This window comes from Apteryx mantelli, chromosome 2 (genome assembly GCF_036417845.1).
Source record: "Apteryx mantelli isolate bAptMan1 chromosome 2, bAptMan1.hap1, whole genome shotgun sequence".
Lineage (NCBI taxonomy): Eukaryota > Metazoa > Chordata > Aves > Apterygiformes > Apterygidae > Apteryx > Apteryx mantelli.
The window spans coordinates 68,529,884-68,674,062 of record NC_089979.1 but is presented as its reverse complement, the minus strand read 5'-3'; the positions used below and the strand labels follow the sequence as shown (position 1 = coordinate 68,674,062).

At 43.5% G+C, this 144,179-nt stretch overlaps 2 protein-coding genes and 1 long non-coding RNA gene across 3 annotated transcripts; 2 read left to right on the top strand and 1 right to left on the bottom strand.

Moving 5' to 3' along the window:
- Positions 1-24,857: 24,857 nt before the first annotated feature.
- F13A1 (coagulation factor XIII A chain) lies at positions 24,858-85,949 on the top strand. The gene is made up of 15 exons (XM_067290828.1): positions 24,858-24,925; positions 26,094-26,242; positions 32,515-32,703; positions 43,285-43,536; positions 50,483-50,601; positions 56,263-56,370; positions 59,087-59,261; positions 62,918-63,056; positions 69,047-69,150; positions 69,980-70,068; positions 71,031-71,184; positions 71,758-72,045; positions 76,533-76,693; positions 79,679-79,815; positions 83,877-85,949. Exons 2-15 carry the CDS (start codon positions 26,095-26,097, stop codon positions 84,019-84,021), a joined length of 2,208 nt encoding a protein of 735 aa, XP_067146929.1. The 5' UTR covers positions 24,858-24,925; position 26,094; the 3' UTR covers positions 84,022-85,949.
- Positions 85,950-86,316: 367 nt separating this feature from the next.
- On the bottom strand, positions 86,317-105,814 carry LOC106482583 (uncharacterized). The gene is made up of 3 exons (XR_001292188.1): positions 105,702-105,814; positions 103,896-103,987; positions 86,317-86,568 (listed from the first exon to the last, which is right to left on the bottom strand). It is a non-coding gene; the product is annotated as an uncharacterized lncRNA (long non-coding RNA).
- A 19,364-nt stretch (positions 105,815-125,178) lies between these two features.
- NRN1 (neuritin 1) lies at positions 125,179-133,655 on the top strand. Its single transcript, XM_067292371.1, has 3 exons — positions 125,179-125,233; positions 129,307-129,451; positions 132,460-133,655. Exons 1-3 carry the CDS (start codon positions 125,179-125,181, stop codon positions 132,689-132,691), a joined length of 432 nt encoding a protein of 143 aa, XP_067148472.1. The 3' UTR covers positions 132,692-133,655.
- The last annotated feature ends 10,524 nt before the right edge of the window (positions 133,656-144,179 follow it).

Here is a 144,179-nt window from a genome sequence, read left to right as displayed (position 1 = left end):
CATAGTGAAGAACAGCTTTGCATCTTTTAGAGGATGACCAGCATGTAAACAAATGTCACAAACTGGCAAGTGTTTGCCTGTGACCTTCCTAGCTAAATCCCAGACTGGGTTTCAGTGCTTCTGAAATGGACTCTGCTGGAAGATGAACGAAAGGACTTTGCTTCACTTCCTGATTTTTATCTCCCTTGACTGCTTTTGTTGTTGCAATGGTCTTTTGTGCAGATTACACTGCCTGGTTGCACCATGGTTTAGCAGGAAGATAGGGATAGGCTCTGAGACATAGACTGCTGCTTGCCTTGTGCCTTGCTCTCCTCAGACCTCTGAGGTGCAGCCCAAGAGTGCCCAAGGGGCGTCTATGGTTTTATCCATGTGGGAGGCTGTGTTGTGTAGACAAGCTGATGAGACTTTAAAGAACTGGAGTGAATAAAAATCATGATTGCTACACTTCAGCTTAGGAAGGTGCAAGAATGAACACTTTTTAAACTTTTATACTCTAAAAGAACACAGAAGCTGATGTCCTGAAAGCAGCCAGAAATCTGTATTTAAGCTGATATTCTCAATATCTCATGTAAGGATATAAAATACTTACTGGAATAGATGCTGAGCCCTAGGCTGTCACTGACTTCCCTGGAAGCAGGTTTGAGTTTGTGATCTGGAACAATGTGCAAGATGGCTTTTTAAGCCGGGGATAAACTCCTAGCTTATCAATTTCTTAGTTTCTCTTCCTTTTTTTCCCCTCTTGACAGGCTCATCAAGGATAGGCTGTCTCTCTCACCTCTTGCAATACTTCATCAGTAGCCCACTGAAGGCTGGTCCCTTTCCAAGTCTTCTGATAAGCATGGTGGCCACTCATAGAAATCCCCAGGAGGGCAATGACTTGGGATGCTCACTGGCATCATGAAGTGAGCACTCATGACTGAATGCCAGCATCAGGAACACCTTTTCTCCTCTCTCTTTTCCTCCCAGCAAAGGTCACTATCATGGGTAAGAAGCAAATTGTACGCTGAGACCTCTAAAGACCACATGGTCAATTCCTTCTTGAAATGAGACAGAGACATTTAAGCTGTTAGATGCTCAAGAGTCTTTTTTGTTTCTCTTTGAGCTGTTTCAAGATACCACATTCACTTCTGCAGAAGAAAGAAGTGTCTATGTCCTTTGTTCCCTTCCACAGCAGTGCAGTGAAGGGCATGATGGTGGCCTTTCTTTTCCTCGCTTCATGAATGAAAGCATGATTTTCTTAGCAACCAGGTCTGGTAACTCAGCCTGGCATTTTTTCATTATTTCAGTACTTACTTTCTTCCCACTAGTATGGATTGTCTGACAACATATTTTGGTGGTCTGTCATACTGATTCTTTTTCATGTTGCTCAGTTGGCTAGGAATTTATTGATTTGTTTGGGTTTTGTCACAACGACAGGGCAGAAAAATATTTTGAACAGTATTTTCGACAATTTCTGTCTGAAAAGCTGCACAATCTGGCAAGAGGAATTAAAAGACCTGAAATGACTTTTAATTTTATTATCAGGTTATATCCCAAACTGAAGGAATATCCCTTTCTTTAGATTTGTGAAATCATGAGAGGAACAGGAATTCTTTGGTGTTTGTAAGTAACACCCATTATCAATGAAGTTGTGCAGTCTCTGACTTTACTCTGAGTTGCTTAGCCTGGACTTGGAAGGAAGGGCATAAAGGAAAAATGAGACTGTAGATGTGGGCATCAGTAAAGTCTTTAGGAGTGCCATTTATATGCCTATAAGAATAGGATTCCTAGTGATGATGAGTGGAGAGAGAAGAAGCAAGGAGAGGAAGAAAGTATATATGAGAGAACTATTAAGATAACTGGGCTTGAGAAAAATTGAATTTGTTGGCTTATGAAGGAAACAGTCTTTTCATTGAATGAAAATAATATTTTTTGGTTTTGAAGATTGGGGTCGTGAAATTGAGGATCAGTCAAGATTTATCTCTTTTTATTAATGTTATATTTTTGTAAGCATACATAGAGATTTCTTTCTTATAGTAGGCATGCAGTATTACTAGGAAAATGATCAAGAAAGGATTCCCTGTATACAGAAAACACTTACTTTCCAAACTCAAGGTTCCCTTGGCAAGGCAAAAGAGTCAACAGGTGCTGTATGACTTCCTGATTCTGAAAAATTTGGAAGGGCATGGTGAACAGAGGAAGAAACATTCATAAATCCAAGGTGTCCTTGAGGAAAACAAGGCTTCTAAGGCTTAAAAGATAAAGCAGCAAGCTCTGAGACTCATGGGAGCAGAAATAATGGCAAACAGGAAAAGAATTAAAGGCTTCAATAGTTAGTAGTTTCAAAGGAACTGTTTCCTTTGTTTTTCTTGACTTAAATGGAGGCTGATGTGGATACTGGAGAACTAAGCTTAACCTTGAAGCAGAGTCTGAAAATAAGTTTGAAAGATATATGTGGGGCTGCTGACACAATGGATTACCTAACACTGAGCATGACACTGCACAGAGCTAATGTCAGCCCTGCAGACCAGTGTAGAAAATGCCTTCACAGTCCTCACAACCTTCTGGTGACACCAAAATAACTGCCCCCACCCTTCAACTTTGGAGTGATAATGGAAAGGAGAGGACATCGAAGCTTCCAGAGGAGTAAAATTCTTTATCACTCAATCAGTCTTTCAGATCTTCGTTGTTCATGCTGTAAGGGTGGTAACATTTAGCTCTAACAATGTGAACATTAGGCTTTTCACCTTAGTTTGCTGTCTAGTCTCATGCTCTCCAAAAGGTGATGCATTTCCCCTCTGAAATACCTGAATATAGTAGGATGAATGGCCCTCTGGAGCTGCCTCTCTCTCTCCATTTACCTCAGGCAAAGCACAGACAACCAGCTTAGGCTATGCCAAACTCCTAGGTGATTGCGGTGAGATGAGAAGTATCCAACCCTCACTTTCTGGGGCTAGATCTGAGTATGACAAAGAGAAAAAGGAATGACGGCTACAGTGAAGGCGGATGAGAGGAAGTTAAGTGGAAACAAATATGCCTGAGCTTATGACCTGTGTGCTGAACAAAGACTGCAGGTCCTTACTGCAGGATCCGTAAGGCAAAATGTGATGTGGTTCACGATGCTAGCTGTGATACCATTTCCTACCTTCTCCATGCTTCTGCTGAAACCTGGCTATAGCAGGGGTAGGGATACAGCTGGTACATGAGTTAGTCAACGGGACAGCAGAGGATGATTTGAATGAGTACCACATCTCATTCACTGGTGCTACTGGGCTGTGGTAGACCTGGGTCTCTAACAGAGGGAAGGGTGGATAGGATGAGAGAGAGCAGGGTGAGGAGGTGTCCAGAGAAGTCAGAGAAGGAAAAAGGGTTCAGGCTTTCTGAAGAAGCCTTCCTCCAGCAGGAACGTGAGGCATATTCAGCTGAGGGAAACCATGTTCATGTCTTGTATCAGGCCCCCAAAGCGACTTCATGAAGGAGAGGGAGACTATTAAAGGTGTGCTCCGAATGACTGGTACTGGGATCTGGCTCCTTGGACTGAGGTCCAAAGAGCTGAGTACTCCCAGGAGAAACCAGGAGGTCTGTGGCTGTAAGTTCCTGCTCTCTGCACAGGGGTTGGAACGCAGAGGAAGGAAAATACTTCCCCCTGGGAGAAGTAAAATTTGGCTGACCAAGTACCTTGATGCCCTGTTAGTGAAACCTCTTCAGGCAATTATCACCTGGATAGTGTAGTATTGTCATTTCATTCACTTTTTTTCTTGGTAGTGGAAGATATACAAAGCCCATTGAAGAAAACTTTTGCAGCCATTCTACAAAATAAGAGAAGTGCCTATAGTTCTCAACCAGGAAGATGGGATAGCCTCAAGAGTTCACATCAGATTGAAATAGACTAGTGGAACATGAGCAAATATTTGAGGTGGGAGTGTATGCTGTGCACTTCTAGCAGTTTCCATACGATTTTGTTAGGGACCTCCCTGTATATCTGATTGCTCAGCTATTACGCTGGACTAGAATTGAGATGATCCAACATCTGTTGCATCTGGGTGGAAAAAGTAGATGAAGGTGGTTTGGGCATAGTGATCCCTGAATGCTAATGAAAAAAGAAACATATTTGGCACTATTAAAAGTTAGGCACTCAGGATTTCAAAACTGTGTCCTGTTTTATAACAATAATAAAGTTGTCAGTTACGTGGGGAAGCATTGTGAAAAATGAATGTCTTTTACTGCGTTCAGAGCAGTTGCTCCAAATCCAGTGAGATAATGGCCCATAAAACTTTGAGCTGGGAGGCTGAGTTGTGCATTGCTAAAGCCTTCATTATGTGTGGTTTCAGAAAATGTACGCATGTGCCTGAGTATCTCATGTTTGTTCTTTTGCTGTTTTATTATTTTGTCAGTATGAAGTGGCTCTGATTCCAGCTATGAAATGCAAGTTTAGCTTAAATTGAGCCTGCTGTCCATGTAAAGATCCTTAGCAGCATTGCAAGATGCTGTTAAGAACAGTTAGGTTTTATTTGCTGCCAAACCATACCATAGCTGGTTCCCTATTGAAACATATTGCATCTCAGTCCAAATGTGTTTGCTTTATTCTTTTTTTTCTTGTAGACGGTTGTAACCAAGACCCCCCAATTTTTTCAAATGCGTAGATGTATTCAAGATCCAACCAGCCTTGAGCATCCCAAGGAGAATGTGACATTGTAGTTCCCAGAATAGCACTGCTAAATAGCAATCTGTGTTATGGGCCCATAGCACAGCATCCCTAGTCTGACCAGACTGATCTCTTGTTTTTACAATATAGGTCAGATTCTTCACAGATGTTAGGCTGAAACTCACCATTAAGTTATCTGCTCTGGCTGCCTGGATAACACAGGTTTCCTTTATATCTTTGATAAACCCGGTAACTTTTTGTTTGGCTAAAGTATATTCCGTTATTTGATTAGTCCTGAATAAAATTAAGAGATATTCTATAACCAGGTTCAGTTTTCAGTACTCAGCAAAAGTATTCCATCTCATGTGAAACCACCATCTGAATCTGTAGATACATCACAACACTAGTTCACTTGTTGTTTTTTTAAATGTTATAAAAGAAATTCACGGGAACAGTGACACTGCCTATGTAGTGGGACTTTTTTTTTTTAAGTTGGCGTACAGTTATGTAGCACGTTTGATAAGATCCCCTGAGGGAAGGGGTTACAGATACAACAGCATTGAAATAATGCAGCCTTTAGTGTGGGATATATGGGGTTCTGTTGCTGTGCAGCCACTGCTATGCTAGGAAAAACATAACTCTTCAGACTGGAACAAAGGCAAGAGATGAGGATAAACACTTGCATAAAAACCCAACCCAAACAAACCACAGCATATTTTAAAATAGAAGAATGACGTGGTACCTAAGAAATAAATGAAGAGATAGTTGGTTGCCTTGTTCTGGCAACACTGAGGATTTCATGAGAGACTATGAACTGCGTATTAATGCAGCACCATTGGTGTGACTATGAACTGTGTGTTAATGCAACACCACTGGTGTATCTCATCATGTCCAAACAAAGCTCCTAGACAGACTGTGCCATGTGTGTCCTCAGCATAGACGGAAAAACACTTGATGAAATGATGCTTGTGGGTAGCATCGAGCCCTGCCAGGCAAGACTGGGCAGAGAGCACATTAAGAATAAGACCTTACTATTTAAGATAATATGTTGTCAGACAGGGGATTTGGGTGGCAGGTGAGCTGGGGATGGGCTGCCATGCTCTGCTCCAAAGCACACCTTTTGGGAGGGCAGCTGTGTACCAGTCGTTGGTCCTCTCTGTGTGTAAGTGGCTCTGTCAGAGAATCAGAAAATGAAAATTGTTATTCTCTGCTACCTCTTTCCTGTCTCCGTCACCTTGTCTGTAATAGATCATCTTAGCACAGCATTATCATCTGCATCTGTTTAGGGCAGTGCAGTGGGTGTGCAGTGCTGAGAGGAAGTAGATTTGCTACTTTCTGTAGCAGGATACAGCACAAACTTACCACTGCGAAAACTCTTCCTGAAATCAGCTGGCCAGATTTTGCTGCTGGTCTGGCCAAAAATGGAGAGAAATGTCGCAGACTTCAGTAGTGTCCCTTGTATGTATACAGGCAATAGTGGGAGGGTTGGACCCTTCTTTTCATCTGAGGCAAATGCAGCTGAAGGGTTGTAAAGGAGAGAACTGAAATCAGATTAAAAGGATTGTTTGGGGGGTTGTTTTGTTTTGTCTTGTTTTGTTTTTTAGTGCTAGGCATTAGTGTTTTGAAAACAATGATAGAGTGGAGGAATTTATTATATCTGGCCATCAGATGCAGTGAAGTTTGCCATGGTTAATTTTAGAGAATTAAAACATATGATAAAATCACTTAAAAACAGAATCAACTTTCATCCTTTCCCAGCCAGTGTGTTCGTAAACAATACAATATTAGAAAACATGCTTCTAATTTTGTGTTACTGTTTCCACTGTAAGCTTGAGCAGAGATTTATGCCCATGGGGAGCAACGTTCCACTAAATGTTTGGAGATCAGCTGCAAACAGTAGAAAGAGATCCAGATGGCTCCCTTGTGTCCACACTCTTTTGATAACCCAGCACTCTTTTTCTCCTCCCAGGCCAGGTAACTCCTTCCTTTATCTTCTCTCCCAGTGCTGGCTGACAAACTACAAACTGCCCTTTCCAAGTGTCCCTTCCAACTCACTTTGTGATTGCCAAAACTCTGGTATTTCCACTCAGATTAGGTGTTTGCAAACCTCATCATTCCCCATCCCTTAGCCCCACCATACTACTTTCTAGTGACAAACATGGGAGCTTAAAGGATTTAAATTACCTGCTACTGTAGCTTCCACGTTGTACAGCCCCACTCAAAAAACAACATCTGTAGAAGAGTGCCACTGAAATCCTTTTGAAAGTTTTTGGCAAAGTAGTAACAGGGAAGGTTGGCTTTAAGCATGGGAGGTTTTAAAGCTTCTGTGCTGGTCTCCAAAGTAGTGAACATTTCTCATGTCCTTAGGCCAGACCACTCCAACAGGAGCACTGTGCGTGATGGGTAGACTTGGGTCTTCATCAAGACACAGGAGTGAGTGGGAAGATAGAGAGGGCCTCAGCTGACGGCATATAGCCTATTTAGCTTACTTTTGGTTGATTCTTTTCTGACCTGGGGTGATATTTTCAGCCTCTCTTTTCTTTTCAGAATTGCTTTGCCCAATGCTAATTTACTTTTCAGGCATAGAAGAAATCTTTGTGTTGAAATAAAAGACGTAAAGCCAAACTCTAGAGGCAATTAAAAATGAACAGACAAAATATGATAATATACTAAACAATATTCTAATGTTTTTTGACTTTTTCCAGAAAAATATGTCCACACCATTTCGGAGATTAGTCTAGAGGGATTTGATCTGTCAAATTGAACAGTATAATGACTTCTGTTTTTTACTAATGTAGTAAGAGAATGGAAATAAGAAAAAAAAAGAAAAAAGCAGCAGAAGAGGTAAGAAATTACAGAGAATATATCAGGAATTTTCTGTAATGTTTTATTCTTCAAAAATATGAGCTGGTGACTTTTAAACTGCTTCATAAAGGTTAGAGGACCAGCCTCAAAAAGTCTCATTCACCTCAAGAAACATCAGGGTCCAAAGCACTCGCTTCTTTTTAGGCCACAGTCTGATTATACAACAAACCCATCAGAAAGGCCCCTGTGAGTGTTTCAAAGACATAGCGGCCACATGATGCAAAACACGGGTGCCACAGATATAATTTGGATGTGTCCAAATATTATTCAAATGTTCAAATAACATCAGGGGATAAAAACTGTGCTGACAATTTTTGTGCCAGAGCAGGTGTTGTCTGTATCTCAGGTACTTTGAATAATTTGATAGAAATGCAGTCTTCTGCCCATATCCAGTCCAGATCAAGCTTATACTACTGGGCACTCTGGTGGTGGACAGACTGAGTAGCAGTGGCTATGAAGCCATCTATTTTATCCCCCTCTTCCCAGTTTTGAATATCCAAGTTTTATATCATGTACAACAGATGGTAGAATAGAAAGATATAGCAGAAGGTTCCCTATCTGCCACCTGAATGTTATTTATCTAGCCTAGGGAGAGTTTCTCAGAGATCTGCTTTGTGCTTTTCTTATGGCCAAACCACGCTACAGAAAAAGGATTTATTAAAGCACAGAGAGAAGATAAGCAGGGGTGGGGAAGATATTGTAATGGGTAAAGTTCTCTTGAATTAGTGCAATTAGGTTGCATTATGATAGAATTATGTCACAGAAAGTTAGGCTTGAAAAGGACCTTGAGAGGCCACTAAGCCATCTCTCCTTCTGAAGGCAAGTGCAACTATCTCAACATCATCTCTGACAGATGTGTGTATAACCCCCTTTTAAAGGTATCCAGAAATGGAGAGTCTAAGTTGTTGCCTTGAAGATTAAATAAGCATTAACAAGCTATAGCAAAGAGCAGCTGCAATCACTAGAATTAAGCTTGGATTCTAAGGAGCTGGAAAAATTAGTCATCATTTAAAAATATCGGTTTGTAAGTTAATTAGCCAAGTCACAAAGCTAATTCAAAACTAAGCTCTGGAGAAAGGTGAGATGATAAATATCCTGGTCGTGCTTTATTTAGCAAAATTGAGCTCTCTCTCTGTCTTTTATGATACTGATTTGAATAAGGATGCATAAACATCTTAGTACCTTTCAGTACTGGGGAAGGAGGGGGAAATGCAGTCAGAATGGAAGGTATTCAGTGGAGCTTTAACAGTGAGTTGCCTTCTGCTTTCCTTTCACATGGGGTGGAGTTGATCAGGTGGTGTGTGGTAAGGCAGTTACTAGTTACAGTTCTCCAACTTCTTCTCTGCCTTGACTTAGGATCCACTAAGTTTTTTTCTATAGATTTGCAAACATTGCTGTTGAAAATCTATGATTTATTACTAACTTGATTTTATCTGGTTTTAATATCCAGCTAACTGTTTTTATTTCTTTTCTGCTTGCTATGGCCTTCTTTTGATAATCTTTCTCTCCAAAATTGCTGAGGAGTGTAAGTGGAAAATTATCCATGAACTGTAGTCTTGACTTCAGAGTTGAGTCATGAGTTAGGGTCTGAGAATTTTGTCCTCAAAAAACAAACAGTGTGCAGAAATCATTGAAATTACTAGAAAATACCCTGTTACAAGAAATCAGTCTGTTTTTTCCCAGACAACTTATTAAGCTCTGTGGGGATTTGATTCCAAGTCCAGTACAGCCAATGGAGACCACTCTTTTTAGTTTAACAAGGCTGGGATTTGGACATAAGTTAGGCTTCTGTGTAGTACAGAGTTAATTCTGCCACATACTTTCATCTCTCTCAGATATTTTGCTCCAGAGCCACTGTAGTTCAAGCTACAGGGTTTTTAGCTGAGTGCATCCTTTACTGTTATAAATCCCTTTTCTAAAACAGGAAAAAGAGAAGTATATTGTGACTGACAGCTCAATCTAAGCTTTGCATCTAAGCAGAATTCCAGTCCACGTGCGAGGGAGGAAGTGAATTGCAGAGCTTCAGAAATAGAACAGAAACCTACATTCTGCTTGCAAATGCACAGTTCATAGCTCCCACAGGAACTGTAGCTCAGCCCCCTGGAACAAAGGCAGCAATTTGGATGTGGAATAACATGTTAAAGTTATGTTATAATATATACTCACAATAGGGCTGCCTTACAGCAGGTCGGAAAACTTCTGATTGCTTGGCATCTTTTTGTTGGAAGGTTGCCTGAATGCAGGCTGTTTGCATGGAAATGGAGCTGAACATGGCAGAGCAGGAATTTGACAGTTTGGTGTGGTCTTGTGAAGCTGCTTTTAGGTCAGGTTTGGTGCATGCTAAGGGTGGTGGAGTCTCCTTCTCTGCAGATATTCAAAACGCGCCTGGATGCAATCCTGTGCAATGTGCTCTAGGTGACCCTGCTTGAGCAGGGGGGTTGGACTAGATGATCTCCAGAGGTCCCTTCCAACCTCAGCCATTCTGTGATTCTGTGATTCTGTGATTCAGATATGCCAAACACATTTGGTTGCAGAGATGGAAATTATAAACATTTAGGAATGTCACTTTTCATTTGCCTGAGTGCAGAATAAACAAGCCCCTTGTTCATTCCCATCTCAGAAAATATTAACCTGGAAATTGTTCTATGTGCTGGAAAACACCCGTAGGAGATACAAAATGGAGAAACAGAATTGTCAACTTTCCTGAATGATTAATCCTGGAATTTAAACTAGGCAAACAAAATTTTGTCTCAAATGTAATTATTTTCAGAAAATCATGACTAAATGAGAGGACAGCTTTCCATTGGCCCAGATTCATTTATTTTCATCTGTACTGCATGGTATCCTTTCCCCTAGGAGACCTCAGTGTGAAATAGGCTATGGGAAAGGAGTCTAATGAAAAGGAGTTTTGCAACTTGAAAAACACAGTCAGTACCAGGACTCTGTCATTTATTATTCAGAATGAAGAGAAGGAGGCAAGAGCAGGTTGCTAGAGGCTAGACCTCTACCCACCATCGGCACCTCCTTATGTGATATGCGCTACTTGCCATGCGATGGCAGAGCTATCATGGGGTGGGGGTGTTGTGGTACTGCCCTTAGAGTAGCCCCTGCAAGGTTGTGCCTACAGCTCAGGCTGAAAATAGGAACAACTTGCCCTAAGCCATTTCCATCTGTAGGAAAGGTTTTGTATTTCTTTTCTTACTGTGCATACATGTTTTCTGTGCCAACAGCTTCATTGATCAAGGTATAAATGAAAGTGGGAACTGACATTTGCTGTCCTCTCCTTAGAGAGAGGAATGCTGGCTCTGCGACCTCACAAATGAAAAAAAATGAAATCATGTTGCTCCCCTTCTGCAGAGCAGTCAGTAACCTCTCTAGGAGGGAAGGAGGCAGCTTTGTAAAAACATATTCCTGGGGAATTACACGTGCAACTACTATTAATGTTAGCCTTCATGGTTCTGAGTTAGTATGTACCATCCTGAAGACATAACCCCAATAAGCAGAGTTTCCAACTGTGCAGTTTTATTTCAAGGGAATAGAGGAAAACAGGGGGAGTTCTACTTGCGAAGGCCAAAACCACCCCTGTTTATGATAAAGGAATATCTACATGTTTCCAGCTGTAAATTTTCTTAGAATCAAATGCAACTTTTAATGGAGATATATATATATATATTATTCAGTGCAAAAATAAAAGGCTAGTCACCAATGTTTTAATTTTAAGCCTTAATAAAATGGCACTTTCCAGAGCCAGTCATGACTTTTAGCCAGCTCATGGCTAAAAATATTAAGGGAAGGATCACCACAGCAACAATCACATTGCTCCCCTTCTGCAGAGGAAGTGAAAAAACACTCTCAAACTTTGCCAACCTGAATAAATTACCCAGATTATCAAAACTGTAAGGAAAGCTGTATGCAGTCAGCTGTGTATCTGTGTGCGTGTATGTGTGTGCACATCTGTTAACTGGATTGCAACCTATTAAATAGGTAAGTCAAAGGGGAGAGCTCTGAAAATATGCTCAAGAGAAAAAAGTTACCTTGATCATATCTTGATTGGCCAGAAAGTGCGATGCACAGCATGGTCCTTACTGAAATGCTGTGGAACTCCAGTCCAACCACTGGGCCTGGCTGTCCTGTCTGTGTAGCCTGGAGATAGGATGGGGGACACTGGTGCTCTCTTGGTGTTGCTCCATTGTGAAGCTGGGACATGGATAGTTTGCTCACCCAGATTTGGGAGCGCAGGGGCACTCTCACTTCAGCCTAGCAGTTGTTTTTATGTGTTGAGCATGGTTGGCTTTGCTGAAGAAAATTGTCTTATTAGCCAGTGAAGGAAAAACAGGAGTGGAAGGACAGGAGGCAGGAGCAGTATTCTCAACACTTGACTTTAAGCACCAGGTATAGGAGTCTCAACTGGAAGCTTCATCTTACCTGGCTGCCAGTGTAGTCAATAGAGAGAGGATGGTTATTCCAGAGACAGTTCAGAGCAAGGCCCTGACTTAGGACAACAGTAGTGAGGTAATCATCTTTGGCAAATCCAAGATGCATCAAGGACTCCAAAATAGCTCTAGGGAAGCCCAAGACCATGTGGCTTTCAAGCAGAGATGGTACGTGAGCAGCAGGAGGAATATGTTCCATCATGGCTGCAGAGCCTCTCTGGCTTTCACTGCTGTTCCTTTCAACTGGTTGTGAAGAGCTGTTTATGATAAAGTTGGGTACTTTGCAATATTCTGTTTTACACTTTTTTTAAAAGCTTACGAATTCATTTGAAGAACTGTGTGGGCCCATCCACCCCTTGCCCTCTTTTCTGTCCTTTGGTATCTGTCACCTTCCTATGCCCATTGTGGCTCCAGTGCTGCCAATCTGCTAAACTGCAGAGCCTTGCCACTCAGAACATACTTTTGGGCATGATTTTGTGCTGGCTTGCAATGACACTGAACTCTCGTGCCATGGGGGAAAGCAAACAGTGGCAGCTGGAGTTAATTAAACCCACATCACCCTGGAACGGGGACAGGAACCCCAGAGCTCAGAGTGTTTTCACAGAGGCCTGGTACAGTCTCAATGTGTCAATGACTGGAGGAGATGAAAGCAAATCTGGATGGGCTGAGGAATACAGATGTGCTAGAACTTTTTTGCATTATATTCAACTCAGTGCTTCCACATTGTTTTTTTTTTCCCCCTCCATCTTTTTTTAAGATTCACTTGTTCTTCTGGGTAAGGAAAGATATGAGTAGTGCATATGGTTAGATGAATGCATACTATGATTCTGTTATTGTGTGCCGGACCTTTTAAAATAAAGTGTTCCCCAGGCTGTTGTCTGGGAGGGATTGCTATGCATCAGTTCAAGATGGCCCATACAGTGACTTGCATGCTAGCTTGTCTCTCGTGTGGTTGTTATTTCTCTCCTTGTTTGTTTGCTTTAATTTGAAACAAAAGACATTCTGGTTATGGGCGATTTTGGTTTAGGTGTTCAGGAAATGGAACACGATTAGATCTGTGACAAAGATCACTGAGGAAATCCTACAGGAATAGCACACTGCTTCATCCACCATCCCATCAAAGCCAGGTCTGGGCAGGACGTGTCCACTATACCATCTTGACTTACCTGTTAGGACATAGATTCTGAACTAGATAATAAGCCAGGGTGATTTTGTTTCCCCTTCAAACTCCTTCCCTCAAGTCCTCCCTGAAATACATATGTTATAGCCATCATCCTGGTCTAGAAAGCTGAACATATTCCCAGGTCCAAAACTTAAATCTGAGCTCCTGATAATGAGATAATACCTAAGAAGACACCAGTTTCTTTCATCCAATTCCACTGGATGAAATACTCAAATATTAGGGCTATATCTAGCCCAGCTGTGGATCACATGGTTTTGCTTCCACTGAATGTGTATTTTTGTCACAAAATCAGCTCACTTGTGGTATAGTTTGGGAACAAGAGATTCAGCAGCCTCTAAGCTGAACTCTGCCTCACAGAGTGCCTTCCTGGGAGGGTATTTTATTCTCTCTGTTGTATCTTTCTGTCAAATGTGATGGGAATTCAAACATGATTAGGAGGTCCCTAATCTCCATGGATACTTCTCCCTGCATGGTGTCAAAATCTTAGTTGGTTGTTTTTTTCTCATATTTTACATATGACTAATTTACTTAGGAAGGGGAGGGGAAAGGAGGCGGCTCTCTGGGGTTGAAATAGAAAGTGAGAGACAGGACAACTTGAGAATGTTTCTAAACTGAATTTGCCAGGAGCCCTCCGAAGCCTGTCCCATATCTACATCCCATGAGCCTGTCCTCAGCTCTCAGACACTTTGTTCTGTGCTCACTGCAGGGGTTTGGGGGAACACAGCTGTTGCAGCTGTTCGTAGACCAAACAATGACCTTTTGAGTAGTTGAGGAATGATGCATTATTTAGTGTGTTCCTGGCTAAAATGGAAATGAAATGATTTCGTGAGCAGAATGATTTGTTTGTCCTTTCACTTGGATGCATCCTCTTCAGTAACAATAGTGTGATGTACACATCACTCCTCATGGTTTCTTCTAGGTAATGCTTTTGATAGGACATGTATTGAGCATTAAAAAACATTAACTGTTAATTAAAAACACTGCATGCCAAATGTAATAAACTTTAGGTTAGAGATACTAAATTTGCAAAAATCAGCTTCTATTTAAATAATGTGTATGAGTGAAAGCTTCCCGGTGAAGTTTACGTCTCTAGACTGTCAGCTGATACTGATAAGTATCATAACCAGCTGTTATTTCAACATGAAGTATTTTATTTCTTTCAATTAATCAGGAGTCTCTTGGAAAATGCCATAGTAGGATATTCATTACAAAGATGTTTAATGCACAGAATATTTATCATTCACAGAAAAGGAGGCTTTCAGCAAATTTCTCCCAATGATCCATGATAGCCATGCACTTAGGCACTCTGCATATCTGTCAGGCAGGAGGGGAGAGAGGCAGATGGGAACAACTTTTCACAGCGTTAACTTTAAATTTTCTATGTAGTCTTCCAGACAGAGATTCAAAAAACGTGAGGCTGGAGCCTTCCTCTCCCACTGACTGTGAATGAAGACTATAGTATACTCCACTGCAAGTCCATCTGCTCTGAACTTTATAAATAGCTTTAAAAAGATCTATCCAGCACTGTTTCCAATGACATTTATGAAGGCTTGAATGCAGTTATTCATGTGCTACAGATAAAAAAGCTGAAACAACAAGGTAACAACTGATTTGAGAATGGCCATCTTTCTCCAAGTGACGAGCATGTGGAAGGAGCTGGGAGAAGATCCAGTGCTCATCAGTGACTTTGCTGAGCTCAACAAGCTCTGAAACATAGGATGGAGGAAAAATCTGTACAAATGAAGAGGTGCCCAGAGGTTGTTTTTATTAGGACAAGGTGGGATGGGATAAGGCAAGTAAATGGGATTCCTTAAATGACTACAAGAGTTTCAAGTGAATGCTCAGTTGCTTGTTTGTCATTGCCTTAAATGTTACAACAAACAGCACAAGATATAAGCATTACAGAAAATTACCTCCTTTCTGTTTAGGAGATAAGCTGCCTGTGAAAAGAAAGGAAGAAAACCCAGCACTCTAATATCTGGGATCCAAGTTAATTGAAATGAACATGACTGTAGAAGAATAAACACCTGATCACCTTTCAAGACAGTTTTCCAGCATGTTCTTACCGACTCTGAACCCTTACTTCCAAATGCAGTGCCCGCTCATCCTACTGCAGCACCCTTCAAACCAACCTTTTCTAAAGGCTCCAGCAGGCATAGTTTGGGAGAAGAGCTGAACACAAATTGCTAAGCATTCACTGTAGAGAGTTCGGAGTGTCGTGGGATTTAGTCAAACAGCAAAGTACAAGCTTATACTATGACTCATCTGGTGTAAAACTAATGCTAAGTATTGTATATAATTAAGACAACATTATTACTGTGAGATTGCACTTCTTTTTTTGGAATGGTTAAAGTCTTGAAAAGGTGTAATGTTTTCAGCTGTGAAGAAGTTGAAGATTTTTCATGGGAGTTCATTCTAAAAGATATCATGGCTACAGTGATTTAGACCATAATTTGCATTATTTCTGAAGTTCTCCATGTATATTTAAAGGCTTCATCATGAAAGGCTGTGTTTTCATGAGAATAAACACAAGCCTTAAAGTAGTAGTAATTAGATAAAACTTGCAACAATGACCTCTGGAGGCATTCCAAGGGTTTGTTATTTTTTCATGCCCACAAATCACATGTTTTATTTTGGGCCACATTTCTTAAAGAGTGCTATAAAACATTAGTACATAACAGACACAAAAAAATTATATTTACCATTGAATACAAAAGAAAATCCTGCCAACAGTGGTGGCAGACAGCTATAGTTTCAACATTTGAACACTGATTTTCAGCAGGTAGAGAATAGAAATATTAATCAGCCACTGGCCCTATCAGTGACAGAAGTTAAGCAAGCAGTTCCTAACAATTTGCCTACTTGCCCCAACTTTTTCCTTCAGAGGTGCACATATCAACTTTGCTTTTTATGAATGCATGTTCTTGATTAAAATTCATTGTGGACTGCTGTGAACAAATTCAGAGTATTGGTTGCTCAAAAGCCATTTGTTCAGGTTACTTGCTTCTCCTTATCCTTAATTAGTAACTGCTCGTTATGGTGTCATGATGTTATTTCTGTTCACTGATTAGCTGTCTGTCTTGCAAGCGAGAGGTGGGAAATCAGACTGCAAGATGGTGACATGGATGATTTTAGGATAGGACTTTGCAGGAACCCATTTCCATCTGTGTATTCTGGTGGACACCTCTCAAGCATGTTTGTGCATCTTACTTGAAATTACTTTGGATAATGCCTCAACTTAACGTTATCACCACTTTTCTCATCATTTCCTAACATGCTGTGTGTGCCCCATTTTCATGCACGTCTCCAAGAAACTATCCAAGTGAGTCACAAGGACTGCAGTGCTTCAGGAAGAATTCCCGGAAAAAAAGGCATGTGGGTCAAGACATCTGCGCCACACCCAGTAAGCTCCCTTTTTTTTAGTATGAGTTGAGCTATGTATAATTGTTCACAGGTCCAAAGATTAAGATTTCAAGGGCCCTATCTGAGAAAATGCTTGTTTAATTCAATTCCTATTTTGTTGGTAGTCTTGTTTTCTGGATGACTTTCCAATCTATTTGTAAAGTAATAAACACCCCCCCAGCAAACAACCATTGATGTTTTAAAAGGAAATCTAAAGCAATGTAAGGCTGTTGAAGAAAGTGGCTCAAAATGAAAACAGCAAAAGATTGTACCATTGCTATGGTAGCTGAGAAAGTTTGTGAAGACTACAGCTGGGAAAGAGATGTGCCGGAGGGAAATCTGTAGCCATGGAAAGAAAGTCAAGGAGAAGATGTGTGCAGGCAGAGGTGTGTCTGAACATGCTTACTTGCAGGCTCTCAGCCTAAAACTTTGAAGAGGTTAATCTGGCAGAGGCACACAGCCAGCAGTGGGACTGGAAACATGGGAGAGAAGGCAAGCTTCTAATGAAGGAACCCCTAAGGGGAGCTTCACGCTTCATGCAGACACCCACAGGAGAGTTTTGCCTGGTTTTAGAAGTGGCCATGTAGCAAACAAATGCGACTGTAGTGGAGCTAAGCTCCAGCTCGCAGACCCTGCCTATCAGCTGTGGTTATTATCTTGGACTTTGCACTGCTCTGACAGAATTTAAACAGCTTCTGAACAGGTGAGAGAAAATTTGTGTCATTAAAATACTGTGCGCAGCCACCCTTTATAACATAGGGTAGAATTAGCCAGGCTGCTTGGTAACTTGCTGTGGGTGCCCTCCTGATGTGGTGTCTCTCTGCCACTCTGAATTTTATGTTTACTTCAGTCATGAACCCACTAAGAGCACAAAATTTGTATTCCACTGTGCATGTTGACAGTAATTTTGTGGATGCAGCACAGCACTATAGAAAGAGACAGGTATGCGGAGAGTTTGGAAGGCATTAATTTCTTCTTACATTCTTTTACAAACCACACTGCAAAAGGTTACAGTGGGAATAGCAAAGGAAAGAACTTGCAGACTTCACAAAAATCAAAGCCTACAGCTTATGCTGAATGGGTATATTTGGCACACATCTGTGATTATGAAATGACTTTTAAATTGTTTTTGAAATTCATCTGGATAATGATTCATCCTTTCAATTTCCCTTCTCCCTCCAGAACATCCGCCATTAACAACCCAACCAGTTGTGATGTTTTACAATCCACATTTGAACTTACTTCTCAAAACATTGCACACTTCCTTAAATAAGCAATTACTCAGCTCATTTGCACAAAGATAAGGTCAGTCTTGGGACTGAAAGATGGATCAACAACCCACTTTGGCAACCATCTTCAAAAGAAGTCAAGAAGCAGTTGCATTAGAGACTTGTTAAAGTGGGTAGAAATGCAACAATAACAACAGGCAGCTTAAGAGTTTCTATACAAACAGATATTTTACAGCCTTGATTTGGTTGAGCTGAGCACATCACAGGATTTAAGCATATGCCTAAAGATGGGATTACTTACATGCTTGAAGTTAAGATGTGCTCAAGTGCTTTGTTGTGTATGGGTCTACACACTACATCCGTGTTTGTATTGATAGGAAAAGCTGTTCTACAAGACATTCAGACGTTTTAAAAAAAGTGTTTTTGTTCTGAACTGCAACAGGAAGTTTTACCCTGAAATGAGATTTAGAAAATCTTTAACTTTGGAAATCTTGTAATTGAATGTGCTTGAAACACTTTGTTTCAGTAATGTTGAAATGTTCTGTGATATTAAGATTGAAACATTGCATGTCCACATATGGTACTAAATTAATCAGAACCAACTGTCAATTAAGCATGCCTGGATTGTCTGAGTTGTGTATTATCCATCCCCTGGATGCAGGAAGATCTGTGTTCTGATACAGCTTGGTAGCTGAGGTGCAATGCTGCATGAACACTGTTCTTCAGCCTAGTGCTAAAACAAGGATATTCATCTGTGCATGATGTAGAGCTGGAACTACTAAGCCCTGCTGTACCCAGCTGGCTCCATGTAGGGACATCTCAAGTGTGTTTTGCCAGGTCTTGGGCTCAAGTGTATGAGGACACAGGGCACAGACACCTCTGTGCTTGTGCTGTAGATGGCTTGGGTCTTCCTTGGCTTATCAGTGTTGGCCTGGCTCTGTCCAAGATGATGCTACATTGATGAGGAGCCATGGTAGTTTGGGCACAGCACAAAGGCATGTGCCCCATGTGCGTCTGGAGCTGTATATGACAGGTGAACTCCTCTGGTGCTGAAAGCTATAGCTCTGCAGGAGTCAGTGTGGGTGCAGGACTGAGCTGGAGCTACTAAACTCAAGCTGGGTCTGTGCAGAAACTTTGACATTCCCTTCCCTGAGCTCCCCAAGCCTGTTCTGCCATACACATACTAGCATCAAGTATCTGGGGGATCACAGTCCAGCTGCAAACCTAAAACAACCAAATCAAAACTAAACATATTCTGGTAGTTTCCCACTAACTGTTTTGCCATAATCAATGGTCATTTTCTTGCAAAATGTTTCAGTCTTGTGGAATCAACATTCACTATAAGGAGACTAATGCACTGGAAAAAATTCAAGCAGCTCTATGAGTATATAGCAAGAAGGGTACACAAAGTCTTTCCAAACTGAATGTATTGTTTGCTCTCCATCTTTAGATATGATGGCTGTTTGGAGGAGAGTACGTATCTGTCAACAGTCTCTGAAATGGGATCACACAATTCAACTATTCTCCTGCTTTCCAAGTTACAGTTTCTCTTCTCAGTCTCATTGCCTAATGAACCCAGTAGGGTTGGTCTCTAAACCATGAGTTTCTCTTTGGGAATGTGGGAGTGATAAGTCTCTTTTTTGCCCCAAATGTACCACATGCATGGTGGAATTTATTCAGACAAACATTTTACCTAAAATGGCTTTCCCTGCTCAAGTCTCTGGGTAGACACCACATTGCTTTGATGTCTTGTCCTCTCTTTTGGGGTTGAAATTAAACTCCAAGGGCTGCAGCCTTTGTGTCTCTGTCAGCTTCTGCATCAGCTGGCTGCAGAAGAGAAATTCTCCACTCCCACCCATTAGAGCCTCAGCTTCAGCAAGACATAAACCAGTTAATTTAGCTGGAGCCTGGGAGTACCATCTCCTGTGAATGGCCTCTTTGTCCTAGCTCGGCTTCTCTCTTAGTCTTTGTTTCCCAGATTGGGCAACGCCCAGCACCAAACCAACTAAATACTTCGGATTCCGATGTCAGTATGAATAGGAGTGGGAACCTGGATTATATACTCATAACAGATAACACAAGTGTTTTCGTGTTTTGTTTCAGTTGCTACATATACAGTTATATTTCTGTCTGCAACAAAGAAATGCCTTCACAGACAAGTACAAAAAGATACATGTCTTTCCCCAACCCTGAACCTATGTGCTGGTATGTATTTTAGTGTAAACTGATGCTTACTGTAGGAAATATATTTTACATAATTGGCAGTGGCAACCACATATACTGAGAGAAAAAGTATATTTTACTGTGTACTGTGTATCACTGGTAATGATTTTGAGCAGTATCTCCCTTTAAAGAAAAGAAGAATTTACCACTTGAAAGCCAGGCCTCAAAAACAAAATAAAATCTTTTTCCACGTCTAGGATGGAATTCGTCTCACCTCACTGTAGACGCTGGCAGTGTAGACACATACAGCAGGACCTGCCACCCCAGGCTCCCTTTGCAGTCAATATAGGGAACAGGCACTTTTAGGCCATGATTCATCTGACCTGTTTACATGTCTACTGTAGGAGGAGATGAATCACTGCCTAGACTAGATCTCTGCGGAGGATACAGGGAGTCTAAGATGGCCAGCTCAGATATAGATGCTTACACAGTTCTAATGTTTGAATTTAGACTTGCAGTTTGGAATAACAATTTTTCAGAAAAGAGTTAAATTTTCTAAGCCACATTTTCTTAACAAAATATGTGTGTGTGTACATAAATATATATATATATATAAAAATATATATATGGGGGGTTTTTTGCCTGCAACAGAAACATTTGCAACAAAATCTTTTGAAAACTAGCCCTATATCCCCTCTCCAAATGTTCCACCATCTGAAGAGCTGCCATTTTATCTCTGTCTGCCTCTGCCCCTCTTTCACACATACAGACATTTGTACACATGCCATGTTTCAGAGGGAGGCCTTCTGAGTTTTCAGCATTAACACAAAGATATGCTTCTCTGTGTATGATAGCCAGAGCTGTTACACATGGACAGATACATTAGCTGCTCTTGGTTTTGGTTTTTAAAAAAATCCAAAGCAAAGTATGCAAACAAAAACACTAAATAAACATATCTGAAATTTGCTTGGTTAAAAAAAATATCATTTTTAGTCATATTTTCTACTGGAGTCTACTCTGCTCTCCCTGCAACCATGATGAGGCAGTGCATCATAGGAAGAGCAAAATGAGATTCTGGGAGACAAGTGGAGATGTGGAGGGAGGGGGCGGAGATACTAGACCATCTAAGAAAGGGTGCAAGTTCCTGAGAGAAGCTCTGAGAAGATAAGAAGGAGGTATAGGAATAGTATGTATAGAAGATCAGGGTTGAAAGAGGCTAGTTTACAGGGAATTAGGGATGATGTCTTTGCAGGTGCCCTTGTGCATATGCTATAATATAATGACCCAGTGAGTCTGAACACCTGTCTAGCCTGTAAATGGCATTAGGGTAAAATTTTTAAAAAGTAAAAAAAAAAAGTCACCCCATTGCACAGCATTACAATGTTCAAGTGCTGCTGAGTAGTGGTTGGTATAGCTAAAGAAATGGTAGGCAAAATATGTTTCCTATCCAGCTCTTGGCCCAGAGCAGAGCAACCCATTCATATGAGCACCTGGTTCATGACACTGATCAGTTTGCTTGTGACAGATCTTGGCGTGCCCTCTTCTCTGGCTATAAAGCTTTATTGACCCTTGTGGGTTTGGGATTCTTTTTTTCCCCAAAAACTCTTGTCTGGCAGGAGAGAAACTGGAACAAAGTGGCACTGGCTGCAAAGACAACAGGAAGCTAAATTGTGGATACCTCTTTACAGAACAAGTTTTCCAGATATTTTAGGGGCTTTTCTGTGGGGATTAAGAGAGAAGAGCTGTCCATCATCCAAAGTCTATCGGAGCCAGTGAAAAGAGCATCCATGATTGCAAAGGTCTTTAGCAAAGGCCAAGAACATTTGAAGGCTGCCTCTGAGAAATGGCCATGGACTCACAGTTCCCCACAGCATGCAGTGAAGTAGCAGCTTGACGAAGAAAGAGGACTCTTTCACCGGTCATTCCAGTGCATCATTAATTAAATATAAGGCATTACTGGAAAACCAGGGCTTCATGTTCTCCATGCCTCCTCCTGCATCAGCCCTGACGTCAATATTTTTGAACCATGGAAGTTAAATTAAGGCCAGTGCAGTCTAATAGGCAAGGGAGAGCAAATACTAAGAAGTCAAGGTAATGAGAAAATACCTGCCATCTGGAGCTGTCATAAGCATGAATTTACATCACTCCCCACAAAATAAATAAATTACAGTCTACGGAACGTTACTCTCCCTGGATGTAAAGCCCCACTGTTGTTGCCATTGCCAAAAACTGTGGTCTCCCTGCTTTCTGAGTCACCGTCAGCTTCTGCTGAAAGCTCTGGAGAGATCTGAATGGGCACAGAGAGACATCTGCAACTGCTGGCTATTAAGGCACAATGGCTGGAATGGGATTGCTTGGCTGCATCCTCTAGCTCTCTTTCTCTTTCTGACTGAAAGTTTTCCTCCCAGCTCTGACAGCAATGCTGCCACTTGGGGAAGCACATGACTTCCTCAGGAGACTGCATTTCTTATTTGTGTTGCAGGCCTCCAGCAGGCATGGCACTGAGGCAATATTTATATCGGTTTTTGTAATGTTGTCACAGCAGCTGCAATTTTGGGAACTGAAACGCTGGCTGGAAATGGGGAGAGAGGCACAAACAAATCACAGCACATAGAAATCAAAGAGTGAAAAAAAAATCAGCAACCAGCCTCCTCCCACAGAAAGCTCTTTGTGTTCCTAGGTGTCAGGAGTATCGCTTGCCCTCCAGATGGTTATCGCAAGGCCCATCTGTGTAAAACTGACTCAATGGAAATCACAATTCAGGATGAAATTCAGGATGAGCAGTAGGACCAGCTCTCTCCTTGAGGGGTGCCTGCACTCCTGGAGGAGCACTGCATTAGAAGTGGAGTATGCTGGCTAGATGGCTTTCTGTGCTATGTGCGTAATAACATGTTAGGGGAGACAGGAGAAAATTTGAGCCCTTTGGCTATGAGACAGTGCAGTGCTGTACTTGTGGAGATAGCTAGGCTGGCTCCAAAACCACTTCAGCCTAGTGCTATGTCTAGGTAATTACCCCTAGCAAGATAATTAGCCTGGCTACAATGCTGTGCTGATACTGCTTCCAAGACCCCAGCTAGCATCTCTGCCCTGTGCTGTGCTGTACAAGTTTACTGGCTTGTGTGGAGCTACCTTGCTGTGGTTGTGGTCTTTATTAGGAAAATTCCAGAGAGCTGAGATGGAAATTCCTTTTTTTTTTTTCCCCACATGATTTACCATTACAGGAATATGGCCAGATTCTCTCCTGTTCTGCCACGGCTTGATTTCAATGGTGTTAAGTCAGCAGAGGTTTGAGGCTTTGATGATGTTATTGGCCTGGAAGCTATAGCTGGCTGAAAGAGAGTGGAGTTCCACATTTTGTCTTCTCACTCCCTCGCCCACCGTGCAACTGAGCAGAATGAATGATCATGGATATTCCAGTATCTGTAAGAGGGGTTCCACTACCTGGTTTGTCTATGGAGTTATTTCTGATAGAGAAAGTGTCAATGAGCTTAATCCCCAGTTATGTTAAAACTTACTGGAATTGGACAAAGTTGGTGTGGCAGAGGAATGAGACATGACACTGTTTAAGACACTTTCTGCCATTATTTTGGAGGTGTGGGAGAGAAGGGAAGGTCCTCAGGTCTCCAGCACTATGTCAACACTACTCTTTTAGGTCCTTCCCACAGACTGCCCAGTGGGCCTCAAGTTGAGGGGCTGCATCTACACTGCCAGCCCTTAGGATGCCTCCGCCATGTCTCCTCAGAGCAGTGGATGGAGTGATCTCGGGTGTGCTACTTGTCCCAAGGCCACTTGTGGTATTGCAAAGAGGCCTGTGCAGAATTTGCCCCAAATCACTGGCACTGTGTGCAGTCTGTGCCCCCACCATGCAGCCTGGTATGGGGTCGAAAGGAGGAAGTAGGACCAGGGTCTGGACCTTTGCACACTACTTTCCAATGGCCTTTCAGAGTCTACATCTGCCTGAAAGACACAAGGCAGTAATGCCTGCCTATTTAGGGTAAGTCCCTTAAGACTCAACCTCTGTGATCCCTAAATAGGACAGGAAGACTTTTCCATGACTGAAGAATTCTGGATACAGTGGTGTAGCCCATCTCCTCCCCAGCGTTCGATCAAGGGCCTGGCTGCCCTTGGGCAGAGATCAGAAACACAGCCCAAAACTGCCAGAGAGTGCACCCAGAGAGGGGGCACAGGCTGCAGAGAAAGACAGGGACAGGCTGTGAAGAGATCCTTGTTGGTTTTGCAAGCCTAGAGGATGACTGGAAATTTGGGAGCTAGCACACCAGGTATTGAACTACTGCCCAAACACTGGTTGTTAGGTCATACACATTTTACCATGGGCAAGAGCTGAAAGTCATTTGCCCTGAACATAGTTGTTTAGGGCAAAACACTCTCTTGAACTGCACAGGGTCTAAGCAAGGAAAAGGCCCTCTCCGTTGGGCCACCAACGAGCTCTCCATGTCTGTGTGCCCCATAGTCCTCTGAAAGGACTGCCAAGAGGCACTGGACAGAGGAATAGCCATTGGGTCCACCTGGGAATACTCTGAAAACCAGCACTTAAAATTGCATTGCAGGGACCCTGAGATAAAGACACCATTAAAGACTGGCAACATGGTGAACTACTTCTTGGGTGGCAGCAGCCCTCAGAAAATCCCCTTCAGTCTCCTAGTTTATATGCCCTCATGCCATGAGCAGCACTACTCAGTCTCACTGAAAACTGAAACTTCTGTGCCCAAGCTGTCTCCTTAGACCAAGTGCTCTGAAATATTTCTGGTCAGTAGGATGGGGGTAAGACAGGCAGGGAGAGGGAAGGAGTAAATGGATGTCACACAAGACGTGCCAGCAGTGGTGACAGATCCTCTGAGGTGGTGTGGGAAGGGCTTGGCAACCCTTTCAGCACTTCCCTATTGCAACAGGAGGGAGGAGGATATACTGAGGTTACTTAAAAGCCCCCAACTTTTTCCAGCCTTGTATTGTACTTAAGAAAATCTGAGAGGGAGAAGGAAAAAAAAAAAGACTATCTGAAAAGAAGGTACCCTTGCTAACAGAAAACTTCCTTTAAGCGCTTACTACTATCAAATAATTGCTACTTTTTGTATTGCTGTTTTCAGGAGCTTTGGGAAGAAGCTGTGTTCTCAGGCATGAATATTTTCTTAGAAGGATGGCATGGCTCTTTCATTGCTACATGCTTACACTAAATAGATGTGAAACCAGTTTTTGACTACCTCAAAGAGAAGTCTCTGAGCAGCCTACATCTGAGATTTCCCTTAAGATTGTTAGCGAGAGAGAAATAAGTGGATAAGTGCTTTCCATTCTTCTTTTTCTTTCTTCCTTTCTTTTTTTTTCTTTCTTTCTTTCTTTTCTCTTTTCTTTCCTCCTTTCTTTCTTTCCTTCCTTCCTTCTTTCCTTTCTTCCTTCTTTCCTTCTTTCCTTCTTTTTCTCTTTCCTTCTTTCCTTCCTTCTTTCTTTTTTCTTTCTCTTTCTTTCTCTCTCTCTCTTTCTCTCTCTTTATTTCTTTCTCTCTCTCTCTCCTTCCCTCACTCTCTTCCTCTCTCTTTCTTTCTCGCTTTCTCTCCTGCTCTCCTTCTCACAAGCTGATTGTCTGGGTGTTGGGATAGCTCTTTAGGTATTGGGTGTATGTGTGTATAGACCCAAAAATATAATATTCCAGCAATCATCCACAAACTGTTGTAGGCTGTAGTATTTGGGATGATTGCAGTATAACATAGAATGTCATTTTTATTGGTGGAGATTGTGTGTGATGCACTTTCTGGGGATATAATTCACTATTTAAGAGACCATAATGCTGTTTTGAAGGGTGGGGGAGTGAATAAATTTCCACCTTTTATCCTGGCCTATAGAAACTCTCAAATGTTTTGAATGCCCTGCTTCTCCCAGACAAATACTTTTGTATGTTAGGCTTCCTTTTCCTTCTCCCACTCCCCCCCTCCCCTTCTTCTCTTATTCACGTGTTTTGACAAACACAAAATGCCTTCCAAGCCTTAGGGAGCTGTACTCCATCATTAGACTGATGTTTTCTGCCTCTCAGTTTTTATTTATGTGAGTCTGAAAATGTGTAGCTCACTGGCACCCCACACTGTTTTTGGTTTCTCTCGTCTTACATGTGCCATGCTGGCTCATGTTCTCTTTTTCCTTGCATTCTATCTTTCTTTCACGATATTACAACATTTTTAATACAGGATGTCTGAAACAACAAGCACCAAAAAAGAGGAGAAACTCCCTCTGAATTGGAGAAGAGCCCTTCCATCAAACAACTCCAATGCTGAAGAAAATTTGGTCCCTGAAAGGGAGGTTTTTGGACTGATACCTAGAGGATTTAATCCAGAAGGTACAGTGTACAATTAAGATATAAGTATATTTTTACATCTTCCATACTCACTTCTGTCTAGGTGTATGAGTTAAAACCAGAACACTTCTGGCTTAATTTTCTAATCTGTGTCCTACATGCTTCTAGAGTTTGTTACATGTGATGATGTCAAACGGCTTTTACTGCTACTCATAAAAAAAAAAAAAAAAACTATTAAAAACACCTGTGTGAGTGGAGATATGACCTCAGTTTATGAGTACGGAAAGTGATGGGTAGGGAAGTTGAGTGACCAGGCCTCAGCTTGAACTTTGAGAGTAGTTAAAATGTAAGAGCAGGTTTTCCCAATTTTTTTACAGTCACAGGATCACTTTAGGATGAATTCCTCAAGTGTTTTAAATTGAAGGTGAGTGTTTCAGAGCCAGGTTGGATGAAGGCTTCGCTTTGTACAGTTGGTAGTGTTGGTCACTGAACATCGGGGGTGAGAGAACATAGAAAGAGGGATATAGTTTCACAACCAGTCAAAGTTGTCATAACCTGTCACTGCCACCAGGAGAGGTGGTCCTGCCACTGGCCACTTTTTCCCAACTCTGTATTGGCCCCAGTACAGCTGCAAACATCCATGTAGTTGGTGGTTAAACAGGTCAGGACACTGACGTGGGTTAAAAACAGTCCAAGAAAAAAGTAGAATAAAAGACTGATTTTATTAGGGTCTGGTTCTAGGTCTGCCTGGTTCAGGAGTGCCTGTGACTGGGGTGAAGTGAAAAGGAGGAGCCTCTCCTTTAACGGTCCTTCTGGTGTGTGCAGCCTAAGCTCACTGCAAAGCTACTGCAGATGGTGACTGGCAGGGAAAACTGTTGCTAGATGATCAGCTCACTCTGAAAAATGACTGAGAAAATAAGATGAATCCCCATGTTTTTCATCATTCTTTTGTGAAAAGTGTTTCAATGATTTGGTTGGGGAGACAAAACAGTATCATGTAAGGGACAGGGCAAATCAGCCCACATTCTCAACATCATCTCTTTGGAGTGAACCTGAAAATAACAGATAAGAGTTGGATTAGAAAAAATTGGGATAAGCCCCTGAATGAGTCACCAACCAAATAATGTTAATTTTTTAACCTATTTGAAATTAATAGCAGAACTTGTTGAATGTGGCAACTCAGGACGGACAGACGTAATAGTACTTAGTGCTCATATGGGACTTTTCATCCCAGATTCAAAGAGTGCTTAATAAATGTGCACAAGCATGAATTACTGAGTTTTACACATTGGCAAATAGACAAAGAGAATTTAAGTGACAGGCTTAAAGTTTTATTGGGAACCATTATTTCTGTAATCCTAATCTGTAATCCTTAACCACATGCCATCCCATTTTAATGCACACTCTTCTCTTTAAAAAACATTTCTTTAAAAAATGTCTTAGCAAGCCAACCGGCATGTTAAGGCTGTAGAAACTTCACTTGTGCCTTTTCAAACAACTCTGTGGCTTTGGGGCAAGTATGTGTGTTTAAATTGTTGAATGTAATGTAGTACAGTTCCTGCCTAGATAGCATTTCAAACCCAGTGTGCTCAAAGAAGATGAAGATGGGTAAGGATGTGGGTTATCTGGAAGGAATGCAGTCTGTAGCTAAAGTCTGTCAGTACCAGGGGGAAAATTCCTATTGCTTTTTTAAAAAGTGCTTCATACCAGGCTCTGAATGAAGTATGATGCTGGTGGGCCGGAGTTTCATGCTTGTCGGAAATCCACTGGAAACTTAGGAATGTCAGGTCAAGTGAGTTAAGGCAGGAGCTTGACATGTGCTTAAGGTGATGCTGCTGGTGAGGAAAAACAGCCCTTGTCCAGTGCAAGAGTTTGTGTGGCCACAGGATAAACTTGGTAATGGGACTGATATGGCTGAAAAATAAATTTGCGCACAGCAGCAAGACCCTTATTATACAGCTGCATCAGCTCTGCTATCTAGTTCAGCTACACAGTACTTGTGGCAAAAGCATGCAAGGGGTGACATGGAGCAGGGAGAGAGCTGGGAAGTGAAGGAGCAGGGAAGGAAAGGAGCAGGGAAGGGAAGGGAAGGGAAGGGAAGGGACGGGACTACAGCAGCCTTCCCGTTTCAGCGCACATCAGCTGCAATCTAAGACTGTGACATCAGTTGACATTAAGTGTGGTCCCTGGACACACAGTTTTGGTTTAGGATTTTAAGCCATCTGCCAAAGCACATAAAGATTTCTAGCTTGATGCTTTCTACATGCAGCTTGGACTGGGACTTAATTTCAGGAGCTGAGCCTGCCTGTAACACATGCGGTGTTGTGCTTGTGAGACAAAGTGAGAGTCTGTGGGCAGAGCAGGAGCGGCAGGGAATGGCAGGGCTCTAGCACGGTGAGCGTGCTGTTGAAGAGGACTGCTTGTGCTGCTCTCCTTCCCCTTCTGCTGCACACCTCTACACTTCTCAGTCACCTAAGTCTTTTGCAATGGCTCCCAGATTTCATTTTCACAGCATCCTAAAAAAAAGCAGTCAAATGCTTTTAGGCCTACTTTTATGCTGAGGCGTTTCCTAACCTTTGGGATAGGAATCAGACACCTGCTATAAGCACCTAAGTGTAGGTGCCTGCACTTGTGTCAGATCATAGTCAACACAGACCCAGGCAGTCAGTGGAGGTGAGGGTATAGTTTGGCTGGGCAGTGGGTGTATCTTTCAGCGTGATCTGTATGCTTCTCTCAACTCCACTGACTGCATCAGCTAGATCTCACTGGCTATAATAAGAGGTTACATATCAGACTCACATCATTTAGATGCCTAAATTTAAAGGATTCAGTCTTGGGCTGAATCCTGCCCTTGATCTGTACAGTGTAGGTGTCTACAGCTGAGATACTCACCCTCATTTCCCTTGACAGCCAACAGAGAGAAACAGGCATTTTTAGGGTGTGATTCATTTGACCTATTTTAGCTACTACTCTAGGATGAGGTAAACTGTATGTTTGACTAGCTCTCTGCTGACACCCACTTCTCCTCAGTGACTTGCTGAGGGATGCCGGGGCCGTCTGCTTCCCAAGCCCCTGGTCGGTGGGCTGCTTGCCACTTCCCCTGCTTGCTGCGTGAGCTCTGCTTATTTGAAGGAGGAAGAGTTTAGTGAGGAGAACATGTAGCTGAGTGCTGCTTTAACAAGCCTGTGTCTGTGAATATGCCTGCTCTGTGTCCTCTGCCTGGCTTTTCCTAGCCAGAACATGTTATGAGTGGGCTTGACGCCTACTGCCACTCGGTGGGTGACTCTTAGCCTTGTGGCCACACAGCCCCACAAACTCCCCACTCACCCTCCTTTGCAAAGTTCTCGCCAGGAAATCATGCTTCTCCTACCAATAGAGTGATGAGCACCTCCTTTGGAAACTCCCACTATTTGGTTTGTAGTGCACAGCTCCTTCTCTCTGGTCCTCCAAGAAAGCCTAATGTTTGAAAGCTATCCTTTTTAATGACAAAACATCTCAAACTTGTGCTCATTTGTTTCCATGAAAGTTTAAAATTATAAAAGCTTTAAGAAAGCATCAGACTATTGCCTCTCATGCAGCAAATATGCTTGCACTAAATAGCAGACTAGACTCTGGGGTAAACCATCAGGTGGACCTGACTTCAAAGAAAGCCCTCAATGACTAGCTGTCCCTCATGGACACAGAGAGGCAGTGTCATGTGCAGTGCCCTGAGCCTTCCCTTTGATCACACCCTGGTGATGATGTTAGAGCATCCAGTTACCCTGCTCATGTTTTAGCCTCTGTAATTTCCATTACTGTAATTAGCACAGGCTCATTCACAGGTCGTCTTTGCCTGGTGACCTCTGAGTAGTTCATTTTAAAACTAATAGTGAAAGTGAGACTTTTTTTCTGCAGATGTGTATGGCTGTGTTTTGATGGGAGCTTTGTAAAATCCTGAGATAAAATGAAGCAAATGCAGAACTGACATACTGGGGTGGCTCAGCTTTGACCGTTTCTTGAAGGGGCTAACTTGGAAACAAAGGACTAGGTCACTATCTTCTGTTATTTCAGAACACGAGCTAAAAAGGCAACAAACCCTCAACTAAGTTTTTATGTCTCCTTGGAAGGAGGAAGAAGCTGTGCCTAACTTGCTGATAGTTTTCCCCCTCACAGAGCCCCAAGATATGCAGCTTTTACTTGGAGTGTTTTCAGCCTGGGAAGGGGCAGGGGAGACAACAGGAAAGGACCGCCCCCACACGCACGGTACACTTCTCCAGTAAACTCCTGCCTCACATAATTTATGAGCTTTGTCAGCATTATTGTGAGTAAGCAGTGGCAAGTTTTTGAGGGAAGGAGTTGAAGACATGCCCCACCTCATGCAGAGACAACAAGAACGTAATTACTGAGCAAAATTATATTTAATATTTCACACAAAAACCATTTCCCTAACTTCAGCCAGCACTAAAGCCAGTGGGGATCTACAGAAGTTACTCCAGAAGCCAAGAGAATTGAGCAGAGAATAACATTAACATTGCACTAGGACTTTAAGCCTGCTGTAGGATTGAACGGAGTATTCCAGCCTCTCTGTAGATTAGGTTTGTCAGGAAGCTGGTGGTTTTCTGTTCAGTTCTACAGGGTTTTTCCATGAAAGGATCCTCATCTTACCCTATCCGCAGGCAGTTTCTTTTACTTCTGTTTCCGGCAGGACGGTGATACACAGCAGATAGTGACAACGCACGAGAATCTCCTCCTGCTCCCTCTCCACTAGCTGTTGCCCAAGCCCAGGGCTGGTTACCTTGGCAGAGGCAGGAGAAGGGCCGTTTTGGTGCCCCGGTGGTTGCTGCCTGCACAACTCCACTGATGTCCTGCACACATCCCCACAGAAGGGCAGGGCTAGTCCGTACATTGCTGTAGCCTTGAGGTTTTCTGCCAGCTACGGAGTGGGTCTTCTACCAGTCCAGAGCCTGGCTATATTCAGTCTTCCTACCTTCACAGAAAAGCTGTGTGCGAAGCTGTTATACAAAGTTCTGTGAAATGGGTCGTGTTTAGCCCTCAGTGACCTGAATGTTCAACTGAGAACCACCATCACGAATACACAGAGCTCCACCAGCTGCTGTAAACATGTACCTCTTTTTTCCAGGCATGAGTTTGGCTTTGTAATCTTTGGTATAAAATACAGAAATTAGCTAGTTTTGTCAGCACCTGGAAATGCAAGCTGAGAGCTGCAAATCAGGCTTTACTCTTCTGTCTCTCTCCTCATGGTAAGCAGTAATGGCCCTACAGGCAGGGTTTTGATGATTATCTGCCTAAGCATGTATGAGAATGATGTCCAGTTTATTTTCATATGGTTGCTGTGTGTTAGCTTCACTCTGAAGCCAGTGGCTACTACTTAAATGTGCACAAGGAAGGAATATTTGTTTGAGAAGACTCCCATTGTGAAGATTCCTAGCACAGTATAGTCATTCAGCTAGTGGTGACTGCAGGTACCTTTTGTTTAACACGATGCCACCCCGCACTGGTCATTAGCAGCATGGACTAACATCTAGCAGTAGTGGACTATAACCCTTTATGTAGCCCACATTTGAAGGGTGTGAGACATGTACTTTGCCCATGCATGTTATAGATATTTCCTGCTGTCTGCGTGTAACTGTATTCTGTACTTACATACTGTAATGTTATATTTAGTGTTTATGAAAGATGCTAATAGCAGTGGAGGTGCACTGAGAAGTTCTGTATAGACACACACAATAGACCAAAGCCTTATTTAATACAAACAATCCAGCTCTCAGCTAAGCAAGATCGTTAACTGCCTCACAGGCTTTTCAGCATTTGGTAGTAGTTGTGCTTTAAAAAAGTTAATGTATTTAGCATCACAAAACCCCTGTGAATTTGCATTTTACAAATAGAGAGCTGCAGGAAGGGAGACGTGAAGCCGCAGCTGTCAAACATCCACCGATTTTATTGGCAAACTTGTGACAGCAAGGCCCAGACTTGTAGAAAGCTGATGCCAAAGGAAAGACGGAGCACAGCTCTCCTAGGGAATATTCGGCTTTTTACCTGTAGGTCCCTGTCCCTTTGGCAATTGCTTACGCCATTCACTACATGCCTTACAGCCTCTGAGACAATGGCAGGTGAACGGAGAAGTTAAAGTTCATAAATCCCTGCCCAGCCAGGAGGGTATAAGCCCCAACAGATCCAAAATGGTCCATTCAGTGGTGCTTTTCTTGATGAGACCGTGCTGGGGAAGGGGAGAAATGGGCCTCTAATGACTGTGATATCAATGCTGACATTCAAACATGTTAACTCTTTCCCTCTCTGTTTGTGTGCCTCTATAGATTACCTGCGTGTTGTGGATATCCATATGTTCAAAGAACCCCATGAGATTAACAAGCAACAGCACCACACTGACCAGTACTACAGCCCTAAGCTGATAGTACGTCGAGGACAGCTTTTCCAAATCCAGATTGATTTCAACCGACCCTACAAGCCAGGAACAGACAAATTCTGGCTGGAGTATTTGATAGGTAAGTGCCTGGCAAAGGCTCTGTCATATCAGCAAAGTAAATTTTAAGAGTCTCTCATAAACAGGAAAACATTAGTACTTAATGGCTGCATCTTTTCCTGTTATGATTGATAATCCATAAAAACATGCTTAAACATAGGCAAAGAAATACTTTTCTAAACACGATCTGAATCCTTATTCAAAAAAATCAACAGAATGACTCGTGAGAGATGAAGGAGCAGTATTGAGGCTTTCTATTTAGCAAGAAGCTGTACTTTGCTGGGCTGCCAAAGTTATCTCTTTTTAATGTTGAATGACAATGTGAAAGGTAGGTGGAATGGGAAACACCTAATCATTAGTGTTTAGGAGATGCAGGGAGGAGGAGTCTTGTTTGAGGCAGGAGAGATGACTATGTATGAACTGGGAGAACAAAACATTGTGTACGCTAGGGGAAAAAATCACACTGAGTGCAAGAATACAAGGCCTTGCAACTTTGCAGCCTGCATTTACAACCAACCTGGTGACAAGGAAGAAAATTCAGAGATAGTAGCTTTGGACTAGAAATGTACTCAGGGTGATATCAGAGGCTTTTCTGAATTACTGCAGAGAGAGCAAGAAAACATTTTCCATCTCACTAAGAGGTCTTCATCAGAGACCCACGTCCTAATGTACATGTTAGCTTATTGAAGGTATAGGACCAGAGAAGGGCATGACTTTGCTAGAGAAGGGGAAAAGCAAAAGGCAAAGTCTCCCATGAAAGAGTGTTGCTTCCTGTTGTGCTCCAACGGTATCTCCAGTGAACACTGCTCCATATATCACATTTCTGGGAAAGTCCTAGTTTTATCTGGAGTGATCTTAGAGTTTCTGTGTTAAGACATCAATGTTCCTGTTTTAAGCTCTTTAGAATAGGTCTGAATTGATGTTTTAATTTACTTTCCTGAGCGATGCAGTTCCAAAATTTGTAACATTGATTTTTTTCCACTGTTGAATTGTGATGATGTGGCCATTTATTAGATTTGTTGCCTTTTAAAGCTAGATGGGCGTTTATCTCTTAAACATATGTGCAGCGAAAAGGTTACTGTCTGCACATTTTTTTCATGGATCTCTTCTTTCTAATTTAAATTAAGGTTGGGAGGCATGTTATGACAGTCCAATGAATGACTGGCTGAACAGGCACAAGTGCCTTTAAAAATTTAATATGCATAGATATCATTAATTCTTTTGGGATTTAATTAAATTCAAGACTGTTCCCTTAATCTTGATATGTTTAAAACAAACAGCTGTAGCAAGAAATGGAAAATGGAACATTTGTTTTTTATTGCATTGTGTGATGTTTGCATTTGTTTTAATCAGATACTCTGTACCGGAAAAAGAAACTTAACACTTCTTTTGACATTGCACAGTCCACTTAGACAATCTATACACTTATTCTCTCATTGCTCTTTCCTAACACACCCCCAGCCAGAGTCTGCTCCTTGAATCCCTAAGAAGAGACAAAAATCCCTTCATACTCAGCCACAGTAGAAATGAGGTTAAACTCAGCCTGAGCCAGGGCAGGCTTTGCAACAAACTCATTTCTGAGTGATGATTTGTAGCCAGCCCTGAGACTATGGTAGACTTCTCTTCCCCTCCCTGTTCTTCACTGTTACTGCCCCTTCTGTGAAATGGGAACATTAATGCTGATGTCTTATGTGTGGTGCTTGGGAATCAACTGATGGAAAGTTTTACATATACAGGATATTATACAGCACTGTTGCTCTCTCTTGCTTTTTAAAGATCTGATTCTGTGAGCACCACTATCACCTTCCTGCAAGAAATTTAGCTTACAGAGGTTGAACTGGGAGCTGAGATGTTCAGGCTCCTCTTCTAGGACTTGCTTAATACTCAGTGCCGCACAAATGTTTCTCTTTAAGCACATGTGGCAAAAACACAGTACATCTGTTCTCAGAGGCTAGCAACAGAAAGCAAAACAAAAACAGTCCACAAAGGAGAAGGAAATCATTTAGGGAGCTGTGATCAAATCATTCAGAGATGATCTGCTTAACTCTTGCTACTTTTCTTTTCAGTGGGAAGTCCAATGTTTAATGCCCTGAAGGGGAGAAGGCGATTTTTCTGTCATACTTAGGAACAGGCTCTGAGTGCTGAAGGTTTCGGTGCTCTTAGACCTTTGTCACAGGGAAAGGTGGCCAAGTTATATCCAATATTTTCTGTGTTTATGCCTGAAGAGTGAGCATTCAGCTCCCATAATGCCAGTCGCCTAAAAATCAGAGTCCAGTGTAAAAGCTGTTGTCTAGGCTGCCTCTGTGAGCAGAGGAAGGGGGCAGGGAGCTCCGGAGGGCAGGTTAGTCTTGCTATCTTAAAATGGGATGATTTCTCTTCTGAAGGTGTTTGTCTTCCTCCACTGACTCTCTGCCACAGACCAGGCTCTGACTTTAAGATCACTAAAAACTGTGGAGATGAATCCTACTCTTTGGTATTGTCGCATAGATGCTATACTTAAAGGAATGGTTCAGACAACAGCAGTACAGCAGATGCAGCTTGTCTCACAGTATCAGAGAATACTTTTGCCCTGAAATAAAGGGTACCTCCTCAGAAAGTGCTGAACTGGAGAGTTTAAAGTGATGGGCATTGAGAAGTATTTGCAAGTGGTTGTAAAATGACCTTTCCAAGGAGGTCTCTGAGCACTAGAGCCGTGAATTTCAAACACTGTAGTAGAATCGTAGAATAATTTAGGTTGGAGAGATGTCCAGAGGAGTCTTGCCCAACCCCTTGCTCAAATCAGGTTCAATTAGCTCAGGTTGCTCAGGTCCTTGCCCTGGGTGCAAGTTTTGAATATCTCCAAAGGGTGCAGAGATTAGCCCAAATAAACTTGACCAGGCTGTACATGAGACGTAGAATCTTTTGGGGTGAAACTTCTGGGTGTTTCAAGGTGTTTTTCTCATAAGGTATGAAGAATCTTTTGGCAGGAACAGTTGGCCTTGTCTTCCAGGGAGTTCAGCTAAGCTAAGAAAACTCAACATCTTTTTTTGCAGGGTCGTGCCTATAGTGAAGGCTGTTCATACAGCAGCAGAATATGAAGCTATTCAGAAATGATTAGTTTCCAGCACTGGAAATTTCCCAGCATTGATGTTAATTCATCACAGACTTTTTATCCATTAAAGACTAATTCTACTTCTGAAAATGTGGCAATGGTAATGACTCAATCCTGTGTGTTCAGAGCTATTCTATTTCCTTTATTCCCTAAAATTTAGTTTTATTTCTTTTTTTTTGCTCCTATTTTTGCTTCTTTTGCATCATTAAAAAGATGATTAATGAAGCAAGTAGAGACTGCTTAATCCTTCTTACTGATAATGAATCAAGGTACCTAGGACAAATGCTTCTTGTGACCGACATGTCATGTGAAATTTGGTCTCATACACTCATGAAATATGTTTAGTTAACAATTGTTTTTTAAAAATCACAGTCCATTTAGATACCATTCACATGCAGAGCAGAATTCATGAAATAATTGTTTAATACAATTAATTCACCCCAATCTCTTGAAATTCACTTTTATGGACACTCTCCTGAGGAGGTGCCTTGTGAATAAAGTCCTTTTTGTTTTAACAGACTTTTCTGTGGATTAATTATCAACAAAACTGTCTGAAATGCTAAACAGGTAAATTATTATAATTAAGTTTTGCACATAATGTTTCATTAAATTAGGACTGTTCTTGTCTGCTGTGGTATGAAAACAATGAATGTATCAAAAATCCACATGGAAAAATCTCCAATCATAAGGAATAATGGGATATTATTCCAGTTCTTGTGCTAGACTGCAGCCCTGCCTCAGTACCTGTGCTTTGGGAGTTGTTCCATCACCACGTGTTTCCTTGGTCACAGCTCACTTCTTGGGTTTAATGAGAGGGATGGTGAATGTTATCCCTTGGGATATACTTATTCCTATTGGTCTGGGGATGAGATAATAGAGCCACAAGAGAAGTGTAGATGGTGTTCTTATATCCAGGTCCCCAGAAGGCTAGCCAGGAGTGGAACAACTGCAGTTTGTTTGGTGCTCCAGGGAGCCTGGATGAATCAGTGAATCCTTCAGCTGTCCTGATCTCTCATGACTACCGCAGGTCAATATGGGGCAAAATTTCCTTGGGTCTCTTGGTGAAGGGGATATTTTTGCTGCTCTTGGCTTTTTACAGCTTGGGGCTCTGTGATGAGCCTGTCATAGTGTGCTTCTTGCACCTGGCAGCCAGTTGGCATGAGTGCCACAAAGTTTCCCCAATCACTGCTCTACTAGCAGGGATTTCTCTAGAAAAGGGGTTGTACAATTAGTTGGGCTTATGTAGCCTTCCATCATGTTTTTAGCAGTAGTTTCCTGTACATGGCTGTAAATCCTAAAGCAATTGATGAGTTTATATGGTGCATCCTTACTCTAATGATACATTTTCACACACCTCACAAGCTGTTGTTTATTGGTACTTTCCTTAAATGGCCTCATAAATCCATATATATTGGTCTAGCTCTAAATATTATTATAAACCTTTTATTCATTGGCTTACTTCTGGAATGCTCATAAATCCCCATCCTTTAGGCTACTATCACCTTTCCACACGTGTGCATGCATACACACCCACATACACACCCATACATACTCCTCAGGGCTCTATAAATCATAGGCTTTTGGCCTGAGATGAGAGCAGAAACTTACTGCTCCTTTTTTACGGTCTTTCCAGGACTGGTCCAGAGGAATAGCTATGAAATTACACATATGTATACATATGAAAGCAGCTAAGAGTAGAAAGATGTTGGATCTGGTTCCATATGGCTTATTAAGAGGACACCAAATTCTCAGCTAAAGTCAGTGGGGCCATTTGAGTAAAACTAAAGAAACAGGGATCTGATTCAGGCCCCCCAGAATCAGTGGGACTCTTTATGCCATCCTGCAGTGCCCATGGCCTTTCCCTGTTTTAAAGGCAGTGTTGGAACTTTGAGTTATTCTGAGGGGTTTGGGCTGTTGCTCCTTTTGTGAGGGAGCAAATCTGCCTTTGTGGGAAGTATTGCTACCCCTGCTGTCACTCTTATTCCTCAGCAGCACTGGGATGGGGATAGGTGGCTAACTAATGGAGTGGCAGGGATGTGAGGTTTTCCCCCAGCACCCTAAATGGGATGTTGAGGCAAGTTCTGCACCTTGGAGAAAGTTGCTGATGGCATCTTGATTTCTTAAGAGCCTTCCTAGCATTATACAAGAGCAACTAAGTCTGCTGCAGGGGGCAAGGCCTGCTGGTGATCTATGTAACCTGAGAGTATATTAAATCAGTATTTCTCTGTTTAACAGTAAACTACAGAAATTGAACAAAGATACAGAAACATGTGATGGTCTGAACATGGAGGCCATGCTCAATTTCATAGTGTTTCCATTTTGTAAAGAAGATCCCATTTGGTGGAAGAAAGAATAATTTATTAGCAGCAGAACACATTTCCTAGAAGCTGATCACAGACAGAGAAAAGAGGTGTATGCCAACTGTTAGCAAAGAACAACAAAACTCTTCACGTTCTGAATGATGATGTTAGTGTATTTTTTCCACCCCTCTGGAATACCCAGCCAGGATCTAGAAAAGCTGAGAGAGGGAATGCTCTGAGATGTTCCATGAATTCAGCATTTTATGCAAAGGGATCTTTAGTTTGCTCTCCTTTTTCATTTCTGCAGCAGCATCAAGTGGCATTTAAAATCTAGTTGTATCTTTTAATGTTTTTAATAGACAAAATGTGTGATGCCAGTATGTATTTTACAATTGTAAAGTACTAGCAACATTCAGTCCTGGGACAGTGTGGTCAGATATTAAGGATTCCTAACTGGAGCCATGAGCAAAAATCATTTTGAAGATATTTGTGTTTCCTACACTTCCACATTTGTATGCAGCACTTCTGAAGGCAAAGAAATTTGAGGGTGGGAAGGAACCAGATATGAAATTAAAGCAGTGGCTTAAAGACACTATTATTTTTTACAAAAATTTTTCTCCCTTGTTTGCTTTGATTGTTTGGGATTTTATTACACTTCCCTTCCTTTCCCTTCCCTTCACTTCCCTTCCTTTCCCTTCCCTTCCAGATGTTTGCTGAAGTTATTCATAGTCATTAATAAGGCATAGTCCCAGTATACTAACACCCGTCCCCAGGCTGTTTGCTACAATAAGGCTTACCTCTGCTACACAGCTACTGTACCGTGGCCTCCACCTCCAACTTATTTATCAAGTTGTCAGAACTATTATATTTCTAGGACTGGCTTGGAAATGAATTCTTTACCCTGTGTGTGAAAGAGTCTATCTAGGTAAAAAAAATGAACCCAAAAGGAAAATTATTAACCTAACTGTATGTAATGCATGTCCCAAAGGGAGCCAGACTAGACTAGACTCCTTTAAAAAAACAGTCTTCTAATGAAGGTTCCTAAAGAGAGTATTGAGAAATAGCTTTGTTCATCTCCCTCTCTTCAGAAGTATCCTACTTCCATCAGGAAGGAAAAGTTCTCTGAAGTTAACTACATCTCTTATCTCTGTTCTAGCAAATTTCCCCTTTTTCCCTGCAAAAGGGAAAAGTAAAACAGCTACTGATTTATGTAGGACCTATCCCGAAACACTCATGGGTCCCTCTACTGCCTGTGGTAGTAGCACAGCAGCTAATTCAGCAATGGCTGAATAATATTTAATACACACACATACATACAGCAATGCATACATCCACTAGGGAACAAGGGAAAGACTAAACTAAATGGAGACATCAGCTTGAAGATGGCTGAGTAGGGGAAGAGGAAGAGTGTCATTTGGGTAAAGCCTGGTCTCCTATTAGTAACCTGGAAAGAGTAGCAGTAGCAGGTACTTGGCAGAGTTGGATAGGGACATCCCAACAGCGTGGTATCATGCAACAACTTTGTCTTTCACAGAAAAATTTCTTGTGAAATGTCCTCATGTATAATCTTGCCCAAGATGGAGGACCAAGACCTCCTACACCCCATTTGAGCTTCAAGAAGTGAGGCAACCACAAAGAACTGGCTGCAGAACATGGTTCAGGCTGCCAACTCCTGGAACAAATCAGACCAAGGATCCTGAGCCAGTTGATGATGCTGGCAGAAGAGCCCTCTTATCAGCCTAAAAAGAGTTCACCTTAACTACATGACTCCTGGTCTTCACATGCACCCCAAAACACCCTTCTGCCTCTCTCTGTAGGTTGGATTAGCACCAGAGAGCCTGCAGAGAGTGTTCTGCCAGACATTCACAGATTCTGATAATGAGTCTTCAGATAATATTGAATCTCCTTCCTTAGAGAATCTCACCCAGAGAATCAGTCAGCACTGCACATAATCCCTTCTGAGAAAGGGCTGACACTAGAGATCCCAACTATGAGCCAAAATTGGCCCTACTTTTCCACTGCAGCCAGAAACGTGTAAATGAAATTAATAAAGCAAATGGTCAAGCCATCTTGAAAGGACTATTCTACAATGTTAATAAACTTAGTATTGAACCTACATAAGGATTCTTTTGCCAGCAACCTTAGTATATAATGTCAGAGTTACTCAGCTTTATAGTGCTCTAGTATCAAGACAACAGATACGTGTATATGAGACTAGTGTGGCTGGTGCTGTCAGGTGTCTAGATGTGTGATTACAAATCAGCTCTACAAGCTTCTGTCAGAAGTAACTATTTCCTTGCTCTTTCATTTGTATTTCTGCTTTCATTTCAGAAGATTAGGAAACCTGTCCTCTCTTCAGATAAAATGTTGGAAATCTCTCCCTGTGCTCTTGAGGGCTCTGCCTGTTTTCCTGGCCTTCCCATTGGGTTCAGGATTTTGGGGACTGTTAGTGCGAGGCTGGCAGAGCAGACAGAACCCTCCTTGCCTGTTAGGAGCCAACAGCATTGACTTGTATTTACTGTTTATAGAGTCTGCAAATTATCCTGACTTCTAGGATATGCCTTCCCTGATATCCCTTCTGAGTCTGTAGTGAGGCAATATCCCAGAGTTACCCGTCTATTAAGCTTCCTTATTCAGAGCTGAGGAGTTACTCACCCCAGCACAGCTGAAATACTTTGGAAAATATCCCATCACCAAAGGCTGTCCTGTGGGCTACTGTCGTGCTCCATCAAGTTTGCAGACCTGTCAAGCCTCTTACTTTGGATACGAGATTCTTGCAGCATGCTTTGCGTCACACTGGAGCATCTCCACATCCTGGGTAGGCAGTGTGGTGCTGTGGCCTCTCTCTTTTTGCATGGGGGCAGCTGTGTGGGGCCTGCAAGGGCTCTGGGCCAAAAGAACCTTGCATACTCCTCAGTGAGAGCTACAGGTGCTCCCTTGTCATGTGACAGATAGATTAGGGTGTCCTGTAGCCTCGTATGTGAGAGGTACCTTCATTGTTTGGAAAGGCAAGTGAGGTTTTGCATGCTGGGGCCTCAGAAAGGCAAGAATACCACACGTGTGATTCTTTGCTGAGCCAGCTGTGAGGTGCAGGTGAGGGCATTTTAATAATGATGCCTTACAAAGACCCCATGGTCTCTTTGGGATTCTGTTTAGCTTCTACAAGCAGATTTACTGGGGAGTGATTCTGCAGCCTTTCTGTGATCAGTGCATGTGCTTCTGTTTGCAAGTTCTGTTTGCATGGCTTTGCATACTGGTGCAGAGTCCCCCTCCAGAGCACAGCTCCTGCCATCTCCAATGGACTTCTACACTAATGTGTAGTTTCCAGTGGTGATGATAAAGTCAGTTCATAACCATATTAAGATACTAATCTCTCCCACCCCTTTCTGAGAGAGCTAAGGAGGGTATTTTAAAAGGTAGCGCTTGTCAGTGGTTTTCAAGGGTGTTGGTTCAATTACTTGGTTAGTTCTACTGCTTTGTTTGTGTGGACTGCTTTTTTTTGAAGAAAAACAATGATTTCAAAAGTAGAAGCAAAATATCAACTGTAGAGGCAAGCTGGGTCATACCCAGTTCCGCTACAAAGCACAAGACTATGTTCAGTGCTCAGATCCCAATTGTTAGCAGACACAAGACTCTTGTCTCAGTTACCTCTATAGAGTCTTCTCTCTAGACTGTCTTTCCTTTGATGGCTTATTTTTGAAGTGTCCAGTGCTTTATCTTCTAGTGTTTTCTATTGATTTTGCTCTCTCATTCTAGTCCTTTTTTCTTCTGTAAGTCTCTTCCTGCTGTTGCATGCCTCACTAATCTGAATGGATTTCATGAGTTACAGCATCCCTGGCCTTCAGAGCAAAATGGACTATTTATGTGCACTGAATAATCTGTTGGATGAAGTGCAGTAGTCCCAGGTTTCATAGAAACACAGAGGTCATGGCAGCTTACAACCTTCAGATTCAAAACTGGAGTTGTCCTTTCCCAAAATGTAGCAATGCTCAAATCTGCGATTATCTCTGCATCAGCTGTATAAAAATAGGCAAGCAGGAAAATCAGTGACCTTGTACATTTAATTTTGAAGTTCTTAAATAGTAGAAATGAAAAATATAGAGGTCTGTCTCTCTGTCCGCCTCTATGTTTTTCATTTCCCTGTGTATGGATGAAAGAGTCTGACTTTCAGCCTAAAATATGAAATGAAGAATAGGTTTGAGAATGATGCAAGGAACTCAGCCTTTCACAAGTGTATATTTTGTCTACACTACTGCTTGGGTTCCAGATGGAATTTGGCTCTACCTCAGGCTGAAAGGGTGGAATAGTTCTCACTGAACTATAAATCCTGGCAGTGTACATGTTTACATGTAGCCTATCCATTTAGATGCTTTTTACAGTTGGCAGAGAAAAGTAAGCTTTTGTAGAGTGTGGCTTGTGTTACTGTAAGACAGAAGAACATCATGTGTGGTACTTTGTAGATGTGTCATACTTTATGATCCATTGCTTACAAAGAGTTTGGCTATCTAGCCCAGATGCACTCATTTGTACTCCAGGTGTCTAGAGTTGATTCCAACTCAGTCCGTGAGGTGCTTGGGAAGAACTAAACTTTGGATATCTGCTGGCAGACTGACTTGTATTTTCTCAGCCCCGTCTATGCAGACTAGTGTGAAGGAGAGCTTGGTCTCTGCTTGTCAACTCAAAAGCACAGTGAGAAGAGCATGGCTCTCCTCTACTAGAGCTCCAAAGCCCTCAGCCAGTGTCCATGCCCTAGTGGGTGCTTGCATATTAACAAAGAGGGTGGTTGATGAATCTGAACTTGGCAAGGGGCTCTTAGCTACACTGTTGATAAGTGTGACTATACACGAAGATAAGGAGCAAACTGGAGTGCAGCTTGATGGATGAACAGGTCTGAACCAAGGAAAGCCAGAGACAGCCCACACTCGCACTGCCATGGCTACACTCCTAGCAGTGCCTGAGCTTTAAAGCTTGCTGGAGCAAGGTGGGTGTGGGCTGTCTGCACAGGCTGCCCGCTAAGAGGTATTGTGCGCATTTGTGTGGCACTATTGCCAAATAAGCAGGCACTATGTGAAACTCTAAGGGAGCTGGTCTCTGCCACTAGAACTTGCTGCCTCAGTTGAAAACAGACAAAGGAACAGAGGGCTACCAGGAAATGAAGAGACAGTTAAAACAAGGTGAATCTACTCATGGAATTATCTCCTTCTCTTTCCAGGCCGCTATCCACAGCAAAACAAAGGCACTTACATCCCGGTCCTGGTAGGTGATGAGCTGAACCCTGGGGAGTGGGGAGCCAAGATTACCCACAAGGAGAACAACTCCATTCGCCTGTCCATCATGTCCTCTGCCTCCTGCATTGTTGGGAAGTTTCGCCTGTATGTTGCTGTCTGGACTCCCTTTGGCATCTTACGAACAGTTAGAAATTCAGAAACTGATACTTACATACTCTTCAATCCCTGGAGCCAGCGTAAGTAGCTTTTGAGAGTCAAAGGTTCACACTTTCTGCTGCCAGGCTCATTGGTTTTTGGGAGGCATGGGGTAGTCCAGGAAGAGGAGCTTGGTACTGAGGTGGTTGGAAGTGAGCCAGTTTATTTCTGGAAACGATATAGTTGTGTCTACCTAAATCTGACAGGAGACAAGTTTTATAGGCTTGGGAATAGCCCTGTGAGTGGGGCTCCATTCTGCAGACCTATGCCTCTGCTCTAGTTGCACTCTGTGGTTTTATAAGTCCAAGTTTGCATTTGCCATTTAGAGACTGTGGCGCTGCTCCATTTCTCACAGTAAACATACCCCAAAGCTTTGCTCTGACTTTAATAGGCATCAGTTTGAGCCTTCTGCCTGCCTGTGTGTGCCTTACTCAAACTGACAAATCATACAGGCATGCATTTATTTTCCAGGATTCAGTGTGGGGCAGTATGTGGCACTGTCCCATACTGACAGATTTTCTACTGAGTTACATCATTGATTGTCACACTTTAGGATCAAACAGCTGCAGCCTAAATGCCTGCAGGAACTCAATGGGAGCTGCTGCTCCTGCACAGGTTAGATACAGTCAATCTAGTGCAGCATGATTCATGGTGCCTTGCCTCTGTGTGAGACTTTCCCTTTAGGGCTGACTAATTACTAGTTATCCCATCTTCTGCAAGTAACAGAACATTTTGCAAATGTGCCTTTTTTTATAATCTATTGGGTTTAAAAAAAAAAGTTTTTAATCTCCCTGGATCTCAGGTAAAATCAGGCCTATGCTGACAGAAATGCATTCTACCCAATGAATTCAACATGTGACTTTAAGAGGACAAGGACAACTGGTGAGGTTCAGTTCACCAGCCTTCTGATGCAGGCTGCAGCACTATGTCTAAGTCTCTGATACTTGTAAGACTCCAAGTCTGGCATATACACTGCTATATATTTAGATCACCAACTAACTTTAATATCCTCCTGCCACCCTTCCTTCATGGGAGCTACAAGGTTTTTCCCAGAATATTTGTATAAAATAGTCCCATACCAAACAAGGGCCATCTTACCATGTGACCAGTAAGTTTAGCATTATTAATAGAGTCCATTATTCTACTATACTCCTGTCAGTACATAGAAAGATCTGTGCTGAGTTCATTACTTGCCCCTGGTCCAAGGGAATATAAACAATGATTAGCTTATGCATTATTTAGGAAGACATATGTTAATGCTGAGTAAAGCAGAGAGAGGAGGGAAAGGTAGGGTCCAGGGCTCTACAGCATTATGAGATACTTTGGAAAGCACCTTAGAAAAGTAAGCTAAGAGTTTGTTCTGGGAGAAGGGAATGGTGTGAAATAGGAAGAGAGGAGTCATGGCCACAGGAAAGTGAGTGTATGTGACCCACTGTTGAGCAGACAAAACTGCTCAAGGTTTGTAAAGGTATCAGCCTGTCACAGCTCCAGCTAGGTAGGTGCAATTCTCTACTTCATGTTATTGCATCCCTTGGTTTTAGTCCTGGATGTCTCAACAGCCAGTTTGTTAGCCAACATGGTGACTATGCAGAGGTATACTCTGAGGTAAGCCCCGGTGAAAGAGCTTCTTAAATTGACTCAAGTTGCCTCATAACTAGCACACAACAACCAGGGCTGCAGGCAGCCATAATCTGGAGTAAAGGTGTGGTGGTTGTAGGGGGGTTGACTGCTCCACCATGGTATGACTGGGACCGAAAAGGCTGATTCAAGGGACTAGCCAGAGGGTGGGAAGGGGAAAATCAGTCTCTTCTTCCCACCTCTTCCCCCACCAATACTGTTTGCTGACTGATATACAGCTACTCATGACACATGAGTGCCTTGCTCTCATATGCACTCGCTCCTTCATACCCGTGCTGAATATGGCCAAAAGCCAACAAAGTTAAAGTCACAGTCTGGGAGCAAAACAGTAGGGTACAAGGCATGCTGAAGTTGCCTTCAGCAGCAGCCATCAGCAAGGCTGTCAGAAAGGCTCTGCGACAAGAAAGCAAAAGAGGGTCTATGGGAAGCAAAGATCCACTGTGTGGCCCCAAGGCCTAGAGGAGGCCATTCTGGGTCACCCCCAGATGATCCTGGTTTTGTCTCCAGCTTATGTGTCCAGGTGTGTCTCAGTGATTTCCAATCCTGTGCTTTGCTGACTGCCACAAATTTTCATTTTCTGCACAACCCAGGACACAGTTTCATTTGGATTTACTTCTTTCCCCTACTTTTACTCCTAGGTAGTTTGGACTAATTATTTCCTATATCTGCCTTTCCCTTTTGTGTTACAAAATGAAGGGCAGCGTTTCTCCACACTTTATACTTTGGCTGGAAAAGGTTGTTCAGTGGAATGGCAAAAGAGTATAAAAATCAGGCAGTTAAAGTGCACAGAAAGCAATAGTTTGAAAATCTCCTGGACTTGTTTGCTGGGTTAATAGCTAAGCAAAAAGTCTGAGTGAAAAGCCTCATTAAAAGGAGAGAAGACTGATGCCAGGAATGAATGGGGATTGTTATAGCAGTGAGCAAAGTACTGGCTTTGTCAGTGTCTTCTGCAGCTTTTCGACTCATCATTTTAGAGAAACATCAATGTGTCTGTATGAGCTTTTCTTTAAGACATAGGCATTTGTGCCCTTTCTTATTACTCCTTTTCATACTGTAGTTCTGTTCTGACATATTTTCCCAGTCACATATGCATTTTTTTCTGCTGCTTCACAAAAGTCTGCATAATTTACCAGTCAGGCTAAACTGACTAGTTTCTGTAGCTTATTTCCAAAATCATTTGATTTTTTTTATATGATTTAACCCCCTGAGCTACATTTAAGGCTCATCACCAGGAAGACTTTGCAGATCCAGCTGCAGCACCTAATCCTGCAAAGAGATATGCATCTGCCCTTCCCATTTGGGTACAGCAGAATTCAGTATGCTATCGGATTGAGATTTCAGATACTCAGGTGAAATTTGCATTTGTTAATAGGCAAGATAAAGCCTGTAAGCATCCTTTCTTCAGCCACCTGATATAGTGGAGAAAAAGAGATGTGCTTTCAGGCATGCAGAGCCTTCTTCAGTTCTGAAAGAGAAGATACAAACTGCATGTGGTTGAGGATAAGTTCTTGAAATTTAATGGAACTTTTAGTGATGTTGGACTACAAGAAAGCAGAGGATGTCGTCTTTGCTCTGGATACTGTGAGCTTTTTCCAAAGAGGTGCTGTGCCCCAGTAGCTTTCTGCTTGGGAACGCACTGCACCTATCAGGAGAAGACCTTGTATTGCCTTTTGTGGCTTTCTCACAGGTGGCCATGCATGTTGTATCTGATAAGCTGCAGACTCCATGGGCTGAGAAGGCATGCATTTCATTCACCCAAACCTTCTGCGAAGTGCATTATATTTAAGCTATTAAATATATTGCTTTATAGACCCAGCTGCACAATTCTTTAGTTTATGTCCTTCCAATGTCCTAATATAGTTTGATGATTATTAGCATGGGGTTGAATTTGGCCTCCTCTTATGAGAGATCAGGAATCCAATTTTGGCCCGATAACATTTTCTGGCGTTCGTAGCAAAAGCTTAAATTTGATCTCTTATGTCATAGATTTCATGTGGGTGATATTCACACAGAGCTTCATACCCTTGCTACATTAATGCAGATAAGTGCTAAGAGCTGCAGAGAAGCATACTGAGCTTGATCCTGAGAGGAGTCAATTTTGTAGATATCTGAACTTAACTACTGCAGCTCCGCACTTGCCACAGTGTTGCACCCTCCCAGCAAGAGCGCTGGGAGCTCTCTTGCTCCAGTGAAGCCCAGGGATGCTGCTGAGACTCCTCAGCTCCCATGGGAGCACAGTCAAGGGAAGCTGGGTGCGCCGGATAAGCCTGCCGCCTCCACCTTCCCATCCACTGGTGATGCCAAGCTCAGTGCTCACTGTGTGCATGAGGAAACGTTTCCAGCTCTGGCTAGTGGCTGTGCTGGGGAAGGGGGTTCCCCCGTTCCCTCCGTATTGGGGAAGGACCCCTGTGCCCTTCCTGTCCCCTGCTCACTTCCCCAGAGAGAAGGGGTTTCTCTACACTTCCTACCTCTTTTATAAGGAGCCTGTGTGCAGTGGGTTTCCTTAGCTGCAGTACTGTCTTCTCATGAAATGTATTTTTACCTTACCCATCTTCAAACAGAGAAGCATAGAGGCTAATCTGCCTCTTTGTAGCATTGCTAGTGTCTTAGTAATCTCCCAGGATAAAACAAGTGAGTAAAAAACCTTAAACTGCTAGAGAAAAAGAACAAACAAACCCAGCACATTTCCACGGAATTCTGTTTGTCAAATGTGAGTCTCCACTTGCACAAAATAATTAGGAGTTGTACTACGTACAGCATGCTTAGCATCAAAGTAGTCATAAATGCCTTGTGTTTTCTTCTAAACAGTCTCAGGGGTAGTGAAAGCTGTCAAAAATCAAAGCAGCTGGCTTCTCTGTGAAACACAGAGGCCCTTTTTGCGTTATCAAAAAACACAAATATTTAAAAATAATTGACAGAGAACTTAATCAATTTTTATCTGATTTAGCAAAGGTCACATGGTCTTGAAATAATGTAAGCATCTCAATTGATATCAACCAGATCAATATTGATATTTTTAATCCCTGAAAGGGAACAACAGCTGTCAAGAAAGCATGTGCATGCACTCCACTGAATGCATAACTACACAGGAGATGTGAGCTCTCTTCCTTTGAATGTGTTCTCTGTACTTATTTGTACAGATGTGCTTTAATAAAATCCAAAACTCGGTGAGTAAATATTTATAATTGTTCAATCATCAGATTATGCACATCCCTCCTTATCAAACAGCCTACATGATTTGTAAAATCTGCAACTTTTTTGGCAGAATGTTATGCAGAATTTGTTCAGAGCTGGAACTTTAGACCTCAAAAAAGTCACTGTTACCTAAATATGAGATTATGCCCTGCTAGCATAAATCACTGCAGCTTTTTGATTCACTCTCAGGTTTTACTGTTCTCTCTCTGTCACCTGGTAGCCTCTGATAAACCCATTATCCTCCACTTTGGGGCTGGATGCAAGTCGACAAGGTCATAGGTAGTAATAGGTTTATAAACTTCTTTATGACTCAGCTGTTAGAAGCGGAGTGAATACCACCACTCTGTAGAATGCAAGAGCGGGTCTCAAACCTGCATGCCTTAGCAAAAAAAAAAGTAAAACCTGCTGCTTCTCCGTTTGCTCTGATGCTGATGTAGTCTTGTGCCCCTACCTAAGCACTTTCCTGGTAGTTGGAGCTATACAAAACTTTCTAAAGATGAAAACAAACAAACAAAAAACTTTTCAAAAATGTCAGGAAAACAGAACTGACAGTTGTTTTTCCCTGCCTGCCTTATTCCATCTCCTTGCGGGAACCAGGCTCTGCCGTGGTACCTGCCTGGCTGTTGGCCTATAGGGAAGGGAGAGAGAGAGAACCAGAAAGCACTGAAATAGAAGCACATTCACAGCTGGATTAAATAAAGTTGAATGTGGCTGTCCCAGGAGCACTGGGAGAAAAAAGGAGGAGAGGAGAAAAACTGGGGTGTCCGAGTCAGCAAAATCAGTCACACTGAGGGGAAAAGAACTATTTTGGCCACACAGCAACACTGACGAAAGTACAAGGGAAAGTCCTGATCTTAAATGCGATGAAGGCCTCTCACTTCCTCTGTATCATCTCCTTGCACTCCAGTGTAAAGGTTGTATGTTATATATTGATGCATAATCCCTACTGTATGTATAGATATATTGATATTAATAGATCTTCAGAGAAAATAGAACTTCTGGCTCAGTCAGGTGTATAGACTGAAAAAACCCTAACTTAGCTGAAATCAGTGTGAGTTTGGCCATTGGTTTTTAGGAGGGTACAGATTTTGCCTTATTTCCATCCAAACTGCAATTCTATGGGCACATGAAGAAGCTTTTTTTAAAGATGAGATTTACAAGGAAGCACAAATTGAATTTGCATTTCAACAGAACAGAGCAAATCAATAGACTTTTAAAAATGAAATGACCCTCTAGTGATTTGTAGTGGGGTGCTGAAGAAATCCACTATGGTAATGGAGAGTGGTAGTTTCATACTTGCTCGTATCATGCTATCACAGGTTATTGCTTCCCTTTAATTTGCTGTCTGGTGCCACATTACTGATTTCCCCAAATTAATTAATTCACAAATTATTACAAGTTAAGCTGTATCTTTTAGTCTCAGACTATTAACGCTGGCACAGAGAAGAAATCCCCTACTGTTTTAGTGTCACAAAATCATGATCTGCTTCGTACTTACCTGCGAGCACCTTAACAAGACACATCTAGGATACATCCTTTGCATATATTTTGATAATCTCCTCAATTTCTTCCAGTTTTCACCTGGACAGTCAAATATCACCTTACATTAGCTGGTCAGTCAAGCTACATGGGGGAGGGGCAGTACATTCAATAATTTACATATATAAAAAGCAAACCTTCTGTTAATACCCTATAAAAACTGTATTCCATTTTTTAATGCAATACAGATTTTTCTTTAAATCTCTTATCTTGGGTTGTTTTCCATTAACATTAACAGGCTTGAAATTGTTCTTTGATCTGTTTGTATGGATGCAGAATTGCGTCATGGTGCTCCAACTTTTAAATCAGTGGTACACAGTAATCATAAAATCCTTGATAAGATGTGACATTTTAATCATGCTTTACAGATCCTGAGAAAACAGTCAGGACTTGTCAGCATTTTTGCATCTTGCATGCCTTTAAGCCATGTATCGTATTTCTAACTGGGGTCACAATCTCTTTATATTTGTACTGTGTTGAATCAAAAAATACTTTGTTTCCTGGATGAGAGGCACTTTTCATTAAACATAACTACATTATATGCTAAGTTTTTTATCTGTCCTATATAAAAACTAAGTGGCTGTGTTAATGTTTGTTTTGGATAAACTGACACAGAGGATACCGTATTTCTGGATGATGAGAAGGAAAGAGAAGAATATGTCCTGAATGATGTTGGTGTGATTTTCCATGGAGACGTCAATGATATAAAATTAAGAAGCTGGAGTTATGGTCAGGTGAGCTATTTAGAATTTCACTGGCTGGTCCCAGTAGGACAGCAAGTAAATTTAATTGACATCAGATTGTGGTTGAGACTGTGGGCTCTGGAGTGCGTTATTGGTGTCTACCTGAGAAGCACAAGGGGCATAATTTTAAAATTGTGTGAAGTGGGTGTATACCTAATCCAGAAAAGTAATTTCATAACATCTAATATTTAAAGATCTTGTTTTAGGGGCTCATTTGAAATACTAAGAGGCTGCCTGTTGAAAGTTACGATCATTAGCTGATGTTTCTACAATGCAGCAGTACTTCTGCTGCCATGTTATTGCTTCTTCAGGATCAAGCCTATTTGATGAAAGAGAAGAGATTTTTTTTCTCCCACAGCAATAGGTTGTTTTCCTTTTTGACTCTTCTTTTTAGTTCTAGCAACTTGGCAGAAATAATTCTCATATTCTTGTGGGTCAGCTTGTCACAGGGTTCCTGTGACAAACTGTGATTTAGTCCCACAGTTTGAAATTTCCTCACCACAGTGACAGAGGGTGGAATTTCTTCCTGCACTGTCTGGACTTGATACCCTCAGGCTCCAGCGACCTTCTGCAGCCTGGTGGGAAACTCACCCCATCAGGCTGAAGTGCGGTATTGATGCACTTAGATCTGCTGCTTTCAACAGCATCAAACACTTGCTGCTTGCCTATTTTACTGCAATCTATTTGTAAGCACTCAACAGCTTGAAAATCCCTGCTGGATGAAAGAGTTAAGCTATGGTATGGGAATGGGAAACAGACAGGCGTTTAAGAACAATATCAAAATGAGTTAAGGTCACCCTAACTGTCATTCAGGGGGCACCAATTGACAGCTGTTGGACTCATCTCACCTCACCTACTTTTTTTCATAACAGAGTAATTAAGAAATTGTTGAGGTATTTTCTTAATGCTACGTAATGGATCCATCCAGTTTTCCCTGCACCTCTCAGACATGGCCTCTCAGAGCAGACCTTCTTGCTTTGCTTTCTGTCCCTCAGCTAAAGACAATCTCAAAGCTTGTGCTGGATGGATTGCCAGTGTGCTTGCGCTGGAGAGCTCTTTGAACTCACATCTCTCTTGTTTCCTTATTTAAGGGTACAATTTCATCTTTTTCCCTGCAGCAGCACTGCCTTAGGGAGTTCCCGCCTCTGCACCCTTCCTTTGGTTGTGTCAGCACATTTGTTTGTGGGCTCAGACTGTGAACCTCTCAGAGTTAAAAAAACCTTAAATAAGGTAGGTGTGCAGGGGGGCAATTCCATAAGCTGGAGGTGCCTGTGAGATAAAGGGATGTGGAACCATAACCTGAGGCCAAGGCTGGGTGTGCATTTAAGTTGACCAAAAATGCCCCCTCCTGGTCCTTCCTTCCCCGTGCAAGTGTTTGTGGAGCTATGCAATGAATCAGACTGGAGAGCTGACCTAGCTGAATAAGGATCTCCTTGATTTTTTTTCTTGCTGGCTTATTTTTCAGCTTGCTCAGTTCCTAGATTTGGGATTCACTCTGTGACAGATGTAAGGAGGAGAGAGAGACAGAGCGAATCAGTGGCTGGAGGTGGAAGGTGCTGCTTAAACCAGCTGAAGGATTTATGCCCTATGACATTAAATTTATGGTCTATGGTGACGTGGACTGAGGTGCTTATATTCTGCAAATCTGGCCCTTTCCTGACACAAAAACCAACCTTCCCTTGAGAAACTGCATTATCTATTTGCTTTTATTAGGAGATAGTTCTGTCTGAGATATTAGGACTGTTCCATATCCCTTTGTTATGTGCTTTCATTCCAATTTTGTTTGCACTTGGAGGTCCTGATTTCCCCCCATGCTGTTGTGCACCTTTTGTTATCACTTGCCTGTGTGCAAACTGAGTGTGGCAGGTACATCTAAGGGGACCACAAGCCAAGAGTTTTAATGGGATCATTCATTTTTTATGGGTGTAACAGACATCTCGAAGCGCAGAGCAATGGACAAACAAGCCACCTCCTAGTTCCCTCACTTTCAGTTAGGTGGAGGACATGATGCTCCTATCTTACCCAGCCAAATCCCAGCCATTGAAAACATTCATCTAACTCATTTTCTGAGGGAAGTCAGCAATCCTGGATGTTAAGGACTAAGAACATTTGTGTGAGTGGATGAAAGTGCTAGCAGCAAGGCCTGTTTTACAGGTATATCATACATGTATGTGTATTGTATGTATGCATAAAGCCCTGTACAATAGTGTAAGTAAAAAGCATTAGGTCACATATAGTCATAGAGGTTTAAGGTACATGGTTATATACAGAAATACAGATAGGCTGGGAAAAACTATACCATTATTCTTTCCTAATGCACAGTAATATTCTTAGACTAGAAAAATGCTTAGAACAATGACAGCTGAAAGCTTTAATGCAGGCTGTAAATTAAAAAGGGAAGTACAGTTCAAAACTGGGTTACTAATGGGACATGTGTCTTGCAACTGCTGCCTTCAATGAGTGTCATCAATTTGAGAAGGAAGGAAGGCAAGAAAAGTGGACCTAAGAAGAAAAAATAACAGACCAAATGAAACATGGCTGTAATGAATAGGCTGGAAGTGTTCCTTGTAACATGACTGTGATTCCTTTCTTCCTAGAATGTGTAAATTGCCAGTCACTCAGGAAAGCCCAAAGGGGATTCAGGGGAAATTTGGCTTTAGAAGAAATCTAGGCACAGAAGAATTCTCTAGTTAAGAAATGTCACAAGCTGGATGTTATATTGATCATTTCATTTTTTTTTTCTTTTGTGAGAAAAATAAAATTAAACAGGTGGCCAGTAGAGTTCTCATTGCTGTCTTGAGTTGGCTCATGTCCACGTGCTAAGCTGTGTTAGCTTCGTAGCCTACAGTGCAAATGTAATTTTATGGCATGTGCATTTGGTCAGATCAGACCACAGGCAGAGTGAGATCACATCTGCTTGCAACTGACTACACAAAATATGGCCCTAATTTAGCTGGTGCAAAAGATATTGAGCCCCTCTTGTTTTGATTTAAATGGTTTTAAAGGTCACCTGTTAGAAAAAGGTTAGTGTGAAGGAGAATGCTCACTGAGGACCAGTCTGACTATTGCTATATAACCAATGCAAATTTGTGTGCAAACAGAACAAACCTCTTTGCCTATGTATTTTCTTATGCCTTTTTTTCCATTCGCAGTCTTTTCCAGGTGGCTCTGCCAAAGTTTCTTGGTCCTGAATCCAATTTATTTATTTCCATTTTAGCTATGTCAAGCAGACAATGCATGCTTTATACTGCCTTGCTCAAGTTCACTCATATATCCTGGCTGTGTACCACTACTCTGGTTCTTCTTACATTTCAAGGGTGTTTAGCCTTACGTGTGCTATATTTCTAGTCCACCTCCTTAGAGATAGTATTTTCACACCAGGATTGAGACCTGGAAACTGATTTAGTTTGCTTTAGAGTTTGTGAAACACCAGACAGTGAAGAAGGGCCAAACTGTCTTTAGGCTGTATTATGTCTACTCTGTCCCCTACGCTACTGTGGTACTGTAAGGCGTCTAGGCTTAACAGCTTCTCCTATATCTCTCCTGTTAATCCAGTTATTTCACAGGCATTCATGTCATTCTGTAAATGTTAAGGTGGAAGGCAACAACACTGACAGCAATTTCTTTCTTTCTTACTCTTTCTGTACATGCTGGCCAGATTGACAGTGTCTCGTAAACTGTAGATGAGTAAAATCTAATTTGCAGGGTAAACTTCTTATTGATTTAACTCAGGTGTTAGACACTGCTGATGACCTGAAGTGCAGAAAGCAGATTTTGATCCTGGTGAAAGTGATAAATCACTGGGCCAGGCCTGAAGAAAAGTGAACTTGAAGCAGGATATGGGTATGAGGGGCCGAGGTTTACATAATCTGTTGTGAGGATTTTCCTTAGGAGGCAGGATCTCCACAATGCAGTCATTCACCTGAGTTTATTTGAATCACATACCACTGGAGTGGACTGGAGAGTCCACAGTGCAATTATTCAGCTTCTCAGGGATGATACAATACTAGGAGTCGTTTCCCTGGGAAACACCAACCCCTTTTTCCCTACTTGCCCAAACAACAAGAATTAAATTTTGCTCAATGAGACAATAAGATGTTACTTACTAGTGAACTTCTGCTCCGGAGAAATTAATGTAATGCATGTGTGGATGACAGAGCCAAGGAGCAGGATGAAGATAAGGTGTGCTGCCTGGGAGGATGCTTGCGTCCATTGCATGTCAGTGCCCTAAGCAGTGAGTGGCAGATCAGCTCTAGGCAGAGGCAAAAAAGAGTGCTTTCCCTGGACAGGAGATGACCAAGAGTGATGAAACAACGGTGACTCCTCTGCCATCTTTGCTTTTGCCAGAGCTTGGCTGCTGCCTATAGGAGAGAGGCCGAGGGGTGCGTGGGCTCACCAGGAAGTCACCCTGACCCTCCTGGCTTTCCCACGGCCACAGTCGCAACTCTTCAGAGCTCTCCTTTTGGCTCCCAGGCCTTACCCTTCCTCCCCCTCTGCCTTTCCCCAGGCCGTTGAAGCAGCAGCTTGTCCTAGCCTCTGGCCATCTTTCTTCAGGACGCAAAACTTGGATCACCCTCAGCTGCTGAGAAGCCTTGAGCCAGGCTGGAGACAGTTACAAAATCAATCCAGCTTTAGTTTCAGCTCAGCATGAGAGCAAAAATCATGTTAGTATGAATCATATCTTTAAGAAATGGTTGCATATGTAGAACTTAAACCCTTCCTATTGTAACATGGTAAGGGAAGAGCCCAGCAGAGTTTCCATCACAGCCTAGAAAGTTAATATAACATTCTGTTTTCAGTGTATGTAGAAGACATTTGTTTTATTAATGTGCGTTTCCCTGTCTCCTACCATTTTCCAGGGGACAGAGGAATTTTCCTTTGCTATGCAATTTCTCCTAAGGAAAATGAAATATATCACAGGGCAAGTTCTGTGACAATGGTTTCTGGTCTATTTAGGCACCTCTGCCCTCAATTCATTCCTGTGCTTGTTCATGCTGGATCGAAGAAACTGTACCTTTTTACTCTATTTTTGAAGAAGACTACTTTAGGTCACTTGGCATTTTTTGATGTCTATGTTTCTTAGACCAGGATTAATCCATACAAGCAGCTTTTGGCTTGTCAATTTTAAACATATTTAAAATTTATTTTAAAATACAGACTCTTTAAATTAACTTTGGCAAACCATTTATCGGTCAACTTCTCAGCACTGCACTGGCTGTGTCAGAGAGGTCCTCTGAAGTTATCAGGTCAGGAATCTGTGAAGGACGTTAAGCCCTTAGTGAGCAGACTAGCTTCTTGTAGTTATTATTATAATATCTTCCTATTATATTCTTGTTGTCACGTAAAATTTTATGTCCTGTCAGAAAGGCTGTTTTGCCATTTTAACCTTCTCGAACACAGACAGAGACTGAATTGAAAATGACATTTTCTTTTCTCTCACAGTACCTCACTTTTTTTTGTTAAATAGGGATGAATATTCTAGAAGAAAATTGTATTTTTAAACAAAGAAATTTAACTTGACTAGATCAGCTAATTTTGAAGCTGATCAGTTACTATAACAACAATGAACAATAATTTTGTCTTTGCTTTCCAGAATAAACAGTGACTCAACTTTCCCTATGTTTCTCTTTCTCTCTCTTTCCTTTTATCTAGTTTGAAGAAAACATTCTGGATGCTTGCCTATTCTTGATGGACAAGGCAGAACTGGAGCTCTCTGGGCGTGGAAACCCAGTCAAAATTTGCCGTGTTGCCTCTGCAGTGGTATGATATAGATGCCTAAGATGTGTCAGAAGTGACTCTTGATTCAAAGCCAGGCTGGTTTAAATGGCCCTCATGCCCTGATATGCTCACACTAACATCTGCCAGATCAATTGTCCATTCTGAGCTCTCAGGTCTCACTCCACTAAGGATTAAATCCTAATGTCAGCCCACTGCCTTTTTCTGAGAGTGGTACCTCACTGATAGGAAAGCCACTTTTACACACTGCACTTCCGGGCATGATAGCATTCCTGTGACACTGTGGTCTGAGCTGAGATAACTGATAAAGCTATTCCTTCCATGGCTGGTGAGATAGCATGATAGATAAAACTTGGGACAGCGAATTAAGAGACAACATGGACTCCAGCACTAACCCCAAAGAAGTCTTAAGATATTGCAAGGCTGGGTGTCACTGTATCTGATTTATAAGCCTCTGACGGCCCAGTTGAACTCAGAGGCATCCACCCGAGACACCTTAGCTCCCAGAACAAGGCACACAAGGCACAAGAGCTCTGCTCTTAAAAATGGGAACCTCAAAACTCACTGCATTCAACATGGAAGCACCTAAAATAACCACAAGCAAAGAGTAAGGAGACAGCTTCCCAAACCTCCATTCTTTCCTAGTGTTGGACACCAGGCATCATGCAGTGGGTACCACAGCAGCCCTGTCCCTATTATTCAGGCTGGAAGACTCATCCAGACTGTGGAAGACAGAGGTTCAGTGTGCTCCTCTGCCTTATGGAGCTTTCAGCTCGTGCCGTCTACTTCCCAGAAGAGTACCCTAGTCATTGAGCTAGTGTCGTTAGCTGCTCTCTGAGTCCAGTCACTAAAATAGTCTCCACAAAACTAGGCTGCTGAAGATGGATGAGCCTTTAACCCGCCTGTTACAGCACTTGCCCAGGCTGTAAGAGAATGAGCTCTCTGTCTTAGATGATATTGAAGCTGGATCTCCCTCCTCTCAGACAGTGTCACATGCTGATTTTTGTACAACACCATGTTAAATAGAACAGCTTCAGCAAGGATTGAGAGCCCCCCCCCCCCTTCTGTTTTTCCTGTAACTTTCTAGTTAGTTCTTTCATCCTAGGCATTAGAAATGTGGCTTCAGATCCATTGGGACAGAGGTAAGAATTGAATGTGGTTCTTTTACAATCTGGACGGCTGCATTAATCACTGGACCAGTAGACAAAAAAGGTCCCTTCAAGCATTTTTATGTTGGACATGTGGTAGCTTTGGACAGAAAACACCTACCAGAAGGGACCCTCAAAGCCCCATAGGCAGAAGAACACACTTTATGAACCCTAAAAGGCCTTAGATGTTAGTTAGATTTTGAGGCACTCAACTACTTTAGGAAGATGAAGAAGTTCACCACTGGAAATCCAGGAGTAGGTGGACTTTAGTAATCTGTAAGGTTAAGCTGTAGGAGGATGCGAGCTTTGTCCATCTGAAATCTGGACCTCAGGAACAAGAGATGAAGAGGTGCCTACATCCTGTCCGCATTCTTCCTTGGATCCACCATCAGTGTTTTGGCTTTTGGGAAGCTGGTGTGTGGCTGGCCAGTAGCGCAAGGTAACTCAGAGAGGACCAGGGCTCTCCTTCTCCCTCAAAATGCCACAAAGTGCAGCTGAGTGTGTCTGAGAGGAACATGCACTCCCAGAGGGGGCCAGTGCCCCCATGCTGGGATCCTTCTGAGGCTTCCTGACATTGCACGGCAGGTAGAGTTGTTCCATTTGTCCTCTCTTTGCAGCCAGAGGAGAGCCTTTGGGCAATGATCTGTAGCACAGATTAAAGATCAAATGCTGTCCTGTCCTTGAAGTGCCTCTTTTCTTGGAATGCTTCCCACAGCAGTGAGATGGGTACAACCCCTTAACCCTTTGGTTATGTCTCCGAATACCTATCTTTATTCAGTCCTAGGGTTCACAGGAAGTCGATTTTCTAATTATAAAACAGTAGTTAATCCAGTCAAAAGCTTTTAAATGAGAATTATGATTTATTTGGCTGGTGTGTAGCTGTTCCACTTTAACCAAATTAAAAGGTACAGAGTGAATGAGCTTTTTGCACAGCCTCAACTGGTTTGGTTCAAATTGCAGCTAGGAGATGTATTGCTCGTTAATGCCTATCAGTTTAGTCATTAGTCAGCAAAACTCCACACTTTGTATAATCTTACGAAGGGAAAACTTACACAGCAAATTTCTTCTTGTTTCATATGTGCTGGACTGAAGAAATTAGATTCTACTCTAAAAATAACAGTGGCCTGTAATCACTGTAAATCCACTGTAAATCAGGAGTGATTTTATTAAAATCTCTGAATGGATGGTGATAGAAAAACAATGTTGGGAAAGAATCCGGTTTAACTTTTCTGAGGCTTGCTTTTCAGTCTATTAGTGATCATGTTTATTAAAAATACTTAACAGTGAATGTGTTTAGCGTTAATAAAACTTACTAAACTGGCAACATGGATACTCAGTGTGGTGATTTAATTTCATCATTATTTTCAAGCATCTGACCTTGATTAAAATTGTTCAGTGACGGAATATCCACCAAGGCCCTTCGCAAGATTGTTCTATCCATCTCTTAACTTCATAATTAAACACTTCTGTCTTATTTCTAGCCTAAACTTGGCTATATTTGGTCTCTCCCATCATATCTTTGTCTGCTAGGTTAAAGAGCTCTTCATTATTCAGGCTCTGACATCCATAATGTTCATTTCCTTTGTCTTTAGATCAATTCCAGGGATGACAGTGGCGTGATTGCTGGATCCTGGGACAATACCTACACTTACGGGGTCGCACCTTCAGCCTGGACGGGAAGTGTGGACATTCTCTTGGAATATTACAGTTCTAAACAACCAGTGAGATATGGTCAGTGCTGGGTCTTTGCTGGTGTCTTCAACACATGTAAGTATTAGTGAGAAAGGCTCCACTCTGCTATGCAGTTCTTACATAATAGAGAGAGCTTTCAGGTTAAACTAACTAAAATACTTCCTGGCTCTGTGATGTTCAGGAGTAAATAGTAGAGATACTTAAAAATGCATGGCTAAAATAGACATGCTTTAAATAAACTTTTGGCATCTCCTTCACTTTGGCTGCTCTTCCACACGAATTTGTTAACTATTTATTCAGTAAAATATATTCATTGAGTCACAGAGGGTAAGTTTGGGGTTGGGAGAGAAAAAGCCAGTCTCGCAGCAGGCTCCACATTTCTCTTAGGAAACCTGAGATGAACAGGAGGCTTGTTATCCAAATCTGCAACATGAAACTATTGCCCAGTATGACATACGTGATGGTGTCTCTGCTCCGGAGAGGCTTAAAACTCACATATCAAGGATTGTTCCTGGCACTACCTACTGAGCACTATCAACAATTTCTTTGGAATTTATGAGTCAGAATGATGACAAAAATGCTGGCCTGGTGTATGAATTGTGTTGCACTACAAGATTAAGTCTAAACACACTTGTTTGAACTAGAGTTTCAATGCTGCAGCAGAAGAGGCATTGCGGGTTTGAAAACCCAGCAGGGAGAGCAGTGTTGGATGGGTCTTAATTTGCTATTATCTAGCGCTTGCTAACAGCATCATCCCAAATGAACACTGCTTATATACTGGGACACACCACAGAGTATTAGCAGTCAAGAAAGACTCTGATAGTGTAAAAGCTGTGCATTATTCAGATAGCGAGGACCAGGCATTGGAAGCAATGCTTGTGTAAAGTGTCCTTTGTCAATGCAGAGTCAGCCAAGCAGTTCCTACGCTTATGACAATGGCCAATAGCAGAAGCTGAATTGACACTAAAAAAAAGTGTCTTTCTTATGCCTAAATGATCTCCCCATGGACATTTAAAACTCATCAAATTGGGGCGGGGGAGGGTGTGTGTGTGCAGATCAGCCTAGGACCAGGGGGGCATAGTAGGCATTTCTGCAGACTTGGAGCCTAATTCGCATTAGGTACTTTTCAGACACAGCTGAAGGTCTAAGCTTTGGTCATTGTATTTAAGTCATGAGGAGAAAATTATAGAAAATCTCTCCATGAACCCTTTCCCCTTTCCATCTTGCTCAACACTGTCACATGTATTACCCTCTCGAGGAATAACATTATACTTCTAACAAAACTGAAGGATGTTTATCACTCATCTCCTGCAGCAAACATGGAAATTGCATAATTAATGCCATGTTACAAGGCTGGTTCTTCACCTTCAGGCAACCTTGGACATCTCTACATTTTCACTTTATTTTTGGCCATTCTGCACACAAATATTTCATTCTGTGCATGATTTTCTTCCAATCTGGATTAAAGAATTTCATAACTTGTTTTGGCTACCTGAGATGGTTCAAAAGCTATTCAAAACAGCAAGAATCTCAGAAACAAAGCTCTATTCTGACCATCTAGCCTTCCTGTGGCACAAACTTCTCACAGCTACAGGCTTTTCTGCTTTCAGGTTTCTTTGCTTTCCTTTCATATGTCTGGAGAGGTTCATGTTTTCGATCAGGAGGAGCTGGTAGGAGTTTTATCCTTCCACACATTAAATAGTTCGCTGTTCTTGGCCATCGGATAATCAGCAATAACCCACATCCAAGAAACTGGAGAGACATCTACTTTCCTCTCTCTGAGGTCATATGGTCTGTACTTGACCCTCTAGAATCTCTGCAAAATGCAACAGGTTTGAAAAGATCCTTGCAAATGTCTCTCATAGATTCAGTTCTTTATACTGGCTTCCCCCAACCACTAGGTTTTCTCTACCAGTGGCTTCATTTGTCCTTTTCTAGATCACAAAAACACATACCAGTTCTCCTACCTTTCCCCTGTCACTGACCCTGACTCACTACTATGCATTATTTTGCTTGTAGGCCACTGTAAAACTGGAGCAATGCAGCAGAGGCTTGGGGCCTACAGTGTTAAATAGAAAGGCACATTTATCTGGAGCAGAATTAGACTCAGTTTGCTGACTAATTTAGTCAAGTAAGAGATCCAGCACATAGTACTGCAAGGTTTGTTGAAGTATGATGTTGTTGAACATTATGAAATTAAAATACCATCCAGTGGCTAATCTAGTACATAGCTTCTTCCATGTCTGACTGCTGTCTACTCCAAAGAGAGGACAGCAAAGGGCTGGACAGGCATGCTGAACTAAAAGGATTGTTTTGAGTTGTATTTTGAGTCTTTTGCAGCTGCCAGTGTTTTATCATTGTGACCAATTCAGCTTTCCAAGGTTACTACGTTGTGCACTCTGGATAGTCATCTGTTAAAAATGCTAAAACATTCTGAAAAATGGTCATTAATCTTGAAATTGTCAGACAAATTATTTTCAATGAGCCCTGATGGCTCGTGTGCTGGAAGCCTGGGAGGACGTTTGAATTAAGTTTAATCAATAGGTACATATGGTATTGGATGCATCCAGGTAATTTGTCATCCAGTAACTTGGAATGAATGAATGAATACTTTTTTGAGGGAGTCACAGTAGTGACACTAATGAATATACAAAACCCAGCAGTACTAGGAAGGGCTGCTCAACATTGCAGCCTCAGAACTATTTTTGAATAGGATTTTCAACTAAAATATCTTCTTTTTCCTCCAAACCCTCTGCTTTCAGCAGAACCTTGTCGGCTCTTAAATCAAAAAGGAGGAACTTTTTTGGCTGAGAGAGAAAATATTTCATCTGGACAAGCTGAGCTGATGTCTCACCCCGCAGCCCTACTCTCCCCTAGGGGCCATGCTCCATGTCTGTTTCTATCACTCAGAGTGCACCACAAATGCAGAAGGCCAGTGATACACCACTGTACTTCAGAAGTAGCCATAGCTTTTCCACACTTCTCAACTTTACCATGTGTTGAATGGGGAGAAGAGTTATCAGCTACATTGTGATGTTCTGAGATTTTGGAGGTGAGGGGGGTTGGATTCTCCTCTTAAGATCCCTTATTAGAAAGAACTATTGACTCCAAAGCACTATTACTTAGCAATCGATACAAATTGTGCAGTGCATTTTGTTCAGACTCTCTGTCTCTGTTTCACTTGCAAATAATGCAGTTTCCCCCCTGTTATCAGTCAGTTTCTGCTTTGTTCTTTGTGTTCTCCAGATCCCTTCTGATGGCAACTGTTAAACAGGAAAATTCTAATCATCTTCATTTTAGCACAGTCCTGGTTTACTGGTGCTAGAAGACCTAATGTATTTCACGTTTCTTGGAAGATCAAAGTTATTTTTCTTTATACCATGTTTGATCATGTAGTGGGCCCATTCAACCCAGACTTGCCCTGAAAGCTACAGTATGGCCGCTATGAAAGACTATTCTAAAACTATTGGTAATCTGTTGCTTCCAGCAAGCCAGAGGATGAAGACATAGGTTAAGCCATTATACTATTACATATCTTGAAAGCTGATCATTTTGGGACCAGATAGGGTATATTAAAGGCAGACAGGAGGAATTTTGCAGATTGAAGTGATTGAGTTTTTTCCTGTTCTATTCTAATTATAAATAATTTCTCTCTACTCATCCTGTCATCTATGAGTGAGCACAATCTCCTAATATTTGTCCTTCTCATTACACTTTTCTCTTTGTCACAGTTCTGAGGTGCTTGGGGATACCTGCAAGAGTCATTACCAACTATTCTTCTGCCCATGATAACAATGCCAATTTACAGTTAGATTTATTTCTGGATGAAGAAGGGAAAGTGGACACCAAAACTACAAAAGACTCCATCTGGTGAGTTTTCCTAGTTTTCCTGTGTCAGATTACTTTTCAAATAATCCATTTAAAAATAATCCAGTTCAGCTGAAAACAAAAAAAGCCAAGGTATCATACAAGTTACTGAAATACTATCATCAGATTTATAAACTTAACCCCCCCTAGGAAGCAAGAAATAGACTCTATATATTATTTTGCAGAAGACAGTTCTGTAACTTTCTCCTCAAACTTTTACAGTCTCCTGTCTGGCATGAGAAGAGTAGCACATATATTGATTTCATGCTCTGTTCAGCAGAAATTATGTGTGGGTTATTGGGCTTCAAGCCTCTCCTCCTCAGGGTGAAGTATTGAATGTGACCTCTGTACCTGACCTCCCATATTTAGGAGATACTTGTCCTATTCAGTGTTAATATGCCTGATTTGTGTCAATAATACCTTCACCTCATCAGCATACCTGCTCATCAGCATGTTTCATTAACAACTTAATCTCTAGAAGTCTTTATATTAAAACGGAAATAAATCCATTCTGTGGATGACTGAACCTGTTGCTGTAACCTGTGATTTCTGTAACCTGTTACCAAAGGGGAAGGAGTCAAACTTTAGAGTCTATGTGAGTTTCTAAGAAAAACAACTAGGTTAATTTAAATTTTTTGAAACCTGAATCACAGAATCACAGAATAGTTTAGGTGGGAGGAGGCCTCTGGAGATTCTCCTGTCCAATCCCCTTGATCAAAGTAGGGTTGACTAGAGCAGATTGCTCAGGGTTGTGTCTAATCAGATTTTGAATATCTCTGGGGATGAAGACTACACAGCCTCTCTGGGCAACCTGTTTCAGCATTTGACCACTCTCACAATAAAGAAGTTTTTTTCTTATGTTTAAATGGAATTTCCTGTATTTCAATACGTGCCATTGTCTCTTGTCCTGTCACTGGGAACCACTGAGCAAAGCCTGACTCTGTCTTCTTTACCTCCACCATCAGGTATTTATACACATGGATAAGATCTCCCCTGAGCCTTTTCTTTTCCAGGCTTAACAATCCCAGCTCTGTCAGCCTCTCCTCAAATGACAGATGCTCCACTCCCTTCATCATCTCTGTGGCCCTTTGCTGGACTCACTCCAGTAAGTCCATGTCTCCTGTACTGGGGAGCCCAGAACTGGACACAGCACTCCAGATTTGAGCTCACCAGGGCTAAGCAGAGGGTAAAGACCACTTCCCTCCACCTGCTGGTGATGCCCTTCCTAATGTAGCCCAAGAGGCTGTTGGCCTTCTTTGCCACCAAGGCCCATTGTTGTCTCATGGTCAACTTCTTGTCCACCAGGATCCCCAGGTCCTTCTCTCCAAAGCTGTTTTCCAGCTGGTTGGCCCCCAGCCCATACTGGTGCATGGGGATATTCCTCTGCAGGGGCAGAACTTGACATTTCCCTTTATTGAACTTCATAAAGTTCCTCTCTGCCCATTTCTCCAGCCTGTTGCCATCCCTCTGAATGGCAGCACTACCCTCTGGTGTATCAGCCACTCCTCCCAGTTTTCCATTATCTGAAAACTTGCTGAGGGTGCACTCTGTCCCAACATCCAGGTCTTTAATGAAGAAGTTAAATAGCTTTGGCCCCGGTATCGACCCTTGGGGTACACCACTACTGACTGGCCTCCAGCTGGACCATGCCACTGATCACAACCTTTAGAGTCCTGCAGTTTAGGCAGTTTTCAGTCCACCTCACTGTCTGCTTAGCTTGTCCATTCTTCATCAGTTTGCTGATAAGGTCATATGGGAGATGGTATTAAAGATGAACAACATCCACTGCTTTTAGTAGAAAAAAACAAGCTGAAGAAGACATCAAGTACCTCAGCCTTTTCCATGTCCTTTGTCAGCTGGTTCCCTGCCCCATTCAACAGCAGGCCCACATTATACCTGATCTTCCTTTTGCAGCTGATAGACATGTTGAAGCCTTTCTTGTTGCCCCTCTCATGCCTCACCATACTCAACTCCAGATGAGCTTTCGCTTTCCTAACCCCATCCCTGCATGCTGGAGTCTCTATATTCCTCTGGAGTCATCTGTCACTGCTTCCACCTCTTTTACACTTTCTTTTTATGTTTGAGATTAGTCAGGAGCTCCTTGTTCATCCATGCAGGCCTCATGCCACTTTTGCTTGATTTCCTGCTTGTTGGGATGGACCCTTCTTGATCTTGGAGAAAGGTGATAAACTAACCAGCTTTTCTGAGCCCCTCTTCTCTCCAGGACCATATCCCATGGGATTCTTCCAAGCAGGTCCCTGAATGTGCCAAAGCCTGCTCTTCCAAAATCCAGGGTTGTGGTCCTAGTATTTGCCTTGTTCCCTCCTCTCAGGATCCTTGGGGGTTCCCAGCTTGCTAAGCTGCATCTGGTCTATGTGACATCAGAACAACAGCATAGCTCCATGGGGCTGATCCATCTGTGGCTCAGATGTAAAGAAACAATCACTCTGCAGAAACCACCTCTGCTTATCACTGATGTGAAACACAATTTAACTAATGGATGCCTCATTGTTCAGACCATGTATGCCCAGTAATGGATCACTGCAGTACTTCAGACTTTTCACTGTCTCATCATTTCTTCCCTTCCCCTTCACCTAACCTGATCCAGGAAACAGGTCTTACCCACTTTTGGCATTTTGTTTTACTTTCCCACTTCTCCATTTCCCAGCTATTTCCCAATGCTTCTCAATTCAATCCTGTATTTTTCTGTTTGTCTGGGGCAGGGACAGATTCCCAAATGGTCCTTGCTCCACTGAAATCCATATGCAACTTCACATCAGCTGAAGAACTGGCATCTCACCCTCCCATGCTATGTTCACTTTTCTTTGGCTTGATTACTTTTTCAAGTCTCTTGTTCATCCTTTTATCCTCCTGGTGTATTTATTAGTACATGGTGCACATAACCCTTTGGGCATAAGTTAATATATCATACACCTCTTTTCATTTCTCCTCTGTGTCCTTTTTCAACATTTCTCTGTAACACTCCACAGTAGTCCACATGCAGACCTTAACTGACTTGTGTCTTAACCTTGACTTTATTTTTAATGCTGCTTTCCTTTCTATTTTTTTAAGAGGACAAGTTCAAGGTATTTATAATGAATGATTTTTTAAATGTATTTCTCACTTTTGTTTATAATTTCCTGCAAACTGGATGCAGAGCTCTTTTTCTTTATTAATATATCATTTCTATTGCCTTGAACTGCTGGAGCTGTTCAGTCTTCAGATTTCAAATACCCTCAGACTTCAGGGATACTTGGAGCCAGGATTTTTAGTCCAATCAATCTCTGAGTGTGGGGCTCCCTCTGAATGCTATCTGACATTTATTTATTTTTATTAAAGAGCATTTTCTCCCTCAGGGTAGGAAACAATAACAACAACAAAACACATATACAAAATTACACAGACTTTGCAAAAGTTATTTTTATAAAGCTGGCTGGATTTGGGCCCATCAGTACTGGCTCTGTCCCCTTACTTTGTCCTCCTTGTCTTTCTTACTGATGATATAAAATACTTAAGGAATATTTCTCTTGGATGGAAATTAAGACTAGCTCCTACTGTGAGGGCTGAGCAGACCGACGTCAGTAACTCAGCAGAAGCTTGCTTGAAGTCAGCAGGCCCCAGGTGGGTTCATCCATGTCCAGGCCTGCAGAGCAAGCCCTTCTGAGCCCTCTGCCCTCCCATTCGCTTCCAACTCACATTTCTCCTAATGTTATCAGTGTCTCTCTCAATCCCAATGCCCAAGCTCATTAGCTAATGAAAGGGCAGCAGCTGGTTCCAGCATGTGCCTGTCTCATAAGCAATATGAAATACCCTTCTTAAATTGTCTTCCAGGCATAAACCCCACCTGGTCATCTTTTATTAATTTACCCATCACTTTGTTTAGTCTGTTCGTAATTATCTCTGTAAATATTTAATGGTCGCTACATTGATCGGTATCGCCATTCTTGCTTTCCTTAATGTCTCAGGCTTGCTGTAGAATACAAGAACTACACAATTCAGGTTAACAAATTATGGCTACGGAGCCAGGTCCTCAGCTGTGCTCACTTCTATCAGAGAGAAGTTTCTGCTACATTTTGGAGAGGGAAATGATCCTCTCATTCTCCTCTCCCTAAAGCCCACATAGAACAATCCATATCTTTCTTCCCATTCGCATACAATATCTCCCCATCTGTTAGGCATATTTATTATTTGCATGGCATCTAAAGAAATACCCATCCCATTGCACCCAACACCGTACAAATATAAACCAGGAAGAAAGGCCCTGTCCCCCAGAGTGAATATAGAAAAATAAGATATTGCATTATCTAATTACAGGATTGAAGCAAAGCTGTCATTTTTGCCATTGTTATCCCCCCTTAATTTTATCATCCTTCACTCTTGCCTGCTCTTCAGGTTGCTCTTCTGCAGAACACAAAGCCAATGACACATCTGAGTTTGATTCAAAGTGAACCAGTGAGCGCTTCAGGGCAGGGATTGTCTCTCTCACATGTTGGCATAACAACTTTCAAAAACCCACCTGCCATAAAGTGCATCCCAATTCTCTGGTAGCCCTCAGCAAAGCTCTGCGAGCATGATTCAGCATCGACTACTCTCAGCAGCATAAAAAATTCTCTGAGTGTGCGTCATTTTCCTTGAATAATTCCTTTTCTGCAGTGCTGCTTCATTAACTCGCCTAACTGACAAGCTTTTCCCTGATCCGAGCTTTCATTTCCACTTTGAAATGTCTTGTTAGACAAGCCTCAAATCCTTCTGACTGCTCCACGACTGGTTTTCACCTATTATTAATGAAATGGTCAGAGTTTAACAATCCCCATTTTGGTTGTTAATATCATTGCATGTACTAGGGCTGTATCAGTGGCTTACACAGATGTAATTTTATTCACATCTGCTGCGGGATATATATAATTTGCAAGCAAAATTGCCCTTTTCTCTACTCCTTCCTTCGATTCTCTTTTGCAGTAATGAAATTTAAACACTTTGCTGACTTTGCTGCGAGACCCTCTTCTTAGATGATCTTTCTTCCTTGTTTATGCTTTCCCTTGAGTGCTGATAATATTTCAAGAAGAGTTACAAGATCCATCTTTTCTGCTTATCTCAGAAATGCTCTGAAAAATTCTGGGCAGTTTGTAAATGAGATGACCCTGAAGTGTTTTTTTTTTTCTTTTTCCAGAGCATCCAGCCAGGTGAGGGCATTGCAAGCCTGAGTGCATAGGTTAACCACTCAGATAAATACACCTTTCAGCATACTGTTCTGGGTCCCAAAGGCAGCACTTGGCCCACGGTGGTCTTAGGGTGGGTTTCATGGAAAGTTGTATATTCTAGGAGATCTGACCTCCTCATTGGTATGGGAGACTGGAAAGCCTTTGTAAGGAATCTGCAATGAGGATATTTTTATAAAGCTTATGGAGGGTCATTTCATCAATCAGTATGTGCCTCTTTTAATAGAAACCAGGTAAGCATGTTTGTTTTGAGACATGAAAACAAGGTACCAAAGGTGCCAAAGCTTCAGTTGTACTAGGTGTGAAGCAGACCAATCTTCAATGGCTTGAAAAAGATTCAAAGCTTGCCTCAGTGGGTACATTGAGTTTGAGGTGTTCTCCACTGATAGAAAAGACTGTGGCCCTCTCACCACATACCCCTTTTAGGGACATGGCTGGCTTAAGAGGGATTTTGTATCTCTTCATGTACCCCAACAATCTCCAAGCACTGGAAGCTCTTCTCAGAGACATTTGCTTCATCGCACAGCAGAGGAATCATAAAGCTTCCTCAACTTGCAATCAAGGAACTACAATGAAGGATTTGGGCCTTCAGGTTTTAACAGAAATGAAACTGTTGGATCTGAAAGCCTATTCTTTACAAAGAAGAGACTTCTTCACCCCTAAATTGGCAAATGTGGTTATTGAAACAATAGTGGTCCATAAAGACACAGGTTTGTTTTATTTTTTTTTGCTACATTCCAAGAATTTAATTTTATGGTCTCATCTCCTGATAAGGAACTATCATTGTTGGAATGAAGCTTGGATGTCCAGACCTGATCTTCCTGTTGGTTTTGGAGGATGGCAGGTTGTTGATGGGACACCCCAAGAAACTAGCGACGGTAACATTGCTTGATGCTCCTTGTCTCTCTTTCCAATGCTTTGGTTCTTTTTGGCAAATGAAGAGTTGATGATAGGTGAGCTAGGGCCAGTACATGGCCTGTGACAACCTCTTGTATGAGATAACCACATTGACCTTTGTGGGGGGGGCCTTCTCCTGAGTTGTTCTGAGATATAAAATAGATCTGTCCTTATTATGCCACTGATCATGAGGCATGAACACAAAATTCTGCATGAGGAGGGCCCTGTTAGGTGAAGAAGAGATGTAGTCTCCTTGCCAAAAGACAGCTTGCATATTTTTTAGAGAACCTGTGCATGAGCCTGATCAAAGGATTTGTCTTCCATTATATGTCAGCCAGGTTTTGGAGCCCTCATTAAACTGCCTGGGCAGGCTCCAGACAAGAGAGAAATAGTGAAAATCCACTCCTGTTTCTTCCCAGTCCTTAGTTTTCCAGTTCTTAAAGGACGGTTTTAGCAGATTTGCAGTAAGATGTTTCTATATCCATGGTCAAAATGAGCCCTCCCAAAATGATCAGTTTTAACCAAAACCAGCTTTAACTGCATATCAAGCACTTGAGGCTTACACCAGAATTTGCAGTGTCGTTAGGTACCAAACTGTTAGGTAGCTTCAGACCTGAGGCTGTGTGGTTTAGCAGGCTGTCAATGGAAATGAAACTTTTAACTTCTTGGTCAAGAATTCCTATAAACTATTGAAAGGGCTCACCAAAACCCAAGATTTTTTTTTTTTTCTGTGAGAAAGTATAACATTTTTATATATTTTTAATTACAAAAATTAGTCATTCTCTTACTTTTCCTCTCTTCTCCCCACAGGTATGTACAGATGTGGCCCAGCTTCAGTTCAAGCCATTAAACATGGTCACATTTGCTTCCAGTTTGATGCTCCTTTTGTCTTTGCTGAGGTACATACCTGAAAAATTTTAGTGCGTTGAATGACATCAGTGGGAATATAGGTGAGACAGAAGAAAGGGCTCCACTGCAATTTATGGACTGCAGTGTTATTTCCTGTATACACTATGTCAGAGACAAATCTTATAATCATATTGTGATGTGCAGGCCAGTAGGCGTGATAGAGGTTCCTCTAGTCTCTGCTCACCAGTGTAATCAGCAGGAAAAGCTGTTCTGCATCATATCAAGCTTCAGGCTCTATATCCTTCCCAGATTTCATCTATGCTGGCAGCAGAGTCACTACCTGTAGCTGCTTAACTTCACCCCTTGTTGGCTGTTACTTCCTTCTCAGGCTTGCCAGTTAAACTGGTCACATTAGGTCCCTTGCTTGTTTCAGTCAAAATGGATGGGGTGATTTTAAAGAGGTCTTTGCTCACTGCATTCATTTTGGCTGCAGTGGGTCAGGAAGTGCTGATGTGAGCAATTTAACTGACAGATCTCAGAGAGAAAGACCTCCACAAGAAGGGAGAGGGCCAAGCCTGGGGTTGTTAACCTCTTGCACCACCAGAGCTGGTGTGCCCAGAATTGCAGCAGGTGTGGAACAAGTCTCTCTCAAATTGAACTGTATATAGCTTAGGACAGAAGAGACAAAAAACAGATATTTACTCTATGAAGCATTCCCCTCTGTATGACATGAAGCTCTTTGATGCAAGGAATGTATAAATATGCTCCCCAAGTCTGAACAATATTTCTCCTGCCTGCCCATGTTTGCACTGGCTTTGTGTTCTGAACTTGAAAATAGCAAAATGTATCTAGTTCTTATTTTAGCATATGCCTAATTTTAAACATGGGATTTCAATGGGAGAAATTAGTGGGACTTTGAGTTGAGATATCATTGTTTCCAGGGGAGATACACTGGCTTTCCTTCCACTCTCTCCCTCCTCTTAACTCAGTCCTTTTTTATTTAATTTTATAGGTAAATAGTGATATTGTTTACTCAAGAATGGAAAAAAGTGGAGCCCAAGTGATTGAAAAAATTGATATGACCCACATTGGGAAGTTGATTGTGACCAAGGAAATTGGTGGTGATGGAATGATGGACATCACTGAGGAGTACAAGTTCCAAGAAGGTAACCCAAAGTGGTGTGGAGACCTCACTGAGGTAGATTTACCACAAACAGATCCTACACTGTGTATTTACAGACTTCTGGCACTGAAGGAGCTGCATGAAAAGCTTCCAAAGTGCCCTCTGAAACTCTATTTCTAACTCCACCCAAAAACACTGCAGAACACAAGCTTTGTTTGCTACTCAGAAATGCTTCAGACTGAATGAACTATAGTGAAAACAAAGGGTAGTCATGCAGTAACTTGAAGCATTCAAAACAGTTATAGGCTCTCTAAACAGCTGTTTAGGCATTTCTTACTTAGGTCTGAGGCACAGAAGGCCAGATGTTCAGAGTAAATCATTGTAGTTCCACTAACATCAATGAAACTATGTCAGTTTGCCTGATATGGCTTGAATCTTTAAAAGCAACTCACTTGGAAGTTGTGAAGTTCTCCTAATGCTTAAGTTTATCACAGGAAACTTCACTATCCTCATCTGTTCATTTCAACTACCTTGTGGTAGTGCACCCTTGTGACTGATGACTGGGCTAGTGCAGTGTTCCTGTTTCACTTTTAATATGATTTTTATTCATTTCTAGGCTCAGACGAGGAGAGACTGGCTCTTGAGACTGCTGTGATGTATGGTGTTAAAAAGCAAATTACACAAGATACTGTGTATCATCCACAGACGGATGTTGACATGGACTTCCAAGTGCAAAAGGCAATCCTTGGCAGTGACTTCAAAGTCACTATAACTTTCAAGAACAAAAGCCACAACTATTACAGTGCTACTACATACTTGTCAGGAAACATAGTGTTTTATACAGGAGTCATGAAGAGTGAATTCAAGAAACACACTTTCAGTGTGACACTGGAACCGTCCTCATGTAAGACTGGAATATTTGTTTCCAAACCTGCTAGCTTTTCTTCTCTGTGTCATTAACCATCACCAAAGTTTCTGTGCATGGTAGATCCAATTCTAGTAATTAGGGATAGGATACTCTATTGGGTATCAGGGGGCCCTGCTTCCAGTTCTGGCCCTGCTACCAATGTCATTTAAAGCTGAGGCTGTTTTCTTCAGGCTGCTTCTTGCTGTATAATGCTTTCTTACATGGACCTGCATGTTTGGGAACTGTTAATTATTCTCATTTAGCACACAAGAAAGAGAAGGGGCACAGTTAATAAGCTGCAAGGTATCATCTTTCATACTTTTAATCTCCTTGCGGTAGCTCAGGAAGGGAAGAAAAAGTTCTAGTTCCACAGGTGCAATTTACAGGGACAGAAAGGGATGAATGTCTTGACCTACTTGGAAGAACCTGACAAAGGAGAGGCTCAGAGTGGTTCCAGATACACAGTTGGCTTTGGAGGACTGGGTAGTTCAGGGTTCATACATTTTATAGTGATCTAAAATGTTCATCTGCAACTGGAATGTGCTGCTATCTACAGCAAAGGTGTTTTGTCAGCTGGGCACACACCATTAAGGTGAGTTATCTTTACAGATGTAGCATTTGCTTTTCCTAGTGCCCTATGGACTGCAGTGGGGAGATCCGGCCTCCCTCTTCTCATGAGAAAAACAGTTCCCTGCAGCCTAGCACACATGGCTGAAAGCTGGATTTTGCACTGCTCAGAATAGCAAAAGGGGATATTCTTCTATTTTATTTTGAATGTAACCAAGCTGTTTCCTATCATCCATGGCAGTCCCTTTCAGGAGGCCTTCAGTATGTGTCAGGGACCTGCTGGTGTCAAAGGTGCTACAGAGTAGACTGGTTGCAGAGCCCTGGCATCTCCCAGCAACAGGTGACTGCCAAAAACTTGTTTCCCTGACAAGCCTGGCCTCTTGGATCAGAGCCTCCAGCTCAGCAAAAATGATAAAAATACGCTTTTAAGGAGTCAAGGCCTTCCCTCCTGGTTAAGTCAGAGGATCCTCCACTTGAGTTCCCCACTGAGCAAGTCAGGAGCATGATTTTGCCTTCTTGATGCTGCTACAGGGCAAAAGCAATCTCTGCTGAGTACAGAGGGGGCTGCAGGACTTTGGGATACCAGAGGATGTGTCCCCCAGATCTGCATCTGGTTCCAGGTCACAACCTCCCTGGCTGACCTCTGAACTTTCTCACTTGTCAGGGAAGGGGTGCAAGCTGAGGGGTGTTAGCCAGATGCTAGCAGAAGAAAAAGCAGGGGCATGCCCATGAGGTGCTGGGGGCTCACTGATCCGTTTCCCCTCAGGGAGCGTAGGTTTTGCTTTCTGGATAGCAGCATCTTGCAGCTCCCTCAGAGGGACCTGACCTATCTCAGGGGCAGCATCTTGCTTCTGTGAGAGGCCTTTGCCTGTAGCTGCTGGCTCCCTCCAAACTGAGAGCTCAGGGAGAGCTCCTGAACCTCACAGGGGTTGGGTCTTGCTCCTGTGAGAGACAGGGGTTTGTAGCCCACGGCTTCTGCTGTGTTCCCAGCTCAGGAGGCAATGTGAGCCCTCTCTCCTCAAAGAGGCCAGCTTTTGTCCCAGCCTCTGTGGAATCGCAGTTCCCACTGTGTCTGGAAACAACTCCTCAGCTTTCTCCTTCACTTTGAGCACTGTCTGAGACCGTATATTTTTCTTTGGAGATGATTAATCTCCATGAAGTAGGAGTCCACTTATGGGGAGCTACAGATGAAGGTTAATAAAAATTCTGCCTCCAGTCTACAGCAAAGCCTCGACAGCTGCTCGTTGGTTCTTTCTGACTCTCCTGACTCATTTGAGAGGAGTCTGGAAATGGGCTGTCTCTGGCTTACACTGAGTTGTTCCAATTCATCCTATCAAAAAGTAGTGTTATTTTATTGGCTTGCATCAGTTGTTATTTGATCTAAAATGCTGCAAAACTTTTGGAAACTTGGTTAGGCAGAGTAAAAAGTTCAATTTCAGCTGCTTGGTCTAAATACTGTACCACTTTCTTCCTATGCTTATATGATAGTGGGAGAATCCAGTCACATTTTAGGAGATGTGCAAATATCCACTACACCTTCTGTCTGTGTTCTGTGCTTAGTTCCAGGGGTTACATCTACTCTTGCACTAAAGGTCTGTGTAAGGTAGTATCACTTAACAGGCAGCTTCTGCAATGCTTTGAGGTTCACCTATCTCCGCTGTGCAAGGGTTGAAATGAATAGGTGAGGTTTTAAGTCTCATTGAACCACATCATTCTTTTTTTCTGAGTTCAGTAAATGGTTTGAAAAAAATCTTCCTGAAACTGTGCTGGAAACTCTAAATTATAGTGATGAAATGTAAAGGAACACAAACAGGAAAGGTGAACATCAGAGCACAAAGTATGATCTTTTTTGCATGTGTACCAAAAGTGTGTCCCCATTGCTACACCTAGCAAAAGTGATGTGTTTTAAGGTATTACCACCTTTCAAGGTGGAAATGACTGCTCGTAGCTAAGCTACAGTGATTGACTTTCTGTGCACATCATCCTATGATAGGACAAAACAAAACATGCAAGTTATGCCATATCTGAAAGTGATACGTAAAACCTGAATATGAATTCTTTTGCCTTTGCCTTGGAAAGGAGTGTGCATGCAATCAGGAATTGTGCCTTAGGAGATGGGCAGTGCGAAGAGAGGCAGTGTGATCATTTACAACTGTGTGAGAATACTCTGTCGAGGGTGTGGTGGTAGGATACCTTCTCAGGAACTCAAGCAGCATTTGCAGGCTTAGTTCATGGCAGGAAGTGTGTGTGTATATATATATATATGGAGGTAACAAATATTACAATATAATAAAGATGTGTCAAAGGCATTCTTCCAGACCATGCTATTGAAGGAATGAAGCAAACTAAGTTTTCAAACAGGAACCAAATGCATGATTTTCAGAATAATGATTAAAGGAATTGTGTGGGTTGAAAACATCTTTGAGGATTTGAATAGCTTAAACCTTCTAGTGCCTTCAAAGGTGCTCTCACATCTGCTCAGTTATATTTAGTTTTCTCTATTTTTTTGAAAGGCTGTAAGGCAGCTCTGTATTGTGTCTCCCTTGGCTTTCCCAGGTGCACTAAGTGGTACTGGCAACTTACCAGCACAGCTAGTGCTACAGAAACGGAAGTCAATTATTCTTTTTTTCCTGTAGTGATTAAATTTAAACAGAAAAGTTCTTCTTTCTTTCCACTGTAAAGTAAATTTCACATAGAATGCAACTTATTTATTTATTTATTTATTTTCTTTGCAAAGATGAAGAATACCTTGCCTCATTTATAATTTATGATTTGGGGCATTATGGGAAATTCTTTTACAAGTGATACAGAGTGAGGGGAAGGGAAGGGGAGCATATCAAGTAAATTTAAGGCTGGCCTGGTAAATCCAGGTCACGTGATCACCAAGGGAATAGCTTTGAAACCAAATCAAGGAACTGGTTTTGATGTGAGTGTATCAAAAGAGTGAAAAGGGGTGAATATGATTTACCCAACTGAGTTCAATTATCTCAGTGTGTACAGTGTATGTCACAAATACAATACAAATAATGGATAGCAGTAATAATCAATCATAGTTAACAGATGGGAGATCTTGATATGTTTACTAGGGTTATAATGAATGTTTATTGAGGCAAGAGCTTCAGATCTATATGTTCTTCCTGGTCACTTAGTTAGCAGGTCTGCCTCTGTACATCACATTCTCACACCATTGTTGTGCTGGGAATTGCAATTCAATATGGTTAAAATTAATGATTTCCTGCATCTCAACTGTCTAGCCAAGGGGGACTTGTTCCTTCCAATAATTATCATCAGGGAGCACATGAAAGCTCTCTCGAGGGCATGCTGGAGACAGGAGAACCTGCCTGCCAAATTTTGCAGGCAATAGGGCAGAGGCGGATACCCAGCAGTGCCAGCCCTGCCCTGGAGAGCAGGCGATCTTCCAGGTAGCTGGCATGGACTCACACCTCGAAACGGCTGCTCTGGCAGCATCCCTGATGGCATCCCTCTGCAGGGAAGAGAGGCAGAGAAAGCACACCAGTGAAGTAAATAAGCAAACATTTACAAGCAAGATATTCAAAGGCTTGTTTGGACCCTTGTGCCTAACAGATATTTATTGCCATGCTTACTTATTTTGTGGTAGTGCCTAGGAACCTTAAACAACAACCTTTGCCCACTGTGATAGGCGCTGGACAGAGGCTATACACAGAAACAGCCCTTGCCCCCAGGGAGCTCACAGCCTGAATGAAAAGAGGACAAAATAAGAGGAGGAACTGCGAGGTGAAGAAAAAAAATAGTTTGGCAAAGTCATCCTTTGGTGTCTGGCCACCTTTTTCAGTTCACTCATGTAACTGCTGCCTGCAGAGGTAGTCATGAGGGAAGGAATAATTAGCCTTTAGATTGCTTCAGACACCTTTTTTCTTTTTTGTTTCTCCCATCAGCTAGTACTTTTGATGTCGTGATCAAATCAAGCGAGTACCTGAGTGAGCTGCTGGACCAAGCCTCCTTTCATTTCTTTGTCACGGCACGGATCAACGAAACCGGAAAGATTCTGGCCATGCAGAAAGCTACAGTACTGGAAATTCCCACGCTGCATATCAAGGTACTTCGGGGACGTGGTAGAGGTGGGGGCCACAGCCATGCTGTACACAGACTGGCCTCTATGAGGCTGCCACATTGTCTTCTGGGACAGATATGCACGTGCATGTGTGTGTGTTAGACCTTCGGTCTTATAGACCTTGGAACTTATAATTAGTAGCCAGCCGAAGTGTGTGAGGATGTATATGTATGTTATATATTGTACTGAGTATCCCTATATTAAAAGACTGAGGCTGACAGCATCACCTGTAGTAGGAAGCTAAATGATCAATATGGAGAAGGAGGGGAAAAGATGCGAGAAAGCTGGAGAAACTTACAGGGTAAAAGAAATTATGTCACTCAAGTCTTTGACTACTTCAAAAGTCTATTATGTGTAAAGCAACGCAGTGCAGAGACTTCTCGCTGAAGAATGAAGGGCGTTACTGTTACGGTGAAATTGCTTGGAAAGCTCCTACAGGTTTTGTGAAAAGTTCCTCCAAGCTTGGACAGGCAACATCTGTCTGGGACAATGCTTTACTGCCACTCAGTGAATGTGCTTTCAGTGCAGTTTCATGAAGGTTCAAGCATTTCTGCAGGTGGTGGCATCGTATCTATGAAAATGTGAAAGCATAGTGAGTCTGATAGGACAAGGATTCTATGTTGCATGGCAAAGACTTTAAAAATTCAGGACTGAGACTGGGGCATCCAGATAAAATACCTCATTTTCAAAAGTGCTGAGCCTTCATCTGCTTTGAATGATGTCACTTGGATCTGCTTTTTTCACAATACTAAAAAAAACCAAGAACACCTGTTCAGGAAGTTTTATATAATCATGAATGAAGCATCCTAAAATTCAGGATCTTGGAATAAATCTAGGTTTATAGATCTCCCCCACACACACCCCCACCATGTATTTATTTGAACCAATGCTCAGGTTTCCATATAATAATATATGTAGTAATCTGAAACAGCAACCTTCTGCAGAAAAAGTTTTTAAAAAATGTAGATCAAAACTACCATGAATCTTGCAAAAAATTCCACTCGATTTCTTGGACTACAGAAATGTCACTATGGTCTAATTCGATTTTTGGCATTTTCAAATAAAAGTTTTTTGTTTTACTGAGCTTTCTAGAGAGAAGGTAAACAAGATAAATAAACTCTGCTTCAAACGCCTATCTTCAATAACCAAATTTTAAAAATATAGAGTTCTTTCAAGTCAATACTTGAATAGAACATCTTATACAAAATCCCCAATTTCAGTTTCAAAATAGTTTATCATCCCTGCTGTTATGAAGAAAGGAGGCTTAGTGTATGGGATAGATTGTTGTCCAATAACCATGTCTTCTAGTAGAATTGAGTTTGTGTTTTCTCTGCTTCTTGGCGATGTGTAAAAATAGCCTGAAATTTTAATAGTTGCGTTTTTTAAGCATGTGTGTGTGTGCAGGTGTATATACATTTGTATTTATATAAGGAACTCAGTTTTCTTTGAAATCTGGGAAACCTCATTTCTCTTCTTTTCTTGTCCAACTTCTTCCCTGAATTTGATGGGCAGACTGGAGTTCTTAATCTGAAAGTAAGGGAGAAGAATGAAAAATGTATTTCCTCTCATGTCTTTGGATATTCCTTTGATCTTTCTCTGTTGCTCTAAGGTAATCAGAGTTAACAGTCGAGAAAATTACATCTTATTCTAATGTAGCTTGAGACCAGGTTACAAAAAACACAGATCATGTTCTCAGTTGCACGTGTGGGAATTCAGGATGCTTTTCAATTGCAACCTGTAACAGTGATCTTCAAATATCTAAACACATAATTGAAATCAAGAGTCCATAAGGCCTCTAACTGGGCTAGGGCTTCTGAAAATGCCATTGATGTCTATTTGCAAATTCAGGTGGCTAAATGCTATTGAAAACGTAGCTGTGAGTGTCTCATCCTTTACTCCAGTCAATATATTGGTATTTGGCTCAGAGAGATCCCTAAGACCAGTGTCTTTGTAGCTTTTTGCAACTGTCAGGCTCCTTAAAAATTTGCAGTAGTGCTGCAGACCCCAGCATAATACTTTAAACTTATTGATAAGATACTTGTTTTTCTTAGTCACCTTTCTCAAATCCCTTTGAAGTAGTCCATGGCTCAGCTGGGCTGTGCCAGCCAGAAGTTGAAAATCTCTGCGTGTTTCTTTCATTCTGTAAGAAATTTTGTGTTCCTAGGGGAAAAAAAGTTCTTGCATTTGTTCTTTGTTTAAAACACAAAAGTTTAGAGATGTTTTCTGGGCAGCTGTATTGCTGATACTTATCTGAAGGGACAGACAGATCCCTTCATCTGTGTACTGTAATATATGTGGATGTCAGTGTGATCTCTGTTCATTAGTCACGCAGTTTTATATTTGCCAGTGTACAATGTATAGCTTTATTCTGTGTAGGGGTTTTGGAGGACAACTGGCTATCAGGTTTACCTAGCATGAATGCGCAGTCAGAATCCCTTTGGAGCGTGAAAGATGATCATAAGGTGGTGGGAAGACAGGCACAGCACCTCTGAGATGTGCAAGCAGCAAAACCCAGCATTTCTAGTTCTAGTATTAAGATGTGACCCTCTCTTTTGGAGCTCTGCATCTTGAACAGGCTGTGCATGTCAGTGCTGGCAGGGAGCCTGGAGAGGGGGAATGAATCAGGGAGAAAGACCCCACTCAAGTTGGTCTCTCCCTCATTTGGGCACTCCAGGACTGTGCAGGCAGATTTCCATCTTTTCTATGGAAATGAGGACCTGCCTCATGATCTGCCACATGGCTTGAGAGAACTGCATGGACAGGAACACAGGCAGAAGCAGAGCCTATGGGCATCCAACAACCTTCTTCTGACTAGACTTTCTCTGCCTTGTGTTGTTCTGCTACATGCTCCAGTCCTCCTCCTTCCCCTCTTCTTCCTTGCAAGTACTGTGTATTTAATCCTACAGATTTCACTGTGGGCCATTTTATTATTATCAGCTGGTGGAGCTTTGTCCTTTCCTCATTTTGCAGACTCAAGGCGAGACGGTAGCTGGTAGAGAAATGTCTGTGATTGTGGAATTCACCAACCCTCTGAAACAAACCCTGGAGAACGTCACACTCCGCCTCGAGGGACCCAGCGTGCTGAGGACAATGAAAAAGGACTTCAGGTAGGGAAGGAAGCAGAGCTAACTGAGAGGTTGTCCCCTTCTTGCTCACAGGGGGCAGCTCATGAGAGACACTTAACTAATGTAGTGCTGAATAATTCAGACACTCTCTCCTTACTTTAAAATTCAATACACGGAGAAACTACAGGTCTCAACAGACAGAAGGAGTCAGGCTGTCCCTCACAGTGCAAAGAGAGACTATGAGAACGTTTCATCCATTCAGTATTCGTGCTGGAGAAAGGGGCAGTGGTTGTGATTAGCTGCTAACACAACTGGAGTTTTCTTTTTCACAGTATTACATTATTTTTATTGCTTGACAATAGCACTTATGAGCTGCTATCATAGAAAGAAAGATAGATTTATTCTGCACACGGAGTGTTTACTGCCATGTGCTCATTATGCGCAAATCAAGTCCTGTGCAGCTTTTCTAGAAAGGCTTTTCTCCACTCATGTTAATCATGACAGTGCAATACATTCAGATACCTCAGATAATCTTTGCAAGCTTATGTCAAGACACAAAATCATTTGGGACCTAGATAACCTGGCTCTTTAAGTGTCTGGTGCAACAGATCATGTCAGATAGCCACAGCCGGTGTGCAAGCACAGAGCTCCCCTCTGGTAGCGTCACTTACCAGGTCTGCCCGAATACAGAGGAGCATGTAGGGAGCAAGGTGATCCCAAGCCTGAGAAAAAGGAAAGCCCTTCAGCAGTCTTTGCTGTTCTAGGAGTTGCACTTAATGCTGGCACAGCGATATCTGTATGATAAGCGGGTAGTTTTCTAGACCCTCTTTCCATTTAGAGTTCAGTGTTATATGTGGTAAGCAATAAACCAGGGGTAGGACAGAAACATACCCTGCAGTTACTGCTGTGACAAGAACTTGCAATAGAGACTCCCAAGGTTGAGTTGCTGTGGACACGTATTGATGATACTGTTGCTATTCCAGCACGGAGCTTGGTATTAGCCAGTTCCTGGATATATAGCTGGGATTCTTAGAAGATTTTGCAGCCATTCCTGAGCCTTGGGCAGCTGAGGTGATGTTATCTATCATTACCTGGGCTTATGGTTCCCAGGTGTGTGCAAAAGAAGTCTGAAAAATTGCCTGTGCTTCAGTAGCTGCATAAATTGTCAGCATTATCTGCAGCCGGTAGGGAAGGTCTGAGTCTGATTGTATCTGGGCCAGAGGAAAAAAAGATCAAAACCAGGCTCCAGATTGGAGCCAGACAGAAAAATGACTGTGAAAGGGCATCACACTGCGTTTGCTTTGTGCACGTGATACGTCACAGACACTGCTGAACATGACTCAGCACAACCCTTGCTCATTGCAGAAGTCCCAGTATTAGTCCTCAGTACTGCACAGCCGTGCCAGACTCCCCTGGTGTTTTGCAGCTTTCTTGTTCCAAAAGCTGCTGTCGGCTCTTCTCACCTTCAAGGAAGCAAGAGTTGTCAGGTGCATCAAAGGCATAGGAGTTACGGAGAAACGTGACTCATGGAATGGACGTCACTTTTCTTCAAGTCACCATGTTTCCCCCTTCACAATAGTGCCCTTGGTGTGATTTAAAATGGAAATGGATTGGCTTAGTCATTTTAAGATTTTTGACTTAACTTCTCTGAGATAAATGAAGACTGCAGATTATACTCGCAGTGGACAGAGCAGGGGGCAGTTGTAGTTTATTTAAATAAAAATCACATTTGCCTCCATGCATTCAGAGTGATAAATGGCTTCTGTGTGGTGATGGCTCAGCATGTTACGCAGAGCCATTCATCACTAAATTCTCTCCCAGGCAAATCAGATTAAGGTGGCTTTGCAAAAAGAATTAAACCTATTCTTGGCTTTCCCCCTCCTTCCATTGCCTCCCTGTCCATCGGGAACCGTCACACATGGGATGTGTCTTTTGCAATTGTTTGTAGGGACAAGACTTTAGAATTATCTGTATTTTTAAGGTGGCTTTTCTGTATCACATGGGCGACTCCGTAAAACAGGCATGAGTGATCCAGCAGATACAACATTATTCTGGGAATGAAGTGACTTAGAGGTTTCTGCCTTGACCATTCACAAGGGCCCTATAGTGACATTTAGTTATTAGCCTGAAACAGATGAAGAGCATGACATATGGAAAAGCCTTTGGCAGACGCAATCCCTATACAGAGCATAGTCTTTGCATGACACGTGAGAATTAACCAGGCAGCGATGGATATCATTAAAAGGATTTTAGCCAAGCATGCACTCACACTAGCACATAAGTCACTTTGGGTGTTCCTGCATATCCAGCTAGTATTACTGTTTGTAGCAAGAAGCAAGTTAGGACAGTAGAGAAACAGGAAAAGGTGGGTTTTATATCCCAGCACAGCTCTTGACTTCCTACATGTACATATATCCCATCTATCAATTAGTGATGAATATGCTGCTCTCTCTCTCAAACTGGAGCACCATGAGAATGCAGTCCGCAAACCTTCATTCCTAGGCAATCTGACCCCAGATGCTTCAGAATGTAGGCTAAGCCTTGCTGTACAAGAGACTTGTACAATATCTTCCTCACTTTCCATACAGATCATCCCTTGCAGATCATTCCCATAAACTCTAAATTAAAAAAAGTATTTAACCTTGTGAAGCAATTGAGGTAATTGCTTTATCATGCTACCATTTTAGTGGGCATTCGATGGTGCAGGCTAGCTGAGGGGAACAGCATATCTCTCATTACAAACAAAGATAAAAAGAGGGAAGGCACTTGCTGGAAGCAGTCTGCATACACTCACACTAAAAATGTGAGCTTCCTCTTGTTCTTGTTCTTTTCTAAAACAAGATACATGCCTCAGGGTACCTATGACTGTATATGCAAAGCACAGTGCAGTGCCATACAGAGATACTTAAGCTGGACTCTAAGGAGCTAGAATGCTGCTCCTTTTGGCAGGTTAAATTAGCCTGGGCAGACTTTCACTAAAATAATTATGCAGGTGGGAAGAACCAAAACTAGATAATTTCCAGCGAATTAAGGTTTCTCTGTCTTGTGGCAAATTGTGCTAAGCCTGGGCAGTCGTTTCTGTCTTGACCCTAGCAGAGGACATGACATCTGAGAGCCAAATCCTGTCAGATGAGAATTGGCAACAGTGACTAAAGTTTACAGTAACTTTGCTCTCCATTTTTTCAGGTGTTTACAGATTACCGTAACCATGTGATGCTGATAAGAACACTGGCTCACTTCATAATCCTCTTACTTAATGCTGAGGAAAGAACCTTCATTTTTATAAATAGCTCCCCACTATGCTACCTCCTCCGTTGATTCCCTTCCTGACATCCCCCAAACATGATCAATCAATCAATATCAGTCTTCAAAATCTGCACACGAAAGGTAGTGAAAACACTGAGAAAACACAGAAACCCAATACTTGAGGCTCTCTGTGCATCTTAATTGTAGCAAAAATTGAAAATCAAGAGCAGTGCAGAATACAGGCAGTTTATACTATGAGTTATCAAGAGTCATAGATTATGTAAAAGAGTAACTGCTAGCAGCAGGACTCCCAAGAATATTTTGGCTTATTTGCATGAGCATGAAGAAGTCAACTCTGAAGTGGTCAGCGAGGAGATGTCTTGATATTACAATTGTGGCAGAGTGGCTCAGGGTAGAAGGGGGCGGAGAGGCTCATTTCCTTGTCAGCACTGCACCTGGCTGGCACTTCTGAGCAAGGGTTTACTTAACCATTTAAGGAATCACCAGCAAGCTATGGGATAATACACTGGTAAAATGGAATTAAAAAGTAAAAAGTTATGTTATCCATAAAGATCATCCTGAAAGTGATAGTGAGAGGAAGTGACAGGCAGCAGAGGAAACCTGATTCATTTTAGAAATTTAAAATTAGCCTAGAGGAAAGTCTAGAAAAGGCTTTGACAGAGTCAGTTCTGCGAGGACTAGAAGATGGAGGGAATAATTTATAGGACACTTACCAGGCTGAGTGAAACATAAAAAAAACTGAGATGTGTTATACTGTCCATCTTCAGTTTCTCCAGTTCTGGGTCAGGCTGAGAACACTGGCTGACTTATATTGTTACTCTCCTTTTTCCCTGCAGGCAAATCCCAGCAAATTCTACGTTGATCTGGGAAGTAAAATGCACCCCAAAACGACCAGGGTTACGAAAGTTGATTGCAAGCTTGAATTGTGATGCTTTGAGGCATGTGTATGGTGAGCTGAATGTTCAGATTCAGAAACTATGAACAAAGGTGCTGTCTTCATCCTTTAATTAGCTGTGTTTCAAAATATCAAGTAAGATGGAAAAAAAGAGATAGGTGGAAATTTTATTATTTTGATTATCCTCATGCCTACTGAAATGTGATAAAGAAAACTAACTGGTAACACTGGGGGGAGGCTGGAAAATGCATCTGGATCGTGAATGATTCAAAATTAGGTACAAGTAATTAAAGGCAATTCTAAGTCATATTATTCCTACAGTTCACTTGTATTTATGGCCCTTTGCTTTAGCGCTGGGAGGGAATCTGAAAGGCTCCATTCTCTAAAGTAGTCTGAACTTTAGTTTTAATTAAGGTCTGATATTTCACTGAAAAGAAAAAAAAAGAAGAAGAAGAAACCAATGTTATAAATTCTTAGAGTGAATTATACAACCTTAGAGTAGATCATTCAGGCTGCAATTAAAAACATGTATTTCTAGCTAAAGGGACTGCTTTATCTTACAGTGTTAGAATTTTCCAGTTCATGGAGATCTCACTTTGCTGGAAGCATCTCTCAGGATTTGTTATCTCCAGAATATTCCCAGCTCTCTGTTCCCACTCGCCACTTCAATATGCTTTCTCTCTGCTCTTTCATGTGTGTCTGCACCCACACGTACTCCTTTATTTCATCCCCTCATCCCACTGTGTATGAGGCTGTTAATATGCTGTTCCTCTCTTTTGCTTGATGAAAATCCAGAGTTTTTCATGCCCCTGCTCAGAGTTCATGGCACCAAACTTGCATTTTCTGGTCACAGCCTGTTGTGGACTGGAGGTTAGTGGGGCAGGCTGGGATTCTTCTCCTCCCAGCTCCACAATCCTAACAAATATCTTGCACTGGCACTGCCATTTAGGGGATAAATCTAGATTTAGCAACTCAGAAAGTGCCCCTGGAAAAAATCAGATTGTGTTATGTGTGAACAACTCCCAGGAGGACAGAAGCTCAACTGGATAGGAAAAAACATGTACCCTGCGAATCAGAAACTCCAAAAGCTGGATCTGCTTCCTGTCTCGCTTGGAGCATATTCATCTGTAAGGTGCAAAGGGGCTGCCCAAGGCCTTGTTTTTCTCCAGAGGCCCCTCTGGCCCAGAGCTGTTCTGGATATATGGCTTCTATTAGTCTTCCATGCAGGGTCCTCCTCCATCCCGAGGCATGCACCCAATTATGCGGGGCATTTTTCATTTTTCATCTCTCCTGAAATTCTTCCCAGGATCTTTTTCTACGTGAGGCAAAGATGCGTGTGCTACATTCACATGTCCAGCTGCAGTGACCACCCACCAGCCATGGTGTGTAAGAGCATAACCCATAGTAACGAACAGCACAGGTGAGCTAACTGAACTTCCAAAGAAGCTAAGAACCTCATGCTCATTAAATGCTGCAACTATATTGTGCAACATATGTCCAGGTCATTCTGTGGTCTTATTAGTGAGAGAGCAAGGGTGATGACTTGTCTTCTGCTCCCCTTTTTGCCATGCACTGCCTCCTGAATAACCTGTGGCCAGTTGTTAAGTAAGCCAAGAGAGGGGAGAAATGCAGGCTGCTCTTTTGCTTGCGCATGTGGAATAAAGTAGAGATTCGCACCACCTCACAATCTGGAGCCAGGAATACCAGGCAGTTTTTCTGCAGGGCTTTCACTTCAGACATGGGCACACACTTGTTTTGTACAGCTTATGTGACCCATTAGAAACTCTGCAATAACAAAATCTCACGAAGAAGTCCTCTGGGACATGTGGGACTGAACAGCCTGTGCTGCACAATGACAACCTCTGTTAAGTGCTTATGCAGTTCTACTAAAGTCTGTATCTTCTAATAAGATTATCCATATTTTGCTCTTGCATATAAACCTGCTTTCCATTCTAGATTTTTAGTAACTACAGTGTAATAGGAATTTAAAATAAAGCATATCTGATTGCGCTTATAGCTTGTGGTCTGTGTTTTGATCAATCACTACTTCTGCGTGATAGCACTATAGACACCAGTTGCTGCATCTCTCAATTGTAAGAGTAAGTTAAAAAGTTTGCTTCTGAGCCATGCTGATAAAGGTGACTTTTGGGTGCTGGGGAGCAAACACGATCTTTATTTTTAAAATAATGATATTTCTGTTTTCGGTTTAACTATTTTAGCCTTTGTTTTTCGTTCTGTTTTAACAATTGACTACCTAATGCACTGGAGAAGGTGATGATTTCCAGAGCATATGACAGTGCCAGAGAAGAAAATCCACAGATTTCCCTGGGAATTGCTTTAACAATTTATTAAGTGGCCAATATGCTCCTCAGGCGACCTTACCTGCACCCCACTTCTAAAGTGTACTCCTCTCAGCTAAGTATTTTAAAGCATTTAATAGACAGTTGTTAAGCTGAACAATGTTCCCTGGCAGACAGAAAGTATTTTTATACATAGTTTACAGAGGGGTAGATTGAAGCAAAGGGAAGTTCAGTGATGACTGTGAAGGAGGCCTGGGAATACAAGCCAGGGATGTCAACAGCTCTCAGCATCATCTTTCAGCTTGCTCCACACAGAGAGCTGCTTGCAGGAACCTAAGGACAAAAGAAGGAGAGTCGCTAGGATTTCAACCGCTCATTACCCTGTGCATGGTCTGCTGTGTGAATCATGAGTAATCTCTGACTGAGGATGCTATGGGTGTTCTGATAGGACCCTCTCTGTGCGTAGGAAATTATCGGTCAATAAGGCCAGACTGGGAACCCCGAATCTGGAGGATCTTTGAACCTGAAGATGGTTGGGTTGAAGTTTACACTCTTCAGCTGAGGATCTCTTTTGAGTGGGGTGAATTTATGTCCTTATCCCAAACATTGTCCCTCAGACACACCTTGAAGTGGGGGATGGGGGAGAAAAACGTCCCAGATCAAATCCCTGCCTCCACAGATCCACACTCCAGCAGCTCAGAGAAGCCAAGTACAAACAGAAGTTTGTGCGTTCCTGAAGGCATGTGTCGTGTGTTACCAGTTTGCTATATCCAAGTTATGGAGTAGGTTGCTTGAATTCCAGCCAATTTGTCACACTCAAAATCTTGTTACTGGCAAGGAAATGCATCTTATATGCAAAGGCAAGAAGAATTTATTGTTAGTCTTATTAAAATCTTAATAGTCTAATGAAAGAGTTATTATTAGTGCAGATAATTAGATGATGGAATTATATTCTTGTTTTGTTATTACAATGACAGTAATACTTATAGCCCAAATTATATACAGGTAAAATTGATGTACATAAACTTTCTAGTATCTTCCTCTTTCTCTGTGCTTATATTTATCCTTACACTGCCCCTCTGGGTCTTAAGGCTGAGAGCTTCAGTCTTGGGTTGGGGGCAGGTGTCACAGAAAGTCATTGGTGTCCCAGATCCTCCACCAAGAGGAGTATGATGTTAATGGAGAGAGTTTCTCTTCCTCTTTACTGGGATGAACACAACAATGAGAATTTCTTCCTTCACACCCTAGGATTCACTTGAGGTCATTTTTATGCGCTAGCTAACATACTCTACATCTTGTTCTTTATTCACTGTTTCAAAGTTCCACAGTACATCCAAGTTTACTATTTACGATGTGTTTTACACATGTTGGATACTTGTTCTTTGTTATCCCTAACACTTGTCTTACCCAGCTGCCAAGGTTGCACTTCTCTGATGACCAGCAATTGACCACTGGTGAGCTGTTTATATCCTGGGGCCTCTGGTATCATGCTACACCTGTACTTTCAAGGCCCCTGCAGTCATCCCACACCAGCACTCCTTTATGCTGCATTTTATTCTAAGGTCATAGATAGTCCATTCTACACAGAATGACTACATTCTATTACTGTCTGTTAGTTACAAAAAAATCGTATAACAATAAACATTTCACCACACAATTGTATAAAGCAAAGCAAAAGCTAGAACAAAGTATGTAATAGACTCCTGGTCTTTAGATAACTGTTGTTACCACTGAGCAAAGCTCCAGGCAAGCCTAGGCCTGACAAGTCCTGAGGCTTGCATCGCTAGCTAATCATCAAGTCTGTGACCTGTTACAAGTAGTAGTGACATGTATTTATAAGGCTTTGAGTGCTTTGTGGAACAGGATCAGAGACCTGACTGAGCACTGTCTTTTCTAATGACTGGTTCTGCCAGCAATAATTGTTTTAAAGTGAAACTAATAATAAATGCTCTGCCAAGCAGGTGGCCCTCTCCTCCTGTAGGGGACTTAATATACCACCCTTTCTTGTGCATATTCTCTTCATGTTTGTCCTTGCCTCCCCCAAGGAGGAGACTGCTAGGTACCAGCCTCTGAACTCTGGTGGTGGTGCAATGGAGGGAGACAACCAGGTTAGATAGGGTGGGAAAAATGTCTGAGCTTGTTCAATGCAAAATGAATAGCCCCATTCTAAAAGAGGAAAGTCAAAGTATACAATGAGTATTGATAGGAGAGAGACTGTCCCAGATCTTGGAGAAAGCTGTAAGAGAGAAAGGCCAGAAGGTTGTGTCCCTTAAGGCAGGCAATCTACAGGACACTAGCAGTGGTAGCAGACCTGCCTGGCGGTTACTGGTGGCTAGCAGCACTGGGATGCAACGCCTCCACAGGTAGAGCTGGAAGCCTACACTGAGTTTCATGGCTATGCTCACCCTCCACAAAGGTGGCAGATCATATGGGGAAGGGATGGACAGCAGGTGGCTGGAAACCTGGGGAATGCAAGGCAGTCAATAGGGCAACCCAACTGTGGCTGCACGTGTGGCTGCACGTGCACTGCGAGGAGGTCCAGGAAAGGCTGGGCAGTTTCTTTAAGTCACCTGCAGCCTGCCCAGATGTGGCTGTGTTCATCTGGCCTCCACAGAACTAGGGTGGAAATAAAAGTGATCCTTGAGCATGAGAGGTAGGAAATGCCTGGTCTAGAGAAAACTGCAGCAGCAATGAGAGGCACTGCAGATGCAGGCTTTTTGCTTATGCTGTGGTGATCTACTTATTGGGCACAAATGTGAGAAAGGTAGGAGGCAGACCTTCATTTAGCATAAAAACAGAATGATTCAGACCAGAGGTTCAACTAGCTCAGCGACTTGTCTCAACAATGGTGATATGTGAATGCTTAGGAAAGATACTGGGACAGGGAAAGGGTATGTGATACTTCTCTCTAATACCTCCCCAGGCTCCTGCCTGGAGATTGTCTGAACCAGACATGGTTTCTATTTACTATGGTTTCTATTTAGTCTATATCTTTGGCTTTCGCTTTTGTGAGCTTTGGCAGCTTTGTTAGCTCTTAGCATCCACCACATGTTTTGGCAAGGAGTTCCCCTGGTGCCCAACCAACAGGTACAAAGAACCACCTCCTATTTGCTTTGAACTTGGCTTTCCTGCTAACTTCCTTTGGCATCTAACTCTGGTACTGGAAGAGTCAAGGACCACTCCTTCCCTTTTCAACATGCTGTGCATAATTTTGTGGATCTCTGTATTGTATTTCCCCCTAAATCACCTCTTTTTCAGGCTGAAAAGTTCTAGCTCAGTCATTTTTGCATGGGAATTGTTCCATGCCTGTGATCATCCTTGTTGCTCTTCTCTAAATTTTTCTAAGTATTATTATGTCATTTTAAGTACCATTTAAAAACAATACAGCTGTCTTAAGCATCTGTACTTTGAAAGGACAGAACTAATTAGTTAATGGCCTATCTGTGCAGGGAGAATGTGGGTCTGCTGGGATCCAGTTACATCATGTTATGCCTGGACCCAGCCCATGGCTGAAACAGATTCAAAACTTGCCCTGGTTTCAAGCTCCGTAGAGTCTCAAGGCTGAGCACATTTTTATTCTTCTTCATGTGTTGTTTCAAGCAATCTCCCACTGTCTCATACAACAACCAGTGTGAGTACCCTTGAGAAAATCATGGATCAGTTTTCTAGAACAATTTGTTGACAAGGAGTAAGGCATTAACATTTGAAAATCAACTGATTTTTCATCACTATGTAGATTTATAGTGTTCTGAGACACTGTTAAAAGTATTACCTCCATTCTGCCCTTCTTCAAAGTGAATATATTTCAGTATCATAATGGCTATGTGGTGCCCTTCAGGTTGTCTTATCTGCTTACAAGATTCCTCTGTTTAGAAACAGACTGTAGACAATAATAAAACATTGCAAGAACTTCAGAAAACTGTACAGTCAAGCCCTCATGGAGTGAGGGGTAAATCTAGTAAGCTGTAGCTCAATTTCAGTGCACTTAGACCATATTTGTATTAGTAAGGTGCAACAGAAGCAGATCAGTAGAGTGAAACAGCTGGAGCTGAGTACCCAGTAGCCACACTATATTTCAGAGCATTCATATTGGACTAACCCCAGTCTGGTCTGAGTGGCCTTTAGCACTTGGAAGGCCTTTGGTGTACTGGTCAAACATCTCTTAAAGATGAAACTGAGCTGAAAAAGTGCATGCTCCAAAACCATGCTGTGAACCAAAGCACTGTAAGCAGTAGTTTCAGAAGCATGGTCCAACTGAGCCACTGCTGTAGATGCACCCTGAGCTCTGTAAGCCTGCAGGGAGCAACCAGAAGGTGTGAAGGGTGGTCAGGTGCTCAGGATCCAGGATAGCTGCACGGCAAAGATCTGCCCAGATGTCACAGCCTGAGAAAATATTAGCTATTTTCCTATGTGGATGTAGATGTATCTGTATAAAAGTACTCACACTAGTACTGCTCATTCCTATAGGAGACACGAATAAACTGTATTGCTGTAAGCAACAATCAAAATGTACCTTCAGAAGTAATGGTATGAACTTTTAGCAGTGCCACTATAAGAAAAGGGGAAAAAAATCTCTAGTCTGCCACGAGTCATCTTGTTACTTATCAGCAGGAAAGCCTGTTGCCCCTCTATAGCACGGCACGTCCTGACCCAGTTTGACCATTGAAGGCATCGTTACACTAGTCTAGCTGTGTCCACGCTAGTGATTTGTACCAGGATCCATGTTTTGGGCACTCATGTCCTTCTAACCAAATACAGTATACATCAACAGTGATGTAAACCAGCCCCAAATCCCATTTGCAGCTGTAGAAATCTGCCCTGCTGTTTGCTTAAAATACTGGTAAGTTTGCTGTGTTTGTTGTCCTCTATAAAGCAAACAACTTGAGCTAATTTAGGGACTGTTATAAAGGTGATGTTGCAAAGCCTCTGCTGTCTAAACAGTTTAGTTTATACTAAGACATTTTCATACACTGAGATAAGCTTTGCACAGGGACATTATAAGCCCCAGTGCAACATGCTAGTGAATTATTTTCTGCCTTTCAACTGATCTAAGTAAGGTAGCCACAGCTTTTGCATTATAAAACAATACTTTGTGCTCCAATCAGCTAGGTTTGGAAGAATTTTTAACTAATAAATTCTACTCCCGAAGCTCTCACAACCTCATCAACATTACTGGTGCACAAGAAAAAATGCCTGTGTGTTCAGAGACACTTAGCATGGGGAAAGTGTCATCAAAGTGTCATTGTCTTGCTTCCAACTGTGGTTACAACTGAAGGTGTGAGGTTAGGCAAATGGGAAAAGCTATAATAAAAACCCAGGATTTTCACACTGTGGGGGACAGGAACATAAGAAAGTAAAATAAATATTATGTGTGTGTTATTATTGTCTTTCTAGCAATGCTGTGTTACATCAGGATACTGTTATAAGATATTAGTTTTCTGGGAAAAAGCATTTAGTTTCTCCAACTTTTCCTTAGTCAGACTTCTAAAATTCCACTGAGCTAATGGACCAGATAAAGACACTACATTCATCCTTGCAGTACTTCAGTTCCTTATTAGTACAGAGAAAAAGATATCAGTTTCTCTTCTCTCCATCATGTTTTCTGCAGATGTCTCTATCCCTAAAGTGTTTCTTCAGGATGGCCCTCAGGTCACTCCAATATTAGCCACTTTTTGTGGTGTTCGCCCTGGAGTAAGGCGGACTGTGCATGCTGGCGGGTGTCCTGGGTACTAATGCACCTCCATTTCCTCATAATAGTCAAAATATTATACAGTCCTCCTTAAGGAAGCATGACCTCAATGGTTCAGTGAAGAAGAAAGAGATCCTTCACACTGCCTATTTGTCATAATCAATTCCTGACTGTTACCCTGTATCAGCCCATAATCCTGACCAGATCCCTCCATTACCAGTCAATTTCTAAAGTCCCAACAAAATAGCTTGCATTGTGGGCTAGTCATTAACATGCTTGTCTTTTATATTCTGTGGTTTGGGTGTTACATCCCATAGCACACCGAATGCTGAAAATTCATGCATGTGATTTTAAGTATTAGCTATTGGTTGTGAGAGAACAAATAACAAAAGGGGGGAGAGTGAGGCAGAAGAGATGGTACCAAAAACAACATAGAAACATCAACAGGCAAACTGGTTATGCAGTTTTCTTCCTGACTTCTGTAATTCCTGTCACCAAACTGAATCTTGGTTTCTTTACGCCACCGCTCAAAGACCAAGCATTGGTTGAGTATCTCTGTCCTTGGAGCAGGAAAGGGATTTTATTTAAGGATCATACCTCCCCTTACCTAGCAGGAACATCTCTGCTCTTTCCCTTTGCCTCATTCACTCCCTGCTCCTTTCTCCAAAATGCTATAGGAAGGGCTTTACGAAGATGACAGTATGGCATAGAACTGAGACTGATGAGAAATTCAATCTTTCACTCAAGCCCTCTGGAAATGTCTAGAAAATAATCCATCCTGGCACTTCTTTTATTCTCCTTCGTCAGAGCTGGAATTCCTCTCTAAGGAGAAAGTACTAGGCAGCTGCCAGGACAAAAGCTCTGACAGCAGGGATTTATTGGATTTGGACTTCTGGAGATCAGTGTGAGGATTACCTCCAATGGCTCTAAAGTCACCTGGGTTGCCCAGACTCCTCTACAGAGACATTTTCCTCTCCTGAGAAGGACTGGTTTAGGTTCTTTGCAGTCAGAAGTGAGCTATGCTTTGGGAAGTCCCAAATCAGGCATCCAAGATGACAAGAGTGCAGTATTTGGAACAACTGCAGGAATCCTATTTCACCCTATGCAGAAGAAGCAATTTCTGATCCTCCAAAATCAAATACAAACTTTTTAAGAATGTTTTTCTCTGCCCAAACCAGCTGTTTGAGGGAGGATGATCTCAAGGTGAAAGCTGTTTCATTTTATTTCAGGTTTCTTTCACTTTTTGCAGAACCACTGTCATAAGAATGACATTGTATCAGAGTAGAAAAACTCATGGAAGGGCACTTGCTTTGCTTTCAAGCAGATCAGCTGCAAGCTTTTGGCCAGATGCCATTACTGATAGCTTGAGCACTTCAGCATGTTAGAGCAGCATGAACTTGCTCTATCACATCTTCTGTATTGAACAGTGAATGGTTATTACCAGCCCTATAAGCAAAGACCAGCAAGAGAGAGGCAGCTCCTACTTTTAGAGCAAGTGCAACTTGTACAATTAATGAGAAGCACACACAGCAGCACCTACAGTGTTAGATCTTAGTAGGCAAATCCGGATTTAAAAGAAAATGTGGTATTTTTTGTTCATTGTCTGTGTGAATGCTTCTCCTTGACAACAATCATTTTGCATAGTTTTTCTTCAGCTGCTTTTCATGACTGTAAGCAAGCCTGTGTCTGGAAACTCCTGAAAGGGATTATACTAGTATTTCTGCTTCTGCTTTGTTTTTGCCACTAAATCAAAGCAACTGATCAGAGCCCAGCTTTCTTCCTGATGATCGGATGCTGCTGACAATTTGCTTAGTGGGTTGATTTGCCAAATAAGGTGCTGCCTAATCATATCTTGAACTAGGCCTTATGCAATTATGAAAAGCAGCACTTAATGGGATTTGCAGAAAAAATGAGCTAAGACCTCATAGAAGAAAATTCACTTCCCTACTGTAGTGACATTGTGGGTGTCTGCAAAACTGCCCCAATGGGCCTGATTCTATGAACACATAACAGATGCATAGTTAATATTAGTTTACCAAGCTGATCCATATACTGGCAATATTTCTGGAGGATTTAGTGATACAAAGGGTCATGTATGCAAACACTGTCATGTACACGAATACACTGTATTCCATTGCATTTTTTACAGCCAGGACTTACTTACTTTGTTCCTCAAGACTGTCTTATCTGATGTGAATGGTGTGGGCTGGGAATTCCCAGGTTGGAAACTCACTCCAGACTGAATGTAAGCCAGCAGGGTTCGGCTGTTTGGGAAAACTATACTTTGGTAACCCTCTCTGGAGCAGGAACTTGGGAATTTGCAGAAGTGTGCTTTTTGTGACAAGCATGTGCTCTTTCTCCTGCTGTGTTAGTGTGATTAAACATAGCTGAACTGCAAGCCCTGGGGAAAGTATTCTCCTTGAATGTGCTTATAGCAACATAGAGCAGTGGTGGCTGAGCTTCCCAGCTGGCAAGGCCACACATCTTGCAGTGCCAGGAAAGGGCTGGGTAACTGATGGCCCCCTCCTTTCCACATCACCCAACAACCTCCTGTGCTCTCCATTGCCTCAGAGGTACTTCTTATGAGCTGAGAGCAAAACTGAAGGGCCTTGAAAAAGATGGTATTTGGAAGAGGGTTACTGCTGCTACAGTTTGTTCAGCTTATAGGTCTTCTCTTTTGCACCAAACTTTTACGCCAAACTTCTCTTTTGTGCCAAATCCCAAACTAGAAAAGGGGTACTTAGAAACATATCATGGCCTGAAATGATAGTGCTGGAGGGCAACATGCAGCCCATTCAGCCACAGTCTATAGCTGCAATTTTTCCAAGATTTTAGTAGCTGTGTTCCTGTTCTGTCTGTTCTGTGCACAATTTGCAGTTCTGAGCTGATGGGTCCACACCTGCAAAGAGAGTCTGGGAAATCTGCCCTTCCTGGGAGCTCGCCTTCCCCTGTTCTTGCTGTTTCTATACAGAAGACATTAACTGAGCTGTAAGTCACAAGTGAAGCACTCAGAAACAAGAGTGCGTGGGTGATCTTAAGTCAGTCCCTTTGTAGTTCTCTGTCCTCACCATTGCATACTATTCTATACTAATCACACTATTTCCCCCCTCAAAACAGTCCCTCCATCTGCCAGGATGGACAGCGCTGGGGGCAGGAAGGAGGCTGCGAAGTGAGTGCAGCCCCTGCCTGCTGGATCCCTGTCTCATCTTCTGCAGAACTCGGAGAACATACAGTGAATAAGAGAAGGGATTAGCAGCAGAACAAGATCAGGGTCATAACTGTTAAAGCAGAATGCACCCTCTTTGAGGCTGCATTCCCCTATGACGGGGGCTACTTGCTCTGTGTGGGATGAGTGATTAGGTGTTCATGGCTCTGGATGATTGATTGCAGGCACAGGGCTCTGATTTGCAGAAGCAACATACTCATTTCTGTGAGAGAAGTTAATGAGGGTCACACTTTGAATCCATAAAGCACAACAGGAAGTCTAAACTCCTCTCAAAAATCAGGTGTTAATTGAGCATCCTGGTTTTGGAGATAACTTTTGACTTCTTACCCCTCTGTGCCTCATGGGGTCTATTCAGAAAATACAGTCATGAAGATTTGTGAAGTATTTGGACACTTTCAGGAGGAGTACAATACAAAGCCTGTGAAGAAGGAGTAACTGCCTTCTGAGTAGGGCTTGAATAGATGTCAGGGAGGAAGAGCTGGGCCCACAGACTGAGTAATGAGAGGAAGTACTGATAGTTCCCCTCTTGGAGACTCCTGTCCATTTTGTCCACTAAAAGAGGACAACACTGTGGTTAAAATACTGCGAGATCAGGTAACTAGAAACTGTAGCATAACCAAATACAGATTTCTAAATTAATACTAAATTAAGATTTCCCCAGCCACCTTCATTATGTCATTTCCTAGTTAGTAAGAGCTTTCATACTGCCATCTGAATAATGTTTGTTAATGTTGTTGTGTGTATAACTACCTAGTGCCACACAGCAGAACACAGGCAGGTGTGAGGAAAAGTCTATCTCAGCAGACATATGCGGTCCCCCATGAAACCGCTTGGGAGAACAAATCCTGTATGAATGCTCCATATCAGCCTAAGCAAGGGCTAATAAAACCCATAGGCCATCCACTGATATTGATTTTGCACCCACTACACCATGGCAAAGTGCTCAAGCCAGAAGCCTTTGCTCCCTCTTTGCTGCAAGCCCTTTGGGACCACTGTCCTGGTTATCACATCGCAAGCAGAGCTGTAGGGTCCAGTCCACAAATCCCAAGCTCTCCTGGCTTCTCTTGATTCCAGCACAAGCTGAAGATGTGCAGTCCCTTGCTGGGCCTGGCCTCTGTTTTGGAGGAACGCCACTTGGCAGCCCCAGGAATCTAAAAACAGACTGCTTCCTGCCTGGGATCCTGCCTGAGGTGGGATTGACTCATCTGCTGGTTGGTCCCCTGAAACCTTGGAGGGTGTTTCTGAGCCCTGTTGCCACTAGATGGAGCGAAAGAGTCTTCAGTCCAGGAACGGTCCCTCTCAAACACAGGTAGAATAGCCAGTTGTCACATTACCAATGTTTCATCCTACAACAGCTGTTGATAGACCACAAATAGACAGTCAGCCCAAATGGCCCCAACACTGCAGCCCAGAAGAGGCTGCGAAGCATTATCTTCACCCTGACCTCAAACCTGACATTAACGGCCTCAAAGAGTGATAGCATTTTTACTTTGGACCCTGGCTTACATCAGCTGAGGTGTGGGCACCCATTGCTGCGCTGTTCATGAACCCTGCTGTGCTGTATCAGATTGGTGTAGGGTCAGTAGGACCGTCCTTTAGCTCTCTATCATATAAGCCACAAAATACAGCCTTCCCTGTCTTGCCCTGGCCCTGGGCTTTTGGTACTCTCTCTCCCCTTCCCCCAGCCCTAACTGAGATTCCCTCTCTCCTTCCTTTGTCCTACTGATTCTGAATTTAGGGTGGAAACTTCAGATGTTGTAGTGCCCGCAAAAAGCAAAAGGAGAGGGTGTCATGGAGTGGAAGGACAGAGGGCAGAGGTCCTGGCCAAGGTGCAAGGTATCTTTGGACAGCTTACTAGTGGCAGGATCCCCCTCCCTTTCAGCCCTGAACATCTGTGGCAGCATGCTCTTGGGATAGGCTATCTACAATAGCAGCTGATTCAACTTCCAATGTGATAAACTAGCTAAAACTATGGGCCATTGTGATAACCAACTTCACAAGGACTTCACCACACAATTCTTATAAGTTTTTATTTTATTGATTGATTTATTATAGTCATTGATATTATGTATCCAGACAGTCATGACACGATTTGAACGTTTTTATCTTCCAGTAGGATGTGGGCTTTAAGGCAAATGCCAACCTGGTGAGCTTCCCTAGGGAAAGTCACTAATGACAAGGCAAGTGAACTCACCCAAGGCAAGTGAACTCACCAACTCACCCAAGCTGGATGATCATGCATGAGACAGTCCAGAGATTGCCAGTCCCTCAGGCCCATGGTGAATGCACCAGCTTAGGGTGGGACAAAACATAAATTCAGGGTGCTGGAATTGAAGCCTGAATTTAAAGTTTGCTGTGTCTGGTAAATGTTTCTTCTTCACAAATCTGGCTGTTGCTTCTCTTATTGTCACATATACTGACTACAGGGGATTTCCAAAAAATTACAGGAAAATCAAGGGGATTAATGGGAAGAAAATCAAATAATCTGAACAAGGACCATAGCTTGGTACTGTAGGAAAGAACTGAACCCACTGCTGAAGCCAGAAAATGGAGGGAAAAGTTTTGATGGTAAATCACTCTCTAAGGGAGCTGGTGAGGCCAAACAGATAGAGAGCTGGAAGGTGATTCAGTATAAATTAGCTCTGCAGCTGATTTTTTGGGGGCATCCTTGTTCCAGTCAGTTCTCTATTCTGTACCTCAGTTTCACAGCTGTGAAGAGGTCATAACATTTCCTAGCATGGATCAGTGTTTTTCAGCCTGGAATCAAGGACCTATGCTGAGCCATGGACTTCAGGAAGTGATCCTCAGAACAACCACTGCTGTTTTTTACAAAAACTTTACACCTGCAAGTGAACAAAAGTGGGGCGAAATAACAATACATGAACTTTCAAGTATGGGCTAAGGTTTACTTGTCTGCAAATGAAAAACTGCATATGACAGTCAGAAAGTTTTTTCCCACAGAGTTACATGGGCTGTGGATTTTAAGAAGTTTGAGAAAGACTGAATTATTGTACTAGGTTACTACAGAAGTCTGTATATAATGTAGAGGTAGATAGAGGAGTTAAAATTATCCTGTATGCAACTGCTCCATCAATAAATAGCCCAGCTGGTTGCTCCTGGTGAGGACTCATCTACAGAGTGGTACAAGGCCATTTCTGAAAGATACTGACTAAAAAGTGCTCAGCTCCAGCTGACTTCAGTGGAAGCACGTGGGCCATCTCAGGAAGAGATATGTTTTACATACACACAGAACACACAGAAGAGCAGTGATAATGTGCCAGTTTTTAAATGAATCAATATTAACTAAGTTCTTCAGTTTCTTTGTAAAGACAGGTGAAAGTAATACCAAAAGCAGTTGTTGTGTCAGAGTTGGACTAACTTACATCAGGTCTTGGTTTGACTTTGTGACTAAGAGGTACCAGTCAACTGTAAGAGACACATCTACTTGTAATTAGCCAAGGTTGGATACTTGTATCCTAGCTGTATCTTTGATAAATTTAATTTGATACCAGTGCAAACACTGACCTCAGACACAGCTGTGTCCTCTGACTCAGAAATTTCTCTTGAGAAGTACATCAGTTGAACATTGGTGTGTCACAAGTGTAGTGAAAGAACATCTCCATACTTCAACCAGATCTTCTTTTGTTTCCAAAGATCAAAATTTTTACTCATATGTCAGCCTTTGGAACACTTTTAACCTGCATTTTTGTCCCTCCACACATTCATAAGTCCTGTTAAATGTCTTGCAACTTGTCTGTCCAAATAGTGCTGCACTGAAGACTGGTCCAGGGTAGCCCAGAATGATTTGGAACAACATGCTGATACTTCTTTTTTGGCACTTTAGAATAACATCCAGTAATGTTTTCATGCCTTTCATTCAAAATCAGCCATGTCTATACCTCTGTAAAAGCTTGTTTCATTCTATTCCTTCCAGCCTTGATGGTTTTCTACCGCCTTTGAGTCAGTCAGTTTAGTCAGTATTGATTCTGAAGCATTACTGATTGTTTTTCCTTTAAACTGATCTACTGATTTTGAAATATTAATACATATACAAATTGTTGACGTGAAAATAAATCAACTTTGTGGTAAGGTACATTATATATCCTGTAGCTTGTATGTTAGCCTGGTCCCCTGGAGGTTTGACAGGAAGATTTTTAATGCCTTTGAGCTCTGAGCCTGGCTCTGCTTGACTCACTCAGTAGCCTTGAGTACATTACTGAGTTTCCGAACAATTCAAAAATCAGGCACTGAGGTGCTAGTGTAAGATCACCAGAAGCCCCAGGGTCAGTGCTTCTGGCTCACCGCCTGCCCATTGCCAAGACTGTTTCCCTGCATTCACCTTTGTCTTAAGCACTCTTTCAAGTCATTCTGGTTATATGTTTGGACACCAACTACCACAATGCCCAGGTCTCCAGACACACGTGCACACAAGCACATTCGTCTCCATGCCTCTCAGAAGCACTCAGCTCCCAGATGCTGTTGAGCACTGGCCCTTTATGGTATGTGAAGCTGGTCCCACAAAAACAGGGATGCATACCATTTAAGACAACTTTTGACAGAACAGGTCTTATTTGTTGAGGGCATCAACTTTCTTCACCTACATTATGGAGAGAGAATAACGATCCCTTCATTTCACAGGGGTGCTGAGAAAGCAAATTACAATTTTTTTGTATCTCTTCATGAACTTGTAAAGAGCTATTCAAGTATCTAAGAATTAATCTAATTTAACACATGGCAATAACCAGGCTGAATGCTAGTATAAGCAATACCAGGATCTATCCACTTACAGCAGGATTAAATTTACTCTGTTAACTCTAGTCCATACCGTGGGCTTTCCTGATCGTTCCTTCTCTTTTACTGCAGCGCAATTGTCACAGAAATCCCAGTCCAATCTTTCCATGCAGCCCCAGGGGTACACTTAAATATCCCTTACATGAGAATTATCATCTGGGATGGAGCCCTTTGGGTTCAGTGCTCATTTGCTGAATTCCCTGTGCTGGTGAATATAATATGCAGAATGCTTGCCTGTGTTTTAAAGACTTGCTTACATCTTAAGAATAACTTTTTAAAAAATATTCTCCTTTGCCTTCTCCCCTAAGCCAGACAATTCACTCATGTTCTGAGTTACATATTGCTTTTCCTCATGCTTTCCCAGTAATGGCAATTGTAATTTTCTGAAAAAAAAAACAAAAAACAAAAACCACCTCCTTGCATATTAACCATACCTCTTCTCCTGCAGCTTATTTACTCATCAGGACCACAATTCTCTGCAATATCTTCATTGATTTCTTCTGGAAATGTTAATAAAACTTAGTTCTTTACACATAGTGATCTGTAAATGTAAACTGTCAAGATTTTCAAAAGTGGCTAGTGATTTTTGTGAGTACAAACTGAGACACTGCATGGAGGCTTGCCTTTCCAGAGAGTGTTCTTCTGTCCTCCGGAAAAAAATAGTTTGGCCCTTCTAAAGTGGTTCAGGTTGGATGTCCACAGTGAAGTAACCAAGAAAACGGATGCCTGTTACGAGGTAACCAAGCAACTGCTAGTCACTGGCCTACAGGCCTAAACTTGGTGCCCTGTGTCCAACTCAGCACACAGGAAATACACAGCAGACTTTGCCAAGGAGATGCCCCCAGTCCTCTCCACTCCTGGCATGGTTGCTACTGGAGTCCATGCAAGTCTTTGTGAGGTACCATACCAGCTTTCCCCCCCCTCCACCTCCTCATCCTCCCATACAGAGCCTTTAACACTTAACTTTCAGCTGGTGAACCTGCCAGCAAGGTTCCCAAGCAGATGGTAAGTCTCACACATGACAAAAAATCTCTATTTCTAGCCCCATTTTGCAGAACATCAAGAGCTCTGGAAGAGGCTTGCTCACGGCCACACAACGAAATCAAAGAGCTGCTACTAGCAGCCGGATCTTCTGACCTTCTAAGCACCTTATTTAGGCCTTGAGACCATGGTGGGGACCTGCCTTCTTGCCAAGAGCCCTGCCAATCTTTAAACCACCGTTACCTGGCCACCCTGGGAATGCAGGACTTTGAGCAAGCCAACGGTCATGCTTTAAAAAATGGAGTGGCCACAGGCCATATGAAATGAATTTGCAGGCTGTGTCTGACCTTCAGCCCCCTGTTTCATATCCCTGCAGTAGACCACAAACACAGAACGTAAAGAAATAAAGAAGGAGTGAACAGAGCATACAACTGAGTGTGTGTAGCCTAAAGCAGAGATCTGAGTGCATCTCTTAGATTGTGGCTATTCTTTCATTTTAATTCAGCCTCAGCTCTCTGATACATTGAGAGGGGCTTGCTCGCAGGAGCAGTGCTCTCCTTCCCTCTCGGGAAGGGAAAGATTTGGGCACTGCACAGCCTGGGAGGCTATTCTGTGCGCGAAGTTAAGCAGGTGATGGTCAACTCTCACAGCCAGGCTGGAAACAAGTGCAAGGAGGTCCTCAGTGCAAGGCATCTTGGAGGTCCTCAAAAGAAGGATGAACATCCTCAGCCTCTGTGTGCAGCCTGAGCAAAGTGAGGGAAAGGAAAATGCCAAACCAAAGTTGGGAAACTGTCCTACAGACCAGCTGAGCCATCACTCTTTCCTGCAGGCAACAAGAGCACAATGATACAAGCCTGGAAAGGAGATGAATCCAGAGTTACAGGTGCAGGAGGCAGCCATCGGCTGATGGGAGAGCTGAAACCTGACTTGTTAAAGATCTGCTGAAAGGCAAGTCACACACACTGTTGAATGCTTTGGTCACCACAGGTGGACAGGTCTATTAGCTGACCCCGATACAGTTCTAGCATGGGAACTGTTCCTGTGCATGCAAAGAAACACACCTGCACCACAGTGGCTTTGAAACAGGTGTCTTGTGGGAGTAGATGCTTCACAGATGAGCTTTTCCTGGGCTGTTTTAATAAATCAAGAAAGAAAGCATATTCTGACCAGCAATTCCTTGTTATTATTTCAGCTAACTGCGAACTCTGCTACTATTTTGGCTCAGCCACCTGCTCGCTAAAGCTTAGTTTGTTGCTAAGTGTCAAAATACCCTAAATCAGAACTGGTGCCTCAGCTAGCAACCAAGCAGCAGTAACACTAATGAGTCTGCAACACAATTTACATGCAGGCATCTCTGTGCCTGCTACTATAAGAAGAGCAACTCTAGAGACTAGTAGGTCTGCATGAGCACAGACATAAAAATCTATCACGATTCTGGTCACTTTTTTTTTCCAGAATACATATACAGTGGGATCAGAACATTTTGGGATCATATATCCCTCCTTGAATTACTGAAACTTTGTATTTGTGCTACGTGGGAAGTCCTAATTCAAGTCAGTATTGTTTAGATATATTACAGAGATCATTTTTGAATTTTGTAGACTTTTTTCTGTTTTTGGCTAGAAATGAGTATTTTGGAACAAGACAAAGCAAAGGCACCAGTAATTCTGAAGTGTATGTATATGACTCTAGAACTGTTAGGTCAGCGGGTCAGAATTTGGCTAACAGGGCATTTGGTTTATGGCAGCATGCTACTGTGCTTCCACTCTGTTTGCACTGCTTGGCCCTGGGAATGCTCTAGTCAACAAGGGTTCATTGTGAAGTTCATTAACATTTCTGGGAAAATGCTCCTGCATGCTAGGGGATGGGGCTCCAAACATCCGAATATTCGTCAGCAGTAGCTCACAGACTGGAAAATATTAACTCACAGTAATGCAGAACATGAGCCTGATGCTCCAGAAGGCAGTTTGAAGACTGGGATGACTGGGGGGGGTTGTTACATAGATTAGCTCTGGAGGGCCAGCACCGCTGAGTGTTGAGCAGTGAGACCAGTAGGGTGCATGGGACATCTGCAGACTCTCAACCTGGGGTTCCTTTCACCTGCAGCACTTGATAATGCACACAGGAAACAGCAGAGTTCAGGTTTGACCTTCACTATCTAAAATCACAGAGGGATAACTGGAAAAAAAAAAGGGATAATAATTCCTTTCCCTTTCTTTTCCTTTTTAAACCAACAGGCTTAGCCCAGCAGGCTGCCAAACAGTACAGGCCTGCTTTTCCTCTTCTCTCTCCACCTCAGCGGGAGCCATCAATACCTCAAACTGTGCAGTAGTGGGAGCCCTGTCTGGCAAATCCGCTGCTCAGCAGATTGGAAGTTTCAGGCTCTCACAACCAGTGGGCCTGATTCAGAGAGGCTGGCAGAGTTGCCAGGGACCAATTGGATCGGGGCAAAAGGGGCAGAAGTTCTCAATCTATGAATGATGAATCAGAGCAAGAGGAGAGTAATCTGTAGCACCCAGAATCAGCTTGCTGGTACTCTACCAGAGGGAAGGCTACATCACATAAGGGTACCTGATACTCTGATTGTAAAACATCTCCTGGTCCTGACTAAGCAAGGCATGAAAGCACTTGCTGATCTCTAGATGTGGAAGCAGTCATGTGCATGCCAACAGAGTGAAGCATGCTCACCATGCTAGGCATATATTTAAGAAACAAGGCCTCCTAGGGGGAAAATTTGACATCGCCATTAATGACACTGCTATGTGCCTGAATGAATTAAAAAAAAAAAATCCCTTGGGGTGAAAAAAGCAGTTTTGAGAAATGGAAACAGTGGGAGTTTTGTCTGAGAATGGTTTTTGTGGAGGTGCTGCAAGTCTGAGATTATTTCCCATGAGGAAACCAATACAAGTACAACACATTGTTTAAATCCATTACTGGTGGTGGGATTAAGCCACACATCAGTACTGCACTTACCTTCTGTGGAATGGAAGGAGGCAATGCATAGTCAGGCAAATTAAAGTCTGGGTCCAGTATGCCTTGAAGTTCCAGCAGGTTAAAGAAGTGCTCTATTAAAAAAAAAAAATCCATTTAATAAAGCTGTGAAGGAGGAAAACAAGGAAGGAGGAGAGAAATCTAGGATCACTCTCCTACGAAGGCCTTTCGCTTGCATAGGGAGCCCAGAAGTTTTACCTTCCCCAAGCAATAATGATCACCATAAGGAGATACTCCAGGAGAAAACCTGTTCCCTCAATAATACCAGGATTTCCTGTTCTCTGTTGCCAATGAGTGCCTGAAAATTCAGTGTATAAATCCCACCACCAGAGAATGGGGCAAGAAGATGGAGATCCTATTCCTCATCCCTCTTTAAAACTGGATGCCATGCCCTGCAGAAACACAGATGAGTACATTTTTGGCATGGTGCTCAGGAAGACAGCTTCAGATATACCCACCAGAGAAATAAATAATATTAATTATGCCAGCTCTCTTTTACATAAAAGGCCTTACTGTAAGGACAGGAAGCTAAATAAAATAAATCCCCTTTACATCTGCTACCTTCTCTCTCCCACACCACGTGATGTATCGTACAATGGTATTTAAAATAGCTATAATTGGATATAGCGTAACTTGAAAAAGTCCTGAAAGAGCATAATTACAATAATCAATGCAATAATGTGGGATGAGACCTTGTATTAAAACTAGACCTGCACTTTGTTTCAAAGGATCCTCTCTCTAAACCAGAGCCCTGAACACCAGACTGTTTCTATTCATGGGGCTATGGCTGATAAGCAGATGAAACAGCAGTTCTTCCTGTCACAGCTCCATTTCAGATATTAAAGTCCTGGCTGTGTGTCAGGCTCAGTGTAATGGACCCACACGCAGCCTCATGGATTCTCATGATGACCAGAGCTAGAGAAAGTGTACTGACTTCCTGAACAGAGCATTGTTCATTCATAACAGATAAAATCAACTATACTACCCGCATCCATTGGACAGAGTTTGTAACACCAGGCAGAAAAGCAACTGCCTAAATTTTCATTAAATGAGATGATGGTCCATGAGACATGAATGGGAAGAGAATCAGAAATGCACTTGTGATGATGAGTCATGGGTTTAAAGGGATGCTGCCAGGTAAGTATTTCTTTTCAGTCCTCCTCACTGTATTAGCAGCACAACAACTGGTCTTGTTACACCTGTGAAAATCTGCAGGGCTGGCTCTACCACTGGCGAATGTCAGCCTAGCACCACCAAAGCCATCGCTCCCTGTTTCACTGTTTTAAACTGATGGGTGAGCCTGGCTGTTGCTGTCCCTCAGGATCCAATCTGGCATTGTTGGTCAGCCTTAGAGAGTCACCAGTCTTTTGCCCAGAACAGTTTTCAGGCTCTGCAGCATGAGGGAGGTGAGACATTCCCAAGCACAAAGCCTAACTGGTCATACCAGGATTAAAACGTAATAAAATGGATACTTCACCACTATCTGAGGTGGCAGTGCTCAGCCGTTCTGGCTTGGCCCACCCTAAAGCTTCTTCCAGGGGCTGCCAAGGGTAGCCCTTCCACCAGCTACCTGAAGACTGGATGACGTATAGGCATGTTGGTTTACAGAGGGTCTGTTTGAAGGAGAGACTTGCACACTGAAGCATGGGGTGGCCCTGCAAGCACTCCTCCCATGACATGAACTTGGAGCAAAGTGGGGAAGGTTTGAACAAAGGTTTAAGAGAGCATATTACATGAAAAGCTAGCTAGCTTCTGTATAATGATGTGTACAGAAAGTCATGCACTCACCTAATCAGCTACCCACCGATGACAATGGCAATGTGACTCAGCTTTCTCCTCATCTTTATGTTGGAGTATCTGCATGAGGCAGACCAGACAAACATTTAGAAGTGTTGGCTGGACAGAGGCACCTTGGACAACCCTGTCAGCCAACATTACGAGCTTTTTAAAGGCAAGGAAACATGTGACCCCTTACTGTTGGCAGAATGAGAGTACTGACAAGAAAGTTATCAGCTAACATTTCTTCTGTGGCTTACAACTTCCAGAGAGAACTCCCTTCTCTGGAAAGTACAGAGATCTTCAGCAATGTCCCACCCCCTCCCTTAAAGCAGTGTCCATGCGGGCATTGATAACAAACAAGCTAATTCATGGGAAAGGAATTTGTCACACCCTTTGCATGAGTTCCAGCATGTTCTGCAAAACATTGAGCACAGCTATGAGAACATCTGGTTCAACAAGAGAGCCATGGATACACAGAAAAATATCTGCTGTGTACTAGGCACCACCAATGCTGTGTAGTATAATGGCCTATTTTCTGAGCATTGTTGGACCATGGCAAGATCAAGGGACTCTGAGGCACTCTGACTATACAACAGTCAGTCTGTGTTGGACAGGAGTACATGACATTTACAATGGTGCTACTTGAGTTCAGCCGTGAAGACTTTGCTACAGTCTGTACCTGCTTCCAGATGATGTGGAGAAGGAGGAAGAAGGTAGAAAAAGTACGTTAACCAGGGCTGCTGTGTGGGCTTCCAAATTTGGGAGGTACGTGAGGCAAGCATTTATTGTGTGTTATACTGGTGCTGGACTAGTCCATCCCCTCACCCCATTCATCATTGACCAGGCCAAAAGCTCAGTTGTGACCTGACTATATTGACTTGAGGTAGAAGGTCAGAATAACATTTGAATGTTTTTTAATGACTTCCGGCAGATTCTATCTCTTCTGGTATGGGCCTTTACGTCAGGGAAACCCATCCACATCATGGCAAATTGGGGAGCTTTCTGGAAGTGCCGAAGTGCAGGGCAGGGGGTCTCTTTGGCAAGTGTATCACATGATGTGCTGTATGGATGCCCTTGGGACAGGTTTCTTATGCACCTGCAGTGAGGGTGAAGACAGAGTTGTCTTAGTGGGCAGCCTGGGGGAGAGCAGTGCAGGGATGGCTGTGCTCCCCACGGTAGTCATTTAGTTCACTGTTCTCTGCCTCCCTAAGCCCATGTGTTATCTCTGGCATTTAGCCTGCAGGTTCCTGGGATTGGGACCGCCTCCATATGCTGTGTTTTGTTCAACATCTGGCACTGCCATGTTGTGGTCCATGACTTTGACTTGGGTGACAAATGGCAGTTGCAAGGCTCTGTCACCAAATGGTGACTCAGCAGAGAATAAGGGGCAGGAGGAGGAGAGAAGCATTTGAAAATGTTGATAAATCACAGCCCTCCCCTCTTTCTTAGGTTCTTTTACTGTTCTAGCTCCCTAATAAAAATATTAATATAAAAATAATATAATAAAGAAGCCTTCCACATTGACATGCTAAACAATCCTTGCTCAAAAGCTGCAAGATATCATCAGCTTGTGGAGCCTGTCAGCAGGTCAGCACTGTGACTGAAGTTTATTAACAGGGCTGACAAGGTTGTGCCGTTCTGTCTGTGCCAGCAGCAAATCACAAGGTTTCTAATTCAGAACCTCCTATTAACAACAGTCCCTGTTCCTTGTTTTCATTTGTAGGACTGATTGAGGGCAGTGTAAATCTTTAAGTGAGCAATCCAAGGACTTGAGTTAGAGTCTGGGGGTCAGTCTCAGAGGAGAACAGCTTTATAAGCATGTGCACTTCCTGTGATTCCCCTGGTTTACTGTGATAGAAGCTCTGATAAAAAGAGCATGCAAGCTAATACACAAGAGAACAAGGGTGCCTACAAGTTACTGGTATTCTTATGCTCTCTTGCCTCTGGAGAGTGACACTCTGGGAAATATGCAGCTGTCATGTAGACCTTATCAGATAAAAGGCAGTTTGCCTGCAAAAAAAAAGAAAATTGCTTTATTTATTGAATTCTGGTGCTTTGTACCAGATGACTCATTGTCACACTTCTTTTCCCTCTTCTCACTGAAGTCAAATCGTGTAGCATGTTACTTTCATCAATTGCAGGTTGCTGAGAAGATGAAAGGACAAATTTTAAACTTTAAGATTTTTTTATCCTATCAGAGATCAGGAGCGTTATTAAATTTTCCCCTCTGGTCAGCTGGCTGGCATTTGGAACTGAATAATGCTGTTCAGTGTTAGTGGCCTCAGACTTGACATTTAAATATTTTATAGAGTTCTTTGTGTTGGTTCTGGGACCCTCAAGATGGGTAAATGAAGGTCATTTGAAGTGACCGGTTCCACCTGCTGGATTTTAGCCAAGAATAGTTGAACAAATATCTTCCTTGGGTAGGATATTAAAAAAAATTACACAAATTACAGTCTTGCCCATTGTTTCCTAGAGTGTGATCTAACTCTCTAGGAAGCTGACAAGCGTTTCCTTTGATTTTAAAGGGAATTGGATGAAGTCTCAGTGTACAATGGACCGGCTATTCATTTAGTGTCAAGTCAGCAGAGCACAACTACCTTCAATAAAGACATGACAGTTTACAGCATGTGAGAACCTGACAACAGATCATTTCTAAACAGCTAAAAAATACACTAACTGTGCAACCACAGGTTGATATCAGAAGTTTGATGTCAAAACATCAGGATTTAAGCTGGTTGGGACAGGGAGTGGGGTGGATAACAAAAACCAAGTGAACTATTTTTTCTTACTAAATATTTCTACCTCCATTATTGTTTCATATTGTCAAAATCCCAAATATTTGCACATGAGACATTTCGGTGTGTTCTATTCTAAAAGGAACACAGTCTTAGACAGACCTTCTAGTATAGCATATCCCCAGCTTTTAGATGGGAAGCAGCAATATAAGCATATTTGGCAGATTATAAGAGCTAAGCAGACAAACAGACCAAGCCTTTAATCGTCTGTCCTGGAGAATTTCTATATTCAGTTAAACTGCTTTATTTTATTTTTACTAAATGAGAAAAAAAGTCTACATTCAGGAGGCTGAATATGTATAGAAAGAGGGTGGAAGATTAAGATGAAAGCACTGTTTTATTACACACAGCTTTTTTCTTTATAAAAAAAGGAAGCTAGCTAAATTTATTACCTTAATTGTATAGATCCATTGTAATAGCTTTTGACCACATTAAATAATGACACAATGCTTATGAGGTAAACTTCACCTAAGAAGAGTCAACACTTGTAGCCATCTTGACTCAAAGGGATGGTTGCAGTTAACAAACAGCAGGATTTTAAGCAGATAGAATTAAGATAAAGAAAATTGATTTTTAACCAACCATGAGGACCACAGAAAGAAATTACCACACTGCTTGAGGGAACAGAAATGCAGTTACCCCTGTGGGAAGAGAACTAGACTTCATTTCTCAATGAAGCTGAATTTCACCAAGATTCAATAATTAAACTGCATTCTTTAACAGTCAGTATATTTGCAGCCAAATGAATGTTTCTTCCTGTTTAATTGATAGGAAGGCACATTTGCATTCAGTACTTGCCAGGGCTAAATTACAGTTGCATCACATTATTGTATACTTAGGGGCCAGCAATTGTGGAGACCACTAGTTCTCAATAGAAGCCACAGGTCAAATCCCACCACCTCCACTCATGCTGAATGATAGTTGCCTGTTCCTCAAACACAGCCATTAATTGCAGCGGGCCTATTTGAAGAGCAGATGGGGCAGGGAGGGAGCTAGGCTAGCAGGATCTGCCTGGTTGACACTAGCTATTCTCATGAACTGCAGGGAAATTTAGTTAGAAACGTCAGCTCCTTTGAGGTTATGCTTTTCACAGGCACCTTATTTATATTAAGTTACACTGGTGTATGCTGCAGAAAACATTTGCCTTAGGCTCTGAGCCAGTTTGAGCTCAGTTATTAGGGTCTGGACAAGTTATCTCAGGGAAGGGACTGTCATCTCAAGGTAACTGTGTGTTACAGGGGCGTAATGAAGAGCTAGAAGGGGAGAGAAAGTGGAGACATTCAAGACTGCTTGGGACACGTCCAGAATTTACAGCTTTCTCCTGGTGACCTAGAGGAAGTCTCTGTGATATTCTTTTTTAGGAATTAAATATCGAACAAGTGATATTCACTGGATTGTGCCCCACCACTGCCACCAAGACACAATCTAGGAATTTACCCATTCAAGGCACAAAAGAAGGAGGGAAGAGCACAATGAAGTAGGTCCTTAGTCAACACGAACTGTTGCTGGATCTGTGCCAAAATTTTGTTTGGCTGGTGGGTTTTTTTTATTATTATTATTTTTACTGAATCAGGCCATCCCAAGTTGAGGGGGATGGAGGAAGGGAGCAGAATTAAGAGACAGACTGTTTTGTCTTTGGGCTTAGAGATGGCAGGATGCAAAAAGGTCAGGTACAGGTACCTTTTCTGAGCTGTCACCAGTGTGCTACTTTCAGGAGATGTGGAAGCTGGTCCCGTAATGGCCACCAGCTGAGATGCCAAACCTTGCCCAGGACTGGGCCAGCAATACTGACTCTCACTTTCAGCAGCCCAGGCTCCCAGGGTGGAGCAGAGCTGCTGGTTTGAGCCCTGCCTGGTCCACAAAACAGGGCTGATCATCCCACAGCTAACCTGGTGTGCCTGCTCACAAAAAAGATGCCAAAAGCCTTAAGGAGAGGAGGGAGGTGAGTAGAAGGAGGGGTGAACCTGTGCAGGCTAGGCTAGGAAAGGAAGTGAATCTGAACAGCGTGAAAAGGAGAAGAGAAAGGAAAGGAATAAGGAAGGGCATGAGCCGGTTATTATGTCATTTCAGTGGATCAGTAAGCAGGAGAGTAACTGTGTCAGGAAAGAGTTAGGCTTGCTCACTCCTTTTCTAAATTAGGCCTTGTAAAACAAAGTGAAGAAAATAATTGAAAGAAGCAAGATGCAGGTGGAAAGGAGGAGGGAAAGTTGTCTGGTAACGAGGAAGAGGGGCCTCCTTAAGCACACAAAGGAAATAGCAAGGGAGCAAGGGATGCAGATGCTGCTTTCTGGCAGCTTGAGTGAAGGGCAATGTCAGGAATGTCAGGAGGGGAAAAAAATTGCCACTTTTTATGATTTTCAATCCCCACACTAGCCTTTTTTATTAGATTACAAGAACATTTGGGCTGGAGAAAAGAATGAAAATGGATGTCTTGCTGCTTACATGAGGAGGACAGCAAGGCACAGCCAAAGGAAGGGATTCTGATGGGTCCCAGCTGGAGGCATAAAGACACCAGTGTGCAGAGAAACACCAAATGTTCTCCCACAGCTTGCGTATAAGCAACGATGGCTCCTCACCTTCTGAAGACCCTTTGCAAAGTGAAAATTTGAAACCCTGGGAAATTATTTTCTGTAAGATGAGCAAGGAGACTAAATCACAGAAGGATTTCTTCATGGATACAGACCTCTAACAGCTGCTTAAGACAATGTTTCCATCAAAACTTTTATCTCTTATAAAATTATTTCAAGGAATTGTAGTTTCCTTCAGAAATGCCCTGACCTGTGTAATGGGACTTACAGCTCTTCTAGGTCTTCCTGTCCCATGCTCACACTTAGTAGAGCAGTGATTGAAAGATGTTATGATGAGGAGGCTGTTTTGTGGTCCTTGCGGGAAAAGAGGGTTTAGGTCTTAGCCAAGCTGTGGTTGCAAAGCACTACAATGACGCCTACTGGATCCATCACTGGAGTGGCCACCGACCGGTCTTGTCACTGAGAGGTTAAACAATCTAATCTGTAGCTGCAAATTCAGACTCCAGTGACCTTCTGTCAAAAGCAGAACAGCACAAGACCACCCTTAAAATCAGCAACTTAATAAAATTTAAATTAATTTTTTTCCTTCTAGTTGCTGAAGGGAGCAGGAAAATAGATGTTGATACAATAATATCTTACCTATTGCTTTTTATTTCAAATGCTTTAAACATCTGCCCTTCTTTTTTGATTCTTTAATATGAAGTTGAAAAAAATTTTAATCGTGGCTGTTACTACAGCAGCAAGCCAGCAATCACTTACCATAAAAACACTGATTCAAAGCTGATTGTTTAATCTTGTAGCAGTAAACCCAAGCCTTTACATGAGATGTAAATCTTATTCTTTCTTGAGCCCAAGACACTCCTTTATCATCAACACATATGCATCAAAAGGCAAAATTTAGCCTGGAGTAGCTCTTCTTTTATGATCTTCCCCAGCAAATATTACTTTTCTATCCCCCAAGGCCAGGCAGAATATCCTGAAGAAATTAGAGACAGAGCTATTCTCTGCTCAAGGGATTAAATCAGCTTGTTGGAAACCCAGGATCAAGGAGGAGCATTTCCTTCCTAACTCTCAGAGCTCCTGATGGGCTCAGCTTTGGGGCAGGAATGAGACACTACCCAAGTCCTTAATCACAATTCCTTTGAGGTGGTGTGTATTTCTGTGTGTGTTGTCTACTGTCTTGTAAAGTGATATATCTTACAGTTCCAAAAGTAGGGATTAGTTTTCTCCTAAGCTTATCTGACTAATTTAGATCTCACTAATTTAGATCTCCCTTTAAAAAAATTCACCCCACTGTGTGCTGTGATTTTACATAATGTTCTTCCCTTTAAGGAGAATCAGCATGTTAACAGTTTATCTGGTACAAATATCACTTAGTGTCTGAAATATCTAGAATGTATTTCAAATTAAATCCTTTACTTCTGCCTACTTTTCCTCACACCCAAAGAATAATGAATGGTGTTACATCCCCCATCAGCTTTGTAACTCCTCAGTGGAATTCTTCTCTCCAGCTTTCTGAGTTCAGTCACTTTCTCAGGGAGCAATTTCAGGCTAATAATACTAATAGTTCTGTGCCTAGCAATTCCACACAGTCATCTGCATTCAAGGATTTGGAATAGGATACACAAGAGAGAGTTGTTTTTGTTTTTGTTTTGACATTTGCAGTAAGTGCCTTCATAACCACAGAATTTTCTTGTTTGTGAAACTGTTTCTGGAGTTTGTTGCATTGCTCTCTTAAGTCTGTGTATCTACGGTATCTTCACCCCTACACACTTTTCAGTGCTCATTACATTAATTGTTTGACCTTTCCTACAAAGAAGTTAGTGTTCTGCTGCTCACGCTACTGACCTTTTTGCAAAACACTTTGAGATCTATGGAGGGAAAACAGATCCTGTTGAAAGGGCTTTGGGGGAGCAATTGAATCAAATGGCAGGAATCAACGTGTAGTCCCTGGAGTCCAGGACAGACAGAGATCCCACGTGGCCCTCTGGTTGGTGGTAGATGCCCTGTTCTGGTCCAGTCAGTCTAGTCCATGTGAAAGGACATAAGCAAACTGATAGGTAGCAGCTGCTGCAATAAGTAGCATAAAACCATGGGTGGAGTTCAAGACGGTCCCTTGATAACCTTCAAGTATTAAAAAACAATGAATAAAACATTGATAGACACAATTTTTAGTCCTATTAATTAAAAAAAAATCCTGTGATTGAGGTGATATTGAAGTCTCTTGCCCTGAAAGTCACACTGTGTTTAGGTGAGCAGTGTTTCACTCTCTCTTTGAGAGGAATGGCTGAAACGACCTAGGCCACCACCCACAACACAGACTGCACACTGTGGCACTATATAATTAAACTACATAGTAAGTATAAGTAATATAAGTAATAGTAATATATACAATATATGTGTGTTTAATAATATAGTAAATATAAGTAATAGATAAACTATACAATTTTATAAACTATATAATTATATAAACTATATAATTTATTATATGAACTATAAAATTAAATATTAACCATGCACTAGGAACTCCAGCATGCATGTGAACCAAAAGACCAAGGAAGGTCGACTTCCCTTCTAAGCCATGTACAAAAATCTTCTGTGTCCCAGAAGCACCAATACACACCTCATATTCCTTAGCAGTTTGCATGTAGGGAGAGTTTTCTTAGTTGTCCACAAAGAGGAGATAATTCCCACCATCAGCAACACTGACAACATCAGCGTCTCCCCTGCACCTCTCATCTGACATAGTCCTGGCATGGGAGAGTCCCCTAGACCAGTCACAAACCGCTACAGCTCCAAGCCATCTGCTGGCCACCCTTACTGCCACAACTGGTGAGAGGGGCCATACAAGCACGTCTAACAACCTGTTTAATTCACAATAAACTACAGAATGAAATAAGAGAATGAAACAAATATAGTTCTTTTAGGAAGCTTTAAGCTGCTTGCCCATCTTTCCCTAATTCGACTAAGATTTTCTTCTCATTCATAATATTTTAGTATAGACAGAAGAGGGTTTCCCAGCCAGCCTGACTTGAAAAGGCACAGCACCTTATCCCAGGTAGACTTTGTTTTTAAATAAGAGCATAGGTTGTTGCTGACATGCAACAGATTAAAAACAGGAATGTTTAAAATGATTACATTGCAGAATTCTTAAAATTAAACATCCTTGTTAAAATATTTATAGGAGAATAGTTTTTCAGGGAAGAAAATTAATAAATAGTCACATTAAAGATTTCCATGTCTAACTAGTTTTGAGATAGTGTACTTTAAAGGAAAAAAAAAAAGAAAACTCTGAAACAACAGGAAACCCTAGTCTCAATTTTCAGGCTCGTATCTCTAAGATTCCACGTCAGATTAACCTCAGACTTTACACACACAAAAATCCTCCTTTGGCTAGAGAAAATAATTGAAAAATTGCAGGGAGAAAGCAGCTTTTTTCATAAAAAGTTAGAAAAATGAGGCTTATCATGAAAAGCTAGACACAGTCTTAATGGTGGAACAACTAGAGGCTCCATAATATATGAAATATATTTGCTTTTAAGCTCTATACCTCATAGTTCCACTGTATTGTATTTATAGACTGTCAGACTGCTAGAGTTTTTATTGTTTTTCCTGATTTTTCTTCTGTTTTGAGATCATCTTTGACAAACAGCAGAATCCCAAACCGTTAGTGCTGTAGTGGGTGAATAGTTGTCTCACTTTTGAGATCTACAACTATCCTCTAACACTCAGTGCTGACTGATGCAGAAAAGTCTCCAGATGTTCACACCAGACTACCAGTCTCATGGCAGCTTCCTCTTTAGGGGTCAAATGCATTAGCTGTGGACCTGGGCTAGAAAGTCTGCAAACGTTCATCTGCTGACCTTAGAGTCCTGATAGCAAAAGATACACTAAGCCACAGCCACGGCTATAAGCTGTGACAAGGTGACTCACGATTTGCTTTCAATTTCACAGTGAGAAGCCCAGTCCCGCCCAGTTCTTCCCAGCAGTTTGTGAGCATTGCTCTGGTGCTTCTGGTTCTGGCTGGCATCTCCAACCCATTACATCAGTAAGAGGCTTCCCTTTATCAGAATGGCAGAAATATGACATGTTCCCTTCCAATTTCAAAATGAGCTTCTTCTTATTCTGGTGCAGACTTGGAGGACGTGAAACCCGCAGGCTTCCCATGTGAATGCAGAGGCGAGTTTGCAAAGTGTGGACAGTTTGTAGGAAAGGTGTGTCGATGGTTCGCCCAAGCAGGTCACAGGCACACTGACCCAAAGCATTGTCATTTGCTTCAGTTTCTCTTCTTACACCTCCCACTTAGCCCCCATTTTCGATAATAGCAACTCTTAGATGCATTTTCTCCATTACACAGAGTGCTTGAATGCTAGTAACTTTGTTATAAGCATGCATCGTATCACAACACAATACACTGCTCCAGTTCTTGTATGACATTCAGTGCTTTCATGAGTTATATTAATTCTAGAAGGGTCTGACCCTGCTCTTACTGAAGTCAATGACAGGACTTCCACGAAACTTGATACATGTTCATTATCCATTTAATCGCTGCTCAGAAAACAATGAAAATATCAAGTGGCAGCAGGCAGGTGGGAGAAACGTGTTGCGTTAACTCTGCAATGGGCCAGTTCGTGAGGCCAGCTCCAGCATTAAAGCCACGCAGAATGAACCCAGACAATCATGGAGCCAGAATGCTGTTTTCATAGCCAGGATCAGCAGCAAGATGCAGGTGCTGTGACTGTATTTGCTTCCCACTAGTACTCCTACACCCAGGCTGGAAGTGCCTCGGCCCACATTGCAAGGGATTTCTCCACTCACATGCCAGGAATACAACTTTACCATCCCTGCACTCTGAGGCACAACTCACAAACACATATGCAACTAGTTAGCACGTAATAAGAAGTTACCACCAGTCAGCTGAGCTACATTGGCTAACTCCATTCGTGCTTTCATCCCGTTTACAGTTTAAGACCAATTTGACATGGTGTTCAGTACCTGCTGTTAGGGGGAGATGTTTATTAGATGTAGAAGCTGATCTTACTGTGCTATATGGCATACACTGCTCTAGCTAGAGCCATACACCTAAATTTCCCTTAGCCATCCTCTCCTTGCCTAGCTAGCCTGCAGCCTCCCACTTTGCAATCTCACTTCAAGGATTCTTCTTAAGAGCAAAACAAGCTGTGCATTGCAGGGAACCAAATTATGATACCGGGGCTGGGATCTAGGCACTGACTACGACTGCTCACATGAATTTGCTAGAGAATTTCCCAGCTAGCTTCATAATTTATTTTCTTGACATTTTGGGGGGAGTAGGGGGAGATACACTAGAAAAAACGCACCCCATATGGTTCTAAGCAAGAGAAAACACCCAGATATGTTCAGTGGTAACGTTCAACAAGTTGTATAGGAAATCACTAGCTGTTCAAACGTGTAATTATGTGTTAACATGCCTGTCTAACAGAGCAAAAAAAATAGCAATGATTCAATAATTGGAGCATGGAATGCTTTTCTTCCTTGCTTCCCTAAAGACTGGAGGCAGCTTAGGCACCTTTATATGTCTAAGTTAAAAAAATAAAATGACCTTTTAGGAGCCCTTCAGTAGCTTGGCAGTTGTGTCATCCCAATTCTTTCAGCAATTAGATAAACCCAAGAACAATTTTATTTCCTGGCTAGGAGAGTATAAAACAAGCTACAGTTTCTCCCATAACCTGCTTCCTTGTGCTCCTGAAACTCATACTGCACAAGCAATGTTTTTCCCTGATGATAATTCAAAGCCTAGAGAGCTTTGTTTCTTACCCCATTTAAAAATAAATACATGCTAATTATAGGACAAAAATAAAAATCTCCATTCTACTGTGCTCTGCAATTCTGCTACTTGGCATGGGCAGAGGGTTCGGTGCACTGTTGCTGTGAGCAATGGGAGGGCTGAAAAGGAAAAATCAATGCCATTTCTTGTTCAATTAAGTTCATTGTGATTCAGAACCACCTCCTCGCACTGCAGAGTCTGCAAGAGATCAGTGCTGCAATCACTACCTTTTAGCAGCTTGCTATCTCCTTCTGGACCTGCACAAGCCACTCACTGGCAGGGCATCACACTTTGCTCTGGGAAAAAAAGAAAGAAAGGGAAAAAACCACTTCCTTATGGGACCTTCTGAAAAATATTTTCATAAATCATGGGTCTGCAGGTGGGGATGTCACAGACACGGGGGAAAGGGTGCAGGGCAGTTTCCAGAATGAGTCATTTTATTTACATGTCAGAACTACTGCTGTCTTTTTACCCTTCAGTAAAAAGTTCGCTCTCCTTGCTGCCTCACTGAGAAATATCTGCAATACATATTTTGCTGCTTGGTCTCTTTCAGGCTCAGCAGTGTGACAGTTTGATTCAAAGTCTTTTGGAAGTCAGTAGAAAGATGCTGATAGACTCCACAGGACTATAGATCAGACACCCATATGCCCAGGAAGCAGGGGTCAGTAGTCACAGCTATCAGGATTTCACAGCAATGGATTTTTTTGCCCCCACCCCACCCCCTGCCCTTTAGTCTATGGCAATTGTACAAAAATTATGCAACCACAGTATAATGGAGCAGCCTGGAGACTTTCTGAGCCCCAGGCTCAGCCTGCTGAGGATGCCAAGTGCTAACAGGGTGCATGGTGCTCCTTCAGTCCCAGCACCAGCACCCTACAGGCCTGCTTGGCACCTCCCAAAATAAGAGCCCAGGATGTTCGTGAGCGTGTCTCACTCTAGTGACAGGACAGACAAATTACAACAGCCTGCCACTTTCTCATCTGTCTTTAATGGCTGCTTCCCGCTACTCAGGTGGAGGGGGCTTGCTGAAGGCTCACAGGGTTCAATCCCAGATTACTAGGGTGGAGCTGAACAAATGGTTCCTTTCAAAAGCCGAAGGCAGGAATGGCACAGGCAAAGAGCAACATGAGAATGAGATGTAACTTCTCAATGTTGCTAGGTAAAGACCTTTGATGATCACAAAGGAGGTTTTAGATCCTGGATGTATGTTAGCTCATGGAGATGGATACGTGAGGCACAAAACATCTTTTAGTCCACAGCTATCCATATCTATTTCCAGCTTCTTTATTGCACTGCTAGGTTATGGTGAGGAACAAGACAAGTCCTCAAGGACCCTGCCCAGCAATTTAGTTGCTCCATCCATCTAAGAAGAGGAGGTCGTGGTACTGCTCTTGATCTTTCCAGCTGCAGTCATCTGCATTGCAGCTGACATGAGACAATGATATTTGAGTTAATTGTGCCAATTATGGCACACAGAGGACATTTGGCCCAAATGCAGGTTCTGAAGAAGGAAAATTTTTATTGAATGCCTGTTTCTGCTCAAGTCACACCTGTGTGAAACCAGTTTCCAGTTCACAAGAAAAGGCTTTCCCCTGAGTTCCACGGGATTTAGCTCTGGCCTTTCCTGACATCCAGTATCATAAATAAGCTCCTAATGCTAACAATGGAAGAGGAGGGGGAAGAGGCAAGGAAGTTGCACGTGTTCAGCACCTCTGCAAATCAGGTGCATTTACAGATCCAACCTGGTTTTCTTTGTCGCAGAGCCCCAAAGCTGATTAAGAGTAGCTCAAATTGCAAATTCCTTACTTATCTTTATCAAAACATCTGACAGTGCATCTTAGGGAAAACTTTCACCCTTATATACATTTTTCCACCCAGATTTCATCCTTCCTAGGCAAGTGAAATCTCAGTTGAAGTTCTTGCAGTGCACACCTAATTCTGTCCTGCCAATGTTCTCATCAGGCTCATCAGACTCATCACAACTAATTAACACATCATTCTCCCCCTCCCTCAGTCCTGAAGTTCCCCTGAAACTTTGGTTTTGATGGCTAAGGACTGATGAAGATAAAATTGAAATGTAGAGGAATACAAGCAGGGTCTTCCACAATAGCTGGCAATCTGATATGACTAGTTCTTTAAATACATATTTATGTTTCTTCTAGAAGGAATCATATTGATTGTTACAAAGAAAACTCAGAAAGATATTTTCAGTTATTGAAGTCCTACTTTAACTGGAGGTTAATAGCCACTGTGGCAGTGGATACTCTATGAATCAATGGAAGAAATACATGAAACAGAATACCACCCCACTGAGGGATGTCCCATCTCACTGTCGTCAATAAAAGTTGTGGTGCTGACTTCCGTGGAAGCAGGAAATACTTGTACGCCATCAGCTTTTGGGAATAGGTATTGATACACATTGAGGGTGGAGGCTGTGAATCCAGTTTATGCTCTGGTAATAGCATTGTCATTCCAGATTCAGAGCTTGCTTCTGAACCAAGTTTCAGAACTTAGTTACTTGTGTTTGTAATCAGAGAAAGTAAAATTATCCTAATAACAAGAGAGCACATTCAAGTTTACTTTCCTGCACTCAAGACTGATATCTGGACCAAGGAACCTATTAAGAATGTTAGAGAGCGATCAACAGCTCTGGCATGATGCATACAGCTCATCACAAAACTTCCAATTCCTTATGCCATCTGGATTTCACAAGCTTGGATGCCAAGATATCCAAGGATATCAGCCTTTTCACAGCTATTTCCCAGGTCCACCTACTTCCCTCTGGCGTATAATGAAAAGTATACAGACTGGCCTTATCAGGAAGATTTACTTTTCTTGCAGGAAAATTTCAGCGATAAAGATGCTATGGATTGATACTGCTTCCTTTTGAGACTGCTTTACTGAAACCATCCTACACTTTGAAACATCCACAGGCACCTTAAGCAAATCACGTGCTACAAACATAATTGTAGTGGGTGTGAACTCCATCTGGATCCAGCACTGCAGGCTCACATACCTCCCATGAGCTTGCCTGGGCTCAGCCGCAGCGCTACTGCCACAATCTAATATAAAGGGGTCATGATAATAAGATGCAGTATTTAGAGTGCACGCACAGGCACCCTCCTAAAAATATATCACAGAGTGCAGTTAAATGTAAATGCTACTATTTCTGTAATAGTGCTTTCCTTACTGGATTGGCTGGCATGAGCTGATCATGGTCAAGTGACATCTTGGGTTTTTTTTAAGACTGCTTTTTGAAAGAAAAAATTACGGAAGACAAATACATAGGCTGAGATTTTTCAAAAGGACCGACTGAAGTCTGGCATTCTTTTTTTTTTTTTTCCCTTTGAAAATCCCAGAAGCTGAGATTGAATATTGCCTTTTTCTATTCATCTTTTACATTTGTATCATATCACTGTTTTCTATGCCAGATAGTTTACAAATACCTTACCAGCACTTACCATTTTTAAAGGTTTGGTATCAAACACTCAGATCTACTCAGCTGTCTATCTCAGCTTTCCCGTTCTTTTATTTTCAATCATTGCAAAAGTTTATATTTTTAGAAGTACCTTTTTGCTGACATCAAGTAGCAATGATTTTCATGGTGAACCACAGGCAGTATTTTAGTACTAATTTCTAGGCAGATATGGGGCAAATTCTGGTCTCAGGCGCATAACACTGATCTGAGTTCTTCCTGTTTAGCTAAAGCCAGACACATCCAGCCAATATGAAGCCAGATATCTAACGATCAAGGTCATCCAAAGAAGCTTTCAGAGACTGGTCACTATCAAAGGGTACTTCCTAAACCCTGCCTGTCACATTGTCCATGTGTTCTTGTTATTTTTCTACTTAAATAAAATCTTGGAGGATTGTACTATGGAGAGCTATTCATTTATCAGCTCGGTTTGATATATGCATGCATTTTCTGGCTGGCAACTTTTCTCTAGGAAAAGTAGCAGCTGCGGAATAGGAGCCACAGCACAAGTAAGAAAGCAACCTCTGCGCTGTTGCAAAGCTGTCAGTCTGTTTCCCCTCTTGGGGGACCTGTGAGATGGGGAGAGTATGGGGACAGAATCAGCAGCTCCTGTTTCATCTGTTTCACCAGTGCTGGATCTCAAACCAATGGTGAGGGAAACTAAAAGAAAATTGTCACTTCCCTGGTAGGGGTGATGTTACTGCAGGATGAATGAAGAATGAATGCAGTTCTCACACACCCATAGGAGACCATTTTAAATATCGCTGTGATCACTTAACATCCCCTTCCCAATACCTAATTGAATGCTTAGAATAGACCAGTTTCTGACAGACAGCACCAGCGATTCAGTTTTTATCTGTATTACTAGCCCACAGCCCTGAATTCAGGAACCAATAGCGTGAGCTCTGTGTGAAGAGACAGTCTGCAGAAAAAAGGATGTAAGGGGAAAGAAATGCAGAGATGCAGCCAGCTTTGCAAGGAAAAGCAGATTTCTTTGCTGGTCCTCTGCTACTTAGAGCACGCTGCCTCTTTTGAGGTTCAGCCATGACAGTCAGCCTGAAGCTAAATGAGAAACACATCTACTAAACGCAGTGGGTCCCCTTGTGGTAGATGGTTTAGAGAGAGCTGAGCTAGCTTTAAATTAGCTATCCAGCACGCTGCTATCCGCCTGGCTGTGACAGCACAAGCCTAACCACCCAAATACTTACCCAGCTATGCAGGCACATGGTGCAGCCCACACAGCATTCGCCTCTGCTGTGGCTACACGCTTCGCCGTGCTGAGCCAGGCAGTTTAGCTATATCTAGCAGCACTATATCTGGACAGCAGTCGTGGGCTCTGTCCATGTGCCTCAGCCACAGCAGCGATTACATGCATCCACGGGATGACACTGCCGTCAACCTTAACACGCAGAGTATGAGACCACAGCAAGACCAGGACTGGTACTGAACCCTTTCCTTGAGAAAAAGGGCAAAATCGTGCTGATTAGCAAATTGTCCTAACAGAACTGAGTGAGACACTGTTAGAAGCTCCTCTTCTAAAATATATAAAGATGTCTTTTAGAGAGGGGCTGATATTCACACATCTTCAAACACCATTTTGAAAAAAAAAAAAAAGGATAGTTTGTTAAATAAATATCCACCTTTCATCCTGCTCCCAGGTCCCCAGCAATGCTGAGAGCGCTGATATTTGAGATGGGTTGAAACCACTGGCTTTTTGTTCAGAATCTATAGAGAGAGTGGTCCATTCCTGAAGCAGGGGAGTTTGTAAGGCTGCAGCCGAGCTCGAATTTCAGACAGAACTGGACTTCCCCAAGGATCAAAAACGTTTAGAGGAATTTGCCCTAGGCCCATTTTGGCTGGTGTGGCACTATAATTGATGCCTCTAGCTCTTAGGGATTTTTTTTTTTTTGGCCAGAAATTCCCCAGAAATGTCTGTTCTTATGAGATTTGTGGCCAGATTGCCAGAAGCTCCAGCTTTTCTGCAGTGATGGACATACCAAAAGCCAGATATTAAACTCTTCATGACTGTGCATTGGAAACTGCCCTGAAGTTCACTCCAAAGCAGATTTACATAGTGTAATGTCAAAAACATGTTCAACACAAGCCTCTCTGAGCTAGCTCAACCCTAACCTGCACCTATAGCTTGTCTACCCTTAGCAGTAGCAGATAAAAAAAGTAGCAGATAAAAGCATAGCAGATAAAAATATATAAATGAACCAATACAATTATCGATAAGGCAGAGATGTAAAATGAGAAATTCCTCCTCTGGCAGCCTCCACACCCTAGTGCTTCTACAAGCGTGCCTGTTTTTTCTTACCAGCAAATTCAGCCACAAGTGGCCGAGTTGTCAAGAGCTGGTAGGTTCAATGTTTCTTTTACATACCTCAACCTACACTCCATTCATCCTCTTCTGCATATGTGCTGATAATGCACCAACTATGAGACATGCGGCAACTGTTGGGTTGTCTAATTGCTCCCTCCAGGGGTGAGGACAGGGCTCCACCTTTAGACATTCGCCTCAATCTCTCTGTTGCGTTGCAAAAGCACCCATTGCCACGATAGCAAGGAGCGAGGTAAAAGTGTTTTGCCTTAACTCCAGCTTAAATTCGTACATTTTCTTCCGCTGAAAGAGAATGTCAGCACAGAGCCCAAAGGCTTAGTTTTAGCTACCGTTCTGCGACTGATATCTTTAGGAGTGTGTGCAAGACAATTCACCAGCTCTACTCTGGGCTGCACCTTCATGGTTGCTTGGACTGAATTGAAGCGCAAGCTGTCATGGGAATAGGCATCCACTGCCCGTGCTTGTGCTGCACTTACTATCATGTGTCTACATGATGAGCTGGCTCAGAGAACCAAGCAGGCTGAAGACAAATCTTTTTTTTAATTACTCAGGTTGGTCTTCAGTCAGATCTGTCTGCTAATCTAGCTCAGCATTCATAGTGGAGATACGTAAACATGGAAAAAAAGTGGAACCAAGAAGGGTGGTGGGAAGAGGAAGAGGAGCTGAGCCGAGCCAGCATTTTTCATCTCTAGGCCTCCAGCTGACTACTAGAGTAAGTACACAATATTATCCCTGCTTTCGAGTTGAAGAAAGAGGTTGGGGGTTCACAGTTGCTTTAAGTGGATGCATGTGCAGGCTGTCACTGCACACATTATGCAGATATAAAGAGGCAATGGCATTTACTGGCTTTATTTTGTGAATGGAGCTCTCAGCAAGGAAGTTTTTCATCTTGCCCTCCAGTTTACCTCCTTCTAGTTGCTCTGATTCATTAATCCTGTGCAAGCCTTCTCCTGGTGTGTTGGTCTTCAGGCACTTGGGGCAGTCTATGAGGGTTATGGGGATCCACGCTGGTCGCTGCTGCCCCTCTCCTATTCAGGTTTGAGGATTGTCACAGGTGGTTTGTAGAAGAGGATGCAACTGGTAGCACAGCTGGGCCAGGACACTGCAGCACTGCCAGCACACAGCTACTTAGGTGGGCTTGGGATGTGGAGGAACGAAAGTCCATGGTAGCTCTTGCTCCAGGCAGTCTCCCTTTGGCTGCTGGCGTTGTTATAGATGGCTTGGCGAAGGTCAGAGCTGCGCTAGGGGGTAATAACTATGTGATGGAAGAGCCAAGGGGGAAGAAGTGGAGGACAGCATTTTTGGTTGGTGACTTCAACCTGGGAAAAGCCCACGCAGGGGCCCTTAGCCTCCTCCTATGCTGCTCTCCAGGCGAGGTGGCCTTGAGGAGCAACCTGGGAGGACATCAGACTACAGGTGAACCCCAAATGCCTGGGCCTGGGCAGCGCCCTGAGTAGCCTTGGCTGGCACCCCCCTTGCCCCCAGCACCTTCATCCTGCCTCGCCACGTGCGCAGCCTGCAGCCCCCCTCAGTGCCTCGTCCTGGGAGGATGCACGGCAGTGGCACCCCATGCCCAGGCCAGCCCCTCTGCGGCTCCCAGCCGGCGCAGTGGCCCCCACAGTGGCCCCCGCAGGCTCCCCGAGGCCCAGCAGCGGGGGTCGGGCTGGGGAGGCGGTGGGTGAGAGAGGGCCCCGGGTGCCCCAGCCCAGCATCACGAGCAGAGGGTGTCCGGGGGGCCGCGGGCCTCGCGCCGTCGGGCTCCGGCACAGGCTGCGGGGCTGGGAGAGCCCAGCCCCCGCCGCCTCCCCCCAGCCTGGGGGGTGACGTCATGGTGGGGGAGGGGCGGGGAGAGCACCCCTCCCCCCCTCCCTCCGCAGCGCGGGGGCCGGGCCAGCCCCGACGGGGCGGCCCGGGGCGGGAGGGGGGTTTCTGCTGTGCTATCCCCACCCCCGGGGGCGGCTCCTGTGCGTGCGTGCGTGCGCGCGTGTGTGTGCGTGTGCGTGTGTGCGCGCTCCCGCCCGCCGCCCCGGGGGGACGGTCCCGGCAGGGCGGGCCGGGACCCCCTGCCGCCGCCGCCGCCGCACGGGGCAGGTCGGGGGGAGCCCTGGGGGGGTCCCCCCGGCACGGCGCGGCGCGGAGGTTTCGCGACGATTAGCGGGGCCGGGGGGACACAGGGAGAGCGGGAGCTGGATAAATGCAGGCTGTGATGCCTATAAATGGCGTTTCTCTTCCAAGGTGCACATTAAAAAAAAAAAAAAAAATCAGTCAGTGTCATCCCCCCCACGTCAGGGCTAGTCGTGGGCGTGAGGCTGTACTTCCTCCGCCCCCTCCTAATGGAGTGAACCATTCCCAGCTATCCCTCCTCTCCCTCTCTCTATTTCTCCCTCTTTCTCTCCTTCTTCTCTGTCTCCCCCCTTGTCTGCAAAGTCCTCCGCTGCTCGGAACTTGTTGGCAATGCCTATTTTTCAGCTTTCCCCCACGTTCTCCAAAGTAACTATTTAAAGATCTGCAGCCGCAAATGGTTTTACTAAATGTAGGATGGGACTTAAGTTGAACGGCAGATATATTTCTCTGATCCTTGCTGTACAGATAGGTAAGTGGACTGCCAAATTATGTATCAAGTTTTATGCACCAAACCCCAATTGATGCATGCGGAAAGGGAATGTCTAAATAACCTCAAATTACTGCCGTGATTTGTGGCGATGGGGCTGCGGAATGTACTCACGCTCGCTGGCTCTCTGTGCGCTCTCTGCTCGCTCTCTGCTCTTTTTTTTCCCTCTCTCTCTATCTCCTTTTTGATGGCATTTTCGCGATTTTTCAAGATGTCAAGTCAGGCGGTTCTGAAGGGAAGAGAAAGAATTCCTTATTCCTCCTGAATCACTTTTGATATTCATTTTCCTAAATCAGTGCATGCTCATTCATAGTTCGATTTTTCCCTTCTTCTTCCTTCTTTTTCCCCCACCGTTCTCTCCGTTCCGTCCCCATGAATGATTGCATTTGTATTTGCTCGTTGGATATCCAATGCATTCCATACCACTGACAATTTAGGGACTCCGGTGCTGAGAAATCCCCCCCTCCCCCGGCCCCGAGGGACAGAGTAATAAGAACTGGCACAAAATGGCTAGTGAGAGATCTAGCGGAAAGTTTTTTTTTCAGAAAATCAGGGACAAGGGAAGGGCTCCCTTTAGTAACTTGGAGGCTCTCCCTTTTGCAGAGCAGCCTAAAAGCAAAACAAACAAACAAAACAAAAAAACAAAAAAAAAACAAAAAAGCACAAACTTCAAAAAATAAGCCACCAGAAAACAGAGCAAATAAAAAACAAAAAGAATCGCGAAATCCCACTGCCTGTTCGTTAATTCTGTGCGAAGAGAATCACTGTCAAAAATGTCCAGAAGTGTCTATATATATATATATATTCCAGAATGTCTATATATGTTGAGTTACTTAAAACAGTGCAGATTTCCCTCCACTCTGGTATGTGTTTTTGTGTGTTCGTTGCTGTTTCTGTTTAATGTCTTGGGGTTTTTTTGCTGGTTCTTTTCATTGGCTTGCTCTTACGCTCAATTTATTCAACATTTCTTGCTGAAGTATTTCTTGAGTTACAGACATTAAACAATCTCCAAGATAATGGCCACTTTGGTCTTGTACAGGCAAATTTTAAAGGTTATATATTGCATATATTCCCGAGCGTGATCCAAAACTGGCGTTCGATGAAAGGGCGATTAAAGTACATCTTTTATTATCCAGACTGGCAGGTGTGAAGAGACCCTTGAAAATATTTGCCTGCAAAGTAATTCTGCTACAAACAAACAAACAAAACAAAACAAAACAAAAACCTCAGCATTGCTATTTAGAGGTCCTTTCACTGGGTCGCCCTCCTCGACAGACAATCTCTGCAGCGTTTTGTGGCTACCAAAAGAAAAGGGGGGGGGGGGGAAAAAAAAAGAGGAAGGGGGGAGAAGAAAGGGACGAAAGGAGACAAAATGCGTTGAACAATCCCTCATCGGTAAAAGAAAAAAATATATGAAATATTGCAATGAAATATTGACCTCTGGAAAATGTGGATATAAGATGCAAACCTCTCTCTTCCTATTATCATTCCATTTTAAATGATGCTGAACTCTTCGGAAGGCCATTTTTCTGTACTGTCAAAGAAAGGAAGGGGAAGGCATTATTTGGATGTTATCCTTAATTTTAGTCCTTGCATTTTTGTTTGTTTGTTCGTTTGGAGGAGGAGGATATTACCTCATTTGTGTTTATTTGATTCAACCGAGGGAGGAACTTATTCACGGTGAAATTTCAAAAGGCAGCTAGAGTCGCTGGGAACTGCCGTCCCCGGGCTGGTGTGAGCATGAGCAGTCATTTGGAAAGTTGACCCCAAATATTGCTGCACACCGCGAAGATGATGACGGTGCGGTCGCTTTGCGGTGCCCTGGGAGAGGACGGATTTTAAGTTTTTGGAGGGCTCTACTTTTCTCTGCTCCTCCTTCAGTATTTCGGGTAACCTTCCCCGCCCCCCCTTCCGAAATCAGCTGCCCCTTCTGGTTGTCGGTGCGGGTTTTGCAAAGGGGCTGAGTTTGCCCCGGCCCCGGTAGCGGCTCGTGTGAAAAGGATGTTCGGCTTCTTCCCAAAATATGTTTGCCTCCCTGCGCCAGTACGGCGGCTTTAAAAAATATATATATTTTTTATTTGGGCAGCGAGGATTGGGAGCTTTCCGAAATCAGTGACATTTTGGAAGGTGACAGAGGGGAGGGAGCTGGGGCTGAGCCTAAATGGAAGGTGATCGGAGAAAGGACGTGGGGACCAGGCGTGGTTAGAGGGCATGCAGACTTAGAGGACGAGAAGCCGGTTTCAGGAAGGGACAAGCTCAGCCAGGGATGGCTCCTGCGGTCCTTCTGCATTGCAAATTGCTGCTCGTTTTTATCCTTGGGGAGGGGGGAGGCGACGGAGGGAGGGGGGGGGGAGGACGGGGGCATGGCAAAGCACAAGCGACCTGGTTCAAGGGAAATGCCGTTCTCCTTTAAGCGGACAGGGCCCTCATCTCTCTGCTTTTGCTTTTTTTGCTGGTGGGGTTTGGGGGTGGCCTTGGACGGGGTATCCTGCGGCGAGGGAGCGGGGCGGGCACCCAGGGCCAGGCTGCCCCGCAGGGAGGCGAGATGCTCCGACCCCCGCTGATCCCAAATGTGGCCCTCTAGCACCCTTCCTCCCCGAGCCCCCGGCAGAGCTCCGTTTCGGACCCCGTATTTTCAGCGCAGCTCTTAGCATTTTGAAGAGGAATTCGTAGTTTTTCCCCTCCTCTTTTCCCCTTTATCTGCCAGAATGGGATCGCGCTGATTTTATAGGATATTGTTTCACCCTCGGGATGGTCTTCAGTTCTTCTCTGATTGTTTGCCTGGGTTTTTTTCCTACCGTAGCCAATGTCTGTAGCCTGCTGGGGTTTTGATGTGACGGCTGGTGCTGGTGTGTGTGTAGAGGGGAGTGGCCAGTAAGTCATGTTTGCGATGAATTAAATGCAAAGAGGGGGATCTGGGCTGAGACAGCATCTTTTGGAGTCAGCCATTTACCTCGGAAGTACGGACCGTACGGACCCCCCGCCCCACAACCCGCCCGGCGCTGTGGGCGGATGGGGGCACCCCGGGGGACGTGGGCAGCCCCCTCCACCGCCGGCCGCAGGGACCGGCGGGGTCAAGCCTGGCATCAGTGAACCCCCCCCCCCAATTCCCCGTCCCCCGCAGCGGGGCTGTTAGCGATGAGCAGCCCCGAGGCCCGGGGGTCGCAGCCCTCCAGCCCGCGGTTGCGGCCGGGGGGTTGCGGTATGCATGGGTGTATTTCTGTGCATGCATACGTGGGACGAGTTCAGGGGGGCCTCGGCGCCCGACGGCGCGGCCCCCCGCTCCCCACCCCCTGCCTGCACCCCTCAGCAGCCGTAATTCATCAGCCCCGGTCTTTGCAGATTTTTGTTGTTGTTTTTATTACTATTGTTGTTAATCGAGTGCCGTTTCCTAGCACAGTCCCGAAGGGTCCCAGAGGCAGCAGGTCTGAGGGGAGCGGGATTCACTCCTTTGCTCAGTCCTTGCCGCTTTCCTCGTCCCTTCCCACCCCGCTGCCCCCAGCCGAGGCAGCCGTGCGGTCCGTGTGGTGCTAGATGCTTTGCGTGGCTTTGGGGGACGCTGCTTTGCCTTTCTGTATTGCGCCTCTTTGTAGTGTTTTGGTTTTTTTTTTTTCCACCGCATCTTGCACGAGGTTCGCCAGGCGACCTCTGAAAAAAGGAAGCGTGTGTGTGCGTGAGTGTGTGTGCGCGCTTCTACGCTGAAACGCGCCTGCTGCTTCGAGGCGGAATTTTCTAACAAAGGAGCAAGTGCGGGGAGAAGCAGGCACTGCATTTCGAAATACCCTCCCCTCCTCCTCCTCCCCCTCCTCCTCCTCCTCCTCCTCCTCCTCCTCCTCCAAAAAAAAAAAAAAAAAAAAAAGTCGTTAATCCAGGGGCACCGAAAACCGCAGAGCAAAAAAAAAAAAAAAAAAAAAAAGCACAGGGCATAAAACACCTGACTGATGTCCCCGAGGGTGACTCGGCGCTGGGTCCCACCGCCCCCCAAACCGCGGCTGGCGGGGCAGCGCGGGGCGGCGGCGGCGGCGCTGACCTGTGCCCTGTGCCCTGCCCCGCAGCGCACCTGGTGCAGGCGGTGAGAGCGGCGGGGCGGTGCGATGCGGTCTTTAGGGGCTTCTCGGACTGTTTGCTGCGGCTGGGCGATAACATGGCCAACTACCCGCAGGACCTGGACGACAAGAGAAATCTCCAAACGATCTGCGCGTAGGTCTTGCCTTTTTCCTTCTTGGGGTGGGCGGGTGCGGGGTCACCACCCGGGGCCGGGAGGGGGCAAGGTGGATGGCGGTGGTGGGCAGGGAAGGAAAATAAATAACGCAGGGTTTGGTGCTTAGGGGCTGGTTTCTCTGCTCCGGGCTCCCTCCAAACGTGCTGCCATGGGGAAAGGCCAAGCCTGGGCAATAGTGAAGTCTAGAGGGAGTTTTACAGTGCCTTTTTTCCTTTTTTCCTCGGTGAATTAGTTTTTTTTCCCCTTTTTTCTTTAGCTTCCCGTTTTCGTTCCTTCCCCTCTCTTGCTTTGCACCTGGGATCTTGGTAGAGGCTGCATGGAGGTTGTTGTTATTACTCTTATTGCGGCCTTTTGGTCCCACATTGCTGGGGATGCTCCGGAGGTGGCCACCGCACCGGGGGACGCCCCGTCCTCCGAGGCACCGCAGGGCTGTCCCGGGGCGAGGCAGGCCGGCTCACCCCGTCCGGGACCTCCTCGGGGCTGGAGAGTCCCTTCCCTGGGAAGCAAACTTAAATTAAAAAGAAAAGAATCACGGCCACAGTAATAATCGCCCGGCGACACAGGGACGACCAGCCTATATCTATACATTCAGCGCCACCTCGCCCCCATCTCCCCATATGCCCCTCTGCCGGGGCCGCCCTTTCCGCACGGATCCCCCCTCCCTGGCCCCGGCAAAGCCCGTTTCGCCAGAGTTTCGCCTAGCAAACTTTGTGGAAAAGCCATGGCTCCGCTCCTGGCAGAGAGAGGAGGAATGGGAACGAGGACAACAACAAAAAAAGAAACAAAACAAAACGAAACAAAACAAAATAAGAATTCGCCTTGAAAAATCAGCAGCTGGTTCCCCCCTGCAATTCCTCTAAGCTGGAGGACCCCGAGGATGCTGGATGAGCCCTAAATTTGGGGTGTTTTTTTTTCCCCCAGAGCTCAGGGCTGCTGTTCTTACTGTTGGAGGGAAACCTGGGGCGGCTGTCGGCAGGGACGGGGAGCGCTAGCTCCGGCCTCCGCCTACCACGCGTCGGAGTCTCGCTTCCTGCGCAAGGAGGCAGAAACAGGCATTTTCGTTACGTTTGAAAGAAATCCGACTGAACAGGGCACTCTCCCTTTCTCCCGTTTGCTGTTTCCCGGCACAAACTCACCTCGCCGAGAAAAAAGAAATAGACTCATATTTAGAAACGAGATAAGGTCATTCGACATAAACATGTTTAAAATAGTTTTTTCTATTTTTGTTCCGCAAAAATCAGAAAACAACGGACGAGAAATGGAATGAAACAGCAAAGAAGGAAAAGAAGGAAAGGAAAGGAAAGGAAAGGAAAGGAAAGGAAAGGAAAGGAAAGGAAAGGAAAGGAAAGGAAAGGAAAGGAAAGGAAAGGAAAGGAAAGGAAAGGAAAGGAAAGGAAAGGAAAGGAAAGGAAAGGAAAGGAAAGGAAAGGAAAGGGAGAGGAGAGGAGAGAGAAAGAGAAAGAAGAGAAGAGAAGACAAAGAAGAGAGGAGAGGAGAGGAGAGGAGAGGAGAGGAGAGGAGAGGAGAGGAGAGGAGAGGAGAGGAGAGGAGAAGAGTCTGGAATTATTCTCTCTTCTCTTCCTACCTAGAGATTTCTGAGCCAAATATGTCTTTTGCAGCTCCTACTAAGGCTAGCACCTCGCTTTAAATGCTGGGCTGATGTTTACTTCGTGTCTTGCATGAGGAACAAATGAGGGATAAATAAACACACAGGGACCGTGGAGTCCTAACATGATGCCCTTTGGCCTTGGCATGTTGGACCAGAGGTGGTCCCGAGGTGTAGAAAGTACCTCTTTTCCGAGCAAGACCCATTCTCTGACCACCTCCCACGGCCCCAGTTGCCTTCGCCCACTGCCGGAATGTATATTGAAAGAAGACGGGGGAAGATTTAATTTTCCTTTGGGAGATGCAATTACAGCAGAAATACTGCAGGAGAGGCACACTCTCAGACTCCTGGCTTCTCAGTATCTCATTATTTATTACAAATGTAGCAAACATTGGAGTCTACAACCAGCTTAGAGTGCTCATAAATTAGAGGCCGTAGGAATACTTTTAAAAGAAAAAAAGGGAAAAAGAAAATCAAGATCCAAATTTGCAGACGCCTGTCAGCGGTGCCAGGAGAGGGGGCGGGAATGGATAGGGAGAGGGCAGATGCCTAACCTCAGAGCCCGGGATGATTTTAGATAACCCAGACTAGAAGAGGAAAGGTCTGTCCGTCCCGTTCAGGTGGGGCAGGGCAGCGGGACAGGTCCTGCCCCGGCTTCAACCCCTTGTCAGATCCACGTTAGGAGGAGAATTAAAAAAATAAATAAAATAAAATAAAAACAAAACGTGTGGGAACAGATGAAAATTATCCTGGGGAATGAGGAAACCCTTCACTGCCCCAGATTCGCGGCAAGGGACCGATGCACCAGGAGGCCCAGGCGGGAAGCTGTTCTGTCCTCTTCCTCCTCTTCCTCCTCTTCCTCGCCACCTGCTCCTCTCCTCCTGCCCCTGCGGGCCGGGCCCGACCCTACCCCGGGGACTCCGCCGGGGGTTTTGCCGATGGCACCGGCACCCCTCGAGGGTGTCACCTCCCCAGGGAAAAGCAATTTTTGCAGCAGCCCGCCTAGCCCGGGCTGGTCCCGGGGGCGGGGATGGGTCCGGGGGCCCTCCGGCACCACAGCCAGCGGCACCCCCCCCAGGAGCGGGCAGGGGGGCGGTGCGCAGTGCAAGGCGTGGGGCGGGCTGTGGGGCAGGGGGCAGAAGGCAGAGGGCCGAGCCCACCAGCAGGTCTCGGGACGGTGGGGGGGGGGAGGCTGGTTTTCACGCCGGGGAGGCGCTGGCTCCTCCCTGCCGGGGCGGCAGCCCCCTCCAAAGCCTGCGCCGCCCGCCCGGGGCTGCCCGGGGCCGGGCCGCGCTGGACGGGGCGGCCGGGGCGGCGGCGGCCCCGCTGGGAGGGTGCGTAGGTGCCTCTTTTGACGCCGGGTGCTCTCCCCTCTTGCAGGTACTGGGATGATTTCCACGCCTGCACCCTCACAGCTCTCACCGATTGCCAGGAAGGAGCGACAGACCTTTGGGAGAAATTGAGACGGGAGTCCAAAAACCTCGATTTCCAAGGCAGCTTATTTGAACTGTGCGGAGGCAGCAGCGGCTCGGCAACGTCTCTCCTCCCGCCGGCTTTGCCCGTGCTCCTGGCGGCTCTGTGGGCCGCGCTAGTGACCTGGCTGCCTTTCTAGGGGGGCGAGCACACTCACACCCACACCCTCTCCATGTGCCGGATCTATAGAGGAAGTGTCCATCCGTTGCTTTGGGGACGTTGTGCTTATCTGTGGTTGATGATGATGGTGGTGGTGGTGGCTGATGGTGAAACACCCATGTAGGACTGTGGAAGCGTTCTCTCTCTCTTTTTTTTTTTTTTTTTTTTTTTTGTGTGTGTGTGTGTGTGTGTGTGTTTTATTTGCCAAATGTTACCAAACAGGCAGCGGCGTGCAGCCCAAATCGGACCTCAGCTTTACTATCGCTTCAAATCAAAAATAGAAAAAATAAAAATAACAACTCGAGCCCTCGTTGTGCAAAAGAAATCTCAGGAACGGCTCTGGGCCACCTAATGTTAACGTTGTAATCGGCCAGGATAAATCCTGGCAGGCCACGGGCTCCTCTAAAAATGTGGCAGTATGTGAGGTGAGAACAAAAAAGCAGACAAAAAAAACGCACTGGCGATGAATCCAAGATAGATGTCCACGTGTGAAGCATACGGTGAATAATTCACAGTCTCTCATCTTTCCTCCACAGTCGCTTGTTTTTGGTCATTTCACTGCAAAAAAAAAAGAAAATAAAAAAGAGTCTTTTTTCTTCAAGGAAAAAAAAAAGAGAGCGAGAGAGGGAAAGAAAGTGGGAAACGAACAGTTAAAAAAGGAAGGAAGGAAGGAAGGAAGGAAGGGAAGAACGAACGAAAGACGTGTCTAAATGCCTGAAGGAGTGAAGGAATGCTGCTAACAGATCTGTGAGAGTTTACCTTTACTTGCTGTTTGAAGGCATCTTTCCAAATTCACTGCCTTTAATTTTTTCCTCCTCTTTGTTTTAGATGTTACACATACCAGTAAAATACCTGAATATCCAACAGTAGAGATCACAAAAAGGGGGCTTAAATGTAAACCTAAAAAAAAAAAAAAAAAAAAAAAAAAAAAAAAAAAGCTTGATGATTTTGAAAAAAAGAGCCTTGATTTTAAAAGAGAAAAAAATGTAATTAAAAAAAAAGTTTATTATAAAGTCAATTCAGCAAAAAACAAAACAAAAAAAGATTTGCTACAAAGTATAGACAGAAGTATAAAATAAAAATTATTGTTTGAAATGAGGGTGTCGTTATTTTTATATAATATGCCTAGAGTATCTTGAAAATGATAGGGCTTTTAAGGCAAGGAGGGTTAAATCCAGAACTGATCCCTCGGTGAACGTTGCAATTTCAGTTCAAACAAGGACAGGACTGCTGAAATGGTTAGTCTGAGCCTTCCTTTTTTTTCCCCCCCTCCTCCCGTTTCTTTCTTAACAATATGCTACAAATTCTCCCGCCCTCCTCCTCCTCCTCCAAAAAAAAAAAAATAGGGGCCCCCGTCTCTCAGCTGTCTGCACCACCCTCTCCGGAGCCGGAGGAGGAGGCACCGTGCAGAGGCGGGGGCGCGGGCGGCCCGGGAGCGGGCGGCGGAGCTGCGCCCCGGCGCCCCGCGGGCGCGCAGGGCCCGGCGCGGAGCGGCGCGGAGCCCCGGCGGCGCCGCGGGCCGGGGCGCGGAGCCGGCGGCGGGAGGCAACAACCACCATTAAGGAGGAGGCTGCGGCGCTGGAGCCGGGGCGCAGAGGAGCCCTTTCATAATTAATAAGGCAGCTCAGGCGAGGGAGCGAGGGGAAGAGGGGGCACGGGGTATTGATTTCGCAGCAGAAGCTGCTCTAACCTCGGCTATTTATAGGCGCCTGATGCCTTTATAAAGAAATACGCATCAAAGAGTAAACACGTCCTTTTTACCTATAAGGCGAGAGCTCAGCTGGCGCCTGAGGGTGGGTGGGGGATGGGAAGGTAGGGGCTGAGAATTGGTTTTAGAAAATTTATTCTGGTGGGGAGCCGTTGCCTGTGCTTTGGCTCCCCTTTGCCAGTGTGTAGGGTGGCGGGTCTCTCTCTCCTTCGCCCCCTCTCCCTTTTCCTCTTCTTTCCCAAGGTCCGCAATGCAATGTGTAAGCAATAACAAATGTAACAGTTCATAAATCAAACAGTGGGTCGCAAGCCAATCTGCATTTCCCAAACGGATTGAATCCCAGCAACAAATGCGCTCAGGAACTGGAGCCAGGCGCCTTTACCACTAGAAGCAATGTTGATTTTTTAATGATAAAATACATTATGTGTGTGCTGGGATGGGGGCGATTTTGCAGAGCTCAGTCTCGCTTTGGTAGACCCAGGTCTGCTTGCATTTCGTTTTTCTTTGCCCTCCCTCTAGATTTAATCCCCACCACCAAAGAAAAGGGAAAACCCTGGAGAGCAGAGCTTTGTTTAAATGGTTTGGGTTATTTTTTCCTCCCCACAGAGGATCTAGACCTAAATTGATTTTTCTCTGCACATCTCTATGTTCATGAGGTCAGGCGTTGCTGTTATGATTTCCTCTAGCGCGAAGGGGAGAGGGGAAAGAAATGCGAGCTGGACGGAGCTGACCGCCCGTGTTAGGATGCAAGGGGCATCGCAGCCTGGTGTCTCCGGGGGCAAAACTCCGCCGGGTCAGACCTGGGGGGCTTTGGCGGGCGGCGGGCAGCCCGTTCCCGCTCAGCCGGGCCCGAGTACCTGTCCCGCCAGCTCCGGGCATCCCCCGGCGCCGCAGGGGGACGCAGCCGGGCGGGCTCTTCCCGGGAGGCGAGGGCACGGTGCCTGCCTGTCTGTCGAGGGGAAGAGGAAGGGGGCACCCCCGGCTTTTTCTCACCCCGTCAAAGAAATCTTGAAAGTCGGTGATAAGGGGGGCCATTTCCAGCTCATTAGTGGATTCAACGTATCTTCGAATTAGGATGAATTACTAATGGGTAATCTCTCTATAATCAGCAAATCCCCCAATTAGCTCTCCGTTGAGGCGAGTGATAAAGCGGCGGCAGGACGGGGAAACCACGGAGCGGGTCCGGTGGCGGCCGGCGGAGGCCGGGAGCGCCAGTGCCGGCGGGTGACCGTGTCCCGGCCTCCTTCCCCGGCCTCCTGCCGGGCCCGCGGGCTGCGCCGGGGGCAGCAGCCACCTCCCCGCAGCGACAGGATTTGGGTTCAATCGAGGCTCGGAAACCTCCCGGGAAATCTCGCTTTTCGGGCTCATTGCAAGCGCTGCAGCAGGCAGCTGTGCCTGCCTAATTGACGGGCGCCGGTCCCCAGGGCGCAGCCTGGCGCTAGGGCATCCCAGGCGAGCCGAGGCACAGCGATGCATATGGTGCTCAAAAACCCACACTGCAGCCCCGGGTTTTGGCGCACAGCCGAGGCCGGCGGGTGAGAAAGAGCGGCTTTCCTCCCTGCCCCTGCCCAGCCGCCCCGGTCCCGCTCCGGCCGCAAACATCCCCACGCAGGGCAGCAACCCCGCTGCCGTCGGGGCTGGCCTCCCCGGGCCAGTTCCGCGCCCCCGCACAGGGCGGCAGCCTGGGGAGGGGGCTGAGGGCACTTCTTGCCAGCGTCCTCCGTGAGCCGCCCTCGCCGTGTCCGGCCGTGGGGTTGCACCTGCAAGCGGAGACCCGGAGAGTCTCCCCGCCGGGAGCTCAATATTTTCTCCGGGGAAAACGAACAAATAAACAACACCTCCCCACCCCGCTTCCCTCTGTTCGTTATATAAGAGCCCCTCAATGCACAAGGCGTCAGTTACGTTCCTTTCTGCCCCTTTCGGATGCTGTTTCCTAACCCTGAGCGCAATGGTCCATTTTTTAACCCAGGAATGATTGCTCTGACTTGCCTTGTTTCGTGGCCAAGGAAACACCAGCTGTCCCCAAGGTGGGAGAAAGGGACCAAGCACTCTCGATTTGCTTCCCTCCGCCTGGCGCCTGTAAGACTTGCAAGCAAGGGCAGGAGGAGAGAGCAGCGGGGGCGACTGGAGGTGTCTCTTGCCGTGCGGGTCTCGCTGCCCCAGGCAGCACCTGGTTTAGCAAAAGATGGAGAGGTTCAAGTCTCCGAAGACCCCTTAGCTCCTGGCCAAATACGGGGCGGTGTACTGGCGAGGGGGAAGAAGGCAACAGAAAAGTATTTAAACGTTGACATAGCGAAATAGCCACCCACTTAAAAAAAAATCAAAAAACACACACAAGGAAAAAAAAACAAAATGCAGATTAACAACAAAAAAACACAGCTGAAACAAAAGACAACCCGGTGTCTTTCTAGCTGGCTGGATAATCGGTGAAGGCTGCAGCCGTTCAGCTCTGCTCGCCCTAATTCTCATCCCCTGCTCAGACCGAGCAACCGCAGCCCCGCAGTCCCCCGAGGGCCACAGAAAGCTGTCTCTCCGTGAATGCTGGCTGAACCCGTGTTTGGTAGTCGGCTGCTCTCTGCCAGCCTCCACCTTTTAACGATCTGGCTCAGCTCTGGAGGGGGGGCTGTGCCTTGCTCCCTGTTTAGGCTGGCCTCTAAGGAGTTGAGACTGAGCCAGCACTGGGCTGAGGTGGTGGTGGTGGCAGCGATTTTTTGCTCTAAAGGAAGAAGAAAATGTCCCTTTCCCATCTGCTCCTGTTAAAAGGCTGTGAAAGTGAGATGGACTGGGGCTCTGCTTGGAAAAAAAGAAACCTTGTGGGAGGACACACAAACCAAGGAAAAGCTGCCCAGATGGTAACAAGGGCAAACAGGTTGGTTCTCATGGAGGGAGCAGGGAGGGATGGTATAAAAGTAGAGCAGTATATGCAGTACCCTTTTCTCCCAGGACTTTCCACAGGCTACATCTATGTCCCAGAAGAAGCGGTAAAGCATTGTTGGTCCCTGATCGGTTTGCACAGGCTAGGGACAAATGTGCCCCTTCCCTTCCAGGGTCCCTGCCCAGTGAAATCCAGTGAGGGCTGTGAAGGGCTGACAACCCAAGGAGACAGAGGCCAGTTCAGGCTTCCTATTCATTACAGGATTCATCAATAATTAGTGCCATTAGGTGTATTACAGCAGCGCCTGAGGGCCCCAATTAAAGGAAAATGGGCTTATTAAATCTGGGGAGCCAGAGTCTCGCCTGTGTTGCTCCTCCTTGATGCTGAGGTGATGCTTCCTGGGTGGGTAGCAGGAATAGTGAGATGGGGAGTAGCCTTGGCTTTCTAGCTATGCATTCCTTCTCCCTCCTCCCTCCTCCTCCTCCGGCTTTTCCCTTCCCTCCTGCCTTAGCTGCAGATCCTGCTTAAAGGCAGCTGGAGAGTGAGGCATGTGCAGGAGGTGGCTAGCAGGACTAGCTTGAGGAGGTGGCAAATCAGTTTATTCTTCAGAGGCAGTTTATTCTTTGCCACAGGGCAAAGGAGTGTTTTTTTACGGTGCAAAATGATGGGGACTGCAGAGTAGTCTTTGTTACAAAACCAGATGCAACTTTAGCTCCCCAAAAGAGTTGCTTAGGCTAGCGGCAGCTGATGATGAATGGTGCTATTGGCAAATCTGCTTGCAGCTGGCTGCTGTGTCTCCTGAAGGAGAGTTTCAACCCAAGGCCCATTGCAGCAGCAGTAAAGCAAGGGGTTTTGGTTTGCTTTGGGCCAAGGACCTTCTGCTGTCCAGTTCCACCAGGGAGAAGAAAAGCAGGAGGTGAAGTGGGACAGATGCCGCACTTTCACTGGTGAGTTATTGGCTGTTCCTTTCTCCTCAAAAGTGGTGGGTCTGTGTTAGAAGACCTTACCCAAAGCCCCATAATCTCAAGCCAGGAGTTTGCTAACAGCAGTCTGTGCTGGGATAAGTTTTACCTTTCAAAAGATACTTCAGAAATTAGTTTGAATGATTCAGGTGATCAGAAGCCTAGTTTGCTACCTCTGCCCTACTTTTTATTTTTTATTGGGACTTCTTTTTTTTTTTTGATTTTTATCTTTTAAGCTGATACAAACAAAAGATGGAAACAGCCTGCTGAAGATGTCAAGGTGAGACTCACTTGAGTGCTGGTATCCACCAGCAGAAATCCATGCCCACAGGTACTGGGATTTTCTTCAGTCAGAGAAACTGCATTGCTGCAGGGGACTACTCCTGACCTTCTTTACACAGCCCTTCTCTGGGAAAAAGTACACCCTGAAGTCAATATGCATTTGGCCTAGGTAAGGATTTTGGATGCTCAGTTTTGCCTTGGACAGGGATGCTATACAAATATGAACTTCAGGTTTATGCCACCAAAATATGAAGTGTCTATGTGTAGGTCATACTTAGCACCTCCAGAGTTCTTGCCCATATTACTGGTTGATTAGGCACTGTGAAAAACTTCACAAATTCTCTCAAGCTTCAAAGACCACATATATGTTCTGCATGGCACATTTTCTGATATGATGAAGCAGATTCAAGAGTGGATGGCCAGTGCATCCTTTAATATCACTTTAATACCATCAATTTTTATAGTATTTTGGAAACCACTGGGTATTCCAACTGATGCTTTCCAAGGCAGGAAACAACAAAGAAAAAGAAAAAGAAAAAAAGGAAAAAGAAACAATGACATTGGCAGGAATTCTTTTAATCAGAATTATCTCTCTTTGAACCACTTCTTTGCTGCAGACACTCTCAGTCAGCTTTTCTTCAGGACTGGCTAGGTACAAGTTCTAACTCTGCCAAATGTACGTCTTAAAGAGGCCCTGTCAAAGCATGTTTCCAGTATAGCATCTCTATTTGTCAGAACTATTAATAGTAGTATCTAAAGTAAGAGAAGTTTTACAGTAAATTGAAAGTTTGGTATTTATGCTCCTTTCTACATTTTTCTGTCTGGGTAATGGAAGTGGTCTGATCCATTCCAGTGCTCCTTTGGGTCACTTTCAATTTGCCAGTCCTCTGGCTCATTGCAAAGGAATGATTCCAGTAAAACCACTACCCCATTTCATTTCCCATATTCCAAGAAAACCCTAAATTATGCAGTCAGAGGAAAAATCCAGAATATATTTTGTTAACAGGGGGTGCTATATCACATTTGCTTTGCAACCCTTCATTTCAAGATCCAAAATATCAGAAAATGTCCTAAGCTTTGCTTTTCACTGAGGCTTAGAGTTATCCTTTTCCCTTTTATTATACCTGTGATGCAAGACTCAGTTTTGTTCTACTGCCAAGGCATTTTATTTCTTCTCCCTCATCCTTACTTATACTATTAAATGGGAGCAGCACTTTGAGATTTTTGGTGGGCGAAAATTGCTATGTGAGGAGGTAGGCATTATTAATTAGAATGATCTTATTTTATCTTTAGCTTTCATCACAAGAAAAACACCGAGATTGGAAAGACAGCAACAAATAATGGGTAAAGGATGATTCTCTGTGGTTTCATAGACTTGTTATGTGACAGAAAACACTGTAAAATTCAGCCCTGGAAGCAAAGAGCTACGGTACATGACTACCTCAGAAGAAGCCTCATTTTAAAGAATATTGTAGCATACCTACCTAGTGCTGATTCTCTGCTGGATGCATTCCAGGCTGCAAATTTCAGCCTGTGCTAGGCTGTGTGTAGGCTGTCCTTGGCTAGCCTACCCAGGACAAGTTGCCACACCTTTTCCTCTTGCAGAGGTCTCAGTCCATCTTCAGACATGTCATTCACTGGTGGCGAGCTCCCTATTTCACTGTGCATTGAAGGTTCATTTCATTTCCTTCCCTCCCTTTTCTTTAGGTGTCAGTGATTTGTGCTCTTTCCACCTAAGTCAGAGATCTGGCACACTGATACTTAAAAGACTTAAGAGAAGAAAACATCAATATTTCACAGAACACACAAAGTTGCACTACTCCCCCTTCTCCATTTTAGTGTCAGCTATGGTTAGTTTGGGTTTTTCCCCTAGCTGAGTGATTTCAGCTCCGCTTTGAATCCCACCTGTGTGAATAGCTTGTTCTCCATTTCTAGCATTAACAAGGAACTGCGAGGAGTTTGTTCAGACTCAATAGCTAGCCAGTCCTGAGGTGTCTGACTTTCTAGGAAAAGTCACACCAGGAATAAGTGAAAGCCAGCCTATGCACGAGCATAGTTTTTGCTGGTCCTTAACTTATGCTCCAATTCATACTTGTGCAAAACGAATTGCCATGAGCAACTACAATATAGACAAATGCAAAGAAAAATGAGCTGTATGCTGGTCATTGGGTTGCACTTAAAAATGATGACCTATTGTAAGCCAGTTTCTTGGACTACAAAGAAGCTGCACTGATTCATGACAATTCAGGTTTTGCCCCACTTGTCTTAGTCTTCGGTCTGGACTTTCCTATCTCATCCTTTGTATGAACTAGATCATGCAAATGGAGGTACCTGGAGGCCCAGTGAAGTCAGGCACATTTCCACATGAGTACCAGTGTGAGAAGGAGCAGCAATTAGTTCTAAATTCACTGTACTGGGCCTGTCATTTCTGAGCTAACCCCCTTGCTCTGTAACTGGAAGCCTTCCGCTCTAGAGCAGGGGAAGAACATTTTGCTCATGCGATCAAGTAGTTCTGTGAGCTGCTGAATTTGTGAAATTTTATCTCCTGTGATGTTCAATGGTAATGACAGTCCCCTATGTGGATTCTCTGGTGTCTAGTAATACAGCTGTGCTTCCTTGAAGGCAGCACTCCCAGGATTTCTCTCCTCTACCTGCCTACTTCCACAATGCTTGTAGGTACCTCATACCTTTCAAATTTCCACCCCCTGTCAAGTTTGATCAAAATCAGCTCGTGGTTTAAGAAATTATTTAGGAGGGACTGACTGGCACTTGCACAGATGGCGTGATCCCATAAGCTTCCTTTCCTTGGGAAACTAGGCTACCAACCTAGCAACGGGGAAAAATGTGCCATCCTGCTAGCAAGAAGGTCCTAAACACTGGGAGAAAAGAGAGAAGGTGGGAGAGGAAAGTGGAGCTGTTTTACTGGGAAAAATGACTGTCTGGTAGATGCAGAGCTCTGGTACACTTAAAGGGCCACCCTCAGAAGGGCGTGCTGGAGAAAATATTCTCCTGGAGATGACAAGGTCTAATGTGAAAATCAGTATGGGATTAGAAATTACTTGGATTCATCTCACCTACGACCAGACATCCTAAATAGATATCTTCATATGGCAAGAATTGTTTCTGGGTGGTACCCATTTCTCTCTACTGACTAGAGGGAGATATGCATACAACTAGTGCATACCCCATACCTCCATCATAACTGAAGTGAGGTGGATCCTACTACAAAGGAAATGATACTGTTACCACTCTCTCCTTCAGTCCAAGGTTTTCTGCAGTGCTACTGCAGGGTTTGCTACTCCCTGTACTATGTCTGCATTTTTAGAAAGGCTGCTGTGTATCTTAATAGCCTGAGATGTATGCATGGCTTTACAGGGGCATTTACAAGCCCTTACCCACAGTGCACTAAAAAAATTTCCTCTCCTTGTATCTTATGGCACAAAATCCTTTAAGTGATCTTAAATGACTCTAGTATTCCTACTTTACAAACTCAAGAGCTACCATCCTTTTTTTTTTATTTGACATAATGTTTGATGCTGTCAGAAGTATTATAGTATATACTCAAATAAACTGCTACTTAATTTCAGAAATTGTAATATCACTAATTGTATTTTTGCACCTGATGCAATTACTGACACTTCAGCTCTTGAGCTCTGCTGTGTTCTTTCTAGTTTTTTTCCCCACCTACAGTAAATCATACACACAGGGAAATTAGGAAATAATAACCCAGACCTTCCTACCAACTGTTGTGTACTTGATGCACTGGTCAGTCTGAAACTCTGGGTGTATCCAGAGTGCAGAATATGCTCAAAACCCACTCCCTTTTATTATTCCATTTTTAGGAGGCTTGCGGGGGGGATTATGTTAACCAAATGTTATACGATGCTTGACCTGCCTTTTACTAAAGTGTTTCCATTTGCAGTTTTTAGCCAGTCTTTCACTTACATATCTTGTGGCTGCTGTGGCAGCACCTTTGCCTGGTACCTTGATGCTCTTATCCCCATGGCCTTGCACTGGTGCTTTTCAAATCATTATGTGGTATTCCCTGAGAAAGGGATTGTTTTCTATGCCTAAATCATGCTGCTCTATCTTCTATACTTCCTCTATCTTCTCATCATGTTGCTTTGTAGTTACAGTTTATAGCTTTCTACTAAGGTTCCCTCCCTCCATCCACCTGGTACCTTCTAGACTCATGACTCCATATTAGAACAAATAAGACAGATAATAAGTAAATAATAGTCAACTTAATATCTGAGAAGTATCTGAGAAGTATTACCCAATAGATGTGTACAAGGCAACATTCACACCTAATTAAGCATACTCCAATCAGTGCCAATAGTGTCATCAAAGACCACCAATCGGAAACTTGAACGGGCATTGACGGAAGGTATGCTTGTACTGGGGGTGATGGTAGTGTGACTGTGACCCCATTGCTACACTGGAGAGGATGCCAGTAGAGGACACTGACTTGGAGAGCCCAGTTGCTTCTCTTCCCAGCTGGCCACTGGCAAGAGTTTTCCTTTTAGCCTTGAAGTTCATGTGTCCCATCAGCTACAGACCCCACACATGCTTTGTGCATGTCAGCTTGCCTCAACTTTCTTAGTGATAAAGCACAAAGCTAAAAATCATCTGGACCGTGGAATTCCCATTCTGTTTGAGCAGATATTGAGGTCAGTGATCCCTCTCCTCAAAGATACCTAAGATCCATTGGCCTCTGGATTACAGTCTACACAAACACTCATTCTGGTTCAATTTTGTCAATAGCAAGCCCTTTCCATCTTTATAATTATTGTTATATGCTATTACTATTGCCACCTATTTTTTCACCTTAAAAGTAGCTTGGTTTAGCTTGAAATCTGTTCCCAACTGTCTTAAATTAAACCAACATAAGTTTAATTTAGTCTGGAAGGAATGGTTACCTCCCAGACAGCTGCTGTGTTTCTCCCTGCCACTAGCACTACCTGGTGTAGCAAGGGTTTTGTATCCTATAACCAAGTATGGCTGCATCCAGGCCAGAGTGTCCACACAGCAGTGAGCATCAACTTCATTCAGTCTTGCTCTTTTAGTGAAATTGCACAAACAAGCCTTCTGACTGAGTGATCAAATCCAACACTTGGTACAATTGTACATGTATTATAGACAGATCATAACAGTGCAGTTCCACTGGCTTCTATGATGCTTGTCCAGCCACCCAGTGAGTGATGAGGTACCATGACAGTGGGCAGGTATTTTGCAATCTGCTCCTTGCACATTTTTGCATAAATGCTTATTTTCCAGGTTCTCTGGAGCAAAGATCAAGAGGTCTACAGAAATGCCATGCTGGAAAAAAAAAAAAAACACCCGACAACCTTAGACAACAACAAAAAAGATCATTTTCATTGAAGTTCCTGGAGAAGTCAGCCTTAACGACAGCATGAATGAGCTAGAAGAGGACTTAACAGTCCTTAAAATAAACACAGCTGAACAAAAAAATTCAGCCTCCCAGCATCAAGACACACAGTGCCCCAACCTCCCAAGCAGCATCCCCACATCAGGTTTCTAGGCAGAAATCAGAAACATGTCTCATGTTTAACGATTTAAAAATCATCAGAGAGGGTGAGTCCATGCCTTCCCCAACAACCTCTTTCAGTGCTGCACTTCC

Coding starts and splice junctions, on each gene's coding strand:
- F13A1 (XM_067290828.1), top strand. CDS start 26,095: ATGTCTGAAACAACAAGCACCAAAAAAGAGGAGAAACTCCCTCTGAAT. Junction 70,069..71,030: donor CTCCTTTTGTCTTTGCTGAG/GTACATACCTGA, acceptor TTAATTTTATAG/GTAAATAGTGATATTGTTTA. Junction 71,185..71,757: donor GGAGTACAAGTTCCAAGAAG/GTAACCCAAAGT, acceptor ATTCATTTCTAG/GCTCAGACGAGGAGAGACTG.
- NRN1 (XM_067292371.1), top strand. CDS start 125,179: ATGGGACTTAAGTTGAACGGCAGATATATTTCTCTGATCCTTGCTGTA. Junction 125,234..129,306: donor GATCCTTGCTGTACAGATAG/GTAAGTGGACTG, acceptor CCTGCCCCGCAG/CGCACCTGGTGCAGGCGGTG. Junction 129,452..132,459: donor AATCTCCAAACGATCTGCGC/GTAGGTCTTGCC, acceptor CCCCTCTTGCAG/GTACTGGGATGATTTCCACG.